This window comes from Seriola lalandi, unplaced genomic scaffold (genome assembly GCF_002814215.2).
Source record: "Seriola lalandi dorsalis isolate HSWRI2012SDOR001 ecotype SW California unplaced genomic scaffold, Sedor1 jcf7180002054537, whole genome shotgun sequence".
NCBI classification, from domain to species: domain Eukaryota; kingdom Metazoa; phylum Chordata; class Actinopteri; order Carangiformes; family Carangidae; genus Seriola; species Seriola lalandi.
This window is the reverse complement of record NW_019525090.1, coordinates 869,507-1,013,685: the sequence shown is the minus strand read 5'-3', so window position 1 is coordinate 1,013,685 and position 144,179 is coordinate 869,507. Positions and strand designations below refer to the sequence as shown.

General features: G+C 39.6%; 8 protein-coding genes and 1 long non-coding RNA gene across 16 annotated transcripts in view; 4 read left to right on the top strand and 5 right to left on the bottom strand.

The window, feature by feature from the left end:
- The window catches only part of LOC111661129 (coiled-coil domain-containing protein 81), an 11,926-nt gene extending 9,110 nt beyond the window's left edge, over positions 1-2,816 (top strand). Inside the window, exons 13-16 of the mRNA XM_087176155.1 lie at positions 991-1,101; positions 1,626-1,735; positions 1,869-1,994; positions 2,402-2,816. Of these exons, the coding sequence (XP_087032281.1) occupies positions 991-1,101; positions 1,626-1,735; positions 1,869-1,994; positions 2,402-2,540 (486 nt within the window). The 3' untranslated portion in view covers positions 2,541-2,816. The remainder of the gene's footprint in view (positions 1-990; positions 1,102-1,625; positions 1,736-1,868; positions 1,995-2,401) is intronic.
- Positions 2,817-5,424: 2,608 nt separating this feature from the next.
- LOC147818666 (uncharacterized) lies at positions 5,425-7,964 on the bottom strand. The gene is made up of 3 exons (XR_015437763.1): positions 7,765-7,964; positions 6,897-7,001; positions 5,425-6,469 (listed from the first exon to the last, which is right to left on the bottom strand). It is a non-coding gene; the product is annotated as an uncharacterized LOC147818666 (long non-coding RNA).
- Positions 7,965-24,552: 16,588 nt separating this feature from the next.
- LOC111661133 (serine protease 23-like) lies at positions 24,553-27,726 on the top strand. Its single transcript, XM_023414600.2, has 2 exons — positions 24,553-24,874; positions 25,602-27,726. The coding sequence occupies exons 1-2, from the start codon at positions 24,849-24,851 to the stop codon at positions 26,782-26,784; spliced, it is 1,209 nt and encodes a 402-aa protein (XP_023270368.1). The 5' UTR covers positions 24,553-24,848; the 3' UTR covers positions 26,785-27,726.
- A 66-nt stretch (positions 27,727-27,792) lies between these two features.
- Positions 27,793-42,345, bottom strand: tmem39a (transmembrane protein 39A). Its single transcript, XM_023414599.2, has 9 exons — positions 42,079-42,345; positions 37,526-37,739; positions 35,286-35,508; positions 33,933-34,016; positions 33,624-33,778; positions 32,496-32,853; positions 32,159-32,346; positions 31,938-32,058; positions 27,793-30,486 (listed from the first exon to the last, which is right to left on the bottom strand). The coding sequence occupies exons 2-9, from the start codon at positions 37,636-37,638 to the stop codon at positions 30,247-30,249; spliced, it is 1,482 nt and encodes a 493-aa protein (XP_023270367.1). The 5' UTR covers positions 37,639-37,739; positions 42,079-42,345; the 3' UTR covers positions 27,793-30,246.
- Positions 42,346-43,561: 1,216 nt separating this feature from the next.
- Positions 43,562-50,933, bottom strand: ildr1a (immunoglobulin-like domain containing receptor 1a). Its single transcript, XM_023414585.2, has 9 exons — positions 50,725-50,933; positions 49,927-50,097; positions 48,468-48,617; positions 47,648-47,767; positions 47,295-47,441; positions 46,144-46,266; positions 45,825-46,006; positions 44,830-45,411; positions 43,562-44,680 (listed from the first exon to the last, which is right to left on the bottom strand). The coding sequence occupies exons 1-9, from the start codon at positions 50,768-50,770 to the stop codon at positions 44,642-44,644; spliced, it is 1,560 nt and encodes a 519-aa protein (XP_023270353.1). The 5' UTR covers positions 50,771-50,933; the 3' UTR covers positions 43,562-44,641.
- Positions 50,934-53,180: 2,247 nt separating this feature from the next.
- LOC111661169 (immunoglobulin-like domain-containing receptor 2) lies at positions 53,181-72,585 on the bottom strand. 2 transcript variants are annotated; one of them, XM_023414650.2, is made up of 10 exons: positions 72,421-72,585; positions 68,684-69,058; positions 65,315-65,434; positions 61,693-61,749; positions 59,584-59,730; positions 59,300-59,467; positions 59,012-59,140; positions 58,266-58,611; positions 57,449-58,166; positions 53,181-55,610 (listed from the first exon to the last, which is right to left on the bottom strand). In XM_023414650.2, the coding sequence occupies exons 1-10, from the start codon at positions 72,536-72,538 to the stop codon at positions 55,575-55,577; spliced, it is 2,214 nt and encodes a 737-aa protein (XP_023270418.1). In that variant the 5' UTR covers positions 72,539-72,585; the 3' UTR covers positions 53,181-55,574. The 2 variants fall into 2 exon arrangements, with proteins under 2 accessions (XP_023270418.1, XP_023270419.1); XM_023414651.2 differs by lacking the exon at positions 61,693-61,749.
- Positions 72,586-73,240: 655 nt separating this feature from the next.
- LOC111661118 (cell surface A33 antigen-like) lies at positions 73,241-79,161 on the bottom strand. The gene is made up of 7 exons (XM_023414580.2): positions 78,996-79,161; positions 78,157-78,329; positions 77,745-77,958; positions 76,865-77,029; positions 75,833-75,949; positions 75,572-75,698; positions 73,241-75,151 (listed from the first exon to the last, which is right to left on the bottom strand). The coding sequence occupies exons 1-7, from the start codon at positions 79,141-79,143 to the stop codon at positions 74,668-74,670; spliced, it is 1,428 nt and encodes a 475-aa protein (XP_023270348.1). The 5' UTR covers positions 79,144-79,161; the 3' UTR covers positions 73,241-74,667.
- Positions 79,162-87,745: 8,584 nt separating this feature from the next.
- Positions 87,746-96,532, top strand: paqr5b (progestin and adipoQ receptor family member Vb). Of its 2 annotated transcripts, XM_023414586.2 has the most exons (8): positions 87,746-87,852; positions 88,434-88,561; positions 90,795-91,000; positions 91,631-91,757; positions 92,469-92,513; positions 93,184-93,280; positions 94,483-94,627; positions 95,455-96,532. In XM_023414586.2, exons 1-8 carry the CDS (start codon positions 87,799-87,801, stop codon positions 95,733-95,735), a joined length of 1,083 nt encoding a protein of 360 aa, XP_023270354.1. In that variant the 5' UTR covers positions 87,746-87,798; the 3' UTR covers positions 95,736-96,532. The 2 variants fall into 2 exon arrangements, with proteins under 2 accessions (XP_023270354.1, XP_023270355.1); XM_023414587.2 differs by lacking the exon at positions 92,469-92,513.
- Positions 96,533-97,401: 869 nt separating this feature from the next.
- Positions 97,402-110,925, top strand: LOC111661168 (kinesin-like protein KIF23). 6 transcript variants are annotated; one of them, XM_023414644.2, is made up of 24 exons: positions 97,402-97,445; positions 98,705-98,771; positions 99,116-99,244; positions 99,432-99,537; positions 99,849-99,985; positions 100,074-100,186; positions 100,366-100,536; positions 100,963-101,004; positions 101,428-101,540; positions 101,704-101,825; positions 102,035-102,137; positions 102,276-102,355; positions 102,513-102,632; positions 102,958-103,117; positions 103,276-103,440; positions 103,688-103,854; positions 104,038-104,211; positions 105,045-105,251; positions 105,507-105,836; positions 107,578-107,811; positions 108,024-108,112; positions 108,969-109,029; positions 109,266-109,306; positions 109,439-110,925. In XM_023414644.2, exons 1-24 carry the CDS (start codon positions 97,432-97,434, stop codon positions 109,452-109,454), a joined length of 2,961 nt encoding a protein of 986 aa, XP_023270412.1. In that variant the 5' UTR covers positions 97,402-97,431; the 3' UTR covers positions 109,455-110,925. The 6 variants fall into 6 exon arrangements, with proteins under 6 accessions (XP_023270412.1, XP_023270413.1, XP_023270415.1 ...); XM_023414645.2 differs by lacking the exon at positions 100,963-101,004; XM_023414647.2 differs by lacking the exon at positions 105,507-105,836.
- The last annotated feature ends 33,254 nt before the right edge of the window (positions 110,926-144,179 follow it).

Here is a 144,179-nt window from a genome sequence, read left to right as displayed (position 1 = left end):
TCATAGGTCAAAGGAAGGCAGCAAAGACCACTGCCCATCCTGCCTGTCAGGCAGGCTGCCCTTGCTCTTAAAGCCGGTTTCACGTGTTTTTTTTTTATCTCACAAGCCACAGCATATTGTCATCGGCCAAGGTGTTGTGTGCCAAACAAGTTACTGTACATCTTATGGCCTGTCACAGAAAATATTAAGTTCTATGTTCTTCGTGCAGCACAGCTGACACATCTGTAAGAGAGAACCTGTACGTTGACGCATTAAATTTCAATAATCGTTTGGATCGACACGTGGTTTTACCACCACTACTTCATCAAAGAAATATTCAGTAAGCCCCCACCTGCATTCAGCATCAACCTTTCTCTTTTTGTCATTCGTTTTTTTTAAAGGAGAATTCTGCAGGTTTTAGACACTAAAGTCTGTTTACAGGTCTTGCGGAGTACAACTGCATATGCTTTGATAAGTTGTAAGTGTTTTGTGGCTCCAGAGGTGCAGCAGTTATGTGAAATTTCACAAGTGATGGTACGAGTGATGTTACTTGAGTGAGCGCTTACTAGACCTCTGTAGCTCACTCTTCATGTCTGCATGAGGCAGCCCAAGGCTACTTTAGCTACTGCTAGCATAAATCACTCAAATCTCCAACAGTTGCATTTTGGGTAATATAGATGGCAGGTTTTAAAAAGAAAGAAGAATGCATGGAATTAAAAACATCTTTTCTTAAAAAAAAGATAGGGCCTACAGTGTTAGAGCAGTTCAATGCTAAATCAGTGGAATAGTGCGGAGGGTTTGCATCCCTGCCAGCAAACAGCAGCAGTTCTATGTTCAGTATGCACAGGTGGTGTGTGCACCTCTACTTCAAAGTAACAATCATGTATACATTCATTTCAGGAAGAATTTCTCAATAATTTTATCAACAAAGGGTGCCAGCAACAAAATTGTCATTTAGCTTTGCTTTGAAGTTGTAGGTCGGGAACTGACTGAGTGCGTTCTGTCCTGTAGATGGGGGATAAGAAGTGCACAGACCCTCCAGAGTGCCAGGCTGACAACTCTTGGTTCAGCCGCTGTGACACAGCAGCCAGCAGCGCAGAGGGCCGCGAGAGGGCGCAGAAGGTCACATCTGTTTCTTACTGCAGAAATAACCATAAACATAGTTGTTTAATTATATTTAAAGTCTCTGAATTTTTTTTTGCAGAACCTTACCTTTACTTAAGGACAAGTACAGAAGTATTATCAGCAAAATGTAGCAAAAGCATCAATAGTAAATTATTCATATCATATATGATTCTGCATCAGTATTCACTGATGCAGAATCATCCCTCTGAGACATTATACTACTATATATTATATTATTGGATTCATATTATTAATGTATTAATTTAACTATAAAAATGCATCTTATTTTATTTGTTGATCGTATCCTTTATTACCTGCAAAGCAGCTACTACAGCTCTACACATAAATCAGTAGATACTTAGTTATTTTCCACCTGTTTTTAATTGTTCTTTTCTTTTTTTTTCTTTTTTTTTTTGGTTGCCAGGCCGACAAATATTCTCGGGACCATTACTGCATGTCTTGTTTTTAAACTGGTCTGCCACATGCTGAAGTTGATGTGATGTTATTCTATATACTTGCAGCTATTCCAAGTAAATGTCGGTGTTGCTGCTCAGAGGAAAAAGGCAGAAATGCACAGCCGCCAGGCACAGCTGGAGAAAGAGAGAGAAATGCTCAAACACAACAAAACAGAGTGAGTATAGGAAAGGGGAAATTAAAGAAACTGATAATAATGAGGGTATGGAGAAAGAAAAGCAGCAGTCTTTGTCCAAAGCATTTTGTTTTCTGTGATAGTTTGTCTCTCTCTGCCTATGTTTTCTCTCCAGACTAATACTTGACCGCATTAATCGCTTTGAGAAGAAGCGAGACATTAGTAAGTCATTGGAGGATGAGTGGAGTCGCAGTGTGAAGCTCAAGCACCAACAAGAGGAAGACGAGAGGCGCTTCCTGAGGTGTGTGGATGTAGGCTCACCTTTAGCCTCCATCAGCACTCACCAACACATTTACATTAATTCATTAATTCAAGCTGGTAATAGGTTGCTGATCAACCACACAAAATTTGGCATTTAGTCTGATAAGCATTAAACATGCAATAACAGTCACTTGGTTACAATGGAAACAACTGACTATTAAACTTTGAAAGGCTACAACACACTGTGCACATTGGTTCCTTGTTGAATAAATTATCTCATGATTTCTGGTAAGGAATGAGCTTTTCTGTTATTGCCGTCAGAATTTGAACAACACTCTTTCGCTCGTGATAAACCTGCGATGATGCACTTGATTACTGACTTGCCTACAGAGATGCACACATCATTTGTTTATTCTTTCATTCTTTATTCTGTCTCCATGTGGTCAGGTCTGCTGGTCAGCTCCTTGTAGATAAGCTTGCGCAGTACAGGCGCTGCCGTCAGTGCAAGAGGAGGACCTCTAACTTTGGAGAGAGCAACATCTGGAAGGACTCTCATTACCTCTCTGGCTCACAGTTCATGATTTGATGAACAGTACAGTTTACGCCAGCACTTGAACATTAATACCTCACAGCTTAAACAAGACCTCAACCCTTTTACTCATCGTGCGATGGTCACTTAAGATTGAAATAAAGTGTTAAGCACATGTGAAGCATACTTGGATGTTATGGTGTGCAGTATTCTCGAGATTTATTCTTTCTCCTTTTCCTGAATTAGTCCTTGGAGTTTGTGTTTATTGCACTTAATATGGTTGTTTTTTGGTATTTTGTATTGTGAAAATAAACAAACAAACAAACAAATAAATCTCTACTCTGTCATTTAGTTTGGCCCAGAGGCCCAGTGTGTTAAAGTGACAAGACAAACTGGGAGAGGCTAATCACAGAGTACCTACAGTAGTTAGCATGCAGGCACAAGGTAATGCACTCAAGTACTCTGCTAAAGGCTTAGTTCAAAGAAGAATAGTCCATGTTATCATGTTATGTTTGTAGAAAATCTGCTCAGGGGAAGGAAAAACGTGGCAATTAACATACAAAAGATTTTTACATATTCTGAAAACTTTATACTTCATGAATACCATTGGACATTACAAAATTTGAGGAATAGCTGTCCCATATCTGACCCTGAAATTGTCCATGCCAAAGTTCATAAGAGGAAGTACTTTCCTTAAAAAGGAAGAGGGCCCCAACAGGGGGCACAAGTGTGAAGACTGACGACAGAAGAAAGAAAGAGAAACACAAATCATTATAAATCATTGTGTGTTTCTTCATAAATCATTATAGGTTGAAAACAAATAAGAGCAAAATGAAAAGTGAAGATAAAACAAGATAAGGATGAAGGAAGGTATGTAGCTTTAATATGGGAGGATGGGTTCATGCGATGGGGGAGTTTCTATAGATGATAAATGGTGTGTCGCAGTATTCTTCTGGCAGTGATCCCAGTTCTCTGTGAAACCAGAACTCCCTTAATGAGCTCATGGAGGCATTTGATTTGGTCTTTGTACAGAAACAGATGCACAATAAACTGCCCCACACACTCTGGCTGATTCATTTTTGATTGTGTGTGTGTGTGTGTGTGTATACTGGGTGATGGTGCAGAAACATGTGTCCTCTGAGGGTCCACCCTGAAATGTCTACAAACTAAGGATGTCCCGATCAAGGTTTTTTGGCTCCAGTCCCCTTCAGAGTCCTTATATACTGCAATGTGCAGGTATGTACAGTGGATATAAAAAGTCTACATACCCCTGTTCAAATGCCAGGTTTTTGTCCTGTAAAAAAATTACATCAAGAAAAATAATTTCACAACATTTTCCACCTTTAATGTGACTTATAACCTGTACAACGCAATTGAAAAACAGAAATCTTTCACGGAGGTAAAGTAAAAATAAACAACTGAGATAATGTGGTTGCACCGTCATCATCAAGTGGAGAAAATATGGCACAACAGTGACATTACCAAGAACAGGATGTCCTTCCAAAATTGATGATAAGATGAGAAGAAAACTGGTCAGGGAGGCTGCCAAGAGGCCGACAGCAACACTGAAGGAGCTGCAGGAATTTCTGGCAAGTACTGGCTGTGTAGTACATGTGACAACAATCTCCCGTCTTCTTCATATGTCTGGGCTATGGGGTAGGGTGGCAAGACAGAAGCCTTATCTTACAAAGAAAAACATCAAAGCCTGGCTTGATTTTGCAAAAACACATATGAAATTTCCCAAACGCATGTGGGAAAATGTGTTATGGTCTGATGAAACCAAGGTTGAACTTTTTGGACATAATTCGAAAAGGTACAGTACATTTGGCGCAGAAACAACACTGCTCATCACCAAAAGAACACTACACCTACAGTGAAGCATGGTGGTGGCAGCATCATGCTTTGGGGCTGTTTTTCTTCAGCTGGAACTGGGGCCTTAGTCAGGGTGGAGGGAATTATGAGCAGTTCCAAATACCAGTCAGTGTTGGCACAAAACCTTCGGCCTTCTGTTAGAAAGATGAAGATGAAAAGGAACTTCATCTTTCAGCATGACAATGACCCAAAGCACACATCTAAATCAACCAAAGAATGGCTTCACCGGAATGAGATTGAGGCTTTGGAATGGCCCAGCAAGAGTCCAGACCTGAATCCCATCAAACTTCTGTGGGGTGATCTGAAGGGGGCTGTGCACAGGAGATGCCCTCGCAATCTGTCAGATTTGGAGCGGTTTTGCAAAGAAGAGTGGGCAAATATTGCCACATCAAGATGTGCCACGCTGATAGGCTCCTACCCAAAAAGACTGAGTGCTGTAATAAAAGCCAAAGGTGCTGTAACAAAGTATTAGTTTAAGGGTGTGCATATTTATGCAACCTCGTTCTTTTAAGTTTTTTATTTTATATTTTCCCCCTTTAAAGGTTTCAGTTTGTTTTTCAATTGCATTGTACAGGTTATAGGTCACATTAAAGGTGGAAAAAGTTGTGAAATTATTTGTCTTGCTGTCATTTTTTTACATAACGAAAACCTGGCATTTGAACAGGGGTGTGTAGACTTTTTATATCCACTGTATATTTCTATCGAAGTGTAATAATGACCTAAATCATGGGGAAATCCATAGTCAGAGATGATTTCATATCTGTGCCAAACTGCGGTTTTGAACCAAATTCAGGGGGAAAAAAATCCTCAAATACTGTTACCACAGTCAAAAGCAAATGTTACTCATCAGTCTCTCCTCTGCGTCAAATGTTTGACTGTGTATGAACCACCCATCCCCTGCAAAGTCTTGTGCTGTGCTCTTAGTGACTTAACACGTCCTTGTTAACTACCCCTTAGGTGATAGTCTGAAAACTCAAGTGGAGAACTGTGAACCTGAGGGACCCTCATTCTGGGTCAATTGTTTCCTCTGCACAATGCATAATAACACACAACAGTAACTATTCTTCAGTACGTCATCAGTCACTTTTCTGGGTTGTTTTAATCATCGTTTTTAGCCCCAGCACCGGCATCACTCTACAACTATCACATTTATTCCAATGAAATATTGTAAACATGTTCATGGCCCTCAGAGAATGAATCCTGTTGACTTCGGTGGTCCCCCAAATTTTCCTTTAGCGCCACCAGTAGGTCAAAGTTCTCAGTTTTCCTGTGAAATATCTCAATATCTACTAGATGGATTGGTATAACATTTTATAGTCACTCATGGTCCTCGGAAGATGAACCCTATACGTCTTTGGTGATCCCCTGACTTTTCAGATTGCCATAAAATTGAGCTCTGAACTCTCTTTAATGAATCCTATTTCTATCATGGATTATGGATTAGCTCTCTAAGTGATTTGGAGTTGAATATTGTTTCTTGGACTTGAATTAATTACTTGGAATCAAAGTTTGGTGACTAGATGACAACATTGGTAATGTAATGTGTAACTCCTTGTTGTCTTTGGAGTGTATTGTGAAGTTATTAGTGGGGTGGAGGGCACTGTCTCATGGGGTATCTATGCTCCTCTGTGAGAAGCAGACAGCAGGAGACCAGTGACAACATACTTTATGCTGTTTGTCATGCACACCATGATTTATAAACAGTGGAGTGGGTCATGTGAGGCTGAGCATATTTGTTCTGCAACAGCAAAATGTGTCCTCATATATTTGGTTCAAATGTGAATTTATTTCCTCTAGAGAAAATCTGTGAAATGTGTGAAAATAAAGAAACTTATGAAATATTGTGAACACCCTTATCCATTCTTTTATATGTGTGTGTGTGTGTGTGTGTGTGTCCATATTCCCAGGCTAGTAGATCTAATGGATATCCATCCTAGTTTTACTGGCAGGCAGATTGTTGTTGGCTCTTTGACAGTAAGTGTCCGAGTTTCATTTCAGATCCAGATGTTCCCATTCCTGCCCACACGCCATCCCACCATGACCAAAGTACAGTCCACCAAACACGGGTGGGCTGTGTCACTGAATGACAACCAGCACATGATCGGTTGTTTACACTGCGAAAGAAAGAAAACCACTGAAAGAAAACCTATTATGTTGGAATATGGTTAGAACTAATAAAATAAGCAGAGCTCTGACTAATCTCTGAATACTGTTTCATGGTCTGAGACAGGATGGTGTGAAGTGAGAAAAATAAGGTACTTTAAAGCTGCAATAATCAATATTCTCACATTAACAACGGATCAAGTGACTATGAGTCATTTGAAAGGGGAGCTGGTGGTAATGAACCCACAGAGAATAATCACCTCATGATTTTAGCATCTTTCATATTTCAAGAGTCAAACCTAAGTCGTTACTTGCTACCGTACATATATAACATACTTCTAAGAGCCCTATAGGACTTGCAACTACATATACAATTTGTCAGCAATGATCATTTGTGAAACATGATCTATTCGTGCTCTGCATGGAAGTCGTACTCACAAATTCCTTTTGTGAAAGGCATCGTTCAGTCTCTCTGCTCTCATCAACGCTGTTTCCATCAGCAGGTAGCTGCTTTCAAGCTCTCATCAACCTGCTGTACATTACCTGCCCAGCACAACATGGCAGACAGACAAAGTTAGCGACTACAGTGAGTGAACATAATGGAGTATTTTGCAGCTAAATAAGTTATATTCCTCAGGGCTTGGTGGAGACCAAAACAGAGCTCAAAGGACAGTGAATGTTGTGAATACTGGCCAGAAACAAAACTCACTAAATGCAGTTGCTCCATGTCTGCTGGCTGTGTTAGTAAAACAATTTTAAAAAATGATGAAATGATTACTGCATTTTCATTTGATTGTTGATTAAATATGATTTAAAAAATCTTCACCTGAATTAAACAATGAGGCTGTTGGTTCTATGCAAGTGAATGTGCAGGATTACAGCTGTTTGATGAAACTGTCTGCTGTTTAAAAACTGAATGAGTGAAGGTTCTGCAACTTTTCTCACTGACAAAAAGTCAAAAAGTCTCTGAGATATGAAGAAGGATTTATGATGGCTGGGGGAAAGAAAGACATAGTTATTATCAAAAGTGAGATCTGTTTTTGATTTGAGTCGTCACCATCCCGTCTGAGAACCAAAAGCTGTTTCCTGCTGTTTCCGATGAAACCAAAGCAGGCCAGAGCCCAGAAACAACCACGCCCGTTCCCTCAGCCCCTTAGCAGCATGTCTTACATATGAACATGTGAGTGCACATACTCTCATGTGAACACGTGGTCTTTGTCTCTCTGTCTCGCACAAACAGAACACACACAACCGGAGGGCAACTCATGTCACACACTGTGCAAGTCAAAAACTGTCATTTCCTTACCAAAACATACTTCTGCTGTTGTAGTGAAGCCTCTGTCTTTCCTGTTCCTCCTCCGATCATAAGGTGCATCCTAATGGTTCACATATGAATAACCTCGACACATCCACACGCAGATACACAGAGGAATGACTTGTACTGTTGCCAAAGGGCAGCAGTAGATGTGATTTGGACAAAACTTCATCCAGTTTTGGCTTTCAAGCTCCCTTCTCCTCGGTCCCCCCTCCCTCCTCTCTCACATTTTCTCTGACCAGCTTCCCTTTCTCCTCCACCACTTCTCTTCATATTTGTTCCATCTTCATGTTATCCTTTCTTTTTGTGTTTGACTGTCACTGGTGTATTTTCTGAGGTTCCTGTCCACTTTAATCTAACACACATGTCTACATTTAAAAGCATGGAGACACAGCTGCTACACTGAGTCCATCTTGGCAGCAACACAGGGAGATCAGCATGGATATGCCAAAGTGCGTGCATGTGTTGTGGTTTGTGGTATTGCTGTTAAACTGTCCAGCACAGTTGCTTCACAGCACTTAAACTGCTCAGACACTGAGCTGAATTGACACTTAGCATAGTGACTTCTTTATTAAGCAGAAGATAAATTAGATTTATGGCTTATCACACAGAGTCTGAGCTGCCAAGATTATGGGTAGCATGTTTTTATTTCCTAAAAGGAGCAGGTGGATTTTGCATGTCAAACTCTGAAATCTTAAACCGGTCTCATTTTTCTGTTGTTTGTCATCTGTATATGTGCATCTGCATGTTATGTTTGAGTGTAGCTCAGCCCTCTCCAAATGCCCGTTTATGGTCAAACTATGCTGGCCGGGTCTCTCAGAGTACAGCCGGTGGACATGGGAAAAAGAGAGTGATGGAGAGAAAAACAAAGGGGGAGAATGAGAGAAACTATAACTTGCCTTTACAGTATGGTTTCTATATGTCACTAAATGAAACTTCCCCCATAAAATATGAAGCTCCCACTGTCACTAATTTATTTCCCACTCAGTTGCACTTTGTGTCCTGGCATGAGTCCAGTTCAGTACATTATCATCCCACAAGGAAAATTTGATTTACACATTTCACAACGTGTAAATGCAAAACAGATGCCTCCAGTGGTGGGTGAGAATCTTGAAAAATCAAATAAATTACTTGTCACATATTACACTGAGAATAATAATTACATTACTAACGACTCAAAAGCAAAAATGATTAGTTACATTACTCCTTACATTATCGGCCTTTGTGTTATTCAGGGCTGTTCCTTTAAGCGATTCCAAAGAATGCACACCCGCATGTGAAATTCAAGTTCATTTCTCCAATCTTTGCTTTTCTGCCTTTTTGTGAAATGTTGGATATTGTTTTACCCTTTGGACTCAGTTATTTAAATGAAACCATGTGAGTCTAGAGGGGAATTTTCTTTTCAGTGGAACTACTAAAAACTCAGACATCTGACATGCAACCAGAAGCTCCAACTACAAGCCAAGAAGGCTGAAGAACAATTGCACTACATTGTATTTATAAGATTATCCTTTTAATGTAAAACCTTTATCTGGAAAGTAACTACAACAATTATAAATGTTGTGCAGTAAAAAGTATAGTATTTGCCTTTGAAATGTTTTGTAATAGAAGTACAAAGTAGCATACAATCCAAGTACTCTAGTAAAATACAAGTACCTCAAAACTATACAGAAATTCAGTACTTTCATGTGCTTTGTTACGTTCCTCCACTGCTATCCATCACCATTTTCCTGTAGGTTTGCCAGCAGCTAACATTAGTATACAGTATGTAAATTAGACAACTTTGGAGTTGCAGGACTAACCACCTCCGCACAACGCCAGACCCTGCACCAAGCTAACGCGACCGGTCCTTTCACTGAACACACAAAGACTACATTAATATCAACCCACCAATCAAACTCTGGGTAAGACAGCAAAAAAGCTGATCCACAAAATGTCAAATTCATGTTGCGCTGTTGAGGTGAGTAACTGTAATGTAAAAACTGAACTACACACACACACACACACACACACACACACACACACACACACACACACACACACACACACACACACAGGCTATGTGAGTCACAGTAACACAAAATTGCATGCAGCCAGTCCTCATGTCATCACCTGTTAATCATCTACATTCTGTCATTCTGTCCAATCCCTCTGCACTTGCTCTGCGTCCTTTAATAACTGAGATAGAGGGTGTCTCCTGATATTATGATGGAACGGGTCCCAGTGAGCTGCACTTTCAGTTCTAGTCCGACAGAACAAGGTGGTGAGATTTTTTTTTTTAATGCAACAGTTTGGCAGATAAGGAGCCTCTGTAGATTTCAGTATGATCCTGCTGAAGGCAAATCATGGTAAGGGTATTGCAGCAGCATGACTGATTACACTGCTGCTCTGCCTGAACACAAACACTACATTCAACGTCTGTGTCTGTGTGGGTGGGTGCCTGTGTTTGAATAGGATTCAGTACAATACCTTCAGTCCAGACCCTTAATTGCCTGCTGGTAATGAGTGCAGTCTTGATAGATGTGAACAGCTGGGAATGGGGGGGAAAGAGAAAGAGAGATGGAGATAATGTTGACAACCTGCCAAAACCAAGAAGTTAGGCCACTGTGCCTGTGTGTGTGTGTGAGTGTGTGTGTGTGTGTGTGTGGATGAGAGAGTGCGTGTGTGTTTGTCTGTACTTGCAAAGACCTATACTCTTGACATGCTGCTGAAGACATTTCAAGCTGAGAGCACATTTTGTTCATTCCTCATTGCATGCAGGGTTTATTTTTGTTTTGCTGGTGCTGCTTTTGACACTGTAGATCACAGCATCCTTATTGAAAAACCTCTATGAGCGATAAGGGGTTTTTTTCTGCCCCTGTCTGAGAGATACGGGTCTTTCTGTGTTGATCCCCACATGTCTGAAACTGCTGCTCTGTCCTGCGGTGTCAGAGGAAGAGATTTCAGACACTGTTTGACCATTAAACTTCAGTTTAGTATACTGAGGCCTGAACATTCATTGTGGCCAGATGCCCCAATAAATCCAATTGTTGTGCATTGTGTGCTGGATGTAATACTGTTAGCAAATACATTTGCAATATCAACTAATAAGGAGATAATGAGATAATGATGAGTTTAAAGCTTGTTATGCTACTTCCAAGTGGGCAAAAAAATAAATATCTGCTGTTTTACGGTAAGAGTTACATAATTCTACGAGAAAAAAGTTTTAATCTACTGTGTCCTCACAACTACAGCAAAGCCAGGCTGTATGTGTGTGTGTGTGTGTGTTTGTGGGCTGCAGCTCAGGTCCAAGATCAGCATGCAACAAACATATTCACTGACCTGCAGTCGAGCCAAACTGGCTGCAGGCCATTTCCTACCACAGTCTCTGATCCAGGCTGTATATACTCAATATTGCAACACTTACAACCTTAGTTTGATAGATTACAGTGGAAAATGTGAGTGACCTGCAATCAGCCCTCTTTCAGAAACATCTCAGACACAGCTCCTTGGAGGAAATTTTGGATTACATCAGAATCCTACTGAGAACCAAACTGTAATATGTGCATCCATCTTAGTCAAAAACTCTGTCTTACATTTCTGTTTTGTTAAGTGAATTATTTTGCTAGTGGGAAAACTCATTCTTCCACTGCAGTAAAACCTCGTTGGAAATTCTGAAAGACTGAAAAAAAAAAAAAAAACACTTGAAATTCAGCAGGATGAGAAGGTTCATTTGATCAGTATAAAAGCCTCAAATTAGTTGTCATAGTTGAGAATTATGTGAAATAAGTGAAATTTGTAACATGAAATTATCCCATTAGATTGAATTAAATACCTTGTTATATTTATATTTTGGTATGTGGAAATACTTCACAGGTACTTCACACAATGGACGGAAGAAATTATACAGGGTGCAGACAGGAAAACAGAAAGTATCCTGTTTATAAAACTGACCGAATAGCGTGATACTGTATGTACTAGCAGGATAACACTGGAACAATATTCCCACTGTCATAAACCCAAGGAAAACCCCTTTGTCAGAATGACGCAGAGGTCTCCCTCCTGCTGTGCACACACCCCTTCCCACATGGACGCTCTCATTAACCTGAAATGCTCCACACTTCCTGCTGGTCAGTGATTGTGCCCTACTTTACTGGTTACCAAGGCAACAGTTGTTTTGTGGGAGCAAGGGTGTCTGGGTACAGAGAAATGGCTACAGAGAAATGTTGTTTTCTGGGTTGACACAGAGGGGGACCGCACAGTAAGACGACTTATGTCTGTAGCTCAGCCTATAACCTCATGCAGGCATTGTGCAGCCTTATGGCTTTAGGAGCAACATAAAGATCGGCAAATACAGTGGATTTTTTTCTCTTAGCTGTTAAATATTATATTTCAGCTCATTAAAACATTTCATACATATTTACAAGTTAAGTTCTTCCTACAAACAGAAGTACTTCACCTGAAAAAACAAAACAAAACAAAAAAAAACTCCTGCACATGTAGGTCAGGAAAACAGTATGTCAACAGCCGTGCTTTGAGCTAAATGCTAAAGTTAATATACTGACAAGGACAAAGTAATGTAATGTAAACCATCTTCACGATCTTAGGTTACTGTGTTAGCATGCTAACAACAAGGTCTGGTATATAAATCTGGTGTTGCTCTAAATTTTCTCTATTGTCAAAAAATGACTCATGACAACCAAAACCAGCAATGTGTTTGTTCGTCTCCTCATAGTTTCCGACTTCCCTACACTGTCCATGACACTTAGTCCCAAGCCCCTCATTCACAACAGTCATACATCTTTAACTGATTCAAAACATATAGTTTCAGTTTTAAACAAGGTTAAGAGTCACAGTGACAATGCTAACATGTTTAGGTTTGTTTGAATTTAATGTTTAACATGATAGCGCTTGTTAGTATGCTAACAACTGCTAATTATTGAAAAACAAAGTACAGTTGGCTAATGGGAATGTCATTGATTTTCCGATATTTAGTGAAGCAAAGTACTGAGCAAAGAAAAAAAATGTTGACTCGATGAAGGCACAGTTATCACCATAAGGTGCCATGTAGATCTGCACATGGCAGGGATCAAAGAGTTATGAAAACCAGTAGCATTCATCCTCTGGGCACCGTGAATGTTTGCACAAACTCTGATGACAATCCATCTACAGTAACAGTTATTGAGATATTTCAGTCTGGAGCAGAGTGAAAGACTGACCAGCCAATGGACAGTGCCATTCCTGGAGCCATTTTGCTAGCTAAAAAAAAATCTATATTAAATGATTTATTAGCTTGTTATATTTAAAATGGTTTAACGGTTTAGAAAAAGCCACTACACACACTGGGTTTTGTATTCAGTTGAATTCCAGCTGCCTTAAAGCCTAAAAAAAAAGAGACAAACTGACAAAGCAAAGTCTCTCTCAGTTTTTCAATCATATCATATGATCTTAAGCAGACGTAGTTGGTCCAGTGCTAAGAATTTTGAGGAATTCACATCCATTAGTGTTTGTTATGGAGCTTTTGATCATATCACAACAGGCAAACTCCATCTACTGAGGATCACTGCGACATGAATGGACCTTGTGGCAGGATTGTTTTCTCAACTGCTGATTCCAAGGTCAAAAATAAACGTGTCACAACAAGACTAAAGAGTGTATTTTGTAAAGCAGTAATGACAGCAAAATGTGACCACTAGCACCTCTCTCATGATGAATAAAAACTGTTAAGTGTCTGGAAAATAAACCACAAGAAAATCGCTTATTGCTTCTTTGACAATTTTTTGTACAAAGTTGTAAAAACAGAAGACAGATATGTTCCATCATGTAATACATGAGACCATAACAGGAAACCTCTTGAACAATAGTTACTCTATCAATGATGTTTTGGGTTCTCTGAGTCATACATATAGTTTCAATGGGACCAACATGTAGTGTCCCAGACGCCCCGCAAACTAAAAGAGACATTCATAACGTCTCACGTAGACCAGATGTTCAACCTCAGCTTGGCTTTTATTTCAAATTTGGTTTCTGTATCTCCCTTAAACTTTTTTGACCTAGCACATCAGTTTCTGTGACATTTTCCTCTTGCCAAACGCCAGCTGAGTTAATATGTTAAATGTGTGAAAACGGCCATTATCGTGTTCTGATTCATGACACATCAACATTTCCAAGGACACAACCTCTGGAAGCACTTCAGTACTTCTTCATATTACCACGGGCACATGATCAAGATAACATTATCATTGGAGGGATTGTTAACAGCAGCCTTGGAAAACAGAGTCTCATCCGTCCAGTACAAAAGACAGCCTAAATTCTCACATTTCAAGTGTCCAGTAGGCAGCCGGCAGTAGAATGTTTGTTTCCTCAAAACCAAGTCAGGAAAAACATGAATGAGCAAAAAACTGACACAAATTGACTGATAAAACTGCTGACACATTTCAGCGTGAAGCCTTCGTCAGAGTGTCAGGAGTGATCTCACTGATTCTGTCAGTTGGTCCACTAGTTGGGTCGAGAATGAAATATCTCACCTACTACTGAGATAACTGACTTTCACGATAGCACCTCCAGCAAATCAAAGTTTTTGTTTCCCCAGTGAAATATTTCAATATCTATGAGATTTATTTGCACAAAATACGAGATTTTGTACAGATATTTATAGATGATTCACTCATGATGAACCCTGCTGATTTGCTCACTACTTTGGTTTTTGATCAATTATCTGCAACCTTTAGCTAGCATGCTAACTAAACTAAACGCTGGCCAGACACTGTATGGATAATGCCCGATTTAAGGCCTGAATTGGTCACCCTCGACTTATTTTAGAGGCTGAATATCTGTTTGATCGAATGTCATTGGACGTCAACCTTGTCTCCAAGAAATTATGTTTATACACAACTAATTTGCAACAGCAAATACATTTTTAAGGAAATCTAATCTAAAATGGATTATGTCTTCTATTAACGTAATGAGAAAATGTTTAATGTATTTGGCAAGCTGCAATAATATTGATACTGAGTAAAATATTCTCAGATGACGTATTCATTTTCCACCAAAATATCTGATCAGTACCGAGCTACCAGCTTGTTTGTTGGCTTATTATTTGTTTTACATTTCAGTACTGCCTTTTCCTTGACTTGGTTGTGAGGGAACAAACATATTGCCCTCCTTTCTTTTTGAGGCAGAGCACACAACTGAAATTTAGAGTGGGAGAAGCTTTAGTTCCTTCTTATGAAGCCAGACAAATTTCACATTTATGAAATGTAAAAACTCATATAACTCATATAAAACATATATGAAAAAGCTATATACAGTGTGTAAAAAGTTTAGAAACAGAATAACAGTGTTGGCTGATCCGTTTGAGAAGAGGCAAGAACTGAGCAGATCAAGCAGCTCAACAACCCGGAGGTGACTCACGGGTCCCAGATCCCAAACCCAATCATTAACATCCCCCACACCTCCCACACATGCACAGAGGTAATTCCCCTGCGATACAGTAGAGATAATTGGGTCTGGACCAGAGAAATGGAGATCATTTCATCATCAAAGTGCACGGGGGGACAATTGTGGTCTGCTATTATGGTCAGAAGTGATCTTACTGGTATCCTGACAGACTCCATGTTCAAGCTTGTGTCGTGTGGTAAGACCACCTCTGCCTGGCTGGAAGAGTTTAACCTCTGACCTCTGAGCTGTGTCATCATCAGAAATACAGAGCGGTGGACCGAGAGAGAGAAAGAAAGAGATAAATGTCACTATCAGAAGTAGAAGCAAAACAGAAAAGCCAAAGCTGAAAAACATTGCCATTGTGCTGATGGAGTTTTGGGTTATCTGAGTCACACAGATGAGACAAACATGCACCGTCTCCACAGCTCTAGAAAAAGATTAACACTCCTCCTGACATTTTACCACACACTGAACCACTTGGTGCTCCCTAAAAAGTCTACATGCACACACACACAACCACACACACACACACTTGAATTGCTTCGGGCTCAAGATGTGCTTTGTCTGTGCGAAATCAGTCTCTCAATCACACATAAGTGAGACAGACTCAAAGATGAATATAATTTGCTCTGAGAATGAGACAATCCCTGGATATCAGCCTTTGTAAAGACCCATGGGGCTTAAACTGAGATTGGATTCACAGGGATTCCTGATATCTGGGGTCTATCTGTGGCTGACAGACTGTCATTTTCCTCAGTGTGTGGTTGCTCTCTCAGGGATGGGTGGGTTCTCTCAGTGACTCAACTTGGATCGTACTAGGAGCAACCACAAGCCAATAAGGTGCTTGTCTGAGTCACAGAGTCCTTTGGAAGCCCGCGCAGTTGGATTAAAAAAGCGTGTTGCTGGTATTTATGAAAATTCATGGGAACAGTATGATAATAAATAAGGCATGCTTTTGGCTGGATTTAATGTTTTGTTTTGTTGTAAGCATATCTGCTATCAGGTTTGGTGCTATTGTGACAACTGCTGTCAGTGTTGGACAGCGTGTCTTCTAAAAGCATGATTGCACATTTAGGGAAATACACATATTTGCTGTATTTCCAAGAATTAGATGACTTGATGTTTGATATCAATTTCATGTGCATGCATTAAAAATGTAGCTGGAGGATTAGGAGTATGGTTAGCCTAGCTTAGCCTGAGGACTGGACAGCTAGCCCGAGTCTCCAAAGTTCAAATATACGCCTACAGGCACCTCTAAAGATGACATATTTACACAAAGTGACGTGTTTGTCTAATCCGTGCATAAACATCAATGTTTAAATGGCAATTTGTGGATTCAGGGTGAATTTCATGCTTATCAGCACCTCTTGCCAGACGATTCGATTACAGGATGTTGCTGCTCAGAGCCAGTAGATCTTTCAACACATAGCCACTCTGAACATTGTTTTAACAAGCTACAACGGTTTTGTGAAATATTGAGAAAGTTAGAGGTATGTTGTTACAACAAGAAAAGTTCCTTGGAAACACTGAATAACTTGGTAAATGGTAATAATGAGAAAATAAAGTATTGTGCAAAACCTTTAGATAGCACTTTAGATGTGTGGTCGATTGGTCCTGAATGCATTCTTCAGCTTGACAACAACCCCAAACATTCAGCCAGAGTCATAAAGAACTATCTTCAGTGACAAGAAGAACAAGGAGTCCTGAAACAGATGGTTTGGCTCCAACAGAGCCCTGATCTCAACATCGTGGATTCACATCATGGATCACACAAAGAGAAAGAAGATATTTGCCTCTTTTCAACAGAGATCCGAATTTGCCATTAAGAGGACCCCTCATTTTGCCGACTTTGTTTCCACAGAACCAAACAAATCCTTCATTATGCCGCCACAGCCTCTGGAATCAGAGGTGTGATGTGAACCACAGCAGCATCAGAGTCTGTCCCGTCATGCCGGCTCTCTCTTTTACATAGATGTTGATTTTGCTCTCTGACTATGTCCGTTGCCGAAACAACAATGTCCCCCGGTTCCATGGTCGTACATTTTATATAGAGCAGTGAGGCAGAATAAAGGCGCAACATCCCCGCCTTGACCAGGCTGTATAAGAGGGGCTATTGAGACAGTGTAAATCCATAGGAGAAGTATGGCAAGTTCCCCAAGATGCTTAGTTCAAACTTTACCGCCAAGTACCTTGAAAAACTGTGCACATGTGCTGATGCTGGTCTGATGATGCTGATGCTGATCACTGTATTAAAAGTGAACAGGATTTTTCTTTTACAGATTATTGAAGGAAGCCTTTTCAGAGTTATTGTCTGGAATTGCATTGGACTTGAATGCTTAATGATCCCATATAGTGAACCCTGATCGAAATGACAAGTAGTTAAACCAATCAGTGACTTTTTTATCGAATACATACATTAAACCAGTAGAACAGAGGTCTTGCTACATCTGTAGCGAAGTGGCTACTCTGTTTGTAAAAACTGTTTAGTGTGTTGAGGCAGTCAACCAAGTGTCAAATTTTTATGTTTTGGTCTGAGGTACAAACTATCAATCAAATAGAGTTGTTGAACTCTGTCGCTGCCTCTGTGATACAGTGTTACCACTCCATCATTTTGAATTATATCAAACACCCTGTTGTCCAATAAAACACAAAGCAACCCAAACATATTTCACATTTAAAACATATGATATGGGCCGACAAAAAACACAATTAAAGCCAGGTTTTGCATCAGTCGCATAACTTCACGCATCAGCAGTGGTTCAGGACCCGGCCAAAGCTGTCTGGGAAATTTCCACAAAAAACCTAAGCGGAGATGGAAAATGGAAATAATATCAGGAGAGGCAATTTAAAGATATTTAGTGATGAGGAAGAAAGCAATTACAAAATCATAAAGAAAAATTTTGAACAGTGGGGCGGCTCATTCTCTTCATTCCCTCCACATCTGTGCTGTCAGATCACGAGTATATGAACTGCACCCATGACCAGCATTCAGCATCCATTACTGAAGGGTAGATTCCACAGAACCATTGTATGATGAAAGACTCAGTGTTTTGATTCAATCATGCTTTGATCTGATTACATGCATTGGCCTCATGAGAAAAAGCTAAACTACTAAATTACATTTGTAAGGATTACATCAAATTGCAACCCAAAAAATTGGACATCAGAAAACCACAGCTCCTGGTGGATGTCATAAATATTTTGCCATATGTCTTTCACAAGGATGTGAGTCATTTTCCACTGAGCCAGAGTATTACATGCCTTGCCAAGCCAGGGGGTTTACCCATAGTCACAGTGCAAGACTTTCCTGTAGGCGAAAACTGTTCAGAATAGCTCACTCATCAAAAACATTGCTTTGTGAGTGGACACTGAGGGAGAAAGAACTGCTGTTCTGACCGTGTGTATTGTTGGCGTTCCTTTTTACATTGGAAGTCCCTGTTTCTTCTGCTTCCTCTATTTGAATTGAATGACATACCATGAGTGTGGGCGACGTGATGTCGAAATTTTAAATCCTAAAGAAAAGGTTGATCATTCCGCCCCCTCTGATTGACAGTTTTCAGTCGCACTTCTTGGTCATATAAGACATCACTGACAAGTGTGGTCAGACATCTGCACCTGCAACCATGCCCAACAGTGATGTCACAGTGTACTGACCAACCCCTGGAGTATACACTTAAGATTAAAGATTTTCAGGTTGATTTTAAGTTGTTTTTAAAAAACTAACTTAACAAACCCTAAAAAACTTGTTTTTTCAACCCTGCAGTGGTTTAACTTCTCACCTTACTGCAGAGATGTACAGATGGGCTCCACGACATTACTGTTAGCGGTGCTCGCAGGTGCAACAGAGCTCACTCCTGACCACACCCAACCGCACATGCTGGGCGAGGTCAGAGTAATGAGTAACTGCATGTTCATATTCTACCAGAAGCCTCCCATCCAGTATATTTAAAGAATGCAATGGAAGAGTAGGGATCGCAATGATTGTAGGAGGTGTGGCATTGTGCAATATGGTGTAGTGTGGTGTATGACGCAGGGATTGTGGTTACATATTGGACACTGACCTCAACTCAGTGTAGCAATATTTAGCAACATACAGTAGAGCTGTTAGTCAGAGCTTTGACAGTCACTAGAAGCACATCTGAGGTTTTTTGACTCACTGTGAGGCTCTTTGTTGCTTTTTCTTTGTGGCTCTACAATGAGAGGCTCTCCAGTCTGTGTGTCTGTGGGGGAGTGTCGGTACATTGACATAACTATGTGGTTTATGTTTATGTGTTTACTGATACTGAAGAGGAATAAATCATTCATGCGCCATTATCATTTCTCTGCTGGCGTTTATCAGGCTTGCTAACGCTATGTGTGAGAGGATCAAACCAGAGCTACAGACAACCACAGTTCTGCTTTTTATACATAATTCAGAGAGGGGAGTGGTGTTTTTGACTAGTAGTTGTTCTATCTAGTTGATCTACAAGCTACAAGCTTGAGCACAAAAACAATTGCTAATCCAATGATTGACAGTGGCAGTTATGCACCAAGAAACAGCAATGCAGCAAAAAACAGGGAAGAAATAATAATAATACTAGTCAATGTTAACAGGGACATTAACATTGCAGATTCCAAAAATACTTTAAAAATCATCTTAGCAAATATCTACCAAGGAAGGACGTAACCTACTTTGTTTGGCCTCTGTTATGCCAAGAGGCCAAACAATAACCATGTTATCATGGTGTGTTCTGGGAGAAACAGTGAATGTAAACATAACTGTGTTTGAAACGAAACGATAGGGTACCTTTAAAATCTGTCATCAAAAGACCATCCTAAATACTGATATGATGTCACATCAACATTAGTGCCCAAATAATAAAACGCTGGGCCAGTATTTGCTTATCACAGATATACTGGCTCCAGTATACATATCAGTAGATAAGTATAAAGAAACTACAGTACACAAAAGCCAAACATCATCATTAGTTTTTCGAGAAGATATCACTAACAGGTTTATTTTTCGACTATTAAATTACTGTCATTCCCACCGACCCAACCGTCACTATATGGTTGCTTGCGTAGTGTTGACAATTGCAGTGTATGTGACCATGAAGTTGAGTTTACATAGTTTGCATTAAATATATAGAATGTACTCCAAGAAGTGATTGTTGAGCCAACAGACTGAAACCAATCTAATTATAAAAATGGTCTACTGCTGTTGCTATTCAATCATCACTACTATGTGGGACTTCTAAACGGCATTCTGGGTATGTGGGAATGTGAGAATTCACAAAATGATATATAAGTATAGATTCAGGGTGGAGGAAAGTAAATACTCCAGTAAAACTAACAACAGTAACAGTAAAAGTAAACAGTAAACTACAAGACAGCATCACAAAATAACTCATGGAATGTACTGAGCATCATGAACAGAAATTTCCTTCAACAGCAGCTGAACGAAACAGTGTTGACCTTTTTTTTTTCTTTTTACATAAGGCAAGTAAAGTTATACATCAAATGTGCTTGCCAACAGTGATATTATCTTCCGTTTGGCTTTGCCTTGAGCTTTAAACTTGGCTTAAGTTTCCCCTAAGATTTCACAGCAAATAACTTCTCAAAAGATCTCTGTGGTTATCCTGTTTTGCCAAACAGCTGTTACATGGCCACTTGGGACGAGTGAGAGAAGAGGTCCAGGATGGGAGCAATGATCCAAACAAGAGGCCGAGAGGCACAGAGACAGGAAAAACCAAAGTAGGAACAGAGCAGACGGACAGAGAGAGACGGACTGAGGGACGTGAAGAGAGAGAATTCAAACTTGTGAGGCCTTCCACACTTGCTTGATTGTGTCTGTGGCCAGAAGCGAGAGGACGAGAGTGGGACGAATAAAACAATTAACATGAACAGTACTCTGGGGAATGTTGGTTTCCTTGACAACAGTGGGCATAGCCAAACAAATGAGCTCTTTCATAACAATTCAAGACAAACAGAAATGTCTCCCTTATTAGCACCCAGGCATTGGTATAAAAATTTAAAAAATAAATAAATAAAAAATAAAAAATAAAAAAGGTGTATCCCTTCCTGTTGTCCTAGAGAAGAAATATATATTTTCCAAAATGCAAGCATCAACTTGCACAAATAAGAACTGATTATCATCAAACAACAAAAACTGATCTGTTGGAATGTTAAGAAAATAACTACAACGGGTTTTGATGTAAAAACCTCAGGTAACTTTGGGTTAATGTGTAAACCTGAGAGACTAGTGAGGCTGCAGAGCTGATCAGAGTTACTGGGGTGTGGGTGTGTGTGTGTGTGTGTGTGTGTGTGTGTGTTAACTGTAAATTTGGGTTGTGGGAAGGGTGTGGTTTTGGGTTCCTCAGAACAGTGTTTGATGAGCCAGCAGGTCCACCCTGTGTCCTGGCAAAGGTGCTGATCTATAATCAGTTGCAGGAGACTTTGAATAGTTCGACTTTTTATTTGCTTTCTTGCTGAGAGTTCGATGAGAGGATTGATACCACTCTCAAGTCTGTATAGTAAATATAAAGCCGGAGCCAGTTAGCTTAGCTTAGCATAAAGATTGGAAACAGTGGGGTAACAGCCGCCTGCCTCTGTCCAAAGGTAACACAATCTGTTACAAGCACCTCTAAAGGTCACCTATTAACATGAAATAATTTCTTTGTTTAATCCGAAAAACCAAAGTCTAAAGGGAGTAATCTGTTGTTTTACAGAGGTACGTCATTGCCAGATGCAGTGAAGTCTCTGTTTGCCGTGTCACAACAAGACTTAAAGAATCAGTCAAGACCTGGCTGAAAGGCAGTATTTTGCTGCCCTCTCTGGTTGACTGTTTCAGTCAGAAGTGTGCTATGTCGCAACTTTAACCACACTCAATGGTGATGTCATCTGGACTAAAAATACACCTGTACGTCACTGCAGCAAGGTGAAAAGTTAAAACCACAACACATGAGGTGTTCAAATACTCTTTAATAACGTGTTCATTAGTGAGCTTCAGATGTAGGTGGATTTTGTTACTTTTGGACACCAGGCTAACTGTTTCCCCTGTTTCCAGTCTTTATACTAGGCTAAGCCAACCTGCTGCTGGGTCCAGCTACAAGTTCACCGTAGAGAGTGATATTGCTCTTCTTATCCAACTCTACACCAGAAAGCAAATAAACATCAACAACAACCCAAAATGCAAAACAACAACCCAAAATGCTTAAATATTTCTGCACAAGAATGCAACGATAACTACTGGCACTATGTTTTTCATTACAAAGTCAGTCTATGAACAAATTGCTGCAGGACACGGAGGGTGGGTGGAGGTTGGCTAACTGTTCAGCCATGCATGAGACCCCACTTACCACCCCCACCCCTCTTGTTCTTTCCTTCTTTCTCTCTGTCTTTCTGGTGGCACTTGAGCCTAATGAAGTCACCACAGAGTAAAATATTTAGCAACAGCTTGCACATTTTTAAGCCTGGCTTGGTCAAGTAGAAACTTTCAACATTGGCGTCAGTAGTACACAACGACTGCACTCAGCCCACTCAACTAATTCATCATGACAAACAAACAGTCACAAAGAGGTCGTTTTTGAATGTAAATATTATATTTCAGAGAGAATAATCACTGCTGCATGATGTGAAATGAGTGAGGTTTTTGTTGTGAAACTAACAGCTTTCAATTGAATGGTGTTTGTGATTAATGCCAAGAGTCATTAGGGCGATAAACCCAATGAATCAACAGTGTGAAAGTTTGTTTGGGCGGAACATTGATGTATGCGTGCTACGTAATTATTTAATGAGTAGTTTGACAGCATTTGTGGATGTGTTTGTGTGTGGCGGAGGGAGAGAGACACACAACAAAGAGAGAGGGAAAAAGAGAAAGGGGGCGGGGGGTGGTCGTGATCTATAAAGAACGAATGTAGGTCAGTGTTTTGTGTGTGCAACATCTAAATTTTTCTCTCAAACACCAACGAACATAGAAACAACTACAACCTTTTCCATGTTCCTTTTCCACCATTCTCTCTGCAAGCCTACATTTCCTCTCTTCCTCTCTCCATGACCCATTTCTGAACAGGCAGAACTTGCCTCGGTCCAGCTATTTTGTCCTGTCCTGCTGATAACAAAACATCAAGCGGCTGTATACTCTGAGCAGCCCCTCACAACTTGTTTTGTCAGTTCTGAATATTTTTATTATTATTTATTATGAAGCTTTATTTAGACAGGGGAATCCATTGAGACAGAGGTCTCATTTTCAATGGCGCCCTGGTTACATACACAGAATTTGATACATAAAAACAACATAAAACAGTCAAACATTGTAAAACAATGTAAAAGAGTCAATACAAAAACACCCGATCTCAATAGGATCTTATCAAATAACAGCACTAAAAAAATATACGGAAAAATATGGCCTGCAAGATAGAATAATACCATAATCTATGGGAGCCAAAGGATTACAAGGTAAAATCACTATTCAGAAATATTAGACACAGAATTCCTCATTCTACAATAGATACAATTAATGCTGTACATTATACAGCCACTATACACAACTATAAAGTAAGTCGTACTCATAACTCACAAAAAGGATGTAGAGATTAGTGCTGAAGTATTAGCTGGTAAAACAAGAAGCCGACTAACAGAAAATTAATCAATGACCATTTTAATAACCAATGTATTGTGCCACTTTAATTTAATGTTATTTTGATGGCCACTGAAGACATGACGGGTGACTCTGTTGCTATTAGTCGTTTGTTATCTGTGAAATATTCCTGTTTTATACTTTATACTTGTACTTGACCTTGTACAGATTTTCATGCTTTTATTGATTTTCATTATTATTTTTATGTTTCTACCCAACTGCATTTGTAAATCACTTCGGTCAACAGTTGTTTTTTTATGCTCTATAAAGAATTTTACACTAAGGCTGACACTGAATCAACACAATTAGCTGATTCCTATAATCTCCTAAAATAAGAAAATACAACTGTCATCTGTTTCAGCTGAATTCTTTATTGTTCAGACAAAGAAAATGTGCCTTCTTGGTCGCAGGAAACTTGCATGGGCATCTGTTATTGTTTTTTGGATTTAAAAAAAAAAAAACGTATCTGTTATTAATATTATCCAGAGGAAATAATCAGTTGCACTCCTGAGTGAGACATTCGTCAGAGCCGCATGTTATTTGGTCCAAAAGTGCAAATAACAAATGCATCATGTTTAACTGCAAAACACAAACCTGTATTCGATCCGAGGATGATTACAAGCTTATTTATTATTGAACTGAGACCTCTGATGAAGAGATACGGACCAGCCGTAAACTTACGACCAGCAGCAGTGATGTGATGTCACGTGACCTTGTTGGGGTCGGATACACGCGCGCTGTATATCCTGCATATCCCACAGCACAGTGAGCTCACACAGACAGGAGACCACCTCCTCCTGCAGCGCACAATGATCCGACTCCTCCGCTGTCGACCCGGCTGCTGCTTTTGGACAACTCCAGACTGTCACGGATTAAATAAAGCCGTCAGTTCCTGAGAGAAGAGTCGAGAAGAAGACTGGTCTCCTTTTGCAGCTGGGGTGTTCGCCAGTTAAACTCCCACCGCAGGCTCTGCCAGCTCTGGTTTGAAGGGGTTTTACTCTCAGAGTTCAGCCAACAGTTCACCTGCAGACGTGAAACCATGCGCTCCCGGTCTGCGCCCCCCAGGTAAGTCACCTCTATGTCAGATTCGTCTGTGCGTAACGCAGTAAGCTGTGTAAACTATTTATAGGCCTATATGAGACGAAGTCAGAAAAAATGAATTTAATTAATTAATTACAAACGATGGATGAATAATGTTTTTTCCAAGAATCTTTTTTTTCCTCCTGAAATACAGGTTTTTTAATATGGTCTTTATGTGCTGTATAAGTTGGAACACACATGTACGATTTTTTATTTTACAGGAGACTTTTCTAGGCTATATCTCTGCGCCACTTCCATGACAGAGTGCTGTATATTGTAGTCCCAGTGAGAGAGGAAGGTGCGAGTGTGTTTAAGATACAAAACTATGGCTTGTTACCCAGCCACTCTTGCTGGCTTAAGGCCAATCCCCTAGACAACTTAAGGAATTTTCCATCAGAGCCTAGTAAGGCCTGATCTTTGCCCTGTCTGTCATATTTGCAGCATTAAAAACAGTGGAAGTTTACAGTTGCCAAATTCCAGCGCAGATAAAAATTCTTCAAGTTGAAATACTTTCCCTCAGCTCCCATGCTTGTGATTATAAGTCCATGATGCTGCTGTTAGGAATGAGGATGTTTTTCATGCAGACAGTAAGAGAGGCCCAGACATCCGGTCTGAACACAAACACATGGGCTCTGCAGAAAAGTTGGGTCTAATACACTTCTTTTTTCTTAGTACAGTAGTTCACCTATTCTCTCCTCCTGCCCATCCACAGGTTTACCCCCCTCCTATTTCTCCTCCTTCTTCCCCCTGTTTTCTCCTCCTCCTCTCGCCCCCAGTGGATTCCCCAGCGTGTCCCTGTGGTCCTCCCACAGAACACGGAGCCTCGGCCTGCCCCTCACTTCCTGTCTCCGGCCCGTCTGGATGTCACCTCCCCCTGTGACCCAGAATGCCACAAAAGAGCCCCTCAACCAAGCTACTGGGACCTGCGGCGTCTTTTGTCCTATGAGACTCTCCACTCTGATGGTCAACTAACTGAGACTGCCGTTGGGATCTATGGCTACAACCTCAATTCTAACACCAGTCCGGCCTACTCCTCAGGGTCTTCTGAAAAGGCTGGGCAGTCACATGTCAGGAGAAAGCGACAGATCTTTGGCCATGATGGGCGTTTTAGCATTGCTGGACAGAACTTCCTGCTTAAATATCCATTCTCAGTGGCTGTCAAACTGTCCACTGGGTGCTCCGGTACACTGGTGGGGGACCGTCATGTTCTCACAGCCGCTCATTGTGTTCATGATGGTAAAAACTACGTGAAAGGAGCCCAGAAGCTTCGCGTTGGCTTTTTAAAACCCAAGCAGCGGGTCACACAGCCTGCCTCCTTTTACCTTCCCTCCAACTTCACCAACCATGTTGAAGGTGGTCCTGATCCTTACGCCCCACCAACCAACAACAAAATGAAGTTCCAGTGGATCAGAGCCAAGCGCACCCATGTTCCCAAAGGATGGATTAAAGGGAATGCCAATGACATTGGAATGGACTATGACTACGCGTTGCTTGAACTCAAGAAACCCCACAAACGCCGCCACATGAAGCTAGGAGTCAGCCCCCCGGCTCAGAAGCTGCCTGGTCATCGGGTCCACTTCTCAGGATTTGACAATGACCGTCCAGGCCAGCTGGTGTATCGGTTCTGTCGGGCCGGTGAGGAGACATCAGATCTGCTGTACCAGCACTGTGATGCTCAACCCGGGGCCAGTGGGTCAGGAGTATATGCCCGGATGTGGGATGGGAGGCGTCGGCGCTGGGAGCGGAAGGTGATAGGCGTGTTTTCCGGGCATCAGTGGGTGGAGCGACAAGGGGCGTCTCAGGAATTTAATGTAGCGGTGAGAATCACCCCGCTCAAATATGCTCAGATCTGTTACTGGATAAAAGGGAACTTTGTGGACTGCAGAGAGGGGTGAGGAGAAGGTGGAGTGAGGATGACACAGGGGTGTAACTACATCCTCGTACATCTTTCTGGAATATCGAGGCTGCAAGAATCGACACCTTTCACCCCACTACTTGTAGCACTGACATGACATCAATATAAATATCAAAATATTGTTGCCCCTACTCTCAGATGCCAATATCAGTAAAGACAGACACAAATCCTGTAACAGCACTGAATTATGTAAACAGCGTGCATTTGTTTCATTTATGCTTAGTTTTACATCTTCACATTTCTAAAACATGAAAATGTTATATTTGTGTTAACTGGGGGAACATTGTGGTCAGGTGGTTTTGCAGAACAGAATCAGGCTTTTCTGCTTCTTGGAACATTCATCTGGATAACAAAGTTATCTGCAAGCTCCATCTGGAACATGGACTGATGTAAAAAGATGTTTTGGAGTACAACCTAAGCAGCAGAACTGGAAAAGCTGTTTCTCTACGCATCATAACCCTTTTTTCTTGAGCTACACTAAAGATTGCACTGTTAAACTTTTTTTCTACTGAAAATGACTTTTGTGGATGAATGTACATGTCAGCTACCAAAGGCGCCAACTGTTTCTCTCCGAGCTATCATATATCTCCTCTCAGTGGACTCACTAGTTATCTACAGGCATAGTGTACTCTGTCAGCTAAATCAACAGTGAAGTTTTGGAAGAACATTCAACTTGTCACATAGATGTTTAACAACTGCAGATGACCTGTTACATGAAGTTCATTTTGTTGTACTTTAATGCTTAGCTCCCTCTGGTGGCAAAGATAAAACACTGCAGGTCTCTACAATGAAGATTATGCTGACCTCGCCTAGGCCTACATGAGCACTTTTTACTTTCTCCTTGCATTTGTGACATTGACATTATTTGTGGTTCCGAAACCGAAGACAAATTTAATGAAATATATGCTTTGAAATATGCAAATGTGTCACATATTTCTTCACAGTTTTCTCATGAAACATATTTTATACACATAAATACAAATGCACATTCTCGGTTGAAACACCATTTGTTTTATTTCAGATGTCAAAAAGCATTTTCAGAAATGCTGTGGGGGAAACTGAACACTGTAAAAAACCGAAATATGAGGACCAGCTCCTATGACTTTTCCAGCTCCAACACCCTCAGCCAGGAGTCTTAATCCTGGGATATGGCACATAGAAAACCAACTCTGCGACTCAATTTGACAATTTTTCTAACTAGAGGGAGCACAGATTTATATCTTTCCAAATCTCACTCCTCAATTCTGTTCTCCAGCTGTGATCTTATGGGTTTCTCCAAACCAAAACAAAGCCGGCAGAATGTGTGTTATTTAAGGAAGGAGTAAACATTCAAGTAAGAACTGTAAGTAAGAACACCCATTCAAAACTGATCTTTCTGTGATCGTGCTCAATTGAAGGCTATCGCTATCAAAATTACAAAAACATGCCAATTCAAGTCAACAGAACCGTTCAGCTGCAAAATTTGCTACATTCAAGTGGAACATGAGCACAAACAAAACATGAGCAGCAAAAGGCTGAATTAAGGGCTGAGTTTGCAGATAAAGCAGAATAATGGGCACATGAATGAAATTTGAGTTTAATCAAAGATTCGTCACACTTCTTCTGTGATCCAGATACGCACGCTGGTTCAGCTCAAAAGTAGCTTCCTCCACCTCATTTACACTCAACCTAAAACTTGACTGAAGCATTCAATATGAAATTCACAACAGCACAGGAAACATTGATTTTCGCATTTCCCTCTCAGACGGATAAAAAAGGCTTTTCTGCTCAAGTTGTATTGATTTCTATCTGAATACTGAACAGCTAACGGGCTGTGACACTAACACTTAATACTGCCCGAAGTTATGCACTGCCTGCAGATTAGAGCCGGCGGAGGAGTGGAGGCTCACAAAGAGGAACCCACTTAAGAGTTAAAAGGATGTTCACGAAGTGTGACTGAAGAGAAAGGCAACAACATGCAAGGCAACCTGTTTGTAACACCGGTCTGGTAACCAAAAATACATGAACTGGTAATGAGGTGACACATACAGTCTTTCCCCTCCAGCTGTCTTCACCCTTTGATTTTGAATTTATCCCCAATGGAAATGTCACTGTTAAATATCGTCTGCTGTCTAATCCATATAAGAACGTGATGACTGACATATTTGCAGTGAATGAAAGGTAGATCTGGGGACAACAAAATACTTTTCTAATAGCCACATTCGTTCTGTTATATGCATCCAATCCACAAAGAGATGGACCTGATGTGATATGGTCCTCACTTCCAGTATGGTTTAAGCATTCAGGCACCGGAAATCTACAAAATAAAGTGTCTGGATGGCTTTTAAGAACTCAAATAACCAGAACCGGGGCAGGCACGGCTGAAAAACACACCAATAGCATCTGAATCCCTTCTCACTTGTTGGCAGCCTTGTGAAATTTTATATAGCCTGGTGCTGTAACTGCCCCTCCAGATAGTCAACGATGTGAAACAAGCAGATACTGATAGTAAAAGGTAAGAAACATGAATGAGGAAGAATACAGCATTTTCTGCAGAGGCAGTAGATGGGAGTACCTAAGGTGTTTTACATACAGACCGATCTCAAGTCAATCAAAGTTTTATTTGACATTGTGGTAAAAATCCACACTGAGGGTCAGCTTTAAGAATAATTGGGCATTTTGTGAAATTCATTTATTCTCTTTCTGGTAAGTAAATCAATACCTCATGTCTGTACAGTGAAGACAAAGCTACAACTAGCAGTGAGTGAATTTTGTTTAATCCATACGAAAAAAAAAAAGCAAAAAAATTGCACAGGTTTCATATTTACTGTACAGACATGAGAGTGATACTGATCCTCTCATTCTTTGCCTGAAAGAAAAGAAGGACATTTTCCAAAATGTCGAACTATTCCTTAAAGAGCAGTGACAAACAATCAGCTTTAATTGCTGCAGCAATGCTACCCCAAACAGCAACTGGTTCCAGATTTTAGATTTGGGAGCCTCAAGGTTCAAGCAGAATATGGGCCAATCAGGATTCAGGATCTCAGGCTCGACTCCTTCCACTGCTCTGAATCGCTCATCTGGTTTAAGTGACCGTCAGAGGCCAAGTCCGCTCTGTGATTGGCCACCTGCACTTAAAATATCTTTGGTGAAAGTCACCTCCTGGCATTCCCTAACTTCCCTGACGCCTAGCAACAACATAACACAACATGCTAATGTTGTCAGTGTGGTAATGCCCGGCGTAACTCGAAATAGTATACAAAATAAAAATATTCTTTTAAATAGGTATAAACATTGCATTAAAAATAGAACCGTATCAAAACACAATTATGAGTTCACAGTCTGTCCCTTAACCTCCAAGCGTGAGCGTTCAACAACCCTCCAGTCTTCCGCTTTACCAGTCCTCCACCCATTTCCCCTCCAAATCCAGAGTTCGTAGGTGAGGTCTCACTGAGCGGAGCCTTTACTGCGATTTCAGCCCCAAACTGTTGGAGGACAGTGGGTAGGAGTAAGCTTTGCCCAGCACAATGCGGTCTCGGAGCAGTTTAAAAAGGACATAGTAGTTGCAGAAGAGAATAAGGCCCAGAGACAAAGTGTGGTTCCAGCGCTCAGAGCGCAGCAGAGAGTATAACTGGTACACAACCACACTCGACTCGATCCAGAGCAGCAGGTTCAGGATCCGCAATGGCTTGTGAAACAGGAACTGGAGGACCAACAGACAGGAAAAAGATATAGGGTCATGCTAAGATTTGATATACAGCGGTGGACATACAAAATAAACTGTAATAATAATAATAATAATGATAAAATGTAATACAATATAGGATTTATACAGGCAGCCCCTGTACCCGGTCTCTGTGACAGACACGGTGGATTAAGCTACAGAGGCAGAGCTGTGGCTCTGAGCTCTTCTCTGAAATAACTATTCAGTCATTGATGTAATCAACTCAGACCTACTGGCTTTAAGTCGTAATTACTTAATTAAAAAAACTTTGACACTAGAGCTACACCATCTCTTTTACAACTGAGCAAACGCAATCTGTTTATGGACCATGAGATGCAGCTGCAAGATCCAGAAAAACCCCCGTGAGACTTTTGTGGCGTTTTAAACCTTTTCTGTAGATAGCATAGTGATAACAGAAAACTCAGAGAGAAAAGCGAACTAGAATAATTAAATGTTATTTCCTCATTTCAAGGAAAATAAGTACTGTAATGAATACATGACAAAGAGCTTTTCAAAAATGTGCATCTTAATTTTAGAAAAAAATAACTCAAGGTTGAGTTTCCCTTCTTCTTCTTCTTTTTATTAACTCCATTTCACATCTTAACGGTCTAAAAACATCTTAACAACTGAACAGCACTAATGCCTCCCTTTCTCTCCTTTCCCTCTTATATCCCACTCCCCCATTTCCCCACTTATTACTCTGACTATTCCTCCTGTCTCATCTCATCTCATCTCATCTCATCTCATCTCATGTCTCTCCCCTGGACCCAATTGGTCTGCGAGTTTCCTAGGCCACTAAACCAGTGCCATAAAAACTAAAAAAGCTGCGCTGGTTAAAATAGAAACAGTCTGTGAAAATTTAATAATTCTCAATAATTTATAGGTTATAAGTCAAAATAGTCTCTGGGTCTGCAGTTGGACCATGGTCCGCCTACAAGTGACATTGGTACTAAATGATGTTATAAAAGTTGCCTAAAGCTGGATTTATACTTGACGGGGCCATAACACTGATATCACTACAAAAATATTAAGTGCATGTAACGCACATGATTGCGCCATATCATGCTTTACTATACTCCTACCTACCACTTCTACCAACATCAGGAACTTTTAGAGGTTTTGGTGTAACGTCACAGCCTACACATGTAGACATGACATGTACGGCCCAGAGCCTTAACACAGAGGTCCAGATCCAGCTGAACTCATTACATAAGTAGCTGTGTGATAAAAGTATCATTTCTGCTGACGTTATCATGGGTGGTGTTTTTTTCAGTTTTAATGGGCTGCAGGGAACCAACTCTACAGATGTGCAGTTTATGCTATTGTTGTATCATATTGTAAAGGTGTTATTATTTTGTCCACTCTAAAGCTAGTGAATAATTTACAGGTTACATCCATTGTAACTATGATACAAAGGTACAGATACTCACATAAAATCTTGCATGGGAAACATCAGAGGGAAGAGCAACATTAGAGGGTCCGACTGCCTTATACAGGCATCGACTGTGTCGTACCAACACCCCCTGAGGCCAAATAGTGCTTTCTGACCATCTGAAAAACATATTAACACCACAGTTACACACAAACCATTGACAGAGTCATTTTTGAAACCTCTGGGAGTGTACAAAAGTGTGCACAAGGGGCCACTCACACATGCTGAGGTGCGTTGCTGTACGAGCCGTGCTCCAGTTTCTGCCAGCGGCCCAGGTGGGCTGCCGAGCGATGAAGCAGGTCGCAGTAGCTGGGGGGCAGCAGCTGACTCATCAGCATCACAAATGCATTGATCCACACCATGATCAGATGCTCACATGACCAACGCATGTCATAGTACTGAGTGCTCTATGGAAATACAAGTACCAGAGATGCATAAATTAACCTAAAATTCAGCAACTTGAGAGGTACTGAAGGAATAGTGGAGCACAAAAATGTCTGAAAAATCAACAATAAAATCTTAAAGGGGAAAAAAACCACAAGTGACAGATACCAACCTTGACAAAGCAGAGAGGCAGGAAGGCTACATAATAAGCACTGAACAGCGAGTTGAATAGCACTTCCTTGATTCGACGGTTGAAGTCGCTCTTCAGCTCCTCCACCTCGGCTCGAATCAACTCCGGCGTGTGTGAGTGTGTGTGTGGTGGGCAGGTGTGAGTGGGCATGTGCGGGGGGCTGGAGAACTGCTCTCTGAGGTTCTCTCGTAACAGGAAGAGAAAGTCACGTGGTCTAAAGAACGGGGTCTCTGTTAGGTCAGTCTGCTGGTGCTCGGCTGGGTAATCGCAGTCAGCCGGAGTCGTTTGGCTTTTGCCTCCCTCCTGATGGAAACAGCAGAGCGGGACGTACACACCAAATCTGGCATTGAGGGAAGGAGGGCGGTGAGTGAACGAAGACACAAGAACAGCGAGTTTTAAATGATGGCAGGATGAGAAGGAGATGTAAATATAAATAATGCATATTTAAAATTGACACTTTAAGGGAAGGTAGGTCCAGAAATACCTTTAGTTTTGTTTTTAAAAACGCTCCTAGCAATGTCATGGTTTGTGCATGAAAGTAACATTTTGCATCTGATTGACCTTTCTGTCACATACACTTACTGAGCAAAGATAAGCTGATATGACAATTGCGATGATCAGAGGATTGTGGTTCCTGCGCATCGAGACGGTGGCAAACTAGATTTCAACCAGTCGCCACTTTGGCTCCACCCACTCCAATACCTGTGAGTGTGTGCAGGTGAGTTAAAATTTCACTATGCTTACACCCACACCTTTACAATGTCAGGATCTTCAAATCTGACAATCCCACATTCAGACTTGCTGCACAGAGCGGAGTGTACAGAGGTGAGAAAGTATGTGGCGTTTGAACTTGTGGGGTAAAGTCCCAGTTTGTAGTACATACGAATGCCTCAGAGAAAGATTGTAGGTGCGCAGTATTATCACCATTTGTATGATTCATTGCATCTTGCCCCTCTCTATGATGGCAAACCTTTTGTGTTGCCTTTAAGTGCGGCCATTTAGAACAGGTATAACCACATTTGCTTTGAGACATGATCAGATGACAGCTTGTTCAAGCATATCCTATCCTGAGGGTTGGGGTTTTGGGGGTGGGGGGGGTCAAAGACTCACGGGTATCCTAGGAAGAGGAGGTTGAGCACAGAGTGGTTCTTGCAGAGGTTGACCAGTGTCCAGCACAGAACCCAGCCACACATGGTCAGCAGGCAGAGCCGAGCTGCGATGAGAACCACATAGCGGAGCAGTGATCCTCCGCTGCTCTGAGACACCTGGACGAGACAGACAACACAATAAGAAGACAATAAGTCAGATATCAGAGAAACTGTGGCACCAATGCTGCCATCATCAGGGGCTCAGCTCCCACAGGGGCGATGTGTACTAAAAATCTATTAGCTGTTTGTATATACAGGTCTGTGTGTTTACCTCTGAAACTATAGTCCAAACTAGCCTCCTGGCCAACATGACTGTGATGAAGATAGCCAGGTGGTAGTCTATTAGATGAAAGTTCTGTAGGAGAATTGCACAGAGAAGAAAAAGGCTAGAATCAGTTTTCCATTATGACATTTTTGAATTGTTCTATTTCACCACAATATATGATCGACAACAACATATACACCGTACATTACACAACATGTGAAGCCAACACAAGAAGACTTCAGGCCAAAAATGAGGCAAATAGCAATAAATAAAAAATATAAATAATTACAAATACAAATCAAACAGTGGGTAAAAAAATAACAGATGATTAAAACAAATAAGGAATATCTAAATGAGCAGTTAAATAGGTAAATAAATAAATAAGAAAATGAAGATACAAATCCAGTTCGTCCGCATTTTAAAGAAAGTTAAAAATGCCAGGCAGCATAAGTTTTCTGAGTTGATCCTTTTATCCCCTTAATCTGCTCTAGTCTTACTTTAGAGAGTGAAGCCAATGTACTGTTTTGAACTGCACTTTTGCATGTTCAAGGCAGGTAGATGACGAGTAGATTATATGTATATGAATTATTTTTTCCCCACACCTCATGAAATTTTGTAAGTATTTTTTTAATGTATTTATCTGATAAGCAACTTATAGATGATACTTCTTTTTGCATCTGGGTCACATTTAAAGATGGAGTCTAAATACGATGGGGAAGGACACAAGAGGAAGAAGTCAGTTACAGGGAATAGTTTCTGACCTGTAGATTCCCATAACAATGTGCTCTAAGCTGTTCAAAAGAACCAAAATTCATGTTAATATTATGATCATACAATGATATGGTCAAAGATTTATTACGCTTGGGCCTGATTAGGCCTGAAACTGCCCAATAAAAATCTGTTATATTATGTTATGGACTCATCCAGTGGCGTTCTATAAAACTTTTAAACTTTTTGGCCTTTACCCTTTTCTTAATCAAAAGAAAAGGATAACGGGTAAAGTTGTGTTTCCCATTGCACAAGACACAAAGACACTTTTTATCATAGTTTATATTACACAAGGGCTCCAGCACAGCACTGTTTACAAAAATTCAAACTAAAGAAAAATGAAAGTAAAGTGAAAAAAGAAGCTACTGATAGTTCATACTGCACATGGAGTTTATATAATCCGATTTCACTCAGTTTTTAATTTTCAAAATACTAATTAATTAATTATAATGGGCTCTGTTTTTGGTTATCAAGTGCACAAGTTTTGGGTCACTGTGGTTTCCTTTTGAAAGGTACAAAGGAAAAAGACATGATTTGAAATTGCCAGAAACATCAGAGCTGATGGTGTGTGTTAAGTGTGTGTGTTCTTACAAGCGAGGTAGAGGCAGCAGGGTGGCTATATGGGTACCACCACACCGTCCTGTAGATGTTGATGTACTGGACAAACAAGGCCACCAGCAAATAAAGGAAGAGCAGGAACTCAAACAGCAGGCTGCTGTCCAAGGGCAGCTGAGGGATCCTCGAGTGGCGGACTGGCTCCGGAGTAATGAGGGCCGAGAGAGGAGGGGCTGACAGACCCACCGAGTTACTGCTCCTGAAAGCAGACACACAAAAAATACAAACACTCAGAAATATCTAGGATACATATCTTTGTGTCATATCACACCTGCTGCAAGTTGTGTGGAATAAAACCTACAGAAACATTTGCACAATAAGGTTCCAGCTTAGTTAAGAGTTTATCATGGTTCATTAATATTCACATAGAAATACAACTACTGCAACTTGTGCAAGCACTGCATCTCCATGAGGTTGGCACCTCATGTGATCAGCATATAAATTTAACTATTTGTGTATGCACAGAAAAATGTTTGTGCACATTTGTGCAAACAAAACAACAACCTGTGCAACATTATTTCTCCAGTTAGTGTAAAGATCATTACTTGAGCACAAATCCACAAATGTTTGCTCTGCTTGCACAAATGTGTACAGTGTGCAAATGAATGAGACATCACTTTGGAGTTATTTGGATGTGAATGGGCTGCTGAAGCCTAAATTTAATTACTCAAAAACAGTGCAAACAAACATTTTATTTTTGCTGCACAAATATATCAAAATGATTTTATTAATATCTGCTGATGAAAAATCCTAAGGCAAACACTGAAAATGTTCATGTTTTTTTTAAAGATGTGGCTTAGAGGAGAGAAGTTGTTAGAATTAAACCTGTGCCTGAAGATTATTTCCATTATTGAGTCATCTCCTGATTATTTTTGTAAATTTCAGTCTGCACCAAGCTCTGCACAAAAGGGAGTGACGAGCGACAATCCCCCCGAATGGAAGGTAGACTCAGAGACTTCAGGTGGATGCTGGGCTGGCTGAAGAAATAGCTTTTAAAATACTAAATGAACAGCATGAGCATTATGACAGCAGGCCCACAGCAATGGAGTGAGCAGAACACTGACAGCTTAAGTGAAGTGTCATGACTAAAAGGGCAGGTTATATACCTGTTGAAGGGACAAAAGTATGCAGCAGACTTGAGATGGCTGCTTGACCTAACTCACAGACTACGCTCCATTTTAATTCATTCATTCATTTAGTCAATGAAATGTCAAAAAATAGTGAAAACTTTCCATCATAGTTTCCCAGAATCCAAAGTATCACCTTCAACTTTAATGTTTTGTCCAACCACCAGAATGGTGAGTGAAATTAATAAATATAAATATAATGAAAAAATAAATATAGCTGATTTTTCTTGATCAACCAATAAATCAATCAATTAATTGCCTTTTTTATCTCTCACTAGTTAAAGTTACCAACAAACAGTTAAGTGCATGATCTAAGACTAGAGTAAATTAAAACTGGGCATATACTGTGCAATCTTATTGATATGTACATTGTGTTAACTCACACTACAAATTTTAATCAGCTTTTTGGCATGGCAACAACCTGCAACCTCTATGCTCACAGCCCATGGATCGACTGACGGCTCACTACATGGAGCTCACACTGAACCTAAGCACAAACGTCGGTCAGTTTTATGTATTGGTAATTCCAGTAATGTTTCATCAGAGATGGCCGTGTCAAAAGAGAGAATGGCAGCATTACTTTGTGCAATGCTCCTATAAAATCGAAAGTAACAAGGAAACAGAAAGTATGATGTGAAACCGCTGGACGATGACAAATGAAGTTTGTTCTGCAGCAAAGTTCAGTTTTATATCACAGCAGCTTTAATAAAACAGTTTTGACAACCACATGTAAAATACTACTGCAGTAATATCAAAATAATCAGTACAGTTTATACCAGATCTTTTGACTATGACTGACACCATGAGGGTTATCAGACTGTGGAACTGCTGAAATCTGCAGTTATTGTTTGATTGTTTATTTGTCACAAAGTACTTGGCAAATTAAAATATTTAATAATCAATTAAAAAGGGTAACACTGCATTAACATTAGGAGTTACATACAACTGTATATGATTATTTCAAGCCACAGGAGCAAAATCCCCATGAAGCTATAACAACAAACAGCGGTGGCCCATGATATTTTGAGTAATACAAAAAATGTTCCGGCAACCCTCCTGTTTCAGGTGTGTGTCAGGATGTGCACATACCTGTTCCTGAGGCCTGTACCATTGCCGAGGTTGCCTCCAACCAGAGTCTGCAGGGACGGCAGAGCAGAGCGACTTAGCTGCTGTCTGCTGGGGCCCCTGCGACCTCCTGGCATTGTCGCCAGTTACCGTGGCAACCACGGATGCCGCCCACCAACCAACAGCTGCTGGGACTCCTCCCCTTCCCCTCAATGAGCCACCATGTACAAACAGGCCACTGTGGAGGAAACCAACAAAGATGTGAGTTACAAGTTACAAAGTAAACAGATGATTTAAAAAGAAAAACATTACTAAACACACCTGAGGCTCAATCAACATTTACAATGCCACAGCACAGCACCCTCGAGCCAATTTAAGTACAATTAGAGTACATATCTGTTCTAACCAGTAGTAAAGTAGGGCTGCAACTAACAGTTATTTTCATTATCAATTTCTCTGTCCATTATTTTCTCAATTAATCATTTGGTCCAAAATGAGTGAGTGAACATATTCTACTTTTACTGCTATTGATACCAGATAAAGCCAAACAGATCTTTACTACTGTTGAATTAAAAGTATCCAGGAGAGTTGGAGGAGTGTCCTTAAAAAAAAGCAGCGCCTGTGAAATAATCTTTCTAGGTCTGATTGTTTTGGTTCTAAATCTGTTTGTTTTTGTCAGCATTGAAAATCTGCCAAACATTGAAACATACAAATACATTCACACTCATTCATTCACAGAGGTTGAAAGAAGCAAAGAGCAAAAACCCCAAAATGTTTGTGTGGCACTGCTTTGTTCTTTCATTATCCAACCTACTTCAGGTTAAACACATGACATGTTATCATGACATGTCCCATGTCAGCTCCACATGTCAGCGTTTGGACACCTGCCAGGGTTACCTCTCAGGTAATTATTTAGCAGGTGTGCAGCCATGGTGCTGTTGAACTATTTTCCTTCATGAAGGCAGGCTTTATTGCAGAACTCTTGAATTAAAGTGCATTAGTTTTAGCTAGATGTAGCTAATAAAGTGTTCACAAACTGACTCAAAGTAATTAACCATCCCCCGAAGGATTCACTTCATAGAAATAGTTCTGCTACCAGATCCGAGAACCATCCCAAAGCCTTCCTGATGGCAACACTCCTGGCTACTGTCAAACCACTGCTTAACAATGCAAATAGAGCCACAACCGATCTACACCTGCCCGGAGTATCAGACCTGTTAATATATGCTGTCTGCCTGCTTAAGCTCACATTGGGAAACAATAACCTGGAGGAGTTTGCAGGGGCAATTACAAGTTCTCATTGTGTGTCTACATGAAATGACTGGCAAGGAGTATATTGTCACTCACTCGTTCAGTACCTGTATAATTTATAAATGCTGATAACAGGCCTTTGTGACAGCACACATTTTAACTTGTCACATCAGGAAAAGTATATGTGTAACTAATAACATTGACAATGGCTCGTCTCCATGTTTGGTATCAGCGAGCCAGCAAGAATAACACTGTGACACAAGTGAATGAAATGCAGCCATTAAATATGTTGTTATTAATTATAAATGGGCCTCTCCAATTAACAGTTGTCACAAAGGTCAATTAGTTCTCACTCTGTGTCACTCTGAAAACGTTTGAACAGACCACTTTCACATCCACATCCACACCCACATAAAAACTAATCATCCAGATGTGGAAGGATATAAATAATCTATTGCAGAAGATGATGACCTGCTTTGTGATTGCCTGTCAGCAATTCTGCATCACTTTCTTGTTTTCTTTCATGTCAATGCACTGTGTAGTCCTACAAAACTCTTTGGTTGTATTGACTGTTTCATTCAAAGTTTTAAGTTTACACTTTACATTTTAGGATGCAACTAACAATTGTTGTCATTAACAAGTAATGTTTTTAGCGGGTAAGCAATGAATAGTTAAGTCTTTGAAATGTATTATTATGCTAAATGCCATGTCACAAATCTCTTCTGAATTCCTGAAGTCACATCTTCAAATGTCTTGTTTTGTCCAAACAACAGCACAAAACATTGTACACAGTACACACAGTAAAAAAAACTGAAAAAGCAGAAAATCCTGATATTTTCTAACAAGCTAATCTTTGGGATTTGACATATTCTTTAACAAAATTGTTAATTAATTTTTGAACAACTGACAATGAATTAATCAACTAACCATTTCAACATTATTGTGTTCAAAAGGAGCACAGGAGAAAAAAAAATTGAATAATGGACAAGTCAATCAACAGAAAATTAATCAGCATCTATTCTGATCATCAATTTATTGTTTACTTCATTTATTCTGCAAAAATGAGAAATATTCTCTTGTTCCTACTTCGCAAATGTGAAAGATTTGCTGCCTTCGTCTGTTTCTCTGTTGTTTGGGTTTTGGACTTGGCCAGACAAAACAAGACATGTTGACAACACCTTGGGTTTAAGTAATGTATGATGAGCATTTTTCACAATTTATAGACCAGATAATTACTCAATTAATCAAGAAAATACTATGAGGATGATCATTAGATGCAACCCTATTAAGTTTAACACTAGGGTAGTACTTCATTAAAACTGTAAATGAATCATTGTGAGTGAAATGTATCACATCATTTATATAAGCACACCTTTTGGACATTGATGACATGGCAGGATGATTTACTGCACAGTCGGTTGTTTTGAAATATACAAAACAGCTTCACAAGCATGTCCCTGTTGCAGACTGCTACATCATTTTGGTAATTGATTAATCATTTAAGTACATTTTCAAACAAAAATGCAGAAAGTTCTCTGGTTCCAGCTTCTCAAATGTGAGTGTTTTCTGCTGTTCCTTGTCTTATGTGATAGGAAACTGAATATTTTTGGACAGTTGGGAGGACAAAGCTAGACATCCTACACTCAGGGAAAATGATGGACATTTTTCATTACTTCCTGACACTTTTATCATTGTAAAACAGTTGAATTGCTGATGTTCTACACATACTTGACTTAATGTTCTAGAAAAAATTAAAGCTGCAACAATTAGGCATTTAATTAATTAGTCAAATGACAGAAGATTTTGATAAACTGTTTTGATAATCAAATAATTGTTTTAGTCATGTAAATACGTTTTTTAAATGTTTAAATTTATAGCTTCTCAAATGTAAGGATTTCATGATTTTCTTTGTGACAGGTGACACTGTACTGAATTTAAAAAAAAACAAAAAAACATTGTCAGTTTAATTGATAATCATAATGAAAATGATTGTTAGTTACAGCCCTAGAAAATTACTACTCGACTAATTGAGAAAATAATTTGGAAATTAACCTATAATGAAAGTAACTGCTAATTGTTGAACCCACAGAGGCTGAAATGAGCCTTGGTAGGTGCGACTGAACTTCATATTCAACAACTACTGTATAATTTTTTCTTATCACTATTCCTCAGTGGGTAAAAAAGTAGTCCCGCCCCCACTTCATCAGCCAGTGACAAACTCCTGAAATGAAAAACAAACTGCAGCCTGATGACATACTACGTTCAAACTTAGTGATGTGGCTTATGAAACACGATGGATATAACACGGCCCACTCTGCAGGATAGGGATGCCGCGGTCACGTTTTTGTGCCCCCGATACTGATCATCTATGAGTGAGATCAGCCAATATCGATCATTTTTGACATGCATTGCAGATGGTGTGAATTATTCAATCTGACACAGTTAGTAAAAGTTCCACACGGCCGACATGTTGTTTTGTTTTGGTGGTCTGTTGCACGACCACACTTTGAACAGAGGCGGGACTAAGCTACACAGGACACAGTGCTTCTCTCAGTGGCAGACACCAGAGTATTAACCACAGGTGATCGGTTTTAAGGTGATCCATGAGCATTGATTCCGATCTACCGATCACGTATTTGTAATAAAAATCCGCCAACATGACGGACGGTGGATCAGTCGGGGCATCCCAGATACAGGCATATTCTAATAATAAACAATATTAAAAGGTGAATGTTCAACAGGAAACAGTCGTTCACACACACACACACACACACACACACACACACACACACACACACACACACACACACACACACACACAGGGGACCAACATTACAGCTGCAAGTCAAAAGTGAAAACAGGAACTGTGAGCTAGAGAAATTAACTACAACGGAGGGATTGCAGGGCAGTATTTTGTAATTTTGTGGAAGTGCAACACTTTTCTTGTTTTTATTTTATTTTTTTAAAACAAAAACTTTTCCCGCTGGAATAAGGAAAGAAAAGTGACCAAGAAGCGGGAGAAAGTCGTGTGGAAATTATGTGTTTGTTGTGACTGTGCAGACCTTTTCTCTGAGGAACACTTTGTTAGGCGGTTTGTGTGTTTGTTTGTTTTTTTGGGGGGGTTTTGTTGGTTTTTTTTTTTTTTGCAGACTTGCTAAGACATGCAGTAAAGCTCATGACATCAGGTAGCGCTGTCATTTTGTACATGGCGGAAACTTGGAAACACACTTTAACAGAGACAAAGGTGTAAGCTTGTAGCGGGCTGATAGCTCTCAAAAACAAACCTAGATAGTTTTTAAAATCTTCGTAAATCCTCTGGTACTCACACAACATTGATAACACACGGAGGAGTGAGCTGGACCAGGATGCATCAGTCAGTTGTGAGACGAGTCCGCACAGCGCCGGGCATTTCTCCGCCTCACAGCTTCAGTATCCCCGGCTTCACTGGTGTGGAGACGAGCTACGACCGCACCGGCGGTACTGGAGGGTGGCGTTGTCCCGGGCTGAGAGCATAAAACGGGTTTAAAAGTTACCCCCGGGCTGGAGGAGCAACAGTGTCAACGCGTTGCACAGAGACCGACGTGGCAAACCCGAACCTCCTCTCCTAGAGACGTCATCAGCGCGCGACCTAAACGAGACTGCACAGTCGCAGTTTGACTAAACAAACGGCTGATCTGGAGTCAGTGCTACTGTCACCAACTTTCATCAATGATTTTATTATTGATTATATTAACTATTAATGACCTTTATTATGATCATATTCACGTTTTTTAATAAATATGTTATTATTGATTATATTGATTATTAATTACATGTATTGATGAACATTTTCATTACTTTATAAATTATTTTATAATTGGATATATTAACGACCTTTGACTTAAAAGTGCTTTTTTCATTATTGATTACACTTAATGATGATTTGATAATTTAGTATACAAATAATTAATTACCTTTATTAATGATCATATTAATAACTTATTATTGGTTATATTATTATTGATGGCCTTATTATTGATCATATTAATTACTTTATTAATAACTTTATTATTGTTTATATTAGTAAACAATTTTACAAATTTTACAAATTGGAGGCAAAGCTAGATCACAGAGCAAAGCAGGCAACTGCCCCAGGGCCTCCAAACAAAAGCCCCAGTTCACTATATATCAAATGGTTGTACTGTTTATGAAACTTTCACATTGGCATTATCCAAATACCAATAAGCACTAAACTAGCAACTAATAACACCAACTAAATAAAAAAACAACAACTGAGTAATTCACTAATCAATTGAGCTGTGTGACTGTGTGGCTTCTGGGTGTCTGAGGAAATACTGACACTGTCATATATAGTGGAGGTCAGTTGGTGCCAGAGAAAAAAGTTTGTCACATAAATGTTTCATTGTAGCGTGCAGTATTTTGTTCATATTCTGATGTGTGACAGGTTTAGTCAAATATTAATAGCTGCCTACTTTTGAGTCTAAGCTAAAGCACATACTGTTGTTTAGCTAGTTTTTAAAAGATAGATAGAATGTCAATATATTAAAAAGCATATATTGAGGTTGGTGATATGAATGGAGAAATACCATCAATTTCTGATTTAAAAAAAAAAAAACTTTTACCTTCAGCCTTGGCTTAAAACTTCAAAAAATACTAAATCCTGTATACCTTGGATGGCTTTGTTCGGCTTGATGTTATATAACTTTGTTATGCAACTGACAACACAGGATAAATAGTTATGACAGTGTTTGGAAAAATGTAAGACTTTTAAAAGGGTCAAAGTTCAGATAGCAATAAGAACATTTAAACTGTTTTTTTATACCCAAAAGGTAAAAGGTTTATTTTCAACATTATTAATTAACACAAACTCAAACTGACTGTAAAAAAAAAAAAAAAATCCTTAAAAATATCAATGGATGAGGGGTGGGGGAGTGGTTACGCTTCCAAAACTGTTCTCTGACAAAAAATATCATTGCATTTTCACATTGTGCTAACAGCTGTAATTTAAGAAGAAAAAAAAAACTTTTTGGGCCTGTTACAGTGTTGACATAAACTTCAATTCACTCATCAACATCATGTAAAATACTTTACATGCAGTTTTAAGTGTAAATACACCATTCATCTTATGTACAAACCACTTAATCATTATCTGGACAGATGCTAATGGAACACACCTTTTCCTTCAAAGCATTAGTAAAACAATGCATTACAGTCACTTCAGGACATACAGAGACATAACTATTTACAAAAACGATAAAAACTAACTTCAGCATTCACAATAAGCTATTCATATTTATGTGGGTTTATACAGCTCCATTGTAACAAGTGTAATTTGTTTGTTTCCCTGAGCATCATTGGTGATTGCTTTATGGCTTTATCGACGTAAGAATTAACTGTGTTACGGCCAAACAGATAGAGTTTCAATAGGAGAAACATCAATTCTAAAGCAGCATATAGAAATAATCTAACGGGAGGCTTTTAGACTAAATCGCTTCAGAATATTTTCATTATACTGATGAAACAGCAGAGGGAGACATTATCCCAAAAATCTGTTCAGCAGTCCCAGTAAAGAGTTTTCTTAAATCATAATACCAAAAAAAAAAAGAAAAGGTACCGAATAGGTTTCCTTATAGACACCAAACAGTCGCTTAACCACCCGTACACTCTGAGGAGGATTATTCCAAATTTCTGTATCTCACATTGTATGAACCCCACTGCCAGCTTTTCACTTATCAAAAGGTAATAAAAGAGTTGGTATATGATTCAATTTAATACATAAAAATGGTGGTATTTAAAAGTTTACCAGTAGCCAGACAACATGGCTCCCAGTTCTAGTGAGGTGTGCATGTTCTTTGAAACAGGTCACAGGGCGTTTCTCAGCTGGAGGGTTCAGATGATGATGCTGGTGCCACTGCGAGAACTCTTGTCCTGAGAGAGACACACTAACTTTAGATTCACGTCACTGGCATCGGCATAACAAAGAATTTTTTTAAATAATGACTGTGTATTTGTGCATCTGCGTTGATATGAGTGCATTAGTGTAGTTGCACGAGCAACTAAAGCAGCGAGTGTCTTACAGTGTAACGTTTCTTTCCAGGTTCGTACTCGGTGTAGCTGGGGGGTTGGTCAACCCAGCCTCCACCTCCTCTCCTCTCTCCTCCTCCTCCCCTGCTGCTACCCTCATCAATCGAGCTCCAGGACCCTCGTCTCTGGCGGTGTGATGAAGGGGGCGAGTAGTTTCCTCTGGACCTGGTGTCGAACAGGTCATCCCTGGAACGGGAGCGGGGGCGGTCCATGCCTCCTCGTGTCCCATTGTGACTCCGCTCATCCAGTAAGTCCTGGCTGTAGCTCCGAGGAATACCTCTTGATCTGGTAGGTGAGGGGTAACGCCTTCCCGCTGCTCCTCGCTCGTCACGGCGGCCGAAGCCGCTGCGGCTGCTCTCACTGGAGCTCGGGGGGCGAGTCTTGGGTGCAGGGGGCGGCATTCTACCTGGCTGGTGCTCCTTTAATGGTGGAAGTGTGATGATGCGACGATCTGTCAGGCCGTCATCAAGGGCAGAGATCATGCTGGGAGGACCGGGGGAAAATGGGATAGTGACAGGCATGTGCTGGGGAGGAGGTGGGACCTGCTGCATGTGGTGATGCGGAAGTGGCTGGGACTGATGGGAAGAACAGACCAGAAGAAGAAAAAATAAACAAAAAATGAAAATCACCACTCATACATAAAAATGCTGAACCTCAATTTGATAGGACAGTAACAGTATATACTGTAAACATCCTAGAATTTAATACAGATTACTGAAATAAAAACATTAACTGTTACACAAAAATGAATTGGACAGTCTTAAAAAGACTCAGAATTTACACAATTAAACAACTAATAATGTGACCCACCCCTCCTCCAAAGCAATAGATAAAAAAGACAAAAAACAGATACTAAGATACTATAATGAAGTACATGGGAATGGCAGCAGCAAGTGTTTACATATATACAGAAGACAACAACAGTTTGCAGAATACTCTGATGCTCTTCTGTTTACGCTTACAGATTTCAACACGGGCAGGTACATACCTGTAGCAGAGGACTGTTCATGTCCATCCCCCTCACCTGGCTCTCGAGGTAATCAAGCATGTGATTGGTGTTGGCAGGGGCGTGGTTGCCATGGACACTGGGAGGGGGCATGCTGTAAGCTGAAGACTGAGGGGGAGGCAGGGGCATTGGCTTCATAGGGATGCTCTTCCCTGAAACAGATCCTGGAGAGGCAAAAACATTCATAAAATAAAGTTAGATGATACAATGTTGGAGACATATGTGGATGAATACCCACCTAAATTCTAAGGGTGTTAAAGCCACAATGTGGTCATTTACTTACTGCGTTACACGGGCATACCTGAGTAGAGCAGCGGGTTCATCTGGGAGGAAGCGTGACTCATTGGTCCATATACTGGCTGTCCTCCCATCCAGGGAGCCATGGCCCTCTGAGCATCCTTCATCATACGATGCTGCATCACCACTGAAAGACGAGGACAGCACATTCTCTAATAATTATCAGTACAGGAAGGTTTTCTCTACATATACAGGCTCTTTGTCTGCACTGTGGATGATCTGTCTCAAGGACTTGCATATTTCAAGAGACAATAAACACTAAACACTAAATTCTCAGACTGATTTCCTACCTACCAGAACAATATGAAAACCAACTTGTACCAACAGGCTTGAGATGCACATTTACACGTCATTTATGTTTTAAATTAGATCATCAATGCATGGGGTTGTAGCTGGGAGCAGAAAGTGCTTGTGAGAAACCCCAACATTCAACATTGGAGAGTCATGTCGACTGCTGAATCTATCTATAAATGACAGTCACAGACCCATATGTGCATTGAGAGATGTGCATATTTTTTATGTCCCCCCTCTCCATACTGTCTATGAATATATGTCTTCCTCATTTGATATGACATGGGGGACAAACTCTACAGTCTCTGTACTGTGTAAAAATACATTCTAAAGTTTAGCTGAAACTAAACTTGATTAACTCAGCAGTCTGAGTTAGACAAATCAACTGGGTGTCCTCTAAACTTACAGTGTTTTAATGCAAAATTCCCCTTTTCTCAGACAGTGTCTCTGTCTTTCTTGTCCAGTGGAGGAATAGTAACATGAAGAGGTAATATTGTACTAAAAACACACTTATACCTGGCATTAACATGCATTTCAGTGATCACAAGTGGACAACTCTGTGCCACACTGATGGACAATGTACTCAACTGACATCCTCTGTCACAGGCTAATTAGTCCCACCACACTTTCAATAGGGAAACGTGTTTCCTATACCTTGATTTATTTGTGGCAGCCTGCCAAAGTGCATTGACTGCAATTTGTTTTTACTACTTCAAATAGTTAAAACCTTACTTCATTGTATTGCAGAATGAGGACTGTCAACATTACTGACAACAATAGCCTGCGCATGTAAATCTTTTTGGCTGCCCATTTGGTTATTGGCGCGTCTTTAAAACATCAACGAGCTGTCAATCTCTCTTCTACCTTTTTCAGGACAGCAGCATTGCTGTGGGCAGCAGGGGCAGCGCACATAGCAGCAGCATTTCTGAGGGCAGCACTGGCAGCAGCAGATGCCGAAGAGGATAATCAGAAGGATGGCTCCGATGACGATGAGCAACACCGTCAACCAGTCTGAGAGAGGAGAGGAAGAGAGACACTCAGTGTGCTCAAAGAGACAGACTACATGTTAATAGATTTTTATGTATATTCTGATTTTAAAGATACACTCTGATTGTGTTATAAATCCCAGTCAGACATCAAAAGTAGAAGTTGTGGAAGTTTGGGGGTTACAATAAAATCAGTGAGTATATGTTTAACGGTTTCTTTTTGTTTCTTACGCAAGACGATGAGTTTGACTTCTTTGTCAGAGTCGCCAGTGGTGTCTCCAGCAGCATCCACATTGCAGTAGTACACCCCATTGTCCCACCACATCACCTCAGTGATCACCAGGTCTGCCTCTATACGAACACACAGATACCTCAAATTAAACAGTGGTCAAGGTACCTTTGCAGAAAATGTTAAAAAATCTCTCTTTGCACTGAGATAAAGCAACATCCAGTCATGCTTGTACTGTGACGTGTTGTTCTTCCAACTCAATGTTGCTGATTAGCATCCCCACACTTTCCACTCTAGAGGTCAGGATGAGGTGTCTTTACTACCTGCTCAAACATTTCTATCTTTATTTATCAATGTGTTATGGGGTTGAAACTAGGCTGAAACTAACATTTATTTTTCATTAGCAATTAATGTGTGGATCATTTTCTCAACATTTCTAATTTCTTTGACCAACATTTCAAAACAAAACAAAACATATTCACTTAACTAAAATAGAGGACTAAGAAAACCACAAGCTACTGGCAATTAAGCAGACACAACCAATGCTTCCTTTGGCATTAAAAAATTACTTAAACAATGAATCATTCATCAAAATTGCTTCTGATTGATTTTCTGTCCATATACTAATCAGTTAATCATTTCAGCTGTATAAAGTATGAATAGGCAAATTAAAAGGTGAAGCAAAGAACTCAAAATGAATATAATAAAATGTTGGAGATCTTAACATTTAGTCTCAAGACCAGATGACGGCTTCATCTATTTACAAGCCCAATGCCACCTGTGCTGGATGGGATTTTATAGTTTATGTTTGCATGAACTCACTATTTTGGATAGTGATCCTGCGTTCGCGGTACTCGGGTCCCAGCGTCGGCTCGTTGGATCCTCTCTTCTGGATCACAGTGCGCACTGTCCGCTGACGGTCTGGACAGTCATTCGATGGGTCCTGTCCTAACTGTTGCGCAGACTGGTACGCTGCAAAACCAGAGGCAAAGTTTTTATTAACACAATAAATGACATTTTTCTCTATGATTGGCAGCTGTATCTACCCCTTCTTTTCCTGCCTGTATGCTTGGTGGGTATAATGAGCAAAGCATCTTGATTGCGAAGCATCACACAAAGATCTGGCTGTACGTCTTGACAACTGATTATTCTACTACTGATTATTTTGACCTGACAAATCCTCATATGTTGGATTTTTAGCCTAGCTAGCAGCATGACTTTAGGGATGGTTACGTCAGAGTGCTGGTCCGTAAGTCACTTTGTAGAAATATTTCAGTCTAGACCAATTATTCGGATTGAAAGTAAGTGTGCTTGTCAACAGATTGAGATTACATTTATTGACATTCATGGTCCCCAAACAATATATTCTTCTGACATCTGACCGAGAAGCTCATGTCGTAATTTAAAATTTACAAATGCTTTGTATTAAGACAAAATACCTGCCAAACTAGTGACATTCTCATCAGCCTCATTTGGAGTTAATTAGTAAATGCTAAAAGACTAACAGGAAAACTAAGATGTGTTAAGTATTCAGCTCAAAGTACCTCTGAGTCTGTGTTTTGTCAGTAAACCAAACCAAAATCCAGTGTGAATGTCTTCATCATCCATGCAAACACATTTAGATCTTAGTTTGACGAAGCCCCTACACTACAATTCAAGGCTTCAAGAGTTTCATTTGTCACACAAGCAACAAAAATGCAGCGTGGCATACTCATGAAGGCCATGCTAAAAACACTCAAATTAGACAAAAGAAATTTAAAAATATATAAAAAGTCACAAACGTAGGCAAACTATACAATAAAAGTTTGCACACGTGCGACCAAATATTGAGTGCAAAGGACTCATAGAGGACAACGCACTAGATAAGGGTGAGTGCAGTTTATACAGAGGTTCTGATGGCCTGAGGGAGGAAGCTTTTTCTTAGTCTCTCTGTGTTTGGCTTGCGGCTACAGAGGCCTGAAGCTGGAACAGTCTATTGATTATTCAGATGATTTCTTTATTCGCAAATTATTCCTTTGTCATCATAAACCAAGAGTTTATAATTGGCGAGACGATGTAGATATGAAACACCATTGTATTGAAATTCAGACTCCATTTAGACTAGGCTGGCTACATTGTGGAAGCTCTTTTGTTCTGGCATTGGTGAATATTCAGCAAAGGAGGAGAGAGAAGTCAGGGAGAAGAGTATACCAGCCTCTCTGAGACTTATGATATCCCTTTTCTCTGTATTGTGCTCTCCTTTGGTGTGTGTGTGTGTGTGTGTGTGTGTGTTGTTTCTGACCTGTGGAGTAGTACTCCAGCACAGGGTCTTTGCAGAAGGACTTGTACCTCCAGGTGACCAGAACATCTTGGAGGTTTGCAGAGGTGCTGTAGTCACATCGGAGAATCACTGAGGCAAACAGTAATGTCTTACGCTCCTGCTCAGGGACAATCACCTGAATACACAACGCCACTGTGGAGGGACGACAAACACATGGTTACAGCACTACTTTGTGTATTCGTGCATGTGTGTGTAAGGAACAAATCTAACCCGTGTACTAAAAAGCTACCGGTGGTTTAGAGAAACAGTAGCCTTCAGGATGTATTACCAAAAGTCATGGAGGAAGAGTGTTGTAAGACTGAAACAATGTGTGTGAGGGTTTCTGTCAACCAGGGAGTTTATTTTCAAAGTGGCAGAACCAGAAAGACAGGTGACACAGACAAAGGCACGGGGAATTGCTTCCTGTGAAACCACCAACCAAACATTCAAAGGCTGGTGTGAAACCGGCTGACTTGAACTGTCCATAAATGATGACAGGTCACAGTGACTTTTAAAAATAAACTCTTTAAGATTTCAAAAACATCCTCACTGGTCCACCTCGTACCAACCTGTAGGAACAACTTAGTGTTTAGGCCGATTGTGGGAAAGGTACAATAAAGATATGCATCTTTGTGTCACATAAACAAAAACTGTCATGTGACCGATACTTCCAGTTTCCTTCTTTTCAATTGGAGTTTTGAAAAACGTTCACTTCATAAACATGTTTAGAGTATACTACTGTTTAAAAAACGAGGCCAATATTAAGGAAACGGAAATTACCTTTTAGTAGCGACAACAGGAGGGTCGCGGCAGGTAGTCCCCGCATGATGACAAAACTGCAAAATAAAACGTGGGAAGCAAAACTGATAGATTTATATATAAATAAATAAAAAGAATAAAAAAGAAGATGGAGAAAAATAAAAACCCACGCGACAGGCCTGTATTTTAACCTGAACCTAAACACAGGTGTTCATTGTTTCGCCCGGTTCGTTTACCTGAAGAGGATCTCTCCAGTTTAAGCTCGAGACTGCGGCCATCTGTGGCCACACCCCGAAACAACCCGTGACGTCAACAGGTGCAGAAATCCCCTGAAGTGAGAGGCGATGACTGGAAGATGCTGACTTCAGGAGGAGGAAAATATAATTTAATTTGTTATAGGCTCTTTAATCATCCCATAAAAGTCTATTTAACTAGATAAAAGCATCACCTTAATTAGTAAAGTAATATTGACATCAAATAAACTATTGTTTGGGTAATTTGATTAAAAAAAACAAAAAAAAATCTAGCATTGCCTGTGGTGTTTTAGAATATGTTTAAGACTTTAGACTTATAGCTCAGTTTGAGCTGAAAAATCAGCCAATCAAATCAAAATGAACCTGAACTCCAAAGGGTTTCTGTTGTGATGTGTACAGTTTCACAGAAGAATTTTTTTTAAAAAATGAAAACACATTCCATACATCTTTATCATTTTACACACATCCATGTAAAGTCATTTTAACAACTTTTTCAACTTTAAAGTTGTCTGAAAGGTGTTTTGGGTGTGTGTCAACAGCCATAACAGAAATACAGAGTCATCAGCTTGATTTAATGTATTAAGATACATTTTAATGCAGACATGTAATTATCTTAGAATTATTATAATTTTCATGAGAAATTAAATTGACATTTGGACTTCACCATCCAATTCTCTTGAAACAGAATTGGTAACAGATGATGATTAAAATAACACAAAAATCCTCATTGGAAAATACATTTTGGATTTCATTCCCTTGCTGCTGTTAGACTCAATAGACTATCTGCATTCAATCAACATATAGGTGCAACTCTGAACTAATTCCACTAGATGTCAGCCTAAACTTGTTCCTGTCTGAGCTGCAGCTTCATTGTGTGATTTCTTTTAAGTTTGACTCTTGAATTCTCTGCACTTCAAATTAAACAATCAAGGCACTTTTATGCACATCCCTCATAAACGCCTGCAACCATCTGCATATGAATGGGACTACTTCTGTGTGGTGATGTGCTCAAGTGCTGAAGTCCTTAAAATTCTCAAAGATTGTTTTCCCTCTAAGTACACCCACTCTGCACCTGCAGCCCCTCGCAGTATTTTATTTTCCTGGAAACTTCTGCCAAGTTCCACCCTGTGTTTCCTACTTGTTCTCCCTTGTATCCTGTTCTTGTGCTGCTAAAGCCTCAAAGCAAAAACACAGCTTCATCCACGCTCTCTCAGAGATGATTCGAAATCAGTAACATCATTAGTTAGAACAACCTCAAAACTGTCAAATTTTACTAAGTGCTGACTGGTGCACAAAACTACCTGACATACAAACCTTTTGGTGATAGTAATATTTCCCCGCTGATGCCTCTGCAAAGCCCCGGGGGGGGAGTTGCTCAACTACATTCCTGACATACTCTCGAGCTGTGAGTGGTCGCCGTCTTAACCGATCCCTCCCATCACAAACATACAGTATATGAGCTCAGACGCACACACAACCTCTCTCTCACACACACTTAAAACAAGAGAGACCCAAAAGAGAGAGTCCTTTTCACCCTGTGAATCTTATAACATCTGTTCTGGTCAGAGAACTCCTGATCTTGTGCTTGGCGGAGCAGGTCATAGTTCACCCTGACATGGTTTGGTTAATCCAACTTCCCCTATAGTGGGGGAAGAATCCAAAACCTGTGATTATTAGAACAAGTGGCAAAATCTCAATGCAAAAATATTTTATTACAGGTAAAAATCCTGTAAAATCCCCTCATGTAAAAGCACGTAATTACTATCAGCAAAAACTGCTTCTAGTATCAAAAGTGAGAGTACTCGTACCCGTTACGTAGAGACATGACCCCTGTGACCTCGATATTATCATATATTATAGTGATTGGGCTTTTATTAAATGTGGATTAATATGTAGGCTGTATTTAACTAATTTTAATGACTTTATATACTGTTGGGCGGTTTAATCTATAAATATGGAAGGTATTTCATAAGCTCATCATATATTTTGTAAGTAAAATCTTCATCTGCAAAGTAACTAGAAACTATAATTGTCAACTATGTAGTGGAGTCAATACAGAATATCACTCTGAAATATGATGATGCTGAAGTATAAAGTAGAAACACTCAAGTTAAGTGCAGCTGTATCAGAAATATACTTATTAAAGTATGTTCCACCACTTCCTGTACGTCATCATGTTTTTAACTGAACTTCCTAAAATAAAGCTCAAATAAAAACCTGGGCTTCAAATTTCTGCTGAGTTTATTTACTGAGAAAATGTGCAGACAAACACAGTTGATGCTTCTGTTTTGTTTGCCACTCTGCATCTTGCCATGTTAATAAACAGATACTTTGGACGCTTAATGGACGAAAGTGTTGTAACAAATTCTTTATGTGGATGACGAACAGGGCAGATTTCTGTGGCTGAGCTGGCAGACATCATATGTGAGTTTTAACACAGCTGTGTAGAGAAGACAGGCAGTCTGTGGTAACAACAATGAACAAAGACATGAGTCATACTCAATTACACATTGTCTCCTTTACAGAAAAGTAAAGAGTCATCTCTCTCTCTCTCACACACAATCACACACACACACACACACACACACACACACACACACACACAGTTGTCAATATCAGCCAGCAGAGGAAAACTAAACACGCACATTAGACTTTTCTGAAGACAAGCCTTCCCACCATGGAGGCAGGAATAAAGAAATACTGTACGGTGTTATGTTAGGGCAGAAGAAGTAATACAACTGATAGATGTGGATGTCCAAAAATCAGTAGGGTAATGTGTGTTTTGTACACGTGTGTGTGGCTGTTAGATAACACAAGAAGGTGTTGGTTTAGCTGTTGACTCAGCAGTGATAAGAAAAAGGTTGAATTACAGTAATCACATCAAAGACACTTCATCTTATGTACATAGTCGAGTGGAGTGCTTACACAAACATTATCATTTACAAATTACAACAATCATGTCACACCTCACACATAAATAGGTGGTTCATACTGCAGAACAAACATGTTTTCCAGCCAAGCAGCAGTTCAATACTTTAAATGTTTATAAAAAATACAAACTTTTAATCAGGTTTTAGGTTTTAAAACAGTTACTTTGTACAAACTCTAATATGTTTTAATAGGAGATGATAAGCTCCACTGAAATAACAGGGCCAAGGTAAAGTAATGTTACTGCTTCATGAATAAGAACCTTAACTTAGAAGTAACTAAACCTCCGCTGCAAGTAGTGTAACGAATATGGATGTTGGTCAGTGGGCAGTTAGCAGAATTAGTCAATACCCTTATTAGTTTAGTATTTTGTCAATCAGCTTGCTGGGTTTGGCTTGGGTATTGTCATGACTTTCAAAATTACAACCCTTAACATCTTAAACAACATCTCAAACTGACTCTGACTGGCACTGCTGCAGTTTAGGTGCAGATTATTTGCCCTCTACAGAGCTGTTTTCCATCTTATGTTGCTCTAAACACTTGATTTCCAGACTTCTTTTTTTAGTTTATAATTGCTGCTACATGATATTAAACCTCATATAACCCGGCTCATGTGCATGTACTGCATGACTAAGTTACTTGTAACAGTATTGATTGATTTTTTTTTTGTTACACGTGCACAAGCAGAACAAGCTGTAAACACAACTTGAGATAACATCTTCTATCACCGTATCAATATTTTATGGCAAATGCATTAGCAAACACTTGCTTATTTACACATCCAGCTGACATGGAGCGACATTAGAGGTTAATTAATACATTATCAATATAAAAATATTGGTTGAAACTGCAGTATATAACTTTTTCTAATATTCTCTAATCTTAATAGAGCTGGGAGATGCAAATGAAGGAGGAGCGGAGTGGTTTACTCTTGAGTCTCATGCTAGCGCTAGCTTGAATTCCAGAATTTGCATATTGTGGCTTTAATGCAGCTTTAAGAGTTACTATCCTTTTCCATGAGGCGTTCGCGTTATTATGTCCACCCGCTCTGTGGATACACATCATATCAACATTTGGTATTGTTGGTTACTACATCCAGCTTAACATCAAAGTCTCCTGGTTAGAACTGTGAATTAGGTGCTTTAGTCCCTGAATATGTGACTGAATGACACAGTGCGTGTATTGTCATACAACTGAAGCTACATTATGTCCTTTATAATAATGGTGTTGTCATTTACCATCTATTCTGCAACTGAGCTTTCTAAATGCAGATATCTCATCAAATGGAAATGAATGCACTCATTGTGCTAAAAGCGTAAAGTAAGTCTCTCCGCTTCAGAGGCTTTTATAAAGGGAAGAGGGGAGACTAACAGTGTCCTGCTCAGAGGGACACTCCAGGTCATACACCCAGCCCACATCAGTTCAGTGTTAGTCCAGCTGAGATATGTGTCCGTGACAGAAACTGAATGGTGGTGACTTCATCACTCAGCGACGTCACAGACAGAAAGCCCCAGTAACAGTCTCGATAGTGAAAGTGTATCTGTTGTTCATTCCTTCACTCATTGGTCCTGATTCGGCTTTCCACGCTCAAAGTCAATTCCGTCATCTCTTATCAGCTGATGTGCGTAGAGTTTCGTGGCTGCATGCTCAGTCTGCTCGAAGAGTTCAGTCTCTGCGGCTTTCAGTCGATCAGACGATGAGGGAGTCTCGGCTGAGCAGAGTGCTCTGGTGAGGATAAAATAACGGATGGGTGATCAAAACAACAGCAGAGAGTTTGCACAAAAATATTAGAGCAAACTGTGTTCAGTGAAGTGAGACAGGATAGAGGCAATGGACATTAGCCAAACAGGGTTATTATAGTGAGGTAGGACCTGGGACAAACTGAATTTCAACTCTTTTTTTTTTTCAAATTATTTGCAGATTTGTTTTAAGCCCCCGCTCGAGGCCAGAGAGCTGACTCTGATTATTATTTTTTTCTTCTTTTGCACAGGATGATGTTGACAGGATAACTTTGATGTTGAATACCATTTTGACCCAGGTTTGTCAGGGAGGAGCCAACCAGTTATGATTGTTATAGAGAGTAGTTGGATACAGAACAGAGCATTCTACCTAGTTTTCACCCTGGTTGCATCTGAACCTGACCTGTCAAAGGTACAACAACAACACTTACTGTAGGCCTACAAACCTTATTTACACTGTAAGTCAGAGTTTCTCAACCTTAGAGCTGGGACCCCATGTGGGGAATATTACATATTGATATGATTTTTTATAACAGGTTTGAAATATATAATCTTCTCTGTGTGATCTGTTTGGAGCTCGCTCCATGCTCTTGAAAACAGAACACCAGAGTGTGCCATAATCCAGTTCACATGATCACTCTCAAAGTGCATGTTCATGAACATTTTGGGGCCTAAAAAGGTTTTCACAGGCTGAAGTTGAGAAACTGCGCTGCAATGCAAAGGCCAACAACACAGCCTCGCTCACATGATGCTTGTCTGACCACAACACATACAGATCTGCTCAAAGATGTCTTAAATCATTTTAGCCTCCTAAGACCCGAACTCTTGCATGGCGTGCATTTTTAATTTCTCTTTGCTATTTAGGCTCATTGGGACCTGAGAAAAATGATGTCCACATATGAGGACATTAGTTTTAAATTTCGATTACTGAGTGGCAGTATAATATCCTCATATGTGGTCACAAGGCCCTTGTTGAGAAAAAGTTAGTATTGTGGTCTAGAGAACCCAAAATGTGAGGTCCACATATGTGGACGCCAGGTCCTAGGAGGTTAGATTAAATTCATCTTCACCATCTTGAAAAGGGGATAACGCCGACGAAAGAACTTCCCACCTAAAGCATGTATGTATAAATATACCACCAACTTAAAGCAGCAGTTTGGGTGGTGGAGAACCAATACGACAGCGAATGCTTTTCTATGATCTCTGTGTGCATTTAAAGGTGTGTTGACTGATGAGCTAAGCTTCTCCTGGCTCACTTCATGGATGTCCAGTCCTTTTTGACCTCTTGTTCGCTTGCTTTGCTCTCACATTACTGCTCCCTCTCTCTGTTCACACATTACCTCCCTTGACCGCATCTCCCTCACACTCTCAGGAAGCCAAAAACATAACAATATTTTAATCTTACTAAACATTACAAGAAATGTCCGATCCTTGCCCAAATTGTTACACTAGAGTCACTCAGTACTTCCTTGATTTGCCTGTTTCTAAATCATTAAAAACCAGGATCAGTGGTGCCAGGACTTTTTGCCCCTTTGAACTATTGTACAGGGACTAAATTGAACCCCTCGGAAAACGGTAATGTTTACATAACACCCTATTAGACTCCCTTAAAAAGCAGTAAATACAACATTCAGTGTTAAATACTCTAGTTAGCCTCATGTTAATATTCTTCTAACAAATATTTTCATCAATTGAACACCAGTAACTAGTTTTCAACAACTAGAGAAGATGCTATTCACTAAGTTCTACTCACTGCTGTTGCTGCAAACTAGCAGAACCACCAGACAATCGTACCAATCATTTAGAGGCTTCAATGTAACTCACCACTTTCCGGGATTTGTCTCTGGGTTCCTCTCTGCGACCGGGCAGGGAATGGGCAGGAGGTTGAGATGAGCGAGTGTGTGTGGGGAGTAGCTGTGGAGATGGCCTGTCAGTTCTGTTTCGCTCTGTGTCTGAGTAAGGAGGCAGTGAATCTGCCTCAGGCCTGTTACTAGGCGAACGGCTGCAGTGCCGACTAGATTCCCCGCTGCTCTTTTTCGAGCTGCCTTTTGAGGGTGTGTCTGAATCTTCCTCACCCCTGGCCCCACTCTTCCCCTGGCTGACCCCACGCAACTTAGCCTTACGCTCCAGCAGGCTGTTCAGGAATGTGCCATCATAGTCCTTTTCTTGAGAGGAAGTTGATGGTGGACTGACTCTGGGAGGAGGTGGAACAGGACGTTCACTATCCCAAGTGCCCCTCCTCTTTTTGGGTGACGGAAGTGGGCTGATGGTGCGTCCATTTTTCTTGCTCCGTCTGGGATGATCCTCACGGTCCCTGCTGTCTCCGAGCTCATTTTCATCGTTGTGGTAATGCTGAGGCGGGCCATTGCGATAGGAAGGATATCGACTGAACTCCAGAAAGTCCATCTCATAGTCTCCCTGTTCTTCTTCCCTCTTCTCTATCACTCTGCCTCCCCTCTGCTTGTAGGAAGCAGCAAACTCCTCCAGCTCATCCAGTGAGCGGTACGTCTTTCTATGCAGATGTTCTGAACGAGGGTTCCACCTGCAAAACACAGCAGGAGAGGCCAGGAGAGGACAGAGTATAGTGTATGTTCGTATGGGTGTGTATGTACGTAATTTGTGTGTTCAGAGTTGTCTGTACCTGTTGTGGTTGTCCTCCTCGCTGTGGTTCTGTTGCTGTTGATTACGGCCAAGCCTGCGTGACTGTGAGGAGGATGGTGGGTCGTCACTGTATCGTCGCTGAGGGGGCGGATCGTCCCGGCACCGCCGAGGGTCGGAGTCAGGGTCATCACGATGATGCTGAGGTGAAGAGGGGCTGTCACGGTAACGCTGTGGCTCCGGGCTGCGGTTGTCACGGTAGCGCTGGGGTTCAGGCTGAGGATCGTGGTCAGGGATGGCGGGCAGAGCTTTCTTCTGGACATTGCGATATGTTTGGCGGAAGCCAGTTTCTCCTTCGTGGAGAGAGCTCAGCTCAGACAGACTACAGGCTAAACAGATCAAAATAAGATAATGAATCAATGACGAATGATTGAACAGAGAAATTAACAATTGAAGAGAAAATGTTTCCTGAAGGAAGAAACTGCAGATAAAGAAAGTCAGTCAAGGTTTGCAAGAGATTACACAATGTTGGAGGGAGAATTGTTAGAACATATTCTTTTACGTAAGTAGGCATGCACACTTGCTACTGTATCACATCTGAACTACAGGACATTCAACATGCAGAAAGCTTGAGTGCAGAGAGGCAAGCTGAAGAGAATAAAAAGCCAAAAAGACATTGGCAGTGGAATAAACAGTAGAGCATGCGGCCACTATTCATTGACATTGTGGACAAATCTTTTGAAAGATTTTTGAGAGAGCAGAGCCACAGGATGGGTTTATGAAGCTTACACTGGTGACTGTTGGACCTGGCCGGGTTGAAGTGAGCCAGTTGTTTCTCTACATACTGTAGCACCCTGAGAGAGTCCTGATCCTGAGGTGAAGGCACACGGTAGGGAATCCCTACAGCATGCATCGGCACTGGAGATACACACTTGACCCATCAGCATAGCAAACGTCTGTTTGTCTTTATGTGTGTGTTCATTGTGGTTTGAGGACCATACTGGTGTTTTTGCATATTTTTCTAGTTCACTATTTTATTTTGACAGGTTAACTTGCTAACAAAGAGTAAGACCTCACCTGCTGTTAGTACGCTGCCATCTGAGGGGGGGGCAGAAGACATCTTGTCCACTAGGGAGGGGGGAGCGATGGGGACCATTGTAGGGACACCAGAGACAAAGTATGGAGGGTAGGCAGGTGGCTGAGGGGTGGAGGTACCTGTCTTTATACCCTTACCTGCCTCATACACTAAAAAAAAAAAGCAACACATGATTCCATTCAGCTTTTCCAGAAAAACATACTTTGTCCAAACACTGTCAGTATTCTGAACATGAGGACCTCTGCGTGTGTGTTTATATACTCACAGTGTCTGGGGCAGCAGCACGTGTCGGGGCAGCACCAGCAGCTGACGTAGCAGCAGCAGGAGTGAGGACAACACTGACACCAGCAAATCCCAACAAACAGCAGGAATAACACACTGCCCAAAGCCACCGCCGCCACAAACACCCACTCTGGAAGCACACACAACACAGAATCCCACATATAAATAATGACCAACACATATTAACATAGGAACAGCTTGACTTGATCACTGTGTAGTCATACTTGGCTTGAACATGGCTGTTAGCTTTGAAGAGCATTCAACTTATTTAGCTTTGCAATCCTATAACATTGTCAGAATCATGATAGACAATAAAAAAAAAAATAGAATTGATGCATCATTTTCAAACTTGTAGGCTTCAAGCCCAAATAATGCTGCCTCAAGTGACTTGGGCTACTTTGTCAGATTTCACATAGCTCCCTCTTTTCATATATACAGTAGTACTGCCTGTAAACAGACTAGGATGTGTAAAATCAGCAGAGTTTGCCTTTACATCTGTCTGTCCAGCAGTGTTTTCCTGCTTTTCCCTTCTGTACAGAACATCTCCATGTTTACAATGACTGTAAACAAACTATCTGCATAGACTACAACTCTCTGTCCTAATTAATGTGTTTAATGTGAATTGCAACATTCAGTACTCTGTTCACCTTTCATATCGCTCAAGCTTCACTTCAGCTAACACGGGAGCTACACTTGTAATAACGCATGTCTCTGTATGTGAGTTTGTAAATTAATAACAAGAGAAAAATCCCTGAAGATTAATAAACTAAATTTTATGCAAATGGAATAAACATTTGAACATATTTTTTCCTGAATGCACAAATGCTGCTTGAAGGTCCAATGAAATCTTCCTTAATGTGATGGGTTTCCTGTAGAAGAGGCATGTTGGGATGGGACATAACACAGTGAAGAATCATTGTAAACTGTAAAGTTATGGGGCATTAGCTCGGAGCGGAGGCTGGGTTGTCTTCTATCATTGGTAGTTTTTATTTACAAATCAGAACATATCTTAACCAGAATGTAAGAGGCAACAAAAACTAAGAAAATTAGAGAGTTTGTTTGTGAGTGATACGGCAAGTACAACAGATGAACTACATGTATCTGTCTATAGGGACAAAGCAACGGAAAGGGAAGGAGAAGGTAGATAAGGAGATCTTTAACAATTTAAAACCAAGGACAGTATTGTCTCTCACAGACACACACGGACACATGGACACCAAAAACAAACACAGACACTCACACACAGGAAACTGCTTTTGCTACAGGAAGGAAAAGGACAGTTTATGCTGTTCTGTGAGATACTGGAGATTTGGCTGTTACAACAAACCAGCATTTAATGTGATCTCATTTGCAACCATTATGACCCCTACACACATACACGCACACATACCCCCACACACCCCCACACACATACACATAAGGATTGCACCAACACAATTACAATTCAGAGCAGTGTGGGAGTGAATGCGGACAGCAACATGTACTAATGTGACTCTAACTTGAGAGATAAGCTTGCAGTAACCATTCTGGCTGAGTGTATCATACCAGGTCATTTTGGGAGCTACTTCCACACAAACCATCCATTCATTTATCATTTCCCACAAACACTGTGCTATTACTGGAATTTGATGTGACATAAACAAACTTCCCACCCTCTTGATTGCTAGGTTTTTACTGGGTAGTGTCCAAACTATGTGGGATGACACGTTAACCACAACCATAAATAACTATAATGACCATAATAGCTGTTTTCCAGCACAGCTCATGTTAGCAGGAGCAACGGTCAGCTCATTATCTGACGAGTGAGGATCAGACTGTCGGGTTAAAACGGCTCTGAAGCGTCTTTATAGCTGAATCCCAAACACCTGTTTTCATTATTTACTGATTTAGCCAGTATTAGAGCCGTTAGCACAGGAACTATTTATCAGCCTCTAATCTAAATGATTGATGTATTGTCTGCAAAAATCCATCCATAGAGAATACCCTGCACCACCATCATCCAAATGGTTCCTACACCCATGTTTAGAGCGGTAAGTAGGGTTAGTATGAGTGAAAAGAACCAGGTAAGGGGGAGAACACATTATGCCCCTACCTGGCATAATCTTCAAATCAAAGTCTGGCAGCAGATCTTCAGGCACACCTGAGAAACCTGGAGAGAGACGGAGGAGAGGAGAGGAGAGGAGAGGAGAGGAGAGGAGAGGAGAGTGTGGGAATGGCGATGATATAAACTGGAATGATTGATTCAAAGAAGTTACTGCTGCAGCAGCATGCACAAGGAGACAAGGAAGACAAAAACAAAGACTAAAAGACAGATAAACAGATAGAAAAAGTTGGCAGGTAAACAGCTGCATGCACCAGAGGACATTCTGGCCTTGTTCCAGTAAGTCTCCGCATCAGAGCAACTGATAAGCAGATTGGTCATCTAATTTCTGATATTAAAAGCTGTCAGGTTATCTGTCTGATAAGAAGACGGACTGGAACATGAATCATTGTCACGAAGATAACATGACAAACAGGCGGGAGCTGTGAGTAATGTTACATGCAGAGCTGCAAAAATCACAGGTGGGAACATTCCTCATATCCAGACCCTGAGAAACATTTTGCTCCTGAAACTATTCATTTGTCTCTCTGTTGTCTGACTTGTCTAAAATATAAAGTAAATTTATTTTTTTAAAGAGTAAAAGGTTTAAATCTGGCAATTTTGATGGAAGGTAAGCTTGATTACCTCTAGACATAAATATGTTTCAGGAAAAGAAAACATCAACACCAGAAATAACCCAAGCCCTTAAAAACCATAACCACCTGGCAATTGTTGTTTCTGGTATCTTGCAAGTGTTATGTCTTTCTCCTTTCATTATTTCTTTTATAGATCACTTTAAGGGACTCCACACAAGGTCAGTAGCTGTCCGAATGAAGCATTAAGATGATAGATAAGGGGCAGTGTGTCCACAAGCTGGTGCAAAAATGTGGATGAATGTGTTCAGTTTGGGTGTGTGTTGTTTGGGTGCATATTTCCATGGGACCTTGAAAGATAAAGCTTTATAAAAAGTGAAAATGATACTGGTGTTTTACTGTTGACAGTACGATTATCGTGGAGAGGAGGAAAGGAGTGCTGAGCATGAGAGAGAAGGACTGGAGAAACAGGGAGCAGGCTAGGCTATCTTGGCCCGACTCTGGCTGACAGTGCACATACCTCACTTTAGTATCTTTCTGGAAGACTAAGCGTGCTCTTTGCTGGATATGAAAACAGAGAGAAACCTATTAAAATTACTGAGAAGCAGCTGAATCACCACATGAATTAAAAATCAAATAAGTGCTGAAATTTGTATTATGTACATTTGTACATGTAAGGCACCTCTAATTCTTTATAATCTGTTGTTTTGTCTTCTGTCTCCCTCCTGCTCAAGCAGTTGAAGGCAGCTCACTAGTGAAGTTGCCTCCCACTCATGAATTTTCCTGCAGGCTGGTGATTCACCAAGATTTACTTTAAATATGTTGGGATTGCTTGTTTTACCCTATAGGGTGATCCCAGCGCATGGTGTTTGAATACCAGATAACTCTTTGTAAGTTTCCATAACTATACAAAACAACTCTAAAATCTTTTGTCCAAGAACGATGTGACTTCACAGATGCTGTACCTGTCTTCATACAGCATTTAGTACTGGGCCCAACAATTCACTTACTTTTAAGTCTACCACTATCTATCATATTTTTATTAAACTCTATCAGGAAAATCTCCCTCTGCCTGCTCTGTTACAGGGAGGTCAGGAGTCATTGTGAGCTACATTGTCCACATACTCAGACTTTTTGGGAGAAAGTGGGACATTTAATGTCAAGGATACTTGGCTTCATTTTTCTCTGTATCTTTTATGGTTAAAAGTACAAACACTGTTACCAAATGCCAGCTTCAGAGAAACCATTGTATACTATGGCACTTTTCATAGGGTCTGCCAACTATCTACGCTTAGTGGAAAAGATCACTTGAACCTTCTGTTTACAGTGTGAAAAATACTGGATGAAAGGATTGTTATTAACAGGAAACTGGCTCTAATTGTGTTTTTTTTTCTCCTTTTTGTCTTTAACTTTTGGCAAAAATACTCAACCCCCTGTATGTAATACACCTGTGTATTTGTCTCTGATATTTGCTGACCCCATGTTTCCAAAACTTCTGTTTGATACATTTAAAATGCTATTTTTTAAATATCAGCCCACTACAGTTGACACCATATATGAAATAGTTCAATCTTGTGCTGGAGTCCAAAATACTGAGGAACACTTTGCACGTGGCAAATTACTTTACTGCACATTTCAATGTTTTATTTAAGTTTTGGATCATTAGCAGGTCGCTTCTGCTCTATTAAAATGGCACTGAAACTTGAAGGCAGACGGGAATAAAGCTGATTCTTTTTCTTCTTTTTTTTTTCAACCACTGAGTTCTCACACGTCCACATCAGTAAAACGTCTCACATGGTGTCATCCTGCATCTTTTGTGTCACTACGCCCTGCTGTCCCTCCCCCACATCATTAAATCTTCCCTGTCTGCTTTTCTGTGAAGCCATTTGCTAAAAAGACAAAGGAGGCCCCCCATCCATTCGCTGTGGCCCCAACTGTTGTTATGGAAACACTTCAAGTGCCTCACATCCTATATTAGCTAAACCAAGGTGGATTTAGGGTCTGTCATGCCAGGTTGAAGACTGCAAAGGGCACCTCATGCAGGAAAATCAAGTCATCTTCATTTGTGTGTAGCATTATCCTATCCTACCATTATCTGTAACATACTATCATACTGAGGCCGTACCCAGCGTTAAACAGGATCCAGAACACACGCAAGTCTTTGCAAACTGTAAAAGCTTATTGTCCGATACTTGTGTGTGTATTTCTGAGTGTGTATGTGTGTGTGTATGTGTGTGTGTGTGTGTGTGTGTGTGTGTGTGTGTGTGTGTGTCTTTTTGTGCACACACATTAGTCTCTGAGTGCCAGCCAAACAAAAGTTCAGCCACAGAGTGAATTAGGGCACCAAGAGCCACATACCCTCTCAGGTGTTGCCATGGTAACATTTGTTGTAACTGAACACAGAAAAGTACACTGTCACTGTAACACAACGCATTACAGATACTTTTACAACATGGGACAACAGAATGCACACACATGTGCGCACACATACGTAGGTATAAGTGGAATATTATTGTGAACGTCTGACTGAAACAAGTGATAATTATTCTCCAGTAATCAAGTTTCATCACCTTGTTCAATATATTAATATACAGCATGAGAAAATGCAGTTGTTACAGATAAGACAGACAAGACTGCCCTCAAAGTGCCACTGCTTGTTATAAATCATCTCATTAATGAGCTTGTATTGTGCTGTCATTGATGAATAGCTCAGTTTATAAAGGCCTTGTTTTGTAAAATTCAATTTACAGTGAAAGTCTAATATTGTATAAAACAAGGTGATGCAACACTGCTAGAATCAATGACTCAATAACACATTGTTTAAATTGGTCTACAATGTAAATTTGCAGGTTCAACGACAATGAATCTGCCATAACCAACCAAAGCTCGCACCAACACTGGAAACACACTGTTGAATTTGTAAGTCGATGAGACACAGAGGAGATATTTGCAGAGAATGGTGCGAATGTCACCAAACTGCTTTTGTTCCAAAGCTAAAATTATTTACAAATAGGCATGTTGGGAAAGTAGTGGCATCTTACCCAGAACCAGCAGCTCGACAGAGGCTTCGTTTGGTCCCTCTAGATCATCGGATATAACCACTTTACAGATGTAAACTCCACTGTCTCCCCACTGGACCTCTCCTATCCTCAGGTCTGCCTCTGCATGAGAAAAAGGGAAGAAGTTAAACATGAGAAACTAAGTCCTTAAAGCTGCAGGGAATGAAAAATACGCAAATCATAAAAGAAAACAGGGGAAACGATGGCAGTGGGCAATACATGAAAATGCATCCTTTCTCCTTTTAACATCTTTTAAAACACGTAAATTGTGTATTTCTTGGAGTTAGTAAACCTGGAAAATTATATCATATCCATAATGTTTCTGCTGCATTTTAAAGTCTATACTCGGCAATCTAAGTATCACAGCTATGTGTGATTGTTGAATATCTCATTCCAAAACCATGGACATTAATCTGCTGCTATGACAACCCTCACACTTCTGAGAAGACCCTCCACAACCACTGATGTTCGGTGACAAGGCCTGGCATTCCAGTTCATCCCACAGGTGTTGGATGGGGTCAAAGTTGGGCATCTCTCAAGTTCAGTCAAGTTCTTCCAGAAAACCTTTCTCTTTTCAGAAAACCATATAGCCAAAAAACCAAAAACAACTCAAGACAGAAACTACACAAACGTACTGTATGTGAACAATGGGGTCCACATACTTTTGGCCCCATAGTGTATTAGTGAACTCTCAGAATGATGCATTAAGTTACACTTCACTTAATTTGTCCTTTTTCATTTATGGAAGCAAGATTTCAAGCCGTTAAAACAATTCAGATATGGTTTGGTCCAAGAGTTGCACACTCAAGACAATACTTGGCTGCTGACTCCATTGTAAAGGGGGTCAGACATATAAATACAGCAGACAGGAAATGGGTTGTATAATTCACTTCCTTTTCCTGTTAGCCAAGGAAGAAGGAGGAATGACAGGCTGACCAGTCTCTCCCTCAACAAAGTGACACCACCACTCATGCAGCATACCTTTAAGCTACCTTGTGATGAAATCAAACACATTTTCTTTGATTAATTTTATCTTTCCTCACGCACTCCAAAGATGTGCTAGTCAGACGGACTGCCAACTTTTAAATGGCCATGAGTGCAAGTCAGTGTGTTGGTTTGTCTGTGTTAACCATGTGATTAACAGAACACCAACCCCCTGCCCAGTGCATGCTGGGACAGACTCCAGCCTCCCTGTGACCCTGAATAGGATTAAATGGGTATGGATGACTGGCCGTCTCTGAAGGCAAAGTAGCTTTCACTTTTTTGTTCATTTACAATATGACTACACCGACCTGCTACAGGACAGGAGGTGGAGTGGGACAGAGAGAGAGAAAGAAAAACCTTTCCCTTAGAGAAATGAGTGTGTGAACGGTGGGATGTGGAGAGCTCTAGAGAGTAAAAATAAAAGCGGAACATTGAAGTACATCAGAGGGAAGGAGTGAGAGGTCGGGATGAATGAGAGGACAGCATGAAAACTGCTTCTTTTGTCTGTGTTCCTGGCTGGTGAAGAGAAGGTTGATTCTTCTGCCAGAGTTAGAGCTCCATATATCTGAGGCCTGCAAACAAGGCCACCACTCTGTCAAGCACACACACAGACAGTAGGGTCCCTTAGATGATCCTTGAATGGCACGATGGTGAGACTGTAAAGGAAATGTAGACCTCAGGAAAAGGGGGATGGCATGAGAGTGAATTCCTATGGTTAATCTGCTGTAAACTGATGAACAATTTCACTACTGCACTGCCTTCATTATCATGACAGATTTGATTAATAACACACCTTATTGCCATGTGGGAGAGGCAGCCCAGCCTGCTGCTACGACACAGGGAAAATGCTGCTAGACAGATTTTTAAGAGCCCAATCAACCTTGTATTTTTGAGACCAATACTGATATTTAAAAAAATCAATATGATAATATATTGGCCAATATTTTTGTTAACAGACATAACAAAGATACGGGGCATTTGGAAAAGAAACTTGTCATTGCAAACTGGAAGACAAACTATATAATGGTTAGATGGACTGGACTTATATAGCGCTTTTCTAGTCTTATCAACCACTCAAAGCACTTTACACTACAAGCCACATTCACCCCTTCACACACACATTCATACTTCTACCACACACACACACACACACACACACACACACACACACACACACACACACACACACTGATGGAACAGCCATTATCTTGCCCAAGGACACTCCGACGCATGGACTGCAGAGGTAAGGAGCCAACCACCGACTTTCTGATTAGTGGACAACCCGCTCCACCTCCTGAGCTACAGCAAAACATATTTTATTTTTTTTTATTTTTTTTATTTCAGTGTTTTGTGTTATTTGTCAGCCGACACAGTGTATGTGCCAATACCAATATATCTGCAACAATACAGTCTCAGAACATCATGTCATTCAGTTTTATAATCTGAATGTATGATTTCGATTCAGGATTATTATTAAGATAAAGTTGGCAATGATAACCTTTTTGCACGTGTCTTTACTGCAGTATTTTGTACATGCACCTGAACATGGGTTCACTGTCCAGTTGATCAGTGATTTCTGACTGGATGGATACGAGTTTTGTCCCTTTCTCTTCCCTCAGAAAAAGAAACCTCCCCTTCTCTAATATCTCACATCACACTTTCTTCTCATGCCAAACTGTAGCATTGGCAACTGTTAACGGTGGGTATTTATTTATTTCTTCTGAGTGATATAACCTGTTTGTTCTGGCAGATCAGTAAAGTTTACAGTAGAGCCTCCCCTGTCTCTCATACCTCCTCTACATGTGCAAAGAATCTCTCTGACAATGGGCATTTGATCGGGAATGTGTGGGAAGTGTGGGCCAATTCTCCGATTTATGGCTTTCATAAAACTTGGCAGGTTTGGCAGAAGAAGAAATAAGAACAATAGTTTGGATCAATATGTTGAAAACACAGAGAAGGTGCTTTTACTTACATGCAGTAAACTGGACGCCCAAAAACATGAATCCTTCAAACCCTTCAAATCCTTCTGACTTGGTTTCATAGTGCTGCTGGGAGTTTGTATTTCTGTTATTATTCTGTTATTTCCTTAATATCTTATGTCTTTCTTTTATTGTTTTTCTCTATTGTGTATTTTAATCCATGTTTCTGCCTCTGTAAAGCACACTGTGACTTGGCTTTATCACTGCTTGCCAACTGAAATTCCATCTAAAGCTGGTGAGCTAAAGTTCAGTCTGTTACACTAAAGAAATGTGTTGGGCCGGCTCCACAGCTGCTGTGTGATTTGAGAAAGAAAAACTTGACATAACTTTCAGCATGGACATCAGAGAAAGAGAACCAGAGATGCAAGTAGTACTACAGAAGTCTTACTGTTGATGATGGAGATGTCTCTGTTCTTGTAGTACTCTGACAGCGTGATCGAGGAACCGGAGATGGAGGCCACAGTTCGGACTGTCCGGCTGCTGTCAGAACAGTCGAGGTAGTTCGCCGCCATCCCCGTCTCGTACCCTCCACCAGCTCCTCCGGTTCCACCCGTCAACCCACCTCCACTCTGGCTGTCGGGGAAGCTGAAGGAATCCCGCGTGCGGTCGCGACAGTATGACTTGTAGACCCACTGTACCACGGGGATCTGGGTGGACACACTGGTGTACTGACATGGCAGAACCACTGACTGGAACAGCACAGTATACCTCTTCCCATCTCTCACAGACACATGAACCCCCGAGCAACAGGGAGGGAGGACACCTGTGGGAGGATAAGGAGATAATGAAGGATCAGTAAAGTGTGAAAGGATGGAAAGTTAAAAAAGAGTGTCTAAATAATCATTACATTCATTGTGTTTGTTGAACTCAGTCAGGAGATGGTTTTAGTCAGTGATTAATGAGTGATTATTTGGTATGGGATGGAGACCACAACACAGTTGTTTTTGGTTTTCAAGAGAGTTGAAGAGGAGGCTCAGAGGGTGCACGTTGCCGTTCTAAAAACAAGCTGATTGCCACGAATTGCATCGTAAGTCACACTCCTTCCTCTCTGAGTCATAACGCAGAGATGACACAGATATTTTTTGATTCACTGTGACATAGCGTACACTTTCCGGATTTTATTGTCCCCAATGTCCATTGCATATAAACGTCCACAAATCTGCTTAGAAATCATAGAAAAAAGGACTCTCCTTATGACTCGAGAACTAGCCTGAGAATCATCATGTGGTAGTAGGGACACACACACAGAGTTTGAAAACCTCTGGCACACCACAGATCCAGCAGCCAAAGCAGGTGTCAGTAATAAATGGGAATGTGTAATGAAGGGGATTAAGGACTACTGCAGCAAAGAGCAACACACAATGATTCAGACGCTCAGTTGAATCGAGGTCTAAGGAGACACCTGCTCCTGTCTGCACATGTTAAAAATAGCTAACTAATCACACACTCCCTACATGGCTCATGGGAAACATGCCTTTTCTCAACTTGATTGAAATTACCTCCTATTTCCAAAAGAAATTCAGTAAATTAAAAATATATCAAGGTAAACAGTAACTAAAAACACTTGCATGCTTTTATTTTTCTTTTAGCTGGAATGAAATGAAACATGATGCAGTCAAGGCTGTGTTGAAACTGACTGAGCTGCTTTGGCTCGGTGAAATCTGACTGTGAGCTGAGTTGACCTGAGGCTGTTTTGAAGCTTCTGAAGCCGCAGGACTCGGGGTCACATGATGACCAGGAGCTCCAGCTCGGCAGTTCAACAGCAACAAAGACTGGAGAGATGACCATGTGAAAAAAACACACCCACCTACCCACACACACCCCAAAACATCTGTGTGCTGCTGCTGCTGCTGTGTGTTTTTCAGGTTAAACAGTGGGAGGTGTGACTGAACCGGACCAGTGAACAGGGATGAGGTAAGGGATGAGAGGGGGTCCACTTCGCTTAATCCAGACCAGGCACAGTTCACAGCACAATGTTATGAAGATTATCTCCCTTCTTGGTTGTTTATGGATTTTCACAATGACTTACTTACTGACACTTCTATTTTGAGTTTATAATTGCTTGATTGCTTGAGCGATTTATTAAGCAAAAATGCTAAACATTTGCAGGTTCTTCTTATTCAATGTGAACCTTTGCTGTGTCTGTATTCTGTGTTTATTGAATATCTTGAAGTTTTGGTCTGTTGATCAGACAAAACAAGCGATTGTTAAGACATTATTGGCTCTGAGAAATAGAAAAAAAGAAAAAAAATAACTTTTTGCACTATAATTGACATTTTTAAGACTTTTTAAAGAGTTTGTTATCATTATAATTTATCATATTGTATATCATAATTCAATAACAAAAATAGTCATTAGCTGCAACCTTGTTACCAACAGAATTACTACTAGGGTAAACCCAAAACTGTATGATGGAGAAAATTGATGTTTAAGTATTATTTTACTTGCGCATGTATGTTATTTACAGTATTTAGAGCGGCCAATTGCATGCTACTGAAAAATACAAAATATACAGAAATCACTTTTAAAAAGCCTGTGGATAATATTGTTCACACCATGCATGCCTTTATTTTTGTTACCAGTAGATATTGGTATTGTGTAGGTATGTCTTTAAATGCTTCTTTGTGTCATCTGTTGCCAACTTGGTTTTACAGTAAACGTCTGAGGTTGAGGTGGACTTCTATGGAGTTTGATTTTCAGACCAACATGAATCAAGTTGACTCAAACATAAATTCCTCAGGGAGAACGTGACTTTGACTTCTAAGACCTGGAACAAAAAAAAAAACCCAGGAGGTTGGTCTTCCTGGGATCACAGGCTGCAGGGCGAGCTGGGCTTTATTAGTTTTCAGAGGAAGCCACCTCCAGAGCAGAAAATGAAAGCAGGCGGAGGAGATGTAATATTGGACAGAGGAATTTTGCTTTGAATGTTAGTTTTAGGGAGACATGAATGCAGAATAAATGTTTGCTGTCCTGTTTCAAACACATTTGTTTTCATTTGAGGAGAATAATATCAGAAAACATTTTCCACATAAAAATCCAGATAAAAGGTTAGCAAGTAAGTTTTTCGGGAGAGATTTTCCTTGTCCGATTCAAGGGTCTAAGGGCAGAGGATGTTGTTATGATATACAGATTTTTAAGCCCCTTAAGGCGAATGTGTGATTTGTGATCTTGGGATACCTGACATTGACAAAAAATTCATGTAAATCAATTTTCACTTTTTTGTTATTATTTCCGGGTATATTGCTCATAATTTAAACATGACCTGGACCCGGATAAAATGTTTGAATGAACGGATGGATGGATTAATCAATTAAAAATATTAGTAATAGTAATTAATTTAAGGTCAAGAAAAATGGCACTGGTGATTTTCCAGGCAGGTTTTGCTAAAAAGAAAAATTACATACATTTTAATTCGTTTAATCAGTTTAATCAAGGCTTAATACCTTCAAAGGCCTTTTTCTTTAGGTAACCTAAATGAATGCTTTTTTCAGTTTTATCTCATCATAAATCAGTTGTGGAATCAATCTTTCTCTAGGTGACATACATCTGCTGTGTGTTTTTTCCACTTTTACATGTATTTTTTAAGGTATTAGTGGGGTATTTTGACTAAAATAAAATGGCGTGGTAAACTGTAATTTCACGGAGAGACCCAGTTAAATTTGTCTGAAGTTAGACCTCCTAATCCACAACCCCCAAAGCTTCTGGTCAGATCATTCACACATGACTAAATACAGTGTAAGACTTGACTGAAGCACAGCTAGTATACCGGCCAAAAGCCATGAAACCACCTTACATGTTTACAGTTTTCTGTATTAAATTTTGAGGAAACGAGCCTTAGATATGTTGAAATGCCTTGTATCTCTGGCAGGAAAAAGACACCTGGCTAATAAAACATATAATTATTCATGTGGGAAGAGGAAAGTTTTGATCCAAAGTTACATATACTTATCTAACTCGTCCCAACACAACACGTTCATTCATAAGTGAAGCAGGTAAGTTTAGTTGTCTACAGTGACGTTAGCTCAACGTTACCGTTACTCCAAACTCAAACCTGAGTTCAACAACCTGTTACACCACTTCAGTGAGAGCGGATTCCATCTTTTTTCTCTGTTCATCTTCTCTTACCTGCCAGACAAAGGATAAAAATCCACAAGTTCGGCGTCAAAAACGTTTTCCAAATCCTGCAGGTTAATGTCATACAGGTTTTCTGATGTACGGAGTCTTCCTCTCTCTTTCGCCCCATCCCTGAACGATGTTTCAGGCTCTCAAAGTTAGACAGTTAACTGGCAAATAACGGGACCAGCGTCAAGCTAGAAAATAAAACTCATAACTTCCGGTTATTGTCTTTTCAGAATAAAATCTTTGCTGCCGGAGACAGTAAATGAGAACGCGTGTTGAGAGGACAGGTACGGTGGAATAAGTCACAAACAATTTTGAGTATTGGTATAAGCAGATGAATACTGGCATTTTTTTTTTAATCTTAAATAATTATATTTACTATTTATCTGAGCGTTTTCACATAGTGGCACTTTCCTTTAAGTAAAGTCTGAATGAATGATAACCACGTTCTACATTATCATTTTATTTTGAAGTCCATATGACCACATATCCGGTACTAGTCGTGTAACTTTGCGCAGAAGGGTGGTCTCTTTCTAGAGACAATGGATGGTGGCGGTGATGGAGGGAAGCGGAAGGGTGAAGTCAGAAACATGGTTAGGACATTTTTAAACATTAAAAAAATACAAAATAAAAGTTTCAAACATGAATGAATCCCCCAGCTACTAATATTAATAACAATTAATATCAATCACCACTACACTACTACAAATAATGATGATTACATAAAATTATTATGATAATAATATGATATAATAATGTAGTCATAAATGCCATTTGATTGCGTGAAGGCTGATTTGTTTAGTTTGTGTTGTGTTGCCATCTAGTGTTCAGGATTCAGAGTTCATTTTATTTAATCAAGTTTAGTTTTTACAGAATATTGGAACACAAACGCCGAATGTTTCACATTTACACAAAATTTTGATAAATCTCAGTGAAAACTTGCAACATTATTATTGCTGACATAAAATACTAGCATGTAGATTGTCATATTTCATTGCATTTCAACAGAAATCTCTTCAACATAAAAACATCTTTGAAAGTAACATGGTAAAAAGGAGGATATGTACTGTATATGTTCAAAGTTTACACATATTACTAAAATTATTATTTTCATTTACAAAACATAAAACCATGAGAGATCTGTGGGACTGTGAGAGATCAGAGAAGTTCTACTTTCTATAATGTTGTGGTTTAAAAAAGAAAGAAAGAAAGGAACTGAAAGCACTCAATAGAATGGATGATAAAACTGGTTCAGTGCCTCTGTTTCTATACAAGAATAAACACTAAGCCTATCTAACTCAGTAAACAAAAAGAATTCCAGTAAGCATTAAGAATGACAAAAACTTTTCTATAGCATGAAGTGGTAGCTTCTTATTAAAACAAGCCACCAGTTACACCCAACAGCAGAAGCCATCAAGACAAACGAACATTCTTGCGTAACAATGTCTACATATCAGGTTTAAAGCTAAAATTCCACATAATTTCCGGATTACACAACCCTCTTCCACACATCAGACAGCAGGGGTTGCATGTTTCATCTTACAGCATGTGTTTGTGCCTCTACTTTAGAATGTGACTAAACCTGACTGTGTATTCACATACATTTCAAAGTCAAACAGGAAACAGCTTCCTGTATATCGCAGAAAATTATTAACAGAACATTAACAGTCTGCTGTTAATGCCATTGCTCTCATATAGTACTAAAATTGTACTGAATGGGAAAGTGGTCTCAGATTTCAGACCCCACTATGTGTGTGTGTGTTTGTGTGTACACATTTGGGGATCTGTGAAATGTTTGCTAAGTTCCTAATCTTTATATGACGTGAGTTTTGCTGCACAAGAAAGGTACAGATTTTGCCCTAAGCAGTTTGTGCCAGTGTGAAAACTAGAGGGATTTCACCTGTTGACCACACCCACCGACTCGCTGTTAAAAACAGATTAGATGGACTTTGTGGCCACCAATTTGGTTCCCTGCCCTTCCACTGATCCTCCCAGTCTTGTGCTTCAAATCACACCTCTAAACCCTAAAACTGCTTCCATCTCTCAAACATGTAATAACAGATTATGCTTAACTCTAGAATAAGTATAGCCGTTTTTTCCGTGCCAATTATGTCATAACTAGGTCCATTGAGGCAAAATGTTGATTGAGCCAATTGGGTCGCACCTTGAGTGTGAAGTAACTGGCAGCCAGTTGGAAAGTCAATGAAAATAAAATATAAGATGGAGGACAGTGGTTGGTAAAGACTGGAGGCCTTACTCATCATAGTCCTTCCTTGGCGGCTTGTTGGCTGGCACAGGTGGTTTCTCACGCTCTTCATAGGGCTCATCATAGCGGTCCTCTCTGTGGTCATTGTAGCGGCGCTCGTCTTCATAGTGGTGGTCGTCGTCATAGCGCTCATTGCGATCACTGTACCTGTCACGGCGGTCGGAGTAGTCACTGCGGCGGTCATCGTAGTCGGTGCGCCGATCTTCATAGTCGCTGCGCCGATCATTGTAGTCGCTGCGCCGATCATTGTAGTCGCTGCGTCGGTCGTCATAGTTGCTGCGGCGATCATCGTAGTCGCTGCGGCGATCATCGTAGTCGCTGCGCCGATCGTCATAGTCCTTGCGGTGGTCATAGCCGCGCTCGCTCCGTTCCTCATAGCGGTCACGGCGATCAGCGGGTTTGTCATCCTGCCCATCAGCTCGGCCAGTCTCACTAACCGGCTCTTTGTCGTGGAACTCTTCCTCACGGACTCTGCAAAGTGGACACACAGCAGTCAGATGTTTGGGATGAAGAGTTTTTGTTTTTGTTCATTCCTTTAGCAGCTTGTGTGGAACCATAGTTCTCTGCTCAAATGTGGCTAAATAAATCTCCTTAAACCTAAATCCTTTTCTTCTTTCGGTTCTGCATCTTAGCATCTGACCAACTTGTGTAGTTTTAATATTAATATAAAAAACACTTTTCCCTTATGGATAAAAAATGCTGCATAAACAAATGTCTTTGACCTCTCATAGACAGCTGTATTCTCTCTGCCTATAAACCTAAACCACCTGCTCAATCAGCCTCATGAATGTGTTGTATCAGATGTTAACCTCTGTCCACGTCACAGCATCTCGTTCACAGCATCAGTGTGAAAGGGTTTGTATGTTTGTCTTTAAGGCAGAGAAGCATTACCCCATGGCATATTCCTCCTCTTTGTTCTTCTTGCGGCAGCAGCAGCAATAGATGACGATGATGAGTATGATCAAAAAGGCAACAACTGCAGCAATGATTCCTGCAGTGGAGCCAATGTTCATGGAAGCTGCAGGATTGAAGGAAGACAAGTTGGGAGAAGAAAAACTGATGAATGGATATTATAATAAATTGTTGTAAAGATGTATTTATTGGGATTGCTAAATTCCCAGACTGTTAATGAAAATGAAAGGTTTGTCTCACGTGGCATGACTGCGAGGGTGACGTTGCAGGTAGCAGAGCGGATCTTGTTGCTGGAGGTGCAGATGAAGAATCCTGATGTCTCTTTGGAGATATTGTATAAAGACAGGATACCTCCGTCTGAAAGACAAAGAGTCAGTCACGTGTACTGTACACATCACTGCTAACACAACTTTATTGCTTCTTATTTTACAGACTACAAGTTCTACAATGCTACTGCTCATAAAAAGTGCATCTTCTGGAAACGGCAAGGTGCCCAATGAATAATCCCTGCTGTTAATCATACTTCTTGAAGGTTTTATTGTACATTTTGTATGTTTACGCAACACAACAGAGACATTTTTGGTGTCAGTGCTGATCTGTTTTTCCTCCTATTTCAACTATTCACCCTGAGGCCTGTACAAACATATGTCACTGTCAGTGATGACTCTATACAACACATTTAAAAGCAAACACATTAGAGGGAAGTCAGATTTTTTATTCTAGTATCGGCCTATATGTTACCCACAAAGCAAGATGAAATTGCAATATAGAAAGGCCAAATACAGCCTATGCTTGAGGCAAGTTTGAAGCAATGTCACAGTTTGTGTACTTAGAAGATTGTTTTCACCTTTTGGTCATTCTTTAATATCCAAATGTATGAGAATTTTTTCAACTCAAAAATACCAACATTAGAATCAGTCTAAAAAATCTAGTGTAACTCGTGCTCTACATTAAAAATGCATTCCCTGTTCTTTCTGTAGAGCCTATTACTGCCTCTAAATTGCCAAATTTCTAGTTAAATGCATTGACTTTTAAAGCATCACCATTGTCTGAAATGAATGTATTGCAGTTTGTGAGCACACACCACCCTGTGGGTCACCTTTAAACATCAAATGAGGCTGAAAAATGAATTTAAAGTATACCAAGCGAAGAAGAACATGTCTCCATTCTCACCCAAGGTAAGTAAACCTTTATCTGCTGGCAGTTGACTTGTATTTTTCCAGGATCAGTAGTCTTGTCAGAAGCTGTTACTTACTGAACACTCATACTTACTGGTGGTGGTTCTGGGGTGTGCAGCACGAGGCGCGTTCTGTACATCACGGCTTTCCCACTTATAAGTCGGTGGTGGGGAGCCCTCCTCAGACAGACAGGTTAGGTTGATGTTCTGGCCGTACTCTGTCTTACCCTGGATCTTACAGATGGGTGTCGATGGAGCCACTAGAAAAATAGAAATAAAAATAAGGTATGATTTGTGTTTAAAAGGGACAAAAAAAGAATTTTTCTTGTGACAACAGCTTCTTTAGTGACATGTATTAATAATAAAATATGTCCTACTCATCCATCCATTAGTTATACAGTTTTATCCATCAAGGTCGTACAAGCGGTGGGCGAGAGGCTGGGTACATCCTGGATATTATAGAGTCATTTAACCTAATTGTACATGTCTCTGTATTATAGAAGGAACAGGAGCATTCAGAGGAAACCCACAAAAGCACAGAGCAAACCCCAGTTGTTGTGCCGTTTTAAACCAAGACCCTTCTTGCTGCGAGGTTATAGTGCAAACCACTATTATATTATTTCAAGTATGTTATTATGTTGTTACATGACGTAGAATACAGTAAGTGCTGTGACATAAAGATGTAAACTGGTTATAGAGAAAAGGAGCAATGTTGGATAAAATTAACACAGAAGTGTCTTTGTTCTACTTCCATATATCATATGTTATTTTTTTTACTTCAGTAGTAGTAACAATACCCACGTGAATACAGAACAGAGAGGACTTCAGTGCTAAACATTATACTGACTGAGTGTTATACTTAGGGTTAAATATCTGATACTATGTTAAATGGAAAGCATGAACAACTCTTTTCACCCACTTTTAAACATTTAAAGCAAATGGTGTGTTTTTCTTTGAAAATAAAGGCAATGTTACCTAGAACCACCAAACGTGCAGTGTCAGCTGGCTTGCCCTCATCATCTTTTGGGATCTGGACACGACACTCAAAAACCTTGTTGTCTGCTAGTGTGATAGAGGACAGTTTTAGGTCGGCCTTTCCAGAAGGGATGTCTATGTCCACGGACACCCGGCCTTCATAGAGTGATTTGATGTCAGTAGTGCCAGTAGAGTAGTGGGTCAGGATCAGGGTCTGTTACACAGCAACAGCAGCAGAGGAACATCAAAAGAGGAAGATAACAAAGTTCTGCTATTCATTTTCTTATTCACAATACACAATTAATTAGGATTATGCTGATCATGTCGCATGGATAGATAGATAGATAGATAGATAGATAGATAGATAGATAGATAGATAGATAGATAGATAGATAGATAGATAGATACTGACCTCTTTAGCATTAGCTTTTTCAGCCTCAGCAGACCATGAGATGATGACTAGTTTTTCGGGGGTTAGGGGTTTGGAAGGTTTAAAGCTGCAGGGCAGTGTGATGTTGTCACCCCTGGCATGTTCATATGTTTCCAGTGGGATGTTCACATTGAGGGCACCAACACCAGACAACACTGTCAAAGATTTACTCATATTGATTATTCATAGTCATTTGCGTGCATTTCACTATCATATAAAAACACCATCAATGCGACTTTCATGTGAATGTTATAGCAGGTGATCTTTACATTTATACAAATAACTTATTATCCCACCCTCCCAGCCACAAACACACACAGCACAGACAGAAACAGCTGTTTGAAAGCCTGATGACTTCTGGTTTTCCTTTGTCCTCTATGACCGTAAACTGAAAATCTCTGTATTTTGTCAAAACAAACAAAGAAACATGGGAGCTTGTGATGGGCATTTTATAACTAAAGGATTTACCCAGTATAATGGGTAGTTTAATCGATAATGAAAATAAGGAGTTGCAACCCCAGTCTCGTATGCGCCATTAGAGGCTAAAACCATTCTATGAAGTTACCAGTGTCAGGCCGGTGTGAAAGAAAACTGTACAGGTCAATAGCATATTAACATTTCACAATGTTGATTTCAAAGTGTTCTGTGTTCTAAATTTTTGTGTATTCATACAACAACAAATCATTTGGACAGATCACCTGCATATACAGGTTACTTGGGCCTGTTCCGTTTTAGAACACCTGAAGGTGCACAAACAGGTGTGGCAGCTTGGTTAGGCGCAAAGGACAGAAACAAATGTCATTTATCACAAGAATACTCACCCAGACACAGCAGAGTCAAACTAGAAATCTTTCCCTTCATAGCTGAGACGTTTATTTTATAAAAACCAGCCGTCAGTGACTTTTCTCTGTGTGGTTGTTTTACTCCAAAAAGAAATAGGGAACCTGAGCCGCCGGTGCGGTGTCGCATCGAAACCCTACTGCGTCCCGTGTGTGATGAGCCAGCTGGGTGTGCCCGCCGCCCCGCAATGACTGACAGCGCTCTCCACCAATCACCGCAGCTCTTGCTGTTCAGGTAACATTCTTGTTGATCTGTCCTGACGTGTTTCGGCTCGTACTCTCATCCACTAGCTAAGGCCTATATTTGACTTTAGATGAAACCTGTCCACTGAGTTTTCTCACGATAGATTTTTACAACAGAAGCACATATGGATTATTTCAGATATAGTTTTTGCACTGTTTCTAATCAAAGATCGCAAAATCACAAATGTTCGTCTTGAACTCCAAAGCTTTATGTATTAACACAGATGTTATAGAATACTTTTCTTACTCTCTTTTATCAATCAGCTTTAGCGCAGGTTGCAAGAGAGAGAAACCAAACACTTAACAGTGTTTGTGGTACAGAGAAAAGCTGATGTGTGCTGGTGGAACAAAAGAAGCATTTTGTCCTGTCAGACTGGTTTGACTAGGATTTACCACCTAGAGGCGAACATGAACACACCCACACATGAACACACACACACATGAACACACACACACATGAACACACACACACATGAACACACCTACACATGAACACACACACACATGAACACACACACGCACACACACACACATGAACACACACACACATGAACACACACACATGAACACACACACACACACACACACAGAAAAAGAAGTATATGTTCCATTTTTCCATGTCGACTGAACAACAAACTATACTTTAGTCGTTTGCCAATCTGATTATCAAATAGTATTTTATCAGAACTGAAGTTCAGTGTACATGTGGACATATTCTGGCACAAATGAAACTCCATGCTATGGCTAGTAACTACATTTCTTTGTCTGACTATCTATCTCACTTGTTCCCTATTGGTGTATGGGAGTGGGTGTGTTGCACAGACTTATGTCTGGTATTTTTGTATGAGTGGGCAGGGGATGATTCGTTTTTATCATATTCATATATATGTACATGTATATAAACGGTTTGGTTTATTTATATTTTGGTTCACATGTGCTGTGTTTAAAGTGCACTGAGCCAAATGTGCAATATATACACTGTTGCTCATAAAGTTGGAATAAAATATTTTTTACCTCTTTCCATGAAATGATTGTAACAATGATTTATTCTTGACAGATTAAGTGTATATCTTCTCAAAACTTTAGTAGTCAATCTGTTCCAAACATATCATAATGAAAATGAAACCACAATTAAACTGAAAACAAAATTATTCCAAATTTATGGGCAGCAGTGTATAAATTTGATTAAAATAATTTTGAGTACCAAAAACATAACACAACACAAAATAAAACATAAGCCTCATGGATCAAATTTGGCTCCGTCTTGAGTTGTGCTGTGTTTTTATGCTCCACTATGGCACCACTTAGTAGAAGGAAAAATACCCAACAATACTCTCAAACATTGTGCGACAAAGTTGAACCAGCATGAACCAACTTTCAGAAAAAAAGAACACATAACTTTCTGGCAGAGAGCTGGATGAGATTACCGATCGATGATGTCAGACTACAGTCGCCTGTTATCTTAGATTAAGCACAACACCTGAAAACAGAGGGAAAGCTTTAGCCTGGCTTTTTCCTCTAAAGGTGATAGGATTTGCCTACAAGGACCAGAAAAACATTGCGAGGGAATGCAAAAGAACTGAAAGAAGAACTACCACTAACAATGCTATGGTAAAAAGAAAAGACAATGACAACATAATTATTCTAAAGAAAATGCCATGTGGAAAAAATGTTAGTTGGTTCAGCTGCTAAATTGCAAAACAGCAACAGTAACATTAGCTGCTGATTCTCGTCATCACAAATTAAATACTGATTTGAAATGAAACAGTGAAAGTTATGTTACCTTTGAGTGCAGCCCACTAAAAAATAAGTAGTATGGTAAAAAAAGAAAAAAAATGACAACATAATGATTCTAAAGTGAATGGAAAATGATAAAATTTCAGCAACCATAGCTGCTCAATTGGCCATCAACTAAGATAATTAGGTATGCTTTGCTTTGGCTACCACATTACTCAGAATGGCCATTACAAATGTATTGAATATAAACAGTGACAGTTATATTACATAAGATGACATGAAAAATTAAAGTCACATTAGCTGCCAGTATAATAATACATTTAGCTGCTAACTTTGGGTGTCACAAAGTTAAAGTCAAGGTAATGCTAAAGTGAGCAGCATTATAGACATTATAGACATTATAGTAAACAATTTTGTAAACAAACTGTGTGATCGCTTCAAATGAGACAAATACTTATTAACGGAGTTTATTAAACTTGTGAACTTGCAACTTTGTTTGCCTTTAGGTGAAATCAGAAATGGTGGTGCATTAGTGTAGTGCTGTTTGCCTCAACCATTTAGTAGTAGTACACTCAGGCGAAAAAGAAGTTTACATCTTATTACATGATTTTATGCAATCTTAATGAAATTAAAATTGAGTTTAAAATGTTTTTGATTATTTAAATTTATTTTTGTTGTTCTTTAATGAAGTTTTAATGTCATCAAAAAGTTTTATTTTTAATGTATTTCCATGCCTCTGTAGAGCACTTTGAATTGCCTTGTGTCTGAATGGTGCTGTGAATAAACTTGCCTTATCCAGTCTGTCTAATCCCAAGTACCCAAGTATCAGCCTGATTAGAAAGCGGAACTGCCATTTATATTTTTTTACTATACAGTGCACATCAGCATTTATGCTTCCCTTATTCCTAACATGTGCTGGGTTGTGACAGCACCAAAGTGCACATACAGATAGATGGTGAACACAGTGGAGCATTTAGCAGCTAAAGAACCAGGTATTTCCCTCTGGAGATGGTAGAGAACTAAAAACAGAGCTGTGACAGTGAGAATGTTACTTATATTCATCAGATGGACAGAAACAGGACTCCGTGAATGAATGATGATGTTGCTCCAAGAAGTAATTATTTCAATTAGTGCAGGAAGAGAGAACGGTAGGTAGAAAAGCTTTTCATGTTTTACAGTAAATACAGCTGAACTTGAAACCAGGAGTGTTCATCTAATGGCCAGTTATGCTGTACACTGAATGCTGTAATCTAGAGCATTAAAACCACTTATTTCACAAGAAATGCATTAATATTTTGCATTCCACTCATGAAGCTTTATATCACAGCCTGTGGTTCAATGTGAAGTGATTTTCAGAGGAAATGCTGCCACCTTGTGATAAAGCTGCACCTTCATTTTGTCCAAGGCTCTTCTGCTCATTCAAACATCAGTTACAAAATAAAATGATAGAACTCCATCAGAATTGATAAACAGAACCAAGTGAAATATATCTGACAACACGTTTGATCTGAAGTATTCATATATTAATCAATTGTTTTATGATCACAATCTTTAAGTTTTGCTTCACTTCCTGCTTGTTTTAAAGCAGGCATGTCCAAAGTCCGGCCCGGGGGCCAATTGCGGCCCGTGTTCAAATTTTCACCGGCCCGCAGCCTCTGTCATAAAATCAATAATATGTGGCCCGCCAGCTCTGTTGACCACAGTATAAAATACACACGTACAAAAAAAGCTGTTTTACACTTCACGAGAAGATGGCAGTAGACCTGTGGCCGCACTCTCGCCGCCGTGACCCTTGTGTGATCCTTTCAGCCCATTTCTGACATGGTGACTGTAACTAAAAACAGAAAGTTGACAGCGAGGGCCGCCGCTTCCAGGACAAGTGGAAATTGGAGTATTTTTTCGCTGAATTACGAAGCAGTCGGCACCAACAGCTCCCTCTTGTCAACTTCTACCTCCAGCTGGATGAAGGCAGGTTCCAAGAGATTCGAACATTTGCTAAGAAAATGCTGAGCTCGTTTGGCTCGACATACTTGTGCGAGAAGTTACTGCATTAGTGCAGGCAAGATATGTGTTTAGTCCTCTGAGGTGAATAAATTCTAAAATCTCAGTGAATTGATTTTTTTGTGATGATCAAAACCACTGTTTTGAATTTAGAAGTTTACAGTGAGCATTTAATAGTGAATAATATGTAATGTTTCAAATGAACCTAGATATGTTTCATCTTCCCAAAAGTTTTTTTTCCCAGACAGACCTTTTCTCTATTTTATGTGGTCTTCAAATATGAAAGGAAGAGTGATTTTGGCAAAAACTTGAAAATGAAAAAAAAATGAAGTATGCCATTTGCAATAAAAATTTCATAAAATAGTTCATTTGTATTTAATGTTAATGGTTCAAAGAATGTCAGGCTGAATGGTCGGCCCCCACACATTTTCACCTTACCAAATCTGGCCCTCTTTGCAAAAAGTTTGGACACCCCTGTTTTAGAGGATTTGTCCGTTCAATCTCGTATTCAAAAGTGAAACACAAACCAGTTCTAGTTATTGACAGTGTTTCAATTTAAACTTAAAATAAAGCCTCAAAAACCAATTCCAGTTCCATGTGTCCATTTTAAATGTGTCCAGTTTCATCTATATTTTACTATTGGTAATTCATGAAATGAGTTTTATGCTATTTCATTTTATTATTTAAATTTTTTATTTATCATCATCATTTGTCATCAGCTCGGTAGACAAATTAAAGTCATATTAAACCTTTCAGGCAAATACTCAAAATTAACTAAATTAAAATCAAACTGAATTCCCACATTAGTTTAATGATTTTAATTTTATTTTTCTTGTTCATTTCATTGAAACTTCTGTGAAGTAATTTCTCCCAAAGACAGGCACTCAGCAAAAAAAAAAGAATCAAATTCATTGAAGACTATTCTAATTGCCAGCAGCGCTTATATTCAATGGTAAAAAAAAACCCTCCTCATTGAAAAAATAAAGAGAATAAATGTCATTGAAAAGATTGAAGCAAAGAACCAAAAGCACTTTTACCAAAACAACCAACAACTTTGCATAGAAAAATGGGACAGCTGTGGCATGTTAAGTCCACTAGAGGGCGCTAATTAAAAATCTTCTAAATATAAATGCCTTGGTTTTACAGATGAGCTGAATTAGTGTGTGTGTGTGTGCGCGCGCAAGTGTATATGTTTTTGATTAAAATGCTGGAAAAATTAACTTAAATACTGGTCAGAAATATAAAGAAGGGGAGTTCAATGTAGAGAATGTATTTAACAGATTCATTGAACCTGCTGCAGATGTGAACAGCTGCATGTTCTTTCTTTGATCCTGTGACTCGTAGTGTCTTCATTTGTGCAGACTGAACATGCTGTCTGTATTTGAACAGCTTGCATCCACTTTATTCTCTGTACTTATTATACTGATTATTTCTGTTTTTCAGTTTTGATTTTTTTTTATTATTCTAATCTAAATTGAGAAATAAATTTAGAACTTAAATAACATTTATTTAGAAATATTTTATCATATTAATCTGTTTGATTTCATTTGGAAAGAAAGAATAATCAAAAGTAATATGCATTTAGGATTTTGAAATTTGGGTCCTGCAGACTCCTGTACCTCTTCTTGTTCTTTGCAATGAACAGTAATATGCTCAGGAGTTGAAGTCTGTAGTCCTCCACCACCCACATAGACCTCAAAATGTTTCAAGGCCCATATAAGAGCCAAAGCCTCTTTTTCCACAATGGAATAATTCAACTGGTAAGAATTGAATTTCCTGGAAAAGAAACTGACTGGTGGTCAATACCATCAGTACCATTCTGCAAGAGGACAGCTCCAGTTCCCAAATTCCTGGAATTTACCTGTAACTGCAAAGGTTTATCACCGCAGGGAGGACAGGAGCAGATGAAATCAGATTTTTGACTTTTTTAAAAGTGCAGTGACACTCAGGGGACTAGTCAAACTTCACCTTGGAACTGTGTTGAACTATGTTTAAGAGGAATAACATTAAGGAGATTCACATGAACGTCATGATCAAAGTCATAAACAGTAATATTGGACTAATATTTTTCCTTTTTCTTGAAGGTGGAGTTGTATAGTGAAAGCGGTACACAGAAGAGAGGCTCAAATCCTAAACAACTTCCATAAATCTGTCTTTGCTTACTTCTGTTGCTACTACTGCTACTTCTGCTGGTATGACTGTTACTAATACAGCACTACTGCTACAACTACTTTCTGTCAACCACTTCAACAGATTGCTTAAGATTCCAATCATGACATATTCGAAGCATTTCTAATAAATTCATCTTTTAACTTTAATATTGAAGCATGCACACAAATTATTTGAGAAAATATCACCTTTTCCAGGTGATAATAGTTACAGTGAGCAGGATCTTGTAATTTTGCAGACCCACAATACATGCTGCAACTAATATCACAACTATGTTTGTTTTTTTTTTTTGTTTTTTTTAACTCTATTCAGCTGTTTTCAGTCTCATTTTGAATTTCCCCAGATGGAACTGCTGAGGATGAGGATGCACTTTCTGTCCCAGAAGTGATGCAACGATCGACTGGACAGTCACACAGGAACCTACTTCTTTCAGAAAGAGAAACTTTTAAGAAGCTTTTAACTATTTGTTATCTGATTGTTGGCGCATACACACACACACACACACACACACACACACATATATCACATTTCCTGCTGCACATTGTGTGAATTATTGTGAATAATATATTGTGAAAATATGACAACAGCAGAATCATGTGTGCTCCACTGATGATCAAACAGCAGCAGGTGGTAGTGATAAACTTTGGTTTAATTTTTTTTACAGTATTGGCAAAGACACTATGACAAACCTTTATTTGGACTCAGCCACTGCAAGCCACATGAAATATGTTTTTATTAGTCTGTGTTGTTTATGATGATCTTGGCTCACGTGATATTTTCTTTACCTGTCACACAGAGCTGTGTACTCAGACAGGCATGTGCTGTGTTTTGTGTGCTGAATTGTGCAGCTCACGTTTTGAAATGTAGTCTTGACTCCACCCAACCAACCACACATGCCAGTAAAGCAATAGTCCTGAAACTTTCAGCCAGAGAGGAGGCCAATGAAATGCTGTTTTTCAGCCTGGTGTTAGTGACATTTGACTTGTGTGGTGAATACATATGGCACTAAAATCCTTTTTTTTATTAAAACATAAAGGTAAGGGTGAAAGAGCTATACTCATCTTTTCTTCTCCCCTTAGCAGAGACCACTGTGATTTCAGTCCATACTCCGACAAATAAAAATACTTTTCATCACCTGACCTTGTTTTCTATCCCCCAGCTCTTTTGGGACATAACCCTCAGCAGTTGACTTTGTTTATACTGTTGCCACTAAAAGTCTTGATGACTTACATATTAACTTGTCATGTTAACTGACTCCGGGCCAAAAACCAAACCACACATGCTTCTCCTGTTGGTTTATTTATTGATTGAATTTTCTAAACCTGTGGTGTTGCTCTGATTCCGACTGCAGCTCTGCTCCTCTGAGAGAAAGCAGAATGAGATCCCAAGGTGCACTGCTGTAGTACTTGTATTGGTTCATCACACTGAGCTGTTGTGATTGCAGCTTACATCACAACAAGGTGAATGACTGAAAGTGGATTTAATGAAAGCGATGTTTGGATGATGGCTGCTGGTTTGAAGAATGAACCGAGATTTAGAGCTGATTTCTGTGGCAGAACAAAATGAAAGAGTTTGAAGCAACATCATGATGAAATGTGCCCACTTTAAACATATTTGGTCTGGAATAATTTGAATGGACTTGTAAACAGAAGCCTCATACTGAGGATTAGGCATTTACAACCAGAATAATTAGGGTTTTCCATCAGGCCTGTGAGATAAAGCATTAACTTATCATTTGTGTTTAGCAAGTTTAATGATTACCGTAGATTTACCTCAAAAAGAGCTCATAAAGAGGCCAAAAAAAATGTTATCCTGTAAAACTATCAAACAAAGAACAAATAACACCTCTTACTTTTTACTTCCTAATTCTGCAGTGGCAGTAAAATGTGTTTGCTTTCACCGCTGCAGAGTTTAAACAAGATAAGGAGCAGTGGCTGGGCTCGGCTGTCTCTGTTGGGTGTGACGGCTGCCTGTCGGTCTGAGGGCAGATGGTGATATGTCAGTTTCACCAGAAGACGAGCAAGAAAGTGGCATGAAAGAACAGACCCGTTCACACCCTTCATTCATGAGGTCAGGCCGGCTGAAACTCAGACTGCACTCGTTAAGTTCAGTGCTGAGCTTCTCGTCCGCTGCACTTGCTCTTGTATTCCTGGCAGGAAAATGGCTAAAAATATTAGCCTTTGTTTCAGACCATAAATGCCAATCATTCACTGAAACCTGCTCTGCTGGCTTGTCATCTCTTTGTGACAGGAAGATAATGCAAGAAGTTGTTGTTTTGGAAACAGCTGCATTTTAATGTTAATATATTGTGATATGATGTAAGCCTGGTGGGCATGATTTTGGACCAATATTGGAAACTTGTCTTCCAAAAATCTTGTGGCCAAACAGCAGCGCGCCTTTGTGTGTGTGAGCATACACCTGTGTGCACATACTCTCCACCTCCACAGAGACAGCAGGAGGGGGAGTGGCTCAGGTATGCCTGATATTCTCGCTGGGTTTGGAGAGGGAGGAGATGAAGGGGAGGAACGTTAAGAGACGGCATGGCAACACAAACCTTATAAAGACGGAGGCACACCCTGCTGGCTGCCTCAGTTCAAATCACCTCCCAGACAGCAACAGCAGCACCTTGACAATCATGCTCAGCCTCATCAGATTACCACGAGTCTTCACCATCAATCAAGTTCCCAAAGTAAGTTCATCTTCAAGGATCTTTATTGGATATTTAGGACTTTTCAGCTTTCACACAGTCAGACTGAGCTGGACTCAATTAGGAGGGTTAGTGACAGGGAATCTTAAGAAATGCCTGTGGTTATTTTAAAGAAATCTGTAAGTTTGTTTGAGAAAGATGCACTTCTAATTTTTGATGACATCTAGTTCTTGCACCGATCAAACCTGAAATTGCTTTGGAAAAAATCTGCCATTGAATGAAATGTAAAGAAGTAAATGAGTGCTTCCTAACTTTTTTGTCTTGTGACTAAGCAGAGAGTAGAGTAGCCTGGGAGGATGGAAGCATCCAGTATTGCACATAAAAAAAGCAAAAACTTAATCTTGATCAGCATCAAGATTAAGTCTTGTGACCCCTCAGATTTATCTTTGGGCGAACCTGGACCCTGGGTCGTGTTAGTAGACCACTCTGACATGAACATGCAACACTTGCTCAACTGATAATTTTTTAGTCTTGTGTATTTTGTTACACTTTGTACTTGAAAAACAGGTTTCTCAAAGTTGTCAAACTGACTGAGGACTAACCAAGAGGTTTCTTTTTTTGAGGTTTTTCATGAGGACAGCATCATCTCCGGGTACCGCCACCCCCGCAGCTCAGCCACCGACTGCATCCTGAGCCTGTTTCAGCTGACCAATGAGACGCTCAACATCTGGACCCACTTTTTGCCCACCTGGTACAGCTGACAGATTTTTATTTTTGCTTCAGTACATCACAAATTTTAAGTCATAAATGTGTGTCTGCAACCTGTTCTGCTGACATTCCGTTTTTCTGTTTATGAGGCAAGTTGCTCAAGAGGTGACGGCTTAGCAAACAAGTTGTTTTACTCAGAAAGGAAAACTTTTTTTTACCTCATCCACCACGATACAAGAAGGACTCATACCAAACACATGATTTTCCAAATTGTCAAAGCAGAGTGCTCCTGGGTTCATAAGGAAGCTTTCTGTGGTCCACTTCTGAAGAGGGAAACTTGTACATCTTGTAAAGCTTGTAGGTTGGATGCTAATCTAGTTTCTTTTACAAAGTGACATTTTCTGAACCTACCAGATAAGTCACATGGTCTTCTCTGTGATCACCATGATAAAGATGAAGTCAAACATTCCTCACACTCTTTCTTCATCAGACATTTAAGCTTCCATATTTCAAACCAGTATCCACTAGATTTCCATCCGAATGTCGCACAAATTTTGACTAAATTGTAGAAAATTGGCAAAAGGAACTGGAAACGAATGCGTGTTTCCACCCACTGCTGCTAAACTAATATTAGGAGCTGGTTAGTCATAAGAGTTGAACATGTGGTGGAGCTAATTTTGCAGTTAGGTGCCATTAAACCATCGCAGAGGAAGAGGACACACAATAGGATGATGTACTTAAAAGAGCACCAGTCAAACCTCAAATGGTGAAAGAAAATGGAGGAAATATGATGGAAGTGTGTCATTTCTGTTTGTTTTCTCAGCTTCTACATTTCTACTGAGTAAAAATGGACTCCAGATGCTTTTAGGTGCAGAGAGACAGGGAGACAGATGAAGAAGAGAAAAAGAAAAGGCAAAGAAAAAAAGAGAAAGAAAGAGAGGATGAGAATAAGAAGACTATTCTCCATCTACTGTACATCTCTGCACAGTATGACCAGGAGCTCCATAAAAGAAATGTTGTGGCTCCTCTGTGTTAGTTGTTTTCTGTGTGTATGTACGCACACACACACACACGCATTACATTTAAAGTTACTACAGAGGATCCTTCACCCGTTAGCCACTCTGCACTTCCTCCCTGCTGAGATGCCAGTTGCTTTGACTGCACGGTCCGCAGAGAAAGTGTGCATGTGTTTGTGTTTGAGGATATACTAAGATCACTTGGGTGTTTGTATCATGGGGCACAGCGTAGACCTAGAGGACCTACATACCTAATGAGCAGATCTGTGCCTAAGGCTTTCAACTGAGATGCCGCAATTAGTTAACTGCTCAGTGACGGGGAAAAGCACAAATAATGTTGATTTGTTAATGAGGTGCACTGAGACTTGGAAACAGTGGCCACGATACACAAGGCAAACTATAGCCTCCTGATAAGATAAAGCTTTTGTGTAACTGACAAGTGATGACGTAACTGAGTGAAAATGTACATGATGCTTAATTATGAACATCTTGACTGACAGATACTCTGACTGGGATGACAGGCCTATTTAACATAGCTAATTAAAGGTATCTGTCTTAGTTGTCATGATGTGGGCATTCTGTTGAAGTCTGCCAGAGAGGGGAACTGGACATTAGCATTCGACAGGAGGTTTATACATTTCTGTTATTTTGCAGCTTTGCTCATTAGGCAATAAGCCTCTCTCTGACCGGCCTAATGGTTCAGTGTTTATTGTCACTTCACAGCAAGGAGCTAGTTAAATGTTTAAATCCTGTTTGTTTTGGTTAGTTTACAAAATGGGAACAGTTTGGGAAATGTACTTATTCACTTTATTGCTGGGAGTTAGATGATAAAATGGATACATCTCTGTGAGAGCTGATGGGAAGTTAGCTTAGCATACAGACTGGAAGCAGGGAGACGCAGGTTGCATGGCTCTCTCCACAGGGCAACACCTCTAAAGCTTAGAATGAACAGTAACATTTGTTTGATCCTTAAACAAACACAAATGTAAAACTGACAAGTTGTGGATTTACAGGAGGTTACATGCTGTAACTCTGAAGGAAAATCTCTTTCTATTGTACTTAGGCCAAATGTTCAGCTACTCCTTTATTATCTCATATAGGTGGCTACTACCAGAGATACTATAACAGTGTGACGAATGGTATTGAGCAATGATGCAGAGTTAATCATTCATGTAGCAAAAGCCAACATTAAATAAGAATCAGTTCTGCTGCATCCAATCCAATTTAATCAGCTTGATGTAACCCTCTTTCTTCTCGCAGGTACTTCCTATGGAAACTTGTGATGGTGGTGCTGATGCAGGCAGCATGGCAGGACTCCTTCACCTGGCCTCTGCTGATCTTCTTGTTCTCCTGCTGCATTTATCCTCTGGCGTCGAGCTGTGCTCACACCTTCAGCACCATGTCAGCGCGGGCACGCCATATCTGCTTCTTTTTCGACTATGGCGCCCTCAGTTTCTACAGCCTGGGTAAGTGCACGTGGTTCACTGTCAGGTGGTTCACTAGAAACCAGTGTGAGACATATCTTTAAGTGGTGCTGCTTTATGCTCTGAGCTCTCCATGTGCAAAATGTTGTGACTTAACTGTTGACTTAACAACTTAGTATCAGCGACTCGACCAGATATGATATCTAAAAGAATTGCACGATGCATGAAATTTAGTGTATTTTAAAATGTTGTATTCTGTGTGTGAAGCAGTGTACCCCCTGTGATGCAAGACACCATTTCAGAGAAATCTGACAATAAAGTGAAATCAAAGTAAATCATATCAAATCAAAATAAGCCATATTTGTGTGTAAACATTTTAGAGGTAACAAAGTTCAGCAAGTAATCCAGTAAAAGCAAAGAAACAGAGATACTCTAACACCCTGTATGTCACAACATGAATTAACTTCCTCCTCACTGTTGTAATTTCTGAGGCAGTAGTTAATGGTGGTGGTGTTGTGGTGAAAGGCATTCCTCCATTGTGTATGTGAACGCTGCCGGACAAAATATCATAAATGATAAATCCATCAGACTGTGTGTGTATACAGATACATTTTCCTGATATTAAACATACGAGGCTATAAGTTTACAATTTTGCACTGTTCACGTCTGCAGGGTCAGCGATCATCTACTCAGCTTATATTTTCCCGGACAAGTGGGTGAACGGCTTCTTTCACCAGAGCTACATCCCCATCGCTGTGTTCAACACTGTCATCTGCACCGGCCTGGCCTGCTACTCCAGGTATGGTGTGAAGATTCATTTTTACGTAGCTCCCCACTAATGCTGGTCCTATCTCAGCATGTTAGGCAGGTTAACAAGATAGCATGCTGAACATTAAAATGCTAAACATTTGTTGTGATGCTGGATGTATGATATGGTGCTAATATTAGCTTTTCCCACTTTGAAGTCACAGTGCTTTTTTTTTTTTTTTTTTACAACACTTACCACGAGTCGTGACAGTGGAAGATCTAAACACCTTACTATGTATGAAAATAGGCTATATAATAATATATAGTAAAATATTGGAAAGTTATTTTTCGACTATATAACAATGACAAATGCAACTGACAGTATAACTTTTTAATTTTGATTCAAGTTGTACAAACTAAACAAAGACACACTGTATGCCATTTCTGGCCAACTATGTTGTTTGGAGAATAAAACAGAGTTGCAACTAGGAAAACAAGTTTCGAATGCCTTTAGTGTGAAGTGGGTGGAGTATTTTTTTTATCTAGATGGTTAGACAAGTTTCTTATGGTCTAGAAATACCTTCAGAACTGTGTTAAATATGTACAGGTTTCTCAAAGATCGATCATGAAAGTCTGAGGAGAAATAGCACTGTTCCACCTCTTACATTCAGAGCTGTTATCACAGTTAGTGCTGTTATTTTCTTCATGTACTGAATTAATGTTGGCATGTTCTTCTTTCACTCATCTCTCCCCGCTGCTTAAGGCTTGGCTTACCATTTCTACAATATAATCATGACATCGTAAAGAGGTAAAGACCATGCACTTGCCTAAAATTCTGCTCTGCCTATCTCTCTCCACTGCTCTGTCTAAAGTGATATTTGTTGTTCAAAAAAGTGTGGTTATCATTGTAAAGTATTGGCATGTCTTCACACTGACATCATCCATTGAGCAACTCACAGTTAAACACAGTGGGTGTGTGAGTGATGAGTGTGACTATAGAGACCAACCCAAAACATTGGTAGTTTCACCTGGGCAGGTCAGAGAGACAAAACCAGTGGCAGAACGTGTTCTGTAACAAACTGACTGACTTTCATTCAAGAAAATCAGACAATCAAACAAGGTTAAAGTGTTCTAGTGTTATACAACAACAACTCATTTAAGAACCTGCATATATGAAAGTTCTGTGAAGCATACAGTTTGTGTGTTGCCACATATCCAGTTATCACATGGAATAAAACAATTGCCAGAAATGTATTTATTAATTTGTTTATCTCAAACTCTTTGATTTAAATTTCCAGAGTAAACAAATTCTTACGACAAATAAATTCTCATATAACTAAGGCATTACCGTTAGTGACGCTGTGCAAGGTGTTTCCACATAGCTTCCTCCACAGCTATAACACATTGTAACCATGAGGATAATCCCATGAATATTAAGCATTGTTTGTCATTACTGAAAATGATATCTTTTGTTTCAGATTCCCCGAGTGCCAGAGTCCAAGGTTCAGTAAATTTCTTCGTGTTGTTGCCTTTGCCTACCCCTACCTGTTCGACAACATTCCTCTGTTCTACAGGGTACGTCCACCTCCGTGCACTTCACACATCTGCGCCTTCACACAAGATGTATCTAAGAAGACACAGAAGAGTGTGTGTTGTAGTTTATAATAGAATGAATTTGGAAAACATAGTCCAGTATAGCGCCCAAGATTACCTTGGATAGAGAAAAAATGCTGCATGTTTCCTATTGGACAACATTTTAAAACACAGATCTTTAACAGGAATGACATTTTCTGCTGAACGCACAACAAAATCAATCAAAATCATCATATGACTTAATGTATGAATATGTCGTTCAAATGCACATTAAGGTTACACAAGTTATGATGTGATGTATGATATGAATTTGCTCCTGTCACACCTGTGACAACCTTTAATTATTTTGATTGAAGGAGGTGAATGTGGTGTGCAGTTAGTTCATGTAAACATACAAAAAACAACCAAACAGTTGACGCAGGAAGGAATCTTCACCTGAAATAATTCCAAAAACTGAAGCTACATGATATAGAGTTACTTTTCTGATCATGCATGTTACATAACAACATCTTCTTTCATTGGGAATGAAACTGTTATTGAGCAAAAAACCTGCAGGGTTTGGATCTTTGGGTGACAACAAATCGAACACCCAGTGTTTCCTCTGTAATGTAATAAATCTTACCAAAGCCCTTTAATCAGAAATGAAATGTAACAAACATTAACCATGGGTAAGATGGCCAGTACGTGAAGGTTGAGAGTTACAAAATAAACATTTAACATTTTACTCAAGGCGGGGTACCTGATTGGAGCATCGAGTGTACAGCAGGCTGAATAAACATTTTCTTTTAAAAGGTTTGAAAAACATTAGCCAATCACTACAGTGACAGTTGTCTTAAAACCTGAATCTGTTCCTGCTCTTCCTCTGGATGTGCGGTTTGAGCCGCTCCACTTTTAAACTAGGACAAAAATGTAAACATTTCTTTTTTGACACTGATATATTTCGAAACTGTGAATGTTCTGTTTTTGGTGAAATCCTGTTTCATAAAATTTTACACATTCACCTTTGTGACTAAAATCTTCATCTTACATGGAAAGTCACCCAGCAGCTCCACTGCAGATACTTCATAGAGGAGTTGAAGCCGTGTTGATATATTTGAAGATAGTAAAAATAGTTTCCTGTTTCCTGAATAATGGTGACATCCCTGTTATCTGTTACATCTGCTCTGCGTGTGCCGCGTTCACAGGTGTTCCTGTGTGAAGGAGAGGGATGTACAGACAATGATACCAACATCCTCCACTACAACCACATCGCCTTGGCTTTCCTCACAGGCTTCCTGTTTGCCACACATTTGCCCGAGCGCCTGGCACCTGGCAGCTTCGACTACATAGGTAAGACTGATCTGAGGAGTAGCGGTTGTTGTCAGTAGTATGTTAGGCCTTGCAGACAATTATCACCCAGCTCTGTGCTTCCCCTCTGCCCTACAGCGTGTTTCAGTCTCATTTGCCTACCTGCACCGCTTCCATCAGTGTCTTGTTGAGCAGCAGCAGGACGCTGTTTGCAGTGAAAAAGCTCTAAAAACCCACTTTCTACTACCTGCTCAGTTCTAAATGGCAAACATTCAAAGTTATAGACAATCTGGTGAACATAGTGGAGCACTTAGGAACTAAAGAGCCAAATATTTTCCTCCTGAACTGGTGAGAACAAAAACAGTGTTAATAGAAAAGTGTTAAATAAATAAAAAATTAATGTTGTGCCATAACTGCTGGATGTGTAACTGTTTGCCAACACGTTTGTCATACCTATAAGATGAAATTACAGTGTGTCAGTGTTGTGTTTACAGGTTTTCTTCCCCACTGTTTTTCAATGGCGAGTTAAAGCATGTTTAAGTTACAAATGTACAGTATATCTACCTTTATTTTCTATTCATTGCACCTTCATTCATCATTCATTCCCAATTATTGAATTTATAAGTTGCAGTAACTTTTGTAAAGCACTTTAAGTGTTCGAGTGTGTTCTATTCTATATTTATTTATGTAGCCTTTCTCACAAGCATCTCAATTGGCTTTAGATTTTACAACACTACAAGGAAATTCTTAAATTTCGTGAAACACTGGATACACATAATGAAATGTTATACATTTTATTTGCTCTGTGTTGAAAGCTTGGTCTTGCAAGTTTTATCAGCTCAAACATGACCCGACTGCTCCCTCTGCAGGTCACAGCCACCAACTCTTCCATGTGTGCGGCGTCCTCGGCACCCACTTTCAGATGAAGGCCGTTGAACAGGACATGGTGACACGACGCCCCTGGCTCCTCGAACACTCTATTCCTGTCACATTTTCCAACTCTGTGGGTGCAGCTCTGCTTTGTTTGGTGCTAAATTTGACTATCATCATCCTCTTCAGTTTACCACTCCTCTCTGCACCGGTCTGCCAAGAAAAGAAATGTGGTAAAAGTCCAAAGAAAGCCTCAGCCAAGGTGTGCCCCTGCTGCTAAATCTCCTACTTCATAAGTCCCGGCAGAGGGATCCCAGCTGGTCATGAGACACACAGACATGTAAACAGTGTGGATTATGGGTGATATAAAACATTGCAAAGAGCACTCCTGAGCTAAGAGGAGCTGATGTAATGTTTAGATGAATGATGACTGGCAGTCTGCACTAAACTCATGGTGGTATTCGGCCTTCAGACATCGTTGTGGTGACTGCTGGTAGGTGTGGGAGTAAACTGAAAAAAAAGGGCATCATTTGCACAAATATGCAACAGGAATGTGACAATAACTGTGTTACCGTAATAAGTAATGAATCTAAATGTTTCTTAGGAAACTTTTCCGATAAAAAGCCACTAATGTAGCAGGTTAGCTACATTATGAGACGGTGCTTTATACATTATAGAAACTATAAAATTTTAAATGTAAATTTAACTTTGCATGAAGTGCTGCATTTAGAAACTGTACCTTTTCATATTTATAATGCTTGTGCTTGTACAAAGCCTATTGGATTGTACTGAGTAAAAGCAGTTTGACAGCCACAAAAGAGGCAGTTATGACAAGGGAAGACAAAAATTTGCTTTGAACTGCCTGCAAAGTAGCAACTAAACAGATTTAAAGTTTCATTACTGATGACGTGAGATATTTTAAACAAATGAATTTTTTTCGGATTAGTTTATTTCCCTCATGTCATTGCTGTTTCTGTACCAGTAGACATTGTCACATTGTTCCTTTGCAAAACTGAAAGTATTTAAGTACAATGTTATTTATTATTATTTTTTGGAATAAACTATACACCAAACTGACTATGTGTCTGTCTGTGTCTTTCTAACTGTAAAGAAGAGAGAGAATGTAACTTATTAATCTATTGTTGCAGCTTCATTATCTTTCCTATAACTATTAAGTGTTCTAGATATTAAAACAGTTTTTTAGATTTAATTTTCTACATGTAGGCTATACTCAGTTGGTAGTTAACTTCAGTCTTGTACAGTCACTGGAACAGCCAACTCATCTCAACTCAACACAAGAGTACTACTAACATTCTCATGGACACACAGAGAGTAAAGCAGCAAAGACCCAAAGTTCAAGTTACTAATAAATAATCACACAACATTCATAAACACACAGTTTGTTCACTTGAAAGCAATTTTGACTAAATAAAAGGCAAAATGTCACATATGTTATTCCTTTGCTCAAGAACATTTAAGTCTGTATTAATCTGTCCTAAAGCTAGAGTCTGAGCGAAACATAACAATAGGGGCATTGACTTTGTCAATAGTAGTACCAGTGGATGTATATTCCTTTAAAATACCTATTAAATGTCATAAGTGACAAATGAAAATGTGGAAAACCCCACATTCAAAAGAATTCAGAATTAACTCTTGGAGTAGGAAGTTGTAACAGTTTATCAGTTTACTTGAGGGGAACTGGATTAATGAATAGTATTCATTTTAACGGTTTATCAACGCTGGTCCACATTCCAGCATAGCAGGTGGCAGCAATACACCTTAACGTTGGTACCTAACCGCCATTTAAAAAAAAAAAAAAAAAAAAAAAAAAAAGAAGAAGAAGGCGGGACTTCCGCTGCAGAGCTACCGGTCTGCGCTGTGATTGGCTGAAATATGTGACTGTTGGACTGACGTTTCACAAGAGGGAATTTTTCAAATTGAGAAGAGGCGCTCTGTGAGAGAGCTGACCAACAACAATGCAGAGACCAGGGTGAGTACTACCCTCTATTACATTAAGCTCGATAAAAATAAAAAAAGCAACAGTCCACAACTATACAGTGCGTTAAACATTATCTAGATAGGGTAACTGACATAACCTGATAGTGGTTGCTTTCTAGATAAAGAGTAGTTAGCTCCGTAGCGTTAGCTTAGCTCGCCGTCTGGTCAACGCAGGCTGGGTGACTGAAAACTGGTCGATGTTAGCGTACGAGCTCAGCATTAACTTTTCAAATAACTTAACGTTGCAATTATGTCATAGACAGATTATGAGACAACGCGCCCCTGGGCCCACATTAGTAAAATTCTCCCTAACCCGCCAGGCTGAAGAAGAAGTTGTAGTTGTTTGGTGTCTATTTTCATAGACTATTGTCTCGTTTAACGACTCTTTTTAGTCTTTTGCGTCTAGTTATTTTGCGTCTTTGTAATCATTTCGTGACTCCTTGTAGTTGTTTTTGTGTCTGTGTTATCATTTTGTCTCTGTGTGGTCGTTTGCATATCATTGTAGTTGTTTTGTGCCTTCTGTAGTTGTTTGACTTTACTACAATAAGTATTAACAGTCACTTCAAACAGACTCTGGATTTGGGTCCCCTTACCATTTACCATTTACCATTTGGGTCCCCTTGAGCCTCTGGGCCTGTGCCTGGTAGGCCTATTCTTTAAGTCATAGTGTTTCTCTACTAAAAATGCAAAAACTTTAACGTTTTAGTTAGTCTAACATGGCGAATATAATGTTACGTTCATATTTTAGCTGACTATCACCGCTGGATTGTCACAGAACATTGTACTACATGGTCTAAAGTATGGACATTATTACTCACAACATACCTTTGTACATAGATGTATTTTTGGTCTGGTTTGGATTCTTCCAACTTCTGGCCTTGGCCCCTTACTTCTAATTTAGGAGAATCTTAATATTAGACAGACTATTTAAGACAATACTGTGTTCTCAATTTTGTGGAAATCCCTTTCCCATCACTACATGACAGTGAACAATACCATAAATTTTGAGGTTTGTGTGGAAGAGCTCGAGTGGCTCGCACAAAGCCCTGACCTCAACCCATTCAACACCTTGAGGATGAATTGGACCTCAGAGTGAGAGCCAGGTATTGTTTAGGTGTCCCCATACATTTGGCTATGTAGTGTAAGTTACTTAGGTGAATCATATGGATTATTAACTACCCAGACAGTAAGTTTAATGCAGCATACAATTTTGTGTTTGACAATGATTCTGTATTGCTTCATCACATACAGCAAAGGTAAGACTCCTCGGAGGCTTGGCCCAAAGAAGGCATCCAACATAGAGAAAGATCCTGTTGGAGTAAGTAAACACCACTTTGCTTATCCTTAAACTGAAACACTATCACACCACAGTCTCAGTAAAAAGGAAATTTGTTTCTCTATTCAAGCCCTTAATAGAAATGAAAGGAAAAGTCACCATTTTACCAAAACTGAATTTATGTTTAGCTAATCTAGTAATTCTTATAAACACACTATTCAAGACTTAAATTTATTTGAATGTAGTTCTTTCAGCTGTGATGCCTTTCTCAGCTTATGTATAGACTTCAAATCCAGATATAAAAACTGAGCTTTACAGAAATGGCCTAGAATTTATTAATAAACACCAGGCATAATTAATTAATTAATTTATTTTTCTGTATGTAGGTATACTGCCGTATACGACCACTTGGAGCAGGAGATGAGGAATGTTGTATTGAGATGATCAGCAGCTCCACTATTCAGCTGCATGCTCCTGATGGTCTTAAAGCCAACCGCAATGGGGAATACAAAGAGGTAAATGTGTTGCTGCGTTTCTGCATGGAAAGTTATGAGTATGTAAAACAAATCAGTCTGTCTGTATGTCTTTGACATGAACTCTTTTAATACATGGTAATAATAATGGCTCTTGGCTCACTATCATACAATTTCTTTTGATTGCCATTCATGTTTGCTGAATGTTCTTTCTTTGTGTATTCTTTAGACACAGTACTCCTTTAAAAAAGTATTTGGTATTAATACCACTCAAATGGAGCTGTTTGAGGATGTTGCCAAGCCACTGGTAGACGACCTTATTCACTGTAAGAATGGTAAGTTTATGGCAAGGTGACATGCACTGTGCAGTAACCCATAAACTGTAGACTATTTATCCTCTCTAGTGCTGAAAGGATTAGTGGATCAGCAGAAAATGTGAACCAATTAATCATTGAACTTTATCAAGCAAAAATATCAAAAGTCACAATTGTGACAATTGGCTGCTTTTTAAGACCTTTGGTCAGATAAAACGTATAACCACATATACAGCATGTTTTATCTGACCATCATCAAATACTATAAAAAGTATAACAGACTGCTCTAACCCTTTCTTTGGTTATGTGATTGTGATATTCCATGTTCATAGGTCTGCTGTTTACATATGGTGTTACTGGAAGTGGTAAGACCTTCACCATGACCGGCTCACCTGGGGAAGGTGGACTCCTCCCTCGTTCTTTGGACATGCTCTTCAACAGCATTGGTCCCTTTCAGGCCAAAAGATTTGTACGTCTTTCATTCATTTATGTTTTGCACACTTGGTCTAAAAAATACAGGGTGTACATTTACTTGAAATGTTTTATATCTTCATTAGGTGTTTAAACCAGATGACAAGAATGGGATGGAAATTCAAGGTCAAGTTGATGCTCTCCTGGAGAGACAGAAGCGAGACAGTCAGCAGTCAGTGCCCAAAACACCATCTTCCAGGTATCTGAGTAAAAATTATTATACTTTTTACTTACTATACTTACTTACTAGTACTTACTATATTAATGTATGGTGTTCATGAGTACTGATTAAAATTGGAGGGAACTGGATTTAAATTTCATGATGACTGCTGTTTATGATGTAATTTTTTTTCCCATTTTATTTTCTTTATTTTTTAGGCAGAAGCCTGACCCAGAGTTTGCAGACATGATCAGCTCAGAGGAGGCATGTAAATCTGAGAATGTGGATGAAGACTGTTGTTACAGCGTCTTTGTGTCCTACATCGAGATCTATAATAACTATATTTATGATCTCCTTGAAGATGCTCCGTTTGACCCAATCAGACCAAAGTAAGACACCAGATTTCAAATTTCAACTGTGCTTTTTGAAACACATTGTCATGTTGAAGGGTTTCCTGTACAAATCTTATTTGTATTGAGGTTATTACCTCCACCTTTGAGATTCTGTTTTTTGTCAGCAGAATTAAGTAAAAAGTACTGAACAGATTTGCACTAAACTTAATGGCGGAATGCTTAAAAGACTAGTTTGTGGTATTTTTTTGTATGAGATGGTGACTCATACAGCTTCCCAACTGTATCCACAACGTCACAAAATTCACTACTAATGTCCACTACAAATATTTTTTTAGTAATTGCAGCCATGTGTTTCTCCATTATAACCACTTTGCCTCTGTTCCATGTATATTCTGAGTAAGTTTTTTGCTTTGTAGTTCTGTGTTGAAAAGATACACTTTTTAAAAGTCCTGTTTTTGTTAGGTGGCTTGGCGGAGGCACACCTGTAAGGAACAATGAGTTCATGTATGTGGCCAGTAAAGAACATTACACAGTGCTTTATTTATTTGTACTTGTAACTTGGCTGTAGCTGATATTTTCCGTGAGTCCTCAGTGTATTTCCATCCCATTAATCCAAAGCCCTGTATATAGAATAGGTGTAGTTTACTAGCTTTGTGTAATTTCAGTGGCTGTTGTCTTTAAGGATTGGCTCCCGGCTGTTACTGTTGATGCAGAGATATAAAACATCTCGCTTGTGTGTAAACTAGTTGTGCATGTGTCTGTACCCCTGTATGTGTTTGTATGTGTCTCTAGATTGTATTTTATTTTGTTGTTGACACTAACATCAAGCATTTGTCATTCGAGCTTTTGCTGCTTGTCATACTAAAGCAAAACATTGTGATACATTATTGGTGTGTGTTGTTGATCATTTTGAATAACTTGTTTCAGACCGCCTCAATCCAAGATTCTCCGTGAAGATCAGAATCATAACATGTATGTGGCTGGCTGCACAGAAGTTGAGGTAAAATCTACGGAAGAGGCTTTTGAAGTCTTTTGGAAGGGTGAGTGGTAATAATTTCTTTTGCCTATAGTTACATTGTATTATATTTTATGTATATTGTCTTATGTGTGTTCTCGTAACATGCAGACCAGTCTGTATTACAAGATACTGTTACTGCTCTTGTTAATGTCACACATTGTATTTATGATCTGCTGTGTCTCCAGGACAAAAGAAAAGGAGGATAGCCAACACTCAGCTCAACCGTGAATCCAGTCGCTCCCACAGTGTGTTCACAGTAAAGCTGGCCCAGGCACCACTGGATGCTGATGGTGACCACATTCTACAGGTGACATACAGCTCCAGTTGCATATTGGAAAATGATTTTCATTTCATGATTTTATGACAAGTGATTATTCAATGACAGCCAGAGAAACCTTTGTGAATTTCAATTTAAGCTAATCAGGCTGTAACAAAAACAGGCCAAATAAGCACACCTCCTGTGTCACAAATGATTCAGCCGGTCTATAATTATGCTAACGATGTGTTGGAACACAGGACAAAAACCAGGTGAATGTGAGCCAGCTCTGTCTGGTTGACCTGGCAGGCAGTGAGCGCACCAGCAGAACCAGAGCAGAGGGAAGCCGTCTCCGTGAAGCAGGTCAGTTCATTCCTTACTGTGGGCTTGTCTGTGAAGTTGATCAGAGGCATTTTCCTTTTACCCTCAGATTTTTTGAAGCTATTTTTTATGTCTTTAGTAATAGTGTTTGTCCAAATGTCTCTGATGTGTCATTTACAGGTAATATTAACCAGTCCTTGATGACACTGCGCACGTGTATGGAAGTCCTGCGTGAAAACCAGATGTGTGGAACTAATAAGGTTGGTATTTTATCATATGTTCATCATCGTATCTGTATTGTTTCTTTTTTAACTGTTACTCTGTTTTATTTCTTTGTGGAGAAATATTCATCTGCATTCTTATTGTTGGTCATTTTACAATAAGTGCAGTTTCACAAAGGTTTTTTTTTTCTTCCAGATGGTGCCATACAGGGACTCTAAAGTTACACATCTGTTTAAAAACTATTTTGATGGAGAAGGGAAAGTCAGGATGATTGTGTGTGTCAACCCAAACGCAGATGATTATGAAGAAACTATGGTAAGATATTGTATTTGTTTTGTAGAATGGCTTGAATGTAAAATCTTATCTCTTATTCTCACTTTCTTTACATCATCGTCATCCTTTGCATGTCTGAACTTAAAAATGCATCATTGCACTGCTGTCTGGTTTGCCATCAAACCACAACAAAAAATTTTACAAGATTGCTAAATATCCACTCCCTGGTTTTCTTTCTTTGCCCCATAAATATATGGATTTCCTCATTTGGGTTGCAAAAGATCCACATTTACTTTGGAACACTGCTACGTGCTTTAAGGAAGTGAGGGAGTGTATTTTTAATGCTATTCCATTGTATGTGCTGCAGCTGGTGATGCGCTTTGCAGAGATGACGCAGGAAGTGGAGGTGGCACGACCAGTAGACCGGCCAATCTGTGGCCTTGCTGCAGGACGCAGGCACAGAAACCAGGCATTCAGAGATGAGTTTTCACGTCACCTGGAAGAGCGAGGAGGTCCTAGTAATGCTGGTACATCATCCTTAAGTATTCACTACAAGCCTCATTGTGCTTGTTTCGTGTTTGATTCTTACATGTCTGATCTGCATCTCAGAAATGTAGCTGCTTTATTCACTGTATGTTTCTAATTCTGCGCAAGCATTTATAATGACATATTCTCGTTCACACAGTAGATGACCCAGCTCTGCTGAATCAGCTCATAGAAAGCCTTCCAGCCCTGCCTCCTTGTGAGCTGGTGGACCCAGATGATGATCGGACGCTGCCTCGCCTGATTGAAGTCCTGGAAACGAGGCATCGTATTCGTCAGATGATGACAGACCAGTTCAACAAAACTGGTACAGGCCTGTTTTCTACATCACAGATAGCCTACTTCATGATTTTAGGCAGCAGCAATTTAATATTCAGTAGAGCAAAGGTGAATCGGTAGTTTGGTCACAGTCATGGAATTGGGACGGGAGGTTTTTGTGTTCAGAGTATTTTTTGTTTGTCTGCATTAAAGAGCGACATTGTAAGTTAGAGTAGAGTTTAAAACCTTTCAAGCCAAATGGCTGACGGCTTACATTAATTTGTTTTCTCTTACAGCCAGTACACTGAAGTGTATGCTTGAGCAGTTTGACAGTCAGATCAACGCAAAGGAGACCTACCTGCATGATCAACAAAGCAAACTGAGCCAGAAAGACAAAGTCATCATCAACCAGAGGACGGAGATGGAACGATTAGAGAAAAAATCTAAAACATTGGAATACAAGGTGTTTTCTCCTTCACTCTCTCTTTTATTCTTTCTTCTATAGTTGGTTTGCAACATTTTAACCATGTTTATAAAAGTAAGAATATGTAAATTGGAATTTTTTGATCTGTCTTAAGTGAAGCTTCTACTTACTATTACTGTTTTTGTTTTTGTTTCTCCTCACATTACTGGCATTCCTCTTCAGATCGATATCCTGCAAAAGACAACAGACATGTATGAGCATGATAAACGCTCACTTAAGCAGGAGCTGGAGACGCGTGAGCAGAGGCTACAGAGAGAGCTGTCAGAGAGGAGGCGCATGGAGCATCGCATGCAGGGCATGGTGACAGACACCAAACTCAAGTGGGAGAAAGAGTGTGTAAGTGGCATTATTGACAGTAGCCCTACTATTTGGTAACATTTGGTTTGTATATTGAAGGCTTGCACATACTTGTCAATAATTTACATCAAGGGAGCTGAATGTTTGTTTGTGCTGTTCACTTCCTTTTTTTAGTTGTGGTGGTCACTGGTCAAGCATATCAAAAAAAGTAGGAGCAAAACATTGTGAGATAGATTATTTACTTTCCTTACTCTTACACATGGAAAAACAGAAGTTAGAAGAATGCAGAATTCACATGGAGCAAAACCACAGAAGATGCTGACTACTGTGAGTGACTTTGTAAAAAGTCATTTATGACCTGTTCTTAAAGAGAAAGACATGACTACTTCAATCTCATTACTCACCAAAGGTGGTTTTGTGCAGTGTCGGGTAGTACACAAAACAATTAGTAAGAATGATGTCTTTTGCCAAAAAATAACAAACTCCATCAACATAAATATTAATATATCTTCTTGACTACTACTGAAAGGTTAATTTAAGAGGATAGAGCCAAAATAAGAAATTATTATTATTTTCCCTTTTTATAATATAACAAAGCATAAAACAAAAAGGCTGTGACAGACTTGAGATTCAGCTTTGAAAGAACAAAAAAATCCAACATTTTGTCGATCACTTGTACTCACTTTACTATGTTTGGCTCCTCAACCCTTCATCAGGTAAAATTTGTAGCGCAAGAACTTTGTAGTTGGCAAAATTCAACTTATCATTCATTTAGAAATGAGACATGTGAGCCGCAATATCTCAGAGAATTTTGTCATAGAATTAATTAATGAGCCTGTTCCTTCAGTTGCTTCTGGTGTTTTTCCCATTAGGAAAGACGAGTGAACGCAAAGCAGCTGGAGATGCAGAACAAGTTGTGGGTGAAAGATGAAAAATTGAAGCAGCTCAAGGCCATAGTGACAGAGAGCAGCAGCAGTGGCGGCTGTCTCACTGGGCGCCCAGAGAAGCCTGAGAGGCCCTCAAGGGAGAGAGACCGTAACAACGCCCAGAAGAGATCTGCCTCACCATCACCACTTCCTGTGAGTTATGTACTCGGTAATACTGCCTGTTCCATCAGTGTGCACTTGATCACTCTCTTATGAAACTTTTTTCACGTGGAAATTTTGCATGGTACTAATTATTATTGTGATACTCTTCAGTCTGAATTCTCAGATTTCTGTGCTCACTGTGCACAGCAGCTTGTATACTACACGTTACCCTGTTGTGTATTTGTGTCAGTCTGGACGCATCGCTAACATCCACAATGCTTGGCCCCATTTCCTCATCACTTTCAGGACTTGAGCCAAACCCCTTCTCACCAAAAACGAGGCAATGTTAGGGCAGTTCAAGAAGCTTACCCCACCTCCTCTTCCACTACCTCCTCTACCTCCTCTTCATCTCTACGTTCAGTGGCCTCCTGCGTCTCCGAGTGGGAGCAGAGGTTCCCTATAGACTCAAGCAGCCAGACTAGGTACCCTGGGACTCCCCAGTACAGGAGCCGGACTCCCGCCCAATGCCACGGCACCAGCAGTGTGGGTCGCAGGAGAGGCCAACACTGGGCCAAAGACACTGAGGCCTCTGCTACGACTCTTGTCTATGGGCTAGACCTAGAGGCAGGCACAAGGGTTAGTGTGTGTTAGAACCTAGATGTTGTTAAGAATATGTTGTCTTTCTGTCTGAGCCTGTAGTCTAAGCCTTGCCTTAGTATAGAGCTTCGCCTGTTTGTTTCCAAATGCACGAGTAGAAGTGCTCCATACGTGTTGTCCAGTGTACTCGTCAAGATCCTGCATCCTGACTTGCATCTTAAGCCCTGTGAGTAGTTAGATCATGTTTGTAGTTCTTTCTGTTCCCTGTTTCCAACTGCTCTGTAGAATTACTTTTTCCTTGTACCGTATCGTCACACATTTCAGTGGCACCACTTAAAATGACAAACTGGCCATTAAAACAAACACACACACCTGTACCACATAGCAGCAGTGCAGTATTGCACACTTGCAGAAGTAGGCCAAAAAACGTACTCCGCTTGCATAATATCTTTAGGGTCCACTTTTAACAACTGCAACAATCAAGAATCTGGCCATTATGTTTTAATTTTCATGTCTTTTCACTGAGGCATTGCCATGCATATTTCTGGCTTTTATGGAGCTGGAGTTTGCATAACTGTACACTAAACATCTAATACCGCTGCTACCATTACGCAGAGTAAGTAATTGTAACTGATCCCTTTATTAATGTGGTCATTATGTTGAAACCAAAAAGAACCAACATAATGATTTAAAGGTGAGTTCTTAGGGTTTATAGTGTTCTTTCCAAGTGGCAACCTCCAAGGCTGAAAAATGAAGCCTACGCATAAGTACCAAAAACTGCAGTTCTTCGAATTGCTGCTTGAGCCTGGCTCCAAAAGCGAGTCAATCCCCATAGACTCCCATGTTAAAAGCAGAAATAAACACGTTTACAGCCTGGTACAAAAACATTTTAGCTAATTTTCTCCTTCATGACAACTATGGGGGGTGAATTTTTATACAACAAACTCATTTACATTTTATTAAGGCTTAAAGATCTGCTTAATTGAGAGCGTGCCGCTTTGAGTGACAGACAGATGAGTGCATAAGCCGACGTGCACTAAAGTCTCGGCTCGCTGCGCGTTCCTCCTCTTTGCCCATTTTTAGATTAGCTGGGAGTGTGGCAGAGGCGCTCTTTGGAAACCTATGGGTGACGTCACGGAGGCTACGTCCATCTTTATTTACAGTCTATGATTCTGTCTCACCATAAATCACTTCACATTCACACAATTATTTTGGCACAAAATTGAATTATCTTTTAGACTTTCCCTTTCGTTATTGCTATGCGTTGTTTGCAATTCCTTAAGACTGTGCCATAGTTAAAGACTGTATCAGTCATCTGTACTTTAGCATACATCTTGCCCCTAATCTAAAAAACATTTCTGTTAGTTTTTGCATGTAGTTTTGTATTCCTCCAACCATTTCCACTCTACTTTTGTGCTGCTTTGCATGCTAATTCTTTCTGACTTTACTGGGCTATTTTCAATGTAATGGTAGTTGGAAAAAAAATATAGTACTGGAAGACTATAATAATGTTCCTTTGGATTGTTATTCGAGTTTCCATGTAGGAGGGTTACGGTACCTTTGGACCCTAAGAAATGTGAACTGTATTTTTAAACAAATTATATCCGGTGGGACTTGTCTTGTCCCTCTATGACTTCCAGTAGTACATTTATTTTCAATGCAAACTAACAATCTCTAATGATCAACCTTCACTGCTAGCCCTGACAAACTTAAAATGGTCACTGCTGGTGTCACATGTGAATAACTTTCTGGTTTGTCTTTCTCACACTGGGATCACCAGACGGCCCCTCCAGTTCGTCCAATGCACAGGCGCTCACACTCTGCGGGTGGGGAGAAATGGGTAGACCACAAACCACCTTCTAATTTGGACCTAGACACTGTCATGCAGCCAATCATACCCAATGCAATCAAAGTGTCAACCCCTAACGAGAAAGCTCTGTCTAAATGCCACAAGTATGTACTTAGACATCAAGAGCTTGCCTCTGACGGGGAGATCGAGACCAAACTGATCAAGGTAAAATTACATAATTACTTAATTTGAGACTCCTAATTGTTTTATATCTTGCATGAATTTGACTTTAATCACATTCAGTTTGATTTCACACTTAGGTCCCGTTTTAGATAATAATTGGACACTGCTCCCCTTCTTCACTGTTGATTTTATATACGCTTCTTCCTGTATTCTTCCTTCAACATTTTGTGAGTTCTTTTTTTAAACTTCCCCAGGGTAATGTTTTTAAGACCAGAGGTGGAGGACAAGCTGTGCAGTTTACTGACATTGAGACACTAAAACAAGAGTGCCCAATAGCACCAAGGTACAGTATTTTCCAAAGTACTACAAGTTGTGGTACGTCTGTGTGTGTGTGTGTAGAGAGAGCAATATAACATTATCTGTCATACAGTAACATCAAATAGTTGTTTAAATCAGTGGTGAGCATTTAATACTAGTATTAGTAATGTGTATTTGACAGCATCATGTCATTTCAGGTCCAACCATATCTTATGACGTTAAGTTAAAAGTAATAAATACTTTATCTGTGAAATGTATTTAGGTGCCACATACATTCAACCCATGCAGCAAGAACTTTCACAATTTACACATAAATACAGAGAGGGATGTTTTCAGGAAAAAGTTGTAAGGATCAAAATTAAGACAAGTAGCAAAACTGTTCGAAGGAAACTGTGACAACACTGCTGCAGTCAATGGAGTGGCTTTTAGCAGAGTGAAAAGGGCTTTTTTTAATGTGCATAAAAACAAGTGGATGGTAGCACAGTTAGAAAGGCAAACATCCTGTTTGTTGTTTGTAAACGCAACTTTTGCATAGTACCCAAACCATCTTTACACCTAAAAATAAAAAAAAACACTGACTGGAAGGAACTGGAAGAAGGATTGTTTGGCTGGTTCCTGCTCAAAAACACTGACACTAAAAACCTGTAACAATAATAGTTTTTTAGGTATTTCATTGATCAAACCAACCTTGTTATACTGAACAGCTAAAAAGCCATTACGTTCACCTACAGAGATTTTCTAATTGGTAATTAACATTAAAATGTTAAACAAAGATTAATAAAATGTGACAAATACTCCGTAAACTCTCTGTAGGTAGACTATACAAATAAAGTGGTATTTGTTTTGTCCAGAGAACTGACAAAAGATCCTTTTTGTTTCAGTCGTAAGAGGCGATCCGGGTCTGGAGAAGGACCGCTTCAAGTAGAGGACATCGAAAACAGAGTAAGATCTCAAATGTACCACAAGATATATAAAATTGCTATTAAACTATATGCCTATTTTCTTTAGTCATGTTAGTGTGCAATTAACACATTTATCACCTTCTACATGTTTTTAGGTATCAATAATTAAGGCCTTCAACCTATTTTTAATTGACTATGAACTGGATAATTTGATGGTTGTTTGTGATGTCACCATAATTTATATGTCAACCCTTTTCAACCATTTCCTCCCATTAGGCTCCAGTGGCAAACACAAGTTCAAGCCATGGCTATCAAAAGTAAGCAGATAAAAGCGTGTGTTACAAACACTGTTTACCAAGTTATATAGATGACAACATTCCAGCTGTTGTCTTGGATTTAAAATGAGTGGTATTAATGTTTTGGACTTGGTTTTGTTTTCTTTCTTCCAGACGCAGGAAGCCTTAAGTTGCTGAACATATGAAGGGACTTTTTTTTTTCGTCTTGGAAACATGCAAGATGTGTCATTACAATTGGAGCGGTGAAGGGACCACCATGTGGAACTATGCATCCTTTTTGAGAACCAGAGCATTTTTCTCTTGTATCTGATGTTATTACAAATTATTATGGTGCAATTATAATTGAATCATAGCCAACAAGATATTGATTAATGAAGAATATTTCAGTTGAAACTTTCTATGCGTTTTCGTTTTGGAATACTACAATTATTACTTCTTAAAGACATGGACATATTAAAAAGCCCAATATGAATATTTTGTGATAAATGTAAAGTTTTATTATTTAATCTTTTTCACAGCTTTTTACTGCTTCCCAAAGATTAGAATATATGAGCTTTAGAAAATGTTCGTTTTTTATAGTGTCCCTGCCTTTTTTTTATTTTAATTTTTTTTTAAAGGATTATTAATTTACATTAATATTATGACTGAATACAAAAAACAGAGTACAGAACAAAATTGTTTTAGAATTCCTATGTGTAGAGCTTCAGCTGTAAATATAGAGCTGTTAAGTAGATTTTGCTGAAACAATCTCTGACCACCTGTAAATAAGTATTATGAAGCTTTTTACTTCAATTTGTTGAAACAACTCCTGAGATGTGTAGCACACTGCTCTTATTGGTGGCATTAAATTTATTCTAACACCAAATCTTGTCATAATGATTTCTTAATCCATGACAGAATTTAAAGTCTCCATTTTAAAGTCTGGGACATTTTTTTTTTTTTTTTTTTTTTTTTTTTTTTTTTTTTTTTACTAATCTGAGGGTTTATTTCAGTTAATCTTAATTTTTAAGCAGTTTTAAATTAAGTAGTGGTATTGGAAGTGTCTTTACATATTTGATCAGAGTAGAAGGAAACAAGGCAAACAAAATTGCTTGTTTATTTAGCTTGTTGAATTTTTTTTTACATTGACTAAATGAAAGCAAAATGTATTTTTAGAATAAAATCCCAACTCTGAGGAGATTAGCATGAATTGCATGTGTTATTGTGGGATTTCCTGTCAATAAATTGTATAAAGAGGTCAAAGCTAGAGGTCAAACACACATTTCCTCCTCTTTTTTTGTCACAGTGGCCCACTCAGCTCTAAGTCAAAGGCTCACTTTGAGGCTAAGCACACAGTTGCCCTGCTGAAAAGTAGACACTTTCTGCCTGTTTCTACCACATATTTAGTCTGTCAACAGGTGAGAAATGTCAAACCACACTACTAACCATGCAGATGTGTACACTAGCAAGTCTATGTTTTTTCTCATCACTGCTAAAATACTGTGGACTGGGTCTGTGCTTGTATTCTGGATGTGTAAAATTTCACCAATGCGTTTCAAATGCTTTGAGGATAATGGTGTCGAGAACAACCATCTGTCTTTGAATTTGTGCTGTCCTAATACAAAGTGATAATTCTGAATGATAAAGTTCTTCCATCCTTATCTTCTGGTGATAGTATTTCTTTGTTGCTGTGTGTGTGTGTGTGTCACAAAGGCTCATTTACACCAGTGTACTGTGTTGAACTCTGAATACTCGAGGGAGCAAGACCGTGTTTAAAAAAAAAAAAAACATGGTCTGGTGACCTTTCTCTTTGAAATATCAGGTATATTAATTATACATACCTTGTACCCAATGGATCTCTATGTAGAAACTTCACATTCCACAGTTAATTTGTTAGGCTTTATTAATATTGTGGTCAAAGGACACAGTATTTATGCAGTGAATTTATTACCTGATCAGGCGTAAGTGATTTTCACGCACATTTACCAGAGGGGACAGAAAACTTGTAGTTTACAATGTGAACAGCAGGTGGAACCGGGAGAGCACATATTTTTAGATGTGGATCACTGAGAAATCAGATCCGCTTCAAATTTAAACCAGTAAACCAACAGCAAGGGTGGGTACTAGTGCAAGGAGTGCTGCAGACTAATAAACCTATGGACAGCTGTTTAATGAACATACCTATTAACTCCAATTTAAGGCTAATTTACTTCATTACTTCACACCAAAAATTGCCAAATATTAGTTGGTCATTTCCACAGGATGTCCATCCTGTCCTAAGGCCCAACTAATTGGTTGGAAGTGGTAAGAATGTGGCAAACGGCTATCAGCCAATCTCAACCCGTGTGTCTGCAACTTGCCTGTGAAAATATTGACCCTTCCCTGCTTGTTTAACTCGCCAGCCTTTAAGCAGTGTTGGAGCAAATACCACATGACAGCACTGCTTTACTAAATGGCTTCTTTAACTCAAACACTCGCTAATGGCTGCTTAAACACAGCTCCTCTTACCCATTGTGGACTTTGTGTTTGCTTTGGTTCATTGTATTAGAACGGTCACCTTTTTGTGTACTGCCGAGTGTGAAAGCGAGAGATTACAAAACACTGTATTTGATGTTTGAGGCTTTTAATTTCAGGTTAATTTTTTTTCTGGTGCACACAAATATGATGTGGATACACAGTGCTTAGTGGGTGTTGTTGGCCTGTGTACACACACACAGTGGTGTGATAATGTACAAGTAAACGAAAAGGAAGAGAAACAAGCATGCTATTCAGTAATGATTGTGGCGTGATAGGCTACATATACATTATGTGATGAAAAACAAGATCAACTTGGTCTGCCCTTTGGTACATGCAAACATTCTGTCACACCATTGGAAATAACTGGAGCTACTTGACTCTAATAAAAGAGTGGATTTTCTGCTTCTGGGCTTAACTGTATGACAGAAGTTCACCAGCTGCAATTCACAAGGACATATTATCACATATTTTGCATTGTGTCTCTAAAATCTTTGGTCTTGCTTCCAGAAACATTTTTTAATCACATATAAACTTCCGAAACAAGTTACTTAGTCCTGTTATTTTCATTTAAGAAACAGCTCCAAACAGTATCTTTTCTTATCCTTCCAAAAGCTTAAACAAATCATCCACTGCTTCTTCTCTTGGCATCCTAATATTCTAATGCACTATACTCCTGTTCTAATAATCTAGGAGTATAGTAATACAATTCAAGGATGCCAAAGCAATTAGTCCATAATTCTGCTGCAAAGACTCCACATCACTCTCATATCATCCCATGCTGACTTTGAAACACTGACCTCCTGTGAAATTTAGGATTGATTTTAAAATCCTTCAAATTACTTAAAGGGTACAACACAGTTTGGCTCATCAGGCCTCTCAGGTGATGGGAATAAGGTCTCCTGAAATCTCCTCTCAAATCCTATTTATTCTCAAATGCATTTCACTAATGTCTCCTCACCTCGTGTTCATTTGTCTTAGCAACACTTTTTTTTGTTGCATGTGTTTGGTGTATTTTATTTATGCAACTGCTTTATCACCTTTTGTGTCTGCGAAGCACTTTGTAAACCTGGTTTTGAAATGTGATGTACAAATATTTTGCCTACCACGAAACTGAACCCGCCACCCCACACCCATTATGACGCAATGGTTTTGTCCACACCTGCATTGGTTTGATTAGAGTCAGGACATCGTTAACGCCACTGATTTCCAGCCCTAAGCTTTGTCCAGTCAGTTAGCTTTATAAAAACGGACAACGTTAGGAAGACAGAAAGAAAAAGTTAAGGAGAAACAACAAAATACACACCTGTCAGAGGAAAGGTGAGCGTGTTGACGTAAAGGTCTGCAAGTTAACGTTAATAATCTTTTGTTGGGTCTCAAGTTGGTTAACAACAGTTCATCCCACGGTTATCTAACTGACTACGCAGCTCGAGTACAGACTGTCTTGAAGATATTTAACGCACTTTCTTAGGATAGAAAACGCTAAGCGAGTTAACTGTCTGACTAGCTGTTCGGTAGCAACGGAGGGATTCAGACCTCAGTAGTTTCTACGTTATTTTTGGGACGAATTAAAGGCAGAAACCACGGATGTGGTTAAGACTGGGTGAATATGACATGTCACATGTTCCCTCGATATTCTTATCTGTAAATTTCAGGCCAAGTGATCGAGGATCACGGTCAAACACGGCCTGCAGAAGCGACCACAGGCTGAAGCACCTGCACCTGGCCCCGCCCACCATCCAATGGTGTTCCTGAAGACAACAGACCAGGTGAGTGCACTTTATCAGGTAAAAACTAATGCGGTCTAATATCACAGTCCTGCAATAAATCCCACCTTCATGGAGGTTATATTGTTCAATTTCCATTGAAATGATCTCAGAGGTGTTAATTGAACTGCTTGATCATTCTGGAGGCTGCAGTTCGTGCTGAACTGTATTGTGTTATACAGACAGGTGTTTCTGTTGTTTTGTCCACCCCTTTTATAGCAATGGGTGTGGGCTTAATAACAAACACTCCTCTGTATTAATGCAACACAGCTCTTCACCATCACAAACTACATCCTGCAAAATGATCATACAATTGAATCCGCACCTGTCAACAATTTCAATAATAACTGAACATTATAATCTTCATCAAGGTAGTGTTTAGTGCTGGACTGTTGTATTAAACTGCATTAGTTTTTGCTAGGTGTAGCCTACCTAATAAACTGCCAATTGAGTGTAATGTTCTAATGGAAAATTTGGGTTTTTGTAACCTAATTTGAAGCTCGCATAAATGGAGCTGGATAAACGGTCTGGAAACTCACATTTTCTGTGGTCTGAAGTGTGTATTCGTAAGTACCAGTTGAGGCTATTTGAACTGTGTTTAACTGGGGATGCAGTGTCTAAATCCTACACAGGTACAGTTGAACCATTTTAGTAGATTTTCAAGTGATGGGAGTTGGTTATCTAAGACTGAATTGAATAATTCTCACACCGTATCATTAGCAAATAATTTGTAATTTCCTACTTTTTATTTTGTGCGCATTTTCTGAGTTGTTCACACACAAGGTTTCAGACAGACAGGAGGCACAAATGTCGAGCTGGTTTCCTGATGGAGCCAATGGTTACATTCAGAGCTGTCAGTAATACTTGGTGTGTTTGGTGTGCTGTGTGGCTGTGTTTAGACCAACAGTAGCACAAATATACTAGGTTTGCATATTCATTTCAAAGAGAACGCTGCTTTGGCCCCGTGGGGGTGCTGTCTCAGAGGGCTCCGGCAAAAGATTTGAACCTGACTCAACATAATGTGGCGGCATCTGGTGATGATGGCTAGTCAAGTACATGCAGAAGCACATACCTGGGAGATTACTTTGTTATATGTGCAGCATAATTTTGATGTTCACTTTGCAATCATAGCAACTGAGGATAAAAATATTGTTTCCTTTGTAAAACCCTGCCTCATAATATAATCAACCACTGTGCCTTATTTTTGGTGTCTGATAAGACTACAAAGACATGAATCTCATACTCAAACTGGACTTTCTGGATTGTGTTTAATCTCCACACCGGTAAATGTAGCAACATCCACATACTAATGTGTTTTTAAAGCAGGGCTAGTTTTGATCTGAGTGCTTGCCTAGGGAGTCTTTCATTCAATATTGTGCTTTAGTTTTGTTTCAAAGAACAAAATGGTGAGGTTAAATTAAGTAGTTGTGGCTGATACTCTACTCTGGTACTCTATTGTTTTGTATGATAAGGGACTTTCAGACCGAGCCATTTTTCTTCTTTCTTCTTCTTATCTTTGGCTTTATACAGTAGTGTATATACAGTAGAAATCACAATCTATAGATGTGGCCATGTTGATTTCAGTTGCCATTGCATGTGTATTTGTAAGAAAGGATTATTATACCATGATAGAAAAAATGTGTTGTGGCGAACTATATTGATTTAACCCTCTAGTCTTTCTAAATTACACTCTCTGCCACCATTGTCTTAGAAAATATATGACACCCTTCTTCCACACCCCCATTTGTTTCTGTCTACCTCCTGTGTCTCCTCCCAAGTCAACAAACAGTGTTTGTACAGCCGTGTGTATGTGTGCGTGTGTGTGTCTGTGTGTATGAGTGTTCAGAGTAAACAATGGTGGTTTGAAGCAGTACAGGGTTCCCTTGTTTCCCATTTAATTTTATGGTTGCACCTCAGTTGTCCATACCTATTGCCTTAGACGTACCTTGTTCAGTGAATGTCAACACAGGTTTATCACGTTTGTGATAATAAAACAAATGTGTAGCAGCTGTGAATAATGTTTCACTTAGCAGAGAGGAGGTTAAACCAATAGGATGCATTCATTGTGGAAGGAAGAAAGGACCTTTGAGACATGACAGCAAAATGCAACCCTGTCCTCAAAAAATCATGCTCACAGAACACAAAATGATTTTCTCTTATACATTCTGAAACAATAGCTTCCTTGATTGTGTTCACTGGCAAGAAGAGCTGCACTCTTGTACTGTAAAGAAGAAGTAGGGTGAACTAAGGTGATGTGTAAGCATAGCTTTATCTTACTGGCCTAAATAATCATGAAAAAGTTGAAAATCTGAGAATTTACTGATGAAGGTAAAGGCAGCATCAAATCCACTTTAGCCTCAGGTAGCTCTGGATTATCTCCAAATTCCAGAAATTGTCTGACAGTGGTTATGAAAAAGAATTTGTTTCTATAAATGCATATTTTGTGGACAGTTTGTTACCTAACAAAACACAGTCTGTTGGAACTGTGATTAGTCACTAATGATTAGTGTCCTATCTGACCCACATGCTGGTTTGATATAACTTCTGTGATTGAAAGAAAAAGACAGAATTTGTATAATGTAAAAACTGTATACACGTTAGCTTGTGGCTGAGAACATTTTTGTGATTGTAGCTCAGATAAGACTTTATGTGGCCTGTGAAAATCTTACCTTCACAGTCTGAAAGTTAAAAGTAGGGCTTGTGTGCGAAGTAAAGCTATAACATCCTCCACATGTGATAGCCACTGTTGAGCCTGTTTACCCGCTTTGCCTGTTGATCTTGCTAAAAGCCTCTCACACCCCCTTAATACATACACACTCTCACATACACACACACACAAAACACGAGTGTATGTACCTAGTTTAAACACACACATTAATAACAACTGTAATGCCATTCTTTGTCGAGTGCTTTTACAGGTTCAACATTGACCTTGGTGTTTAATCTTCCTGCACAAACGACCGTCACTTGATATACAAACAAATCCTTTGTCACTGTCAGCCAATCCCATATCCTTCTGAGAAGGCGAACACAAGGACAAAACTGAGACTATTCTAGTCTGTAAGGCCAGTATAAATTCTTGTCAGTGCACTGATGGCATTATAGGTCAACTAAAAGCAGGGAATTTTTGATGCTGAAGTTTATTTGAAAGTAATCTTCACGTTTTTTTTGTCAAACGTTACATTTGAATACGTGACCACATACATGTATGAGAGAGATGTGCAACAGGGAGGTTGTGAGGCAAAGAAGCTGTTGCCTTGTTGTTTAGCATATGCTGTCAGGCCCTTTGAATCTCTTTGCCGTGTGTTTTCCTTCCTCTGCACTTCTTAAAAACACCCGTAGATTCTCGACATCTCATGCTCTCAGGGACTATACACACTCCACTTAGATGCCTTTTAATTGCCATTTTAATGTAATACACACAAACTTGAAACTTAATGCAAATTAATACATTAAAAATGTCCTGTTTCACTGATTGATGGCTTTATCAGTTGATTCTTAACATGAACTGGAGACTCTACATTCATGCGTCCATCCACACCCTCCCCTGTGTTATCAGTAGCTGCCACAAGATGTCACTGTGCTCCGTTCATTCTTGTGTTTCCCTCCTCATCCTTCCCCCTCCAAACTGTTGACTCCCTTTCCAATATGAAACAGATGGGAGACCTTTGCTGCGGGCTGCAGCCAAATGGAGCAAATTCTCATTACAATGTCTGCAAGCTCTGTTTATTCTCTCCAAGCTTCACCTCCACCCCTTGCACCATTTTGCCATCTGATGTGTTCAACACTTGTTTCCGATGCAGGCGTGTGATTTTGATATGCCTTGTTTTGCTGATTGCAGGATATTTATCATCCTTCGCACAAAATGGGAAACATACATAATTTTTCTGTAGGGCTCCTTACAGCAATCCTTTACCTTGTCACTCAAGCTATGTTCTTGCTGTCCTGTGAAAACCACCTATCGCCAAAACATCAGGTTTTCATCAGCCCAGAAAACAACCCCGCCTTCAGCTTTGTGACAATGCGTTTCTCAGATAATCTATTGGGCAATAATGCTTTGTTTAGCTTAAGCTGTGGTTCCCAAACGTTTTCAGACATTTCCCTAATCTTTGCTTCTTTCTTTTGGAAAACTGTAGTTTTTTTTGTCTCAGCTTTTTCCCATGGTCTAAAGAGGAAAAAGTCCTAGTACATCGGTGTGTCTCTTAGAGTGGTTTGGGAGCAAACAAGGATAAAGCCGACAAAAACTCAGGGATCTTCAGAAATGCAGTATGTGAATTCATAAAACCATTTGCTGAACACACTATTTTATGTTTCTGAATGTTGTAAATAGGCCTCTCATAATTTTACAATGGTAGGTCTGTGGTCATACAGTGTATGTATACTTTAGACATTTTTAGTTAGGCCTTTGCATCTCAAGTCAGATGTATTCACATATAGCGAGACAGTCTTTTCACTGCTCATCTTCGTCCGTTTTCATGCCATCTAAACCCACAAACTTTTTCTCTCTCTCTTACTCTCTATCACAGACAAATCCCCAGCTCTGTTTGAGTCCCCTGTCTGGGAAGCTAGCACTTCGAATGGAATATAAATGACATCATTACGTAATATTCAATCTGTTGCTGCAGCAATATTCTATTCCACAGATAGCCCCCTTCACCACCCAACCCATATGCTCCGGACTCGCTGGTCTCCTGTTCTTTTTCATGGAGAATATTAAAGAGTTATTAAATTAATCTGTGCTCGCTGGCGCATGTTATTGCAGTGCAGAGATTTGTAGGGCGAATGAAGCCATTAGGCTGCACCCTAAGCTGATTTATTAAGGGTGCCGGGGAATCACCAAATAGACCTGATAACCTGTTTTATTTTGCATAAGTGAACACTTTCCCTCAAATCCGCTTATGTTGCTGCTGCCCCCCCTCCCTTTTTTTTTTTTTTTTTCTCTTTCAGTTTAGCTTTTTCTTGTATTTTTCTGTGACCTGAGGCCGTGCAGCATTATCGTCATGGTCTCTTTTTTAATACTATTATGAGAGGTAATGATTTACAAAGGAGTGAATGGCACAAGTAATGCTTGTGCAGAGTATTTCATATGATGTAATTTTGCTCATATAATGGACTTATACTTTAGCTAGTCTGAACTTTGGCTTTACTTTCCGACTGAAAATTGTTAGTTTCTCTTGCTTGGTGGACCTTGGGCCAATGGCAGGCGATGATTGACTTTATTTAGTGTGTGCTTTATTAAAATCTGTATTGGCATTGATGAAAAACCAACATTTGAAGCTCTTCACCTTCTTTCACAGTACATTCCCTTGTCAAAGTCTTACTCCTGACATCAGCAGTACTACTGGATTTTTTTCAGTTGGAAAATAACAAAACATATAATAATACCACAAAAGACAGAATGTGTCAAGTCCTGTTTTAATTAACCATAAACAAGATGGTAAATATGAATTTCAAGCAGGTGGTTTTGCATTCACAGTCTTTTTCCTTGTGCAACTCTGCATTTTACACTGTAACTCGACGGTTTCAGTGTACAATACTCAGTGTTAAAAAGACAGCCGGGGGATGTGGGATGGCAACAAGTGTATGTGTTATGTGCACAGCTAGGCATCTGTGTGTTCTCCCTCGCCCTGACAGAATCTGCCGTTTTAACACCCATTGATTCCACCCCAGATTCCAAACCTCATTTATCAGAGTGTATGCCAGCAGTGTAAACATTTAATCCGGCGTGAGATTTTTGGGCTCCTTTGGGTCAACAGTTTAGCTGTTACTTTTTTTTCCCAAGCCTCGAGACAAAGTCTGCTTTCAATTATTTCTGCAAAATTGCTTTACAGGGTCCATGCATGATTAAATATTCATTATGTTAAACTAAGCACTTTCTTTGTATATAAATCCATATTAGATTTGGCTGGCAAGCTGCCTGAAGCCACATGAGAAGGATTTCTGGTGCAAAAAAGCCTTGGACCTCCTTAGCAGCTCCTTTCTCCTGGGTTTGTTTGTTTTTGTTCTGATGTAAATGACGACTTGTTGATATTTTCCAACCTTTTTTGTCCTCCTGGGCAGGCACACACAGGCCTTTTCATTTGGGGGGGTGAAATGTTGGAATTTAAAGTGGGCATGGGAAAAATAAACAAGCGTGTCAGTTGGTCTGGCGGCAGGGGAACAGCACAGATCAGTCCAAAAAAACTGGATGGCGTCTAAAGAAAAGCTGTTTGTGTATGTATCTGTGTCTCCAGCACAACTTTGTGTGTATGTTCACAATGGAGGTGTGTTTGCGTGTGTACACTGTATGTGTTTGGAAAATGGAGGGCAGGGGGTGAAGAGGGAAGCCATTCCATTTCAAATATGACCAGCTTCCCTAAAAATATTTACCTAATATTTTTCTCTTTCCAAGCAAAATTGACCTCTTTGATTGCAAAGATTGCTCCAAAGACCTCATGGAAAATAAATTCAGGAGTATTTGAAATTCCTGAGTGGATTCGCCAGGGCTGCCTAGCGTGAGCCCATGTTTATTTGTTTTCCAACTGCAGGAGGGATCAGGGTTGTGTTGACTCAGAAGGTATTTGGTTTGTCTTCTGTTGCAGAAATCATGAAGGGGCTCTTACTGCAGATGGTTAGAAATTGGACAAACCTGAAGCAGCTGTGTACTCCTGTTTCCTCTGAAAGACGAAAAATGTACTTGACTCTCTGCCAAGTAATATGTTTTATAATTTGCTACTGTGGTATTGTGTCTTATGGCTTTTTTTTATCATTATTTTAGCTAAACCAGTGTCCGATTAGTACAGCCACTCTACTAGCCATCTTGCCTTTGGCAGTGCAACCTGCCCCTGCTTGGCTCTGAGCTGTCGGAGTGCGGCTAGTTATAAGTGGCTGAGGAATGCATATCATTCTTGAATGAGTTGGACAGGCACTGACCGCAGGAAAGAGAGCCTGGTGTTCTGTAGAATAACATCTGAAGAAGAGGAAAATGTAAGCTTCAGTCCCAACCTCTGTGCTCCATAGCCCTCCATAAGAGTGGTGTGTGCCAGGCCTAAAGAGGCAGTGTTGTACAAAGGTGATAGGACTATAGGACTACTATGTAAATGTTGTGTGTGGCCTAACTCACACAGTCCCATAGACAGTGTGTGGGTGTAGTGCTTGTAACTTAGATATATGTCAATTTTCCGCATTGAGTATCAAAAAATGACTGTTATATGTTTGGTTGAGTTTTGTATTTACATTATCCCAAATCTGTCCATCAATTTGCAAACCTAGAGAAATGCGTAATTTTAATCAAGGTAACAGTATGTTTCTATTGGTCGCCTGTCAATGGCTTCATACCTCGTTTGTGTATGTGTCAGCATTGGGGTTGTCTGGCAGAAAATGACATACCAGCAAAATGTATCGACACAAAATTCAGGAATGCTGCTTTGCCTGAAGGACGGATCATGATATACATCTACAGCTACACTCACTGTTTATACTTCTCACCCAGCGCTGCGCCAATAAGCACATCTCTGTCCACCCTGACAGGAGCCACACCGCTGCTCCCTCAGTCTTGCTCACCCACTCACACTCTCTGCTAGTTCACTGTTAGCCTTCACACTGCAACTAAAACACTTATAGACTCAGAGTTTATAAAAAACACACAACACAATCAAAAGCCTTTTCCACGATATGTCACCTTTTTAGATAAATTAACCAGCACAGTCTTTAAGTTACGCTCGTCAAAAATGCAGCATCAGTCTATTTTAGTGTGCTTTTTAGGCACGATAGCTTTATGCTAAATAGAACTTTAGTGAAATGAGTCTTGTGTCCAATCCAACCAAGACGTCCATCTCAGTGTGGTAGTGGAGGGAAACCTTTTGAAGTGTTTATATCCTTGCCAAACAGGAACTTGATATTCCTGCCTCCATAACTTCAGAGTATGGTTTTCACTTTTGCATTAGTGCTCCTTTTCCTTCTCAATAATGAGATGTAAACATAACAGGCAAGGGTTGGAAGAGATCTTTTTTTGTATCCATTAAGTCTTATCATGCCTATTTTCCTATTTCATGTGATTGCTCTCATTGTAAGGGGCTGTTCTTGTTGTTCTTGTTGTTGAAAGCCTTATTTTTGACTATTTGAGTGTTTGAATTGTGGAAAAAAAAAACTCACCCAGTCATGCAGTTGTTGCTATAGTATTGATAAAAACATTTTTTTGGTCAAGGGACATTAGATTTGACAATGAGCATCTTCTGTGCCTCTCCTTGTCACCTTTATATTGACTCTCCTGTCCTTCACTGTCATCGTGGTCCCAGTCTAACATGAAATCCTACTCACAGGAGATGACTGGCACCTGGAATGAAAGAGGACAAATGGAGAACAATGGAGGAACAAGGGCTTTTCCATTATGAGAATTAATCTAATCACAGCTCCGAGCTGCAAGCAGGCTTTGTTAATGGGGCTTGTACAGTCAATTATCTTAATTGTTCCATTTACAGAACCTGCTGCATGTTTCAGGGGCAGGCGCTGGAACTTGAGGGATGGGCTCAATCACTCTCCATAATTGTAATTGTCAATAGATTTACTTATGAATGTCAGGGTAGCCATAAGAGGGATGAGGGCAATCGCAGGTCGTTCAGAGTGGGGCGGGTTACTGTGAAGATGAGCAGTGGATGGAAGTTCAGTTTTACTGGTTCTAAACCAATAGTGAGATGATATGATTGAGATAGTTATATTTTACCAATTTCATTAGGCCTCAAACATTACTTATTTTCTTTGCAGTGTTGCATGCTAAACTGTCAAAAAAACCAAAAAAAAACCACAAGGTATACACTTGAACATTTTCATTTCTCTGGTCCTCCTCCAAAGTCTATTATCCCTCACAGATTGCTCTAAAGATGCTACTGCAACTGGTGTCAAACCAGAGGAATTACATCCATAAATCACAGAGTGGAAGACAGATTATTTTCACCTGCTGCTTTGCTCTGATGCGCTGTCACTGTGAACATCAAAGCCCAATCTCCAGCAACACCCATGCCCCTGATAGCGAAAAGCCTCAGAGCAGGAGCTCGCTACGGTTGATGGAGCCTTCAAAAAAAAAAAAAAAAAAAGAAAGAGCCTGAGTGAGGTGGTCTGCAGTCCCTCCTTGTACCCACAAACACTGCACTGTGAAATACTCGGAGACAGTCACACCATCACCCCTTTGGGACACCAGGTCCCGAGTCAGTCAGCTATACCAGGGATAGACTGAGAAAAGAGACCCTAAGGGAGGGAGGGAGGGGCTGAAATATCTTGCCAAAGTGTTTCCTCTCTCACACTTGCTTTCTCTTTTTCCTCTCTCTGCACATATTCGGTAGTTACTGTGGCTCTGTTTCAATTTGGAATTGCTGGAGAGTGACTAACATGGAGGCCCTGTGGAGAAGGTCAAGCACTGGCACCCATTAAACTCACTTGTCTATGATATCAAGTACTCTGCTTTTTGACCATGTAGTGTTTGATGAGCTGCTCCATAATATAATCACTTGTTCTCTGCAGCCCGTTGGCCTTTCTGAGCAGTGCTGTACAATGTTAGGGGTAAAACTACAAGATATAAAAAAGCCCGTCACACACAGAGAGAGAGAGAGAGAGAGAGAGAGAGAGAGAGAGAGAGAGAGAGAGAGAGAGAGAACTGTTTGGCAGAAAGAGAAGATGCTGGTTAAAGGGATGGAAAGGGTGAGTAGTAAGATTAAAATCCAATTTTAGACAAGCTTTTACCAAAGAGTGAATGCTCTGGTTTCTGCATCATCTATTGTCCTTGGTGATACACACTTTGCTAATTTGGCTTATTTGGTTATTTTTGTTTTTCTTTTAAAGCGTCTAATTAACTGTTCACTATGGCCTTTCCCCTTAGTTACTGTTGCTATGCTTGTTAAGCTGTACATTCCTGTATGGCGCATGCGTTCAAAGTGATAACAGTTGCACATTCACTACTCCAAATTAAATTTTTGAAGCAATGAGTCGTTGATTTCACACTGAGGTAGACATAAATGACTAGGCTGCTTATGACTGGTTGAAATGACAACTGTTGCTGGAAGATTTCTTTTTTTTAACATTAGCTCCATAAATTGGTTTGAACCACTGTCTCAAGATGTCTTTCTAATGTTTTTAGCTGACTCAATTTAGAACCAGAACCCTGTAAAAGGCTCTTTAAATATGTACTTAAGGGCTTCATATATGATATTCTGGTAGAGGCATAAAGTCGACACAATGAGAACTAAAAGATGATGAGTTTTACGAATTTAACACTATCTCAGATTGTGTGGCTGGGGTTGCCACACTATTCGTTTGTTCAAGCCTTCCTAAATCTTAAAGAGCAGTATGGAGCTACTGACTCTAATTGTGTCCGGGACCAGCCTCCATACACAGTGAATGTACTAGTCTTGAACAGGTCACTTTTAACATAATGTTGTCATCATCCCACAACATCTCCTGTTTTTGGTTTTGAAAAGACAATAAAAGAGACACCCTCCAAACTCTTGACATGTGTAGTATTGCTCTGATTACAGCCTCATGCATTTCAACAAATGAAGCAATTCAAAGTTTGGCAGCGCTGCTATGCCAAGTTAAAGTTGCTAAGCTATGATATTGATATTGAATGGTCTGTTCCAGAGACAAGCTATATACGATTTGAACAGTGACTGAACTTTTTGTACTGAATAATATTTAGACTGAAGTATTTCTGTGAAACCTTTTTCTTATGTAAAGGTTAAAATCACAAGTTTATGATGTAGTGGTAAGACCAAAAGTTTTGTCTGATCTACAAGCACAGGTTGTTGAAGCCTACGAGGATTATTCATTTTCAGTGACCCTTCGAACTCATCAGCAAGCTTAAGCACACAACACGATTTGGCTGGTATTCAGTCCAATCCAATAATCACATTACCTCAGAGTAGAACTGAAGACATTTTTATAAATAAGCAATCAGCACAGTGGCAAATTTAATTTAGTGCTTCATAATTAACCTTGGGAGGAAAACTCATTTAAGTCTATTAAATCATCAAATGAGCTCAGGTAAAGCTAAACTTGATTATGCTACAAAGAAAAAAAAAAATCTAGTTACAGTCTTTGAGGTGAGGAAATACCGTCATTTTATGAGAGCCAAAGCAGCTCCCTGTTTGAGCCGTTAAATTGTGGCTCACACATCAATGCAATTAAACTCGTCAGAGGAATACTGACTTTCTGGTTGAATTCACAATGTTAATTAGCCAGTTGGGATTTTTTGAAATAAGTTATTGCTCTGCTTTATCTTGTGCTCTGGGTGAGTGATTCTCATAAAGACTAGAGCTTCTCTCTGTGCCTTCCTATCATAGGCAACATGTAGGGTGAACTTGCAAAGTAATTGCAAGGAAGTGTGTTACTAATGATTTCCACAAAGCTGCAGCACATAATGTGTTGCTGTTTAAAATGCAAATTTCTCCTTGTTTATTCAGGGAGCATATTCAAATTCCAACTTACAAACCTTGTACCATTTCTCAACTTAGATTCAGTTCAACTTGCAAATATTTACCAGTTTCCTTCTAGCTCTGCAGAAGCTTTACTGATATTTTTGCCATTTTCATTTGATTCTCTCAGTGACATTATATCAGCATTTCTCTTAATTAACTTGACACGTACACCTGGAGTGATTTTAGTAGCATTTGAATATGTATTTGTCCGGTATGTGGATTATCACCTCTCTGTTTGAAGCCCTCATGTCAGCTTGATGCCTGCACTATCTATGAGGCGACCTATTGTTTGCCGAGACAAACATGGCTATAAATAGGAACAGTGAAAGCTCTTTTGATTTAAAATGCTTTGTTTTATCAAGCGGAGAGCTTCATTAATAATGTCTAAATTGTTGATAGGCAGGTTTCCTTTAAAAACACTTGAGGTCGTGGTGGTTGAACCAGCATTGCCCGTGACCTTTTGGAGCTGCCACCAGTGGCTAGCTGTAATATATCAAGATCTAAACTTTCCCCTGTGCTCGGTCAAACACATGTGGGAGAGCGACCACTGACATTAAAACTCAATTAGCGAGGCCACTTTCTAAATAATACATTAGCAAAGTGCATTAGCTGCACATCGTCTGTTGCCCAGAGCACAGTTCTTGCACTACATCTAACTATGTCAGAGCTACAACTGTCTGTCTGTTCCCCTAACCTTTGCGATCAGCAGCACCATGAGGTCAAAGTTTCACATGTCCAGTTAAGTATCATCATCTGCATGATGGACTGGCACCAAATTTTGTACAGACATTCATGGTTCCCATGATTGAGATTGACATTTGTTTTGAGTGAAATGTCTTGGCAACTACTGGATGAATTGTTTCATGTAGCGCCACCATCATGTCAAAATTTCTATTTGTCCAACACTTAGGTTTATGACCAAATACCTGTAAAACTAATGACAATTCCATGAGCCTCAGCTGGAGTTTATGTTTAGTGCTGATTTGCAAATGTTAGCGTGCTAAAATGCTAAACCTCCATGGTAACCATTAGGCCTTTCTCAATCTGTATTCCTGTCTGTACTTGTGTTCATGTGGACTTGTAAAACGTCATCAGTCACAGCCCAAGCACTTTTCCAATTTCAACTCAACACAGTACCTTCTTTTAATGCAACTTTTTAGTTTTCACTTAAAAATAGTTTTCAAATTTTCCACAGTATTTTCTCTTTCACCTTTCTCTACTGGCAGTGAGACTGGCAGCTGAAGCTTAGAGCAAAACAAGGGAGATAAGCTGAGACAATATTTTGCATCTTTCAATTCATGCATAACCCTGCTGTAGCCGTATTCCTCCATTACTGAATGTGCTGTGGTTTATACACTACCATATTGGTAATATTGTGAAATAGAAGCTGCTCTAAAATGCATCCGCTTGTGGTGCAGTCATAATACCATATACATAACTTTTGAATTTGACTGTACAAAATCCAATTCAGGAATGCTACTGCTGAGCAGAGCTACATTATCTGCCACAGCACAAACATAATACAAACAAATACTATAAATAGATTATAGAAGGCCTTATCCTTTTTCCACACAGAGAGATGCCCTCTGCATTTACATTCAGAGGAGAGAAATTTGCTAATCTGGCTTTGTTTCACTTGGAGGCCTCATTTGTCATCCTATTGCTCTGTCTTTGGGTAATGATTCCCTGCCTCAAAAGCACACCAACTTTTAAAATAGCTCATTGTAATGTACTGGGTCACCTAGGTTTTTACCCTTTTCCAACCACTAACGAGGGACAAATTAAAGGAAAAACCTGGATAAATGAGTGGAGAAACATAATGAATGAAGATGCTTCCACACAGGTGCACTGCATAGTACAATTAAGCAATTAACATCCAATCATGCTCTGTGGCATGTTTAAAAATGCTGAGCAGGTCCAGTTGATTCTGGTTTTGTATCAAGAGGAAAAGAGAAGTGATTTTGAAAGAGGTTTCATTGTTGGGGCAGAGATGGCAGGAGCTTCAGTTACAAATACTTCTCACCTGGCTAGTTTTTGCAATTATACAGTGACTAGAGTGACATCTGCATTTAGATCATGGGAAAGACGTTAATAAATAATGTCAAAAATTGATGAATGCACGTTTGATGATGAATGCATCTTTGAGAGTTCAATGGTGTAAAAACCACAGGCACTCCAGAGATGTGGAAAAAAGTCATATCAGATGAGTCATCCACCATATTCTTGATACGTGGGTGAGTGCATGTGTGGCGTACACCAGGAGAAGGGTACAGGCCTGTTTGACCCATACAGTGACGGGATCCGGTGGTTCTGTTATGCTGTGGCATGGTTTTTAGAAGGGCCACTGCAGATCAGTGCAAAGTTGTTTTGAGTGATTCCCCTATGATGAAACATTTCTATCCTGATGGGAGTAGTCTGCCAGGAGGAGTATGAAAAGTTTGTGATTCATATGCTATTGCCTTTACAGTCACTAGATCTCAAAATCTATGTGAGATTTTGGACCAACTTTGGAGTCTTTTGGAAGAATGGTGTTCATCCCTCCAGTAGAGTTCAGAGACTTGTAGAATCAATATCAAGGCACATTGCAGCTGTTCTGGTGGCCCAACACTTCACGTAGACACTATGTTGGTTTTTCCTTTAATTTGTCGCCTGTCATTATATTAATGTGCAAACGGATAACATGGAAGTAAAATTAATTGTCCCAAAAGGGCCTTAAATCACACTCCCTGGCGTAAGCCTGGTGGAAGACAGTTGCAATCATGAGCTATAAAAGATAAATACATTTGTGAGTGATTGCCGTTAAGCCAGTTCCTCGTCAGCACCAACCAGAATATGAAGGTCGCTGCCAAGAACAATGAAAGCTCTGGGTTTTTGCATCCACAAAAAATATTGGAAGGCATTGTTGAGGGATAAACACTTTCAGCCAAAGTGGGATGGATGTTTTCCTTGTGTTCCTTCCTGGCAAAGCCTTTAGTTTCTGCAGCTGTCAATGGTGTGGTTTTGCTGAGGCGCTGTGAATCCCAGGCTGACTTTTTACTGGCTGTGGTCTTTGTGATGACAGTGTTGAGACTGATCTCCATCCACCCACACTCATTAAGGTCTACCATGCATGGATGTCTATGGCTCTCCTACTCCCTTTATCTTCCTTGTTTTAAACTCCTATTCTCCATTTGCTTGTATGTTGTGAGGTTTTAACTATGCTGTCGTGGAGCCCATACACCACTACAAAATAATTAAGAAAGCATGTCCTGATTATTATTATTATTATTATTATAATTTTATTTATTTATTTATTTTACATCTACTGACATTGTTAATGCTAATTAACCATCTGCATCACTTGTGCACACAGCACTAGCTTCTACAATTTCTACTTTTGTCACTTAGCACTAGCAGCCATTGCTCCATGTACTACTGTTCAGTCTTGTTCTAGTTTAGTCCCTTGGTAAAATAGGATTGAGACACACATCCAGGAAAAGGTGCTTTGTGGAAACAAGCAATATAGTGAGATTACTTGTCATATTCCTGTTTTTTCCTGATATTGAGAAAATGTCTAAAGGCTTTGTGCTTAATATTCCAGGGCCCAAAAGTAGTGTTTAGAAATAGATGCCAGGCTGGCAGCTAGCCACCAGCTTTTGGTTGTCAAAGCTGACCGAATGTTTGTTGTTTTAATCATTTTTAATTGCTGTGATAATGGCACCATGTAATTACACAACATATTTGATTTAATGAAAAGGTACACTAAGAATGGTGAACATATGAGAGACACACACACATCACACACACATACACACATAAAGACAACAGTAATGGCGACAGGAGTCTCTGCTTCACTAATTATGAAAAATAAAATGAACAACAGACGGTGAAAAAAGAAACCTGTAGTTTGTCAGATGAGAGGTAGTATAAGTGTGTGTGTGTGTCTGTGTGTCTGTGTGTGTGTGTGGGGGGGGTCTCAGTTTGCCATAATTACCTTGAACCCTCACACTGGCCAATAAAATCAGAAAGAAGCTAACATAGCTAACATGCTACATGGCAATGATTGGAAGGTTAATTGATTGAACATTTCAAACTTTGTGACATTAACAATAATTAATGTGCTGCTGCACTGTGACCATGGATCAAGTAACAATTTTATGCTCACAAAGTTGTCTGACATCTGTATTGTGAGATAGACAAACGCTGAGGGTTGGGACCGGCATAGAGCTGCCCCCTTAACGTGAGGTCATTAGGTCATTATTTTAGAAAAACTTTGTTCTCCCTGTTATTTGTGATCACCATCAGATACAGCCTGTCACGACTGATCATTAGACATTCAGTTTTCTTGAATGGGGGGAAAAAAATAATTTATTGTGTAAATGGTTGGCTGAAAGAGAGAGGAACATTTTTGTTTGCAAGTTAAGCCAACTCATTGTGGATATGGCATCAATCATCAACATTTGGTTTATCTCTAACTGTGAAAGCCAAAGCATTGCAGAACTTAAGCTAGAGTGGATCTTGCTAAAAGTAAAAAAACTGAATGAAATACAAGGCACATTGTCAGACACTCTTTACTGCTGTGATGTACTGACAGTACTGCAACGCACTGAATTAAGTTTTATTACACTCATCAAATTACTCTGACATTTCAACCATTTTCTTATCTTCAAGGAGCATAGCTATAGCCACTAAAAACAGCTCAATGTTATTTGTGTTTCAGAGCATTTGATGTGGCTTATGTCAGTGAAAAAGGCTAATAAAACGTGCCAGCATCGCTGTAATCGTAGAATAAGTCACTTATTTATCATTTCACAAAGGCAAATTGTGTTCCCCGTCTTTAAGATAATAAAAGCTAAGCCGATATGCACAAGGTCGGAAAGCTGGGAAGGCCTTGACTAGCTAAGATTCAAGAGGAATTAGTCAAGTGCTAGTGTGACAAACAGAACTGCAGCATGGGCAGTATCAGTAGTTTTTGTTTGCTTTTGCTCCTGTGCTTGTGAAGAGCTATGCCATTTGTTTAATTGGTAATTCCCCCTTCTTTCTTTCTTTTTTTTTTTAAACAGTCCTAATAAATACCCTCATGTTGGTATTATAAATCTCTTATCCATCTTTAAGGCTGGTCTGTCTCAGAGTGTGAGATAAGATCATAAGTCGTTTGGCCAAGATAACACTGCTGAAGAGGTCTGCACCAAATAAATGACACCTAGGTGTATATCGCTGATATTAATGTTTAACTCTGCTCTTAGAAACGGCTGCAAATAAAGGCCCACCGCACCTTTGCCCTTATTAACTGTCAGTGTCATGTAGGACGAGGCAAAAGAGACACTGTATCTGTATGTGCACGCTGTGTTTCCTTGGAAAATATGTCAGTGTTTGATCAACCAAACTACAGCTGTGCAAATACTCAAACTGACAAATCTATATAATCTGCTGTTTTAAACTTCACTTTCCAGTACAAACTTTGACTTTACAGTACGAGAGTAGCAATAGACAAGAGACACTGTTGCCAGCTCACAAATGCTGGGGAAAAGGACCACAGTGAAAATGGGATGGACTGCTATTTTGATTCATTGTACATACTGTATAAGTGAACTTGACTTGACATCTACGTTGACAGTCTTATAGATTGATGTTTTGACTTAGGTATTTCTCACTCCGCTTGGCAGGGTTTGTGGTGCTTCCAAAGTCTTGCTTTCAAATCCTCCATAGCTTACTTCCTGGTACATCATTTTGTCAGTTTTGCTCTCCATTGGGACCTTAAATTTGGGCTTGGGGACAAGTGCATTCAGGCCTGCATTATTAAAAAATAAAAAAATTGAATTGAAAATATTGTTTTACTTCTGAGGATGGGCTTAAGGCAGAAGTAAAACTACAAGTTTATGTTGGACCCTAATTAATTTCAGCATAGATCCAGCTGTTTTGACATGTTTCTAATTCTACATCATTCAAAGGGACTGGCGTGGCATACATCAATGAGACTGAGATTTCCTTTGACCAGTTTGACCATCATAGTTTTTATATGCTGCAGTTTTGACCCCCAGTAAGAACACTGTTATTTTGTTCTGTTGAAATGCACTAGACTATTTCAAGGCGCTAGATACCAAAAACATGTGGTTATTAGGGCCCGAGTTGACCTCAGATGGAGAAGATAAGTGTGTGGAGGGTCTGGGGTATAATTGCACCAAAAGTTGGCAGGAGCAGTAGAGTGTGGTGCATTTTCGGTCGCTGGATGAAAATGAGTAGAAATGAGTCATGTATGAGTGGGGCTACTCACAGGCTGCCACAAGAGCTGTCCAAGTGGCTTTTCAAAAGAGACATAATTGCTTTCCTTTTCAACTGAGCTCACAGTGGTTACAAAAAATAGCATACCATATTTTATTTTATTTTTTCTTTGTAGAGTGTGTTTTAGAGAAGCTCCTTTGAACTAAGCTGACATTGTCACTTTGAATGTGTTTAGTGGAGATCACACAATAACCCTTATTATTAGGTATTGACAGCGACATAGCTTTCATGTCGGATGCTACGTTTTCTAATATAACTTTTACAATTGACTTGAAAAAATATTTTACTAGAGATGATGATAGTGCTTATCTCAGCGAAAGCTACAGAAATAACTACCATTGTATTTCAGATACTTAAGACTCTTACAAACACTCTAGCAAGATCACAAGATCTCTGTGAGGAGGAATTACTTTGGTCTTTTTTTTTTTTTTTTTTTTTTAGATATGTTTTTGGGCTTTTGTGCCTTTATTGGACAGGATAGTGGAGAGAGACAGGAAATGAAGAGGCAGAGAGAGGGGGAATGACATGCAGTAAAGGCCGTCCGATGCGGGACTCGAACCGGGGCCAACTGCAGCGAGGACTGTAGCCTCTACACATGGGGCGCCTGCTTAGATCACTACGCCACACGACGCCCCGTTTACTTTGGTCTTTTATCACTTAGTTATGCAAGGTACTTTATTCAAAGGCGCCCATCATATGCACGTGTCTTGCTTGTAGAAGTTCACATCCACATTCCATATATTCAGAGGGGAATGGAGAAGACTGCCACTCTGAGCACAAACCATCTGCTCTCATGTCATGGAATTGTGATTCTCTCCTTTATGCCTCCTCTGAGCAATAATATGGTATATAACAACTTTACTTTTGATTTAAAAGCTAAATCAGTGCTAACATTTAATGTAATTACTGAAAACTTGGATCAAACTAATGGTAAACAAGGCGACAGTTTTGCCAGAGTAGCCACCACTTTGTTTGGTAAAACTGAAAGTGAATGCACCTCTAATGTTGGCAGTACTCCCTTATCACAAAAACCCTGATGCACACAAAATGACTTATGAAATGAGTCCTCTCCGGACTACAGTAGGGCCAGGTTGAACCCAGTCATTACTTTGTGAGGACAGTAGTGGTGGTGAAGACAGCCAGAGCTATAACAACAAAATCCTACTTGTAAAAAATTTTAACTGCTGTAATATGTTTTTGAAAGAAACCTACTATCAGACTGTATACGGATGCAAGGTTTTCCAACCTAACTTGCCCATGTTTGCCCTGTTTTACCTTTTTATTTGCTGAAACACTTAACACAGTGAACAGTGTGCTCCACCCTCCCTAACACCTCCACTTGCCTGCTGTGCCCTTTGTCTTTGTCCAGTTTTTTTCTATTCAGTAGTTGAATCCATAAACCATTTAATATGGCCAATGAATTTCACCGTTCTGATAGGCTGTCATATCCTGCCAAAGCTAATATTTGTCTAACATTTTATTGGGAGTCATTGATTGAAAACAGTAAGGTGGTGTGGTGGCATTGTCTTAAAAAAGGACTCTTCCATCAATAAAATGTTAACTGTCATTCTGTGTACCAAGCTGGAGGAATAATTGCATCAGCTAAAATGAGGAAGTGACATTGAGCAGTGACATTGTTGTTACTGACCAGGTTTTATCTGGCAGAAGCCTTCGCAAACACCTTAAAGGTTGATGCAGAGGATTTCAGTAGGTAGAGCAGTACATATTTGATGACAGTTTCTCAAGTAGACTTCCTCTTTATCAGACATTTTGCACATCTCTGCACTACTCTGCACAACAGATGAAAATGTGCATCCTTTTTACATAATTCCCTGTTTCACTTGGAAAATGACTGTCATCAGTGTTACTGGCACCTCTCTGGAGCTGATAGAAATATGTTGATTGGAAATCACTGCAGATGATTATAATCAATCAGGGACATTATCATGGCTAGACGTTCATCACCAGGGAACTCTATGTTCATGTTTCCACAAAACCAAATCTTTTTGTGATGTTTTGTGATGCTTTGTTTTCAGTGTGTTGCAGCAAGAAAAAACAAAAGTCAGGACTCAAATACGAGAGATGGCACCTCAGTCACCTGCCAAACAGATACAAGCTGACCCTCAGGAGCAAGGTAAATCTATGTTAACCAAGACCATCTGCTGTTAACTCAGTGAAAGGGGGCTCCTTAGTGGAAGAGGGCTACATGAAAGGTCCTGGAGGATCTCACTGCGGAAGAGTCAGTGAAATGAGACTGAAAGTTGTACGCCTGAACAAGCCAAAGATACCTTAAAGAAAACAAATAGAATCAGAAGTTACATCAAAGGGTAGTGACCCTGAACACTTCAAAAAGCAGCCAGTTATCATTGCAGGGAAGCCACTGCATTGGTCCGTCGCTGTCCAAATCTAAATTACATCAAAAACATGTGAGGGGTGCTGGAGTGGAGAAGCTTAGCCATCATCTGGCATTGCACTTACTTTGATGGCTTATCAGCTGTCACTTCACCTACCTGCTTTAAGATCTTACTTTTCAACTGTTAGCTCAACTGCTTTTAGTGCTTACATACAAATAATTAATATTTGACATTTGAATTTGTTTGCATCTGCAACATATAGCCAAATATTAAATTAAATTTTGATTGTATGCATTTATTTTCGGTTCACAGGAATATAAAGTTCAGATTTAGAAAATGAGTGAAATCAGTAATGTCACCAGTTATTTTGTCAGTTGCAATTTTTAGTAGTAATCAGGAAAGGTATAGATACACTATCAGCAAATCCAATATGTTTTTTAGAAATGTAACTATGGTCAAAGCTGAGCTCCTCTATTCACTTCACTACTTCAAAGAAACCTGTGCTTTAGTTTTACACTGGGAGAAATTTAAATCTCTTTACTCCTATTTATTAATCGTGTGTACGTTCAAAAACACATCCTTACTTAAGCCAAATCGTATAGATATTTGTTTGCTAAAACCCCACAAATCAGTAAGGAAAAATAAACCCATCATTTTTGATATATTGTGTTTAAATTCTGATAATTACTAAATGTCTATCACCAGGAGATGGCAGTACTAACCATGAAAGTTGCTGACTTTGGTAGCTGATATTGTGTACCTGTCCCGCCCCACCCCCCACCCCTGTTGCTCTCACATCTATATTAAAACCACAGCGTCGTATTCCTTTGATATGCCTGTATATTAGCTGCATTTTTCAGTCAGCCTTTCTTTACCCATTTTTGCTCTCAGTATATAATATGAGGAGGGTATTGAAAATGAGCAGGTTTCTTTGTTTTAGAGCAAGGACACTGCAGGGACACACTGTGTTGGCTTTACACTTAAGCAGTAGACACTGATTAACCTGTTTGTAAGGTTTTATGGCCTGCTCTAGTGATGATCATGACAGACCTATGGACAGTGAACTCCGTCTGCTGGCTATCAAAGACTGTAAACACTTAACCTAAGCTAACACAAACTCAGGCTAATGTTTCACGAAGTCAAAGCAATTCCTATTAGATCAGGTTGTTCCACTAAACCTCACTTTACCAGTCAGCTGGATCGCTCAACTAGATGATTGATTTGATGTGATTTTCTTTAAATGGATGAACTGTTTTCCTCACAAACGATGGAAGTCTTTACATTTGTAGACTAGCTCTATGAATAACACCTGAGATAACATGTAAATCTGATTGTTTGTTTTTTAGCCTTTGTTTTGCTGATGACGAATAAGAAACAAAGGAAATGCCAGATACTATATCCACAGAAAACATTAGTCAATCCACACACCTCCACATACACAAAAGGCCAGAACAAAGAAGAACCAACAACACAAACACTGACTCACTAAATGTTTAACTAGTGGGAAAAGAGAGCCATCAGCCCACACCCGCAGTCTTCCCCTTTCTATCTGGGCCGCAACCTGAGGGGTAGTGGCCTTATTGCCCAGACAGTGTTCCCTCACTGTTGTTCTAATACTAGTCAAACATTATTTTGAATGGCCAAACTCAATAGTGGCAGTGTTCAGCCTGGCAGTGTAAATATTAGCAGAGCACACAGAGAAGCAGGAGTTGCTATGTGTGTATCTGTGTGCTAAGTGTCATCTCTCTGTCAGGTCTGTCTACACAGTACACAGCAGCAACAATAAAGTTGGTAGAGACAAAAAGAAAGGGGAAGAAAAAACAAAGAGAATGGAATTTGGGCTCATTCTGGCCTGAGGCGCTTCCTTGTTTGACAAAGACAGACATACCGTTTCCCTCTTATTACCTGTTTTTTTTTTCTTTCTTTTTTTCTGCTGTAGTTGATGTTGGTCACAAATTCTTGCCTTTACCTCTGCTGTGTCTATTGTGCCTTACACTTATTGTGACAAATCAGCACAGCTGCTGAGCATTTTAATCTTCCCAGTGCAACCCTATGCTAATGAGCTTAACACAAAAAGCCTAACGTCTTTGCTTTGTTGCGAAAAGTTAATTTATTCTGCCAACAGTCTGTTCCTAGAAGTCACCTGGTAGCCTACATAAACAATAGCAGGACTGGCACTTTGTAAACAAACATTGCAGCTTCCACACATCTGTTGAAGTTGATTTTGTGAAACGAGTTCACTGACCGTCAGTTTATCAGCAAAGTCATGGGGCTCTCTAATCACTCCTTCTACATATGTACTATATGTTCTCTGGTAAATTTACATAACAAATGTAGTGGCTTTGTTTACGTGTCCCCGAGGAAAAGTTTGTTTAGTGGCAAGTCGTGACTGTCGCTATTCGCTGAGAGTGCTCTTTGTTAAAAACATGTCACTTTGGTAATTAGTGAATGTTAACTTTTTGTGTAATTGTTACATAGCTTATGTTTCAGACTGCTAATGGTTATAAAAATAACCATAAACCTTTTACATCATTAGTCACTTGTACTTTATCCAGTTACAATGGTTTGGTCTGTAGAAATTTATATTTTGGTGTTTTGGTCAGTTTAAGATCCCTTATACCTGAATTAAAACTAAAGCTGTATGGATAAATTGACCAGGTTAACAAGCAGTATTGGCTCATCACAGATATATCAGCATATACATCAGCTGATAAATAAAAAGAAATTCCAGTATACAAGTCCACTGGAGAGCAGTTTGTTTTTGTTACCTTTTAACATATCCCACTTAATACATGTCTTAGACACTTCTTTTAAAAAAACAAATTAAAAGATGCTTACTTACTATGGGAAAAAATATAGGCTGATGTAACATTCTTCTCAAATATCAGTATTGGTCATGGATATTATTGTTGACATTACTTTTACAGTTTTTTTAAAAAATGCCTTAGTTCTTCGTTTCGTAATGCACACTCATGGTGAGTAGGTGGGTCATTAGAAATTGGATGTGTACAAACAACAGTAATGAATCTTTCTCCATTCTCTCTGTTTCAGCCAACAAAACTATGATTTTTTTCATAAACGCGTATGAGTCAACTGTACATCCGTGATTAAGTTTTGTTGAAATGTCACTTTGCCATGACACCCCACACCTCTTACACCTCTGCTTTCATTCATGTTATATGAAGAATGACAGCGCTGGAGAACTTTGCTGTTCACCATCAGTTGGAAGAAATAGAGCAGCTGTGAAATGTTTGCTGTTTTATCTCAGGGGAAAAGGGGCGGGAAGTACAAGCGTCCTCAGCTGGTTGAAAAGCATTCTCTTGAAATACTGTTTGTTCTGGGCACAGACACAAAACAGCAATGTAAGTGATGGGGTGGGCAACCAAATAAACAGACTAATATTGACTTTAGTTTTCTGTTTGTTTATATGTGCCATATGTGCCTGCTGTTCATGCCAAACAAGTCAAACAAGATTTATCTCACTTTTTATGTAGGTTTTTTTCTGAATGTGAATGTGCCATCACATAATAATTATATTGTTCATTAATTTAATAGATGATCTAAAAATTTTCTCTTCAAGAAGATCATTCTTTGATGTGTTACTGAACATGAAAAAGTTGGACTTCACGCTGCTTTTCATATTCACACACAGGCTTCAGCTAGTCAGCTTGTTAAGCTGCTACAGTCTGAGGAGGTTACCAACTAGATATTATAACAATACTTATTAGTCCACTCTAAGTTTGTATCTCAACACTTATGTGATGCGGGTATTTTGCCTTTATTTTACCCTCAGGCTGCTGCAGAAATGCCTACCTGGTGTTGCTCTTGGCCACAGGGCCTCACCTGTCAATTTCTGTAGCTTCAGCTCTAGCCCCAGGCTTCCCACTTTAAACTTATGCTGACATGCTCCATTTTTCATACATTTAGCAGCTCCAGCAGGTCAGTTTCAAGAATCTATAACACTAGAGGACAGTACCAGTATCCTATAGTCTGTCTGCCTTCCTCCTTTTGAATATGTGAGCTATGGTGTGCATCCATCACTCTGTGTGTTGTATGTGCATGTGCATGTGTATGTGGTCTGCATCTCCAAAGAGAGAATGCCAGACGTTGAGGCATGGCCCTGGGCTCATTCTCATGCAGGCCCATGGTGTGGAGCTGAGGCTAGGAGATAATTGCTGCTCTGAGGAGTGGATGGCCTGGGAGCTTTCTTCATGTCCTGGTGCCAGCAACCAAGCTGTCCATCATATGGGCCCGATGACTGACATTCTCTGAGGAGAAACAAAAGCTATTAGCAGTGCATGTGCACAGCTGATGCACAAGCATACAGAATTAACTTAAACATAACTTGCTTGCATACAAAGTGAGACATTGGCACATACACCATCAACACTATCCTTGTGTTTTTCTTCACCTCCCTTCCCATTATCATCCTCCCTCCCCTTCTCCTCTTCCAGTGCTTTCTAATCTCACTTCACACCTGCTGTCTCTGACATACATGTTTCCCCCGAGAGAAGAGAGTGAAGCTTGAGTGAAGGGCTAAGGCTTAGTGTGGGAGGTGGAGTGGGGGAGACAGATTGAGCCTATTTTATACCAGACCTCCCTGTGGCTCTAGTTTGGGCTTCAAAGATGGGGTGTATCCACCCACAGGGCAACATTGGTGCAGGATAGAGCCAGGACTGGGTGTGATAATCAAAGTGGACATCACATTGCTGTGAATTTTTTTTCACAATACTTAAATGTGTTTATATATGTGTTTATATATATATATATACACACATATATACACGTATATAAACACATTTAAGTGGATATCACAGGACTGGGTGTGATATACACATTGCTGTGAATTTTTATATATATATATATATATATAAACACATTTAAGTATTGTGAAAAAAAATTCACAGCAATGTGATGTCCACTTTGATTATCACACCCAGTCCTGGCTCTATCCTGCACCAAGGATATATATATATATATATATATATATATATATATATATATATATATATAAACACATTTAAGTAGCCCAGTACCCACAAGAAAGGCATTAAGTTTCATAGTTGGTTATTCATTGTTCAATGATTTTCAGAATATGAGATTTTACTCTATCAAAGGTAGTTACTACTGTCTTCAAGTGTTAACCTGAGACCATTGACTCTTCAGTTGTAAAATAGTTTTGTATTTAAATTACATATTCAACTAAGATTAGACCTGTTTTAGATGTCAAAGCCTCCAGGAGAGTTGTCCTACTCCTGGTTGATAGGCATGACTTTGACACTGGTGTGTATTTCAGGTCCTTCCACAGGGTGTGGAGCTCTAATGAGGGGGAAATTTGTGCTTGCTAAGCATGACCAGATTTATGAGCCAGCAAGGCTCTCCAGCAATGCTCTGACAACAGATATAAATATAAGGACTCTTCAGGGGGGACTGTATCTCATGGGGAATTAGGACCCTTCCAATATAGTTGTGGGTGTGGTTTCACAAGGAGTGAACACAAATGATGCATTTTACAAATCATGGTGGGTTCATTTCGGTATCTTTTTTTTTTTTTTTTCACTGTTTCTATGGACTACATTTTGCCAAAGCAGCTGTTATTGTCACGTCGGCTGGCTCAGGCTCCTCAACATTAAGGATCATGCTCTAACATTGTGGTGTTAAACAGCAAAGTAAGCACAGTGACTAAGAAATAGTATTTTATTTGGCTTGGTCATGTCTGGCTGATTCCCAATCCATTTATTAAGGTTATTTGTGCCAATCCCATCATTGCATCAGTGCATAATCAGTCTCACAGACACTGTAATTTAGAGAATTGTTTATTTCATGCATGCTTTTTCAAAAAGACAGTTAATTTATCAGTGTACCAAACATTGTGGTGCACATATGTAACATATCTGCACAAGTTTAGAAGTCTTTTAGAAGACTTCAGAAGAAGTGGGTTTTACAAAGAGCTTGCAAATCAGTTGCCTATTTAGTCAAATTAAAAACTCCTACAGCCTATTACTGATTAATTATTCCTACTTATCCTCAGTATGCAAGTAGTATCAACTGATGGAAACAACTTGTCATTCTCAATTAAACAGCAATAACTGATTTTTTATTTCTTGTTTAACAGACTGTATTTAAGAGCTTGATTAAAATTTTATGGAATTTTGTTTGTGGTGTACAAAGTATCGACAAGATATTTGACAGAATAGTGTCCTGCTAGAAACTGTGTCACAAATGATCCCAATAGTCTCAAATTTAAAAAAAGAAAAACACAGAACATATTAAATGGTACTTTGTTCCATCAGGCCCTGTAGAGACATCATGATAATTGTTCTCCTCCCTCATGGCTTTCATAAATTTGCTTTATATTTACATTCTTGTGGGAATTTAAGTGTGCTAATAGAAAATGTGTTGCTGCTTGTGCCACGTACATAAATCTCACTAAGGGTGTAGTGTTTCCTTCCTCCTTTGTGGGGAGATGGGTGGGTTTCATAAAAGAGTGAATATGTAAGATGTTATTAGTGGTTTCAACAGGAAAAGGGTGATTAAATGTGCCTATGTATCACTGTTACCATGTTCTGGCTTTCAGTGAACCTCTTTCCTGGAATGGCGTTTTGCATAGCATACATGGTGTTACTCTCTCTGGGACTCTTCTTATCCATTTGTTTTCTTTGGATGGTTAGTCTGAAATTTAAGGTGAAATGGCATGGGGCCACATTTCCCTTGGAAATTAGGGTATGTCATGAAAATGTCAGTGGTTTGACTTGATGAAGTGTATGGTTTTCCTTTTCAGCTGTTTTGACATACTGTTGACACTGTCCTGTTTTAAGAATATTTTACATCAAACAATAATTATTTTGTTTTCCACTTGCTATGAATTAGCAGTTTTGTCTGGATTCAAACCTCAATCCTGACCCTTTCCTAACCTCCTGCCTCAGTATTCCTCAGGTGACAATGAAAACAAGGTGTGGTGGAAAGTCATCTTGGATATTTGAAAACACTGTCAAGTTTTGACATTTTCACTTGTCTGGCTTCATGAGGGAATTCAAGCATTTTTGGGAGTAGCGGCTTAAAGCTCTAAATCAAGTGATCATCAATCATTGATCATGCACAAATTTGAAGCAGAAGTTAGCAGAATAGTTTCCCTCAGGTTCTAATAGCTTTCGGTCCCAGTGCATCTTCAGCCAAAACCTCATTCTCTTTAAATGTTTCCATGTTCTCTTAATTCCATTTGGCTGTTGGTTTTGGTCTGACATTCATTCATTACTTTGTGTACGTCTTCCCCTCTGAGACAGATTTGATTCATTTTGGATACATAATCAAAATATATTATCTAGAGATATTTTTATGCATTCAGCAGATCAACATAATTCAAATCAGCCCTGAACTGACGTTCAATAATGAGGTTTAATGTAATGTGATGCAGCAGTTCAGATGTAATTTTACCAATATTATAATTTTGTTTCTCCTTGCAAGAAGGAGTCTTAATAGCTATATGGTTTAAGTTGTATGGGATGATGTTAACGTCCTGTTAAGAATTTTTTTTTTTTTTTTTCAACATGAGATCTTCATCAAGAACTGCCTTTGAATTACTCAGGCCCAGGTAGTTAGTAAAATAAACACCATCAAAGCTCATTTTTGCACAATAAATAGGATGTGACGGTTCCAGATCCAACAGTTTTTCGGGTCATCGAGATCAATATCCTGGAGGGCTTTGTTATTTAGGTCTGTGGGCACAGGTGCACATCCAAGGCCCTGTGTTTTAAAAGCAGACACTCATGTCACTCTGAGCAGGAAGCTTGAACAATACAACAGCCCTTGTATTTTTATTCTGCCCTCTTTGGCCAGGACAGAGCCATTAAGGAGCACTCAGGCTGTCAGCTGGATGAAGTTTTCTTCCGTGCATCTCTCTGACAGGCGAAGATTTGTTCTCTTGCTGAGAGAATTGGTCTGAGTCTTATATTTTTATTGTCCCCGAGATGACAGTTCTCCAAACAGCTCTGCTTTAGTCCACACCTTGAACACCTACTGTCATCAAGACCACAACACTGCAGCCAAAGAGCTGCCTGATGTTAGCTGTGCACAGTACTGTCTATCATAAATCTACCTTATACACAATACAGCGTTGGCTGTTTTGTTGTGTACTAAACTGCTGTACATTTACTGGCATTTTGGTCAGAAAGTTGTGGCCTGCCTAGTTGATTTCGGAGAGGTTTAGTGACATGTCGCACCTTGTTAGACCAATGATATTTTTCTAATTGTTGTTTTAATTATAATAGCCTACTTTTTGTGCATCGTTACAGTCATGCTGTTGTGTAGGATGCTTGTGACATTTTTCTATTTAGAGAAGTGATTTCAAACATAAATTCTGTTCACTATAGTAGACTGCAGGGATACCCCAGGAAAATGGTTAGTAATGAGTTTATTGCCTTTATGAGCCCTGATTGAACTAATGCTTCATTTTGCATTAATGACTGGTTAGCTTTTTAGCACTCAAGTCCTTTACAGAGTGATGGAAAAATGTATAAGCTTTGAATTAAAAGATACTGTTGTTAAACTTAAAGCACTTATCAGTGTAAATTATTTATACATCGATCTTTGAGAAATATTTCTGGACTAATGACTCCACATGTAGTCTCAGTAAATCAAACAGTTCATGATATTTTATGAGTTCAACCTATGTTCTGCGGGTTAAATACCTTACTTGCCTAAGTAACTAAATCATTTTCTTGTGCAGGTACTGTGAATTTAAATGGCATTCACATGGCAGTATCATTTACATAGGGGACTTCAAAGTGAGTTTTACATGGATTACCATTTGTTAGTTAGCTCATCATCACTAGGCAACTAGCAGGGAGTGGAAGTATCTTCTGGTCGCCATTCAGCACCATGGGAGCTTGGAGGACTGAGGGGAATATGGGAAGATAGCAGGCATCCAGATATCTGTGGATTAATGGAAATCCCGCTTATAAAACCAGGGCCTGTTTGGAGGAGAGAGCTGACAGGGAGTGTAAGAAATTGATTTGTCACTGTAAAATTATCCCTTCCCTGGGTGAAGCAGTGCATATTGCTGTTAGCGGGGGCAGGCCAGGTTAATATGGGACCAAAGTGCATCATAGCATAAATCTGATGACATCACAGATCTGATGATGTGAAGACATTGGCTGAGGAATACCAGTGTTTCCCTTGTATACATTTAGCACTTTAGCTGCAAAATTATTGCTGCTGCTGCAATGTCATGTAATTGCACTTACACATTTCATTGTTTTTCCCAGTCTCACCGCTCTCAACGTCATTTTCATCCACAGCAGGAGGCTGTTTTCAGCCCATTGTACAATACCTGCCCAGCACCAACCAGACCAGTAGACACTCAGCTAAAGACTGGCTAATAATGCAGCATTTTGCAGCTAAAGTGCTAAATAAGAAATCAGTTATTGCTGTGTTTAACAGAGAATGACCAGAATTTTAAAGGTCAGTTAAAAACATGAATGAAAACCACTCCTCCACAGACACCATGAAAAAAGGAAAGCCTATCCACAGCTATTGTTTCCGTACTCATTTCAGGTCAAAATGGTTGTTTGACAAGCCTGGGCAGCCGCACTTGTTACTTGCAGGAAACATTTTCTTGCAGGTGTAAGAAAGAGAGAGAGAGAGACCAAGATGTAAGCAAAAAAGCCAGGTAGAGTTAGTCTGGTGAAATTTGACAGCTCTTGCCTGGCTAATTATGTAGTTTGCTCCAGCTCCATGTTCAGTCCTGTCATGTCAGAACTGCTGTAACTACAGGTTACACAAAGCAGGGAAGGCCCCACACTCGTGCTGTCACATCCCACTTCTTCCTGCCCTCTTGATCCTCCTCCTCTCCGCCCAGCAAAAGCAAACTACAGGGGCTGTCTCATTCTTTTGCACTTATGTTGTCTGAGCTGTTTACACTTCATATTTACATATAGCAATGCCAAAGAGGCATTTAACATCACATTTAATAGAGTGCCAGTCATTTGTTGTTTAGTAAACCCTTTTTAATGTAATTCGATCTGGCTATCTTCATTTAAATTTTTTTTTTTTTTTTGACCTTTGTGTTGAGCTTTTTCCATACATGACTTCAGAGTTTGTGATTGAACAAACACTGTAAATCTCAGTAAATGCCGTGTGCCAGTGTAGTTAAGACATTCTTAGGACTATTAATCATAGGATGCATTAGCAGAAAAACAACAGCAATGTACCCACCACAAAAACCATGATGATTTGATGAAGGTTTTTCTATATTTAAGTGACTAAACTGGGAGTTAAGTGACCCACAGTAGTGCTGAATAGGCTATTTAAAGTCTGCTTTAGTTGTATTAGTGTAGGGCTCACAAAGGTAACTTCACAGAACTTTAGAAAATTAATTTGATAAACTTACTTCTGTCGAAAGCAATTTCATAATGTTTATGATGAACATAATATGATGACAAGTTTAGAATATGAGTGGGATTTTTGTCAAAGTCATAATTGTCATAATTGTTACTAAATGCAGCTTTAATTCGAGGGCTTCTAAATGTGGTTGAATGTTATGTTGATGTGATTGCAAAACATTACTTTCTTCTGTTTT

What these genes read in the sequence shown, in the direction of transcription:
- LOC111661133 (XM_023414600.2), top strand. Translation starts at nt 24,849, where the DNA reads ATGCGCTCCCGGTCTGCGCCCCCCAG. An exon ending in TCCCGGTCTGCGCCCCCCAG is followed by an intron (nt 24,875 to 25,601) that starts GTAAGTCACCTC and finishes GCCCATCCACAG; the next exon opens with GTTTACCCCCCTCCTATTTC.
- tmem39a (XM_023414599.2), bottom strand. Translation starts at nt 37,638, where the DNA reads ATGCCAGGAGGTCGCAGGGGCCCCAGCAGACAGCAGCTAAGTCGCTCT. An exon ending in CTGCTGCCTCTACCTCGCTT is followed by an intron (nt 34,017 to 35,285) that starts GTAAGAACACAC and finishes ATTCTCCTACAG; the next exon opens with AACTTTCATCTAATAGACTA. An exon ending in TGCCTCTCTGCTTTGTCAAG is followed by an intron (nt 32,347 to 32,495) that starts GTTGGTATCTGT and finishes GTATTTCCATAG; the next exon opens with AGCACTCAGTACTATGACAT.
- ildr1a (XM_023414585.2), bottom strand. Translation starts at nt 50,770, where the DNA reads ATGCGGGGACTACCTGCCGCGACCCTCCTGTTGTCGCTACTAAAAG. An exon ending in CCTGTTGTCGCTACTAAAAG is followed by an intron (nt 50,098 to 50,724) that starts GTAATTTCCGTT and finishes GTCCCTCCACAG; the next exon opens with TGGCGTTGTGTATTCAGGTG. An exon ending in AGTCAAACTCATCGTCTTGC is followed by an intron (nt 47,442 to 47,647) that starts GTAAGAAACAAA and finishes CTCCTCTCTCAG; the next exon opens with ACTGGTTGACGGTGTTGCTC.
- LOC111661169 (XM_023414650.2), bottom strand. Translation starts at nt 72,538, where the DNA reads ATGGGGCGAAAGAGAGAGGAAGACTCCGTACATCAGAAAACCTGTATG. An exon ending in AGACATCTCCATCATCAACA is followed by an intron (nt 65,435 to 68,683) that starts GTAAGACTTCTG and finishes TTTCTCATGCAG; the next exon opens with AGGCAGACCTGAGGATAGGA. An exon ending in TGTCGAGCTGCTGGTTCTGG is followed by an intron (nt 61,750 to 65,314) that starts GTAAGATGCCAC and finishes GTCTCTCTCCAG; the next exon opens with GTTTCTCAGGTGTGCCTGAA.
- LOC111661118 (XM_023414580.2), bottom strand. Translation starts at nt 79,143, where the DNA reads ATGCGACACCGCACCGGCGGCTCAGGTTCCCTATTTCTTTTTGGAGTA. An exon ending in CACCCTCGCAGTCATGCCAC is followed by an intron (nt 75,699 to 75,832) that starts GTGAGACAAACC and finishes TCAATCCTGCAG; the next exon opens with CTTCCATGAACATTGGCTCC. An exon ending in GAGGAGGAATATGCCATGGG is followed by an intron (nt 75,152 to 75,571) that starts GTAATGCTTCTC and finishes TCCACTTTGCAG; the next exon opens with AGTCCGTGAGGAAGAGTTCC.
- paqr5b (XM_023414586.2), top strand. Translation starts at nt 87,799, where the DNA reads ATGCTCAGCCTCATCAGATTACCACGAGTCTTCACCATCAATCAAGTT. An exon ending in CCTCAGTTTCTACAGCCTGG is followed by an intron (nt 91,001 to 91,630) that starts GTAAGTGCACGT and finishes TCACGTCTGCAG; the next exon opens with GGTCAGCGATCATCTACTCA. An exon ending in GGCCTGGCCTGCTACTCCAG is followed by an intron (nt 91,758 to 92,468) that starts GTATGGTGTGAA and finishes CCGCTGCTTAAG; the next exon opens with GCTTGGCTTACCATTTCTAC.
- LOC111661168 (XM_023414644.2), top strand. An exon ending in ATGATTATGAAGAAACTATG is followed by an intron (nt 102,633 to 102,957) that starts GTAAGATATTGT and finishes TATGTGCTGCAG; the next exon opens with CTGGTGATGCGCTTTGCAGA. An exon ending in CTAAAACATTGGAATACAAG is followed by an intron (nt 103,855 to 104,037) that starts GTGTTTTCTCCT and finishes ATTCCTCTTCAG; the next exon opens with ATCGATATCCTGCAAAAGAC.